The 144,179-nt window shown below is 44.1% G+C and overlaps 3 protein-coding genes across 3 annotated transcripts in view; 2 read left to right on the top strand and 1 right to left on the bottom strand.

Annotated features, from left to right (window-relative positions):
• Nucleotides 1–4,629: 4,629 nt before the first annotated feature.
• On the bottom strand, nucleotides 4,630–50,172 carry ccdc66 (coiled-coil domain containing 66). Its single transcript, XM_056301761.1, has 22 exons — nucleotides 50,117–50,172; nucleotides 47,937–47,995; nucleotides 44,615–44,634; nucleotides 42,751–43,002; nucleotides 39,780–40,083; nucleotides 35,534–35,621; nucleotides 33,842–33,951; nucleotides 32,730–32,779; nucleotides 32,088–32,180; nucleotides 31,409–31,543; nucleotides 29,893–30,170; nucleotides 28,567–28,651; nucleotides 20,391–20,549; nucleotides 19,570–19,720; nucleotides 17,157–17,219; nucleotides 15,940–15,996; nucleotides 12,001–12,202; nucleotides 11,606–11,852; nucleotides 11,337–11,374; nucleotides 9,779–9,930; nucleotides 6,709–6,854; nucleotides 4,630–4,731 (listed from the first exon to the last, which is right to left on the bottom strand). Exons 1-22 carry the CDS (start codon nucleotides 50,125–50,127, stop codon nucleotides 4,630–4,632), a joined length of 2,802 nt encoding a protein of 933 aa, XP_056157736.1. The 5' UTR covers nucleotides 50,128–50,172.
• Nucleotides 50,173–57,938: 7,766 nt separating this feature from the next.
• On the top strand, nucleotides 57,939–116,388 carry ip6k1 (inositol hexakisphosphate kinase 1). Its single transcript, XM_056274580.1, has 9 exons — nucleotides 57,939–58,131; nucleotides 98,279–98,514; nucleotides 102,093–102,238; nucleotides 105,772–105,898; nucleotides 107,606–107,846; nucleotides 108,696–108,874; nucleotides 112,246–112,421; nucleotides 115,122–115,355; nucleotides 115,842–116,388. Exons 3-9 carry the CDS (start codon nucleotides 102,122–102,124, stop codon nucleotides 116,064–116,066), a joined length of 1,299 nt encoding a protein of 432 aa, XP_056130555.1. The 5' UTR covers nucleotides 57,939–58,131; nucleotides 98,279–98,514; nucleotides 102,093–102,121; the 3' UTR covers nucleotides 116,067–116,388.
• Nucleotides 116,389–131,706: 15,318 nt separating this feature from the next.
• itga7 (integrin, alpha 7) overlaps nucleotides 131,707–144,179 on the top strand; it is an 83,677-nt gene continuing 71,204 nt past the window's right edge. Inside the window, exon 1 of the mRNA XM_056274027.1 lies at nucleotides 131,707–132,233. Coding sequence (XP_056130002.1) covers nucleotides 132,016–132,233 — 218 coding nt within the window. The 5' untranslated portion in view covers nucleotides 131,707–132,015. The remainder of the gene's footprint in view (nucleotides 132,234–144,179) is intronic.

Here is a 144,179-nt window from a genome sequence, read left to right on the forward strand (position 1 = left end):
ATCCACTTCACCCTCCTACCCTCTGGCAGGAGGTACCAGAGCATCCAAGCTGCCTCCACCAGACTATGCAATAGTTTCATTCCTCAGGCTGTGAGGTTCCTCAACAGCCTCAACACTTAGACCTTCCACAAAATGACTTTTTGACCAACTTTCTCACTGTCCATATCAGGTGTGCTTGTGGTGTTTAGGTCTGTGAAGTAATTTTTGCTTTTAATGCACTTTTTGTTTTTAATATTTATTGTGTATTTGTTTTTATGCGACATTTTTTCCTTATGAAAACATCATTCCCTTGTATGTATGAGACATGCATATGAGGCAATGACAATAAAAGTAGTCTAAGTCTAAGATGCAGCTGGTCAGGATGCTCTCTATGGTGCAGTGGTAGAAGTTGTTGAGAATTTTGGGGGATAGACAGGCGCTCCTCAATCTCCACAAGAAATGCAGGCATTGCTGGGCCTTTTTCACAAGGGCCTGGGTGTTTGATGTCCAGGAGAGGTCCTCGCTGAAGTGGAGTCCAAGGAATTTAAAGGCATTTGCACTTTGCCTGCTTGTTTGCTAGCCATGTTGCTAACGTTAGTTGGTGAGTGGCTTCGAAGTTGTTCGGCTTCTTCGTCATGTACTTCTGGTTGCTGTGTGGTTTTCTTGCTTTTTAGCCTGGTTTCTATTGCTTCCCCCCTTTTAATTCAGGTTTAGTTTGATAGAAAATTTGCACTTTGGGGGGGAGGGGTCTAAAATAAACTAGTCGGGAATGGTCGGCAGAGCTTTCTTTATGCTGCCATCTTGGCCGTGTTCCACCTGGAATTCTGTCAAACATTTATCTGAGGGGACGAGGAGCTGGTGTTCAGGTCTCTTCCTGATGGGAAGTAATGGTGACAGTAAAGACGTCTGGGAACCTGGGAACTTGGAACAGGTGGTTGAATTAAAGTTCAGTGGGAATTTTCAAGGCTTCTGCCAGCCTCGCTGTGGATAAGAGCATCAACCAAACGTTTAAATGTGAACGTAAGAGCTGGATAACAGCACTGTCCTCTCCCTTTTCATCATCCTAGCTCAGAAGTCAGAATTGTCCCAGTTGACAGTCGTCTTAACAGCAATGTCTTTCCCCACACTTGAAGAAGTTTAGAGTTCTAATTTAAAATTGTTTGAAGGGGTTCTTCCGATGTTCTGTTAAGCATTCATCCAGTGTGGCCATTAGGAACCTTTGGCATCATTGTTTAGGTGAGCAACTGTGAAGGGGGCCTATCAACTTACTTTGGCTCTTGGAGAAAGAATCCTGTTTGAAGCCCTGTGGTGTCTTCAACATGTCAAGGATCTAAGAAAAACATCCTACCTTAAATTTTATAACAGACACTCCTGACATCTGCGTCCTGTAAGATTTCTCTGTTTTTCTAGAGACTGATTTTCTTTGTTGTCATTTTTGTTGGTTTTAAATTCCTTTAAAATCCGTCATTTATTTATTTATTTATTTATTTACAGCTCTGACAGTGTGTTTGTATCTGTGAGTTTGAGAAGCATGTAAAACATGCTTCTCAAAATTAACCTCGTCTCCTGTCTGTTTAGATTTTCATCCCCGGGTTCACACCACCGTTGCCCTGCGCTGAACATTGGCAAAGAGTCAAATTGTTATGAAAATACTTTTATTCCACATTCACACAAACAACATTCGAGGAAAATCAAGTCAACAGTTGAAACTTGGTCACTAGGACCTTAAAATAAAGCAAGGTTAAAGGTCACCAGGATCTCAGAAAAACTTTTTACTGTGTACTCCTCTAGTCTGTCTGAACAGACTGAACTGGTTTAGACAAGTGATTCATGTTTAACTCATTGAGCTTCATTGATGGAAGTGGTTGGTGCCCTTTTCCTCTCATTTATTTAAAACATTTGAAATTATACCTGATTCAAAGCTATGGCTGTAGCATTTCAGCTAAAATATTGAATATAGATTACTGGACTAGACAATCTGAACAGTTACTAGTTGTGATGAATTTGGGACCAATATTAATTCAGTAAATCTTATATTTAACTTTTAAGTAGAAAATATTTCAACAGTCTTCCAATATTTATCATCTGGGAATAAAAAAAGGTTTGTAGTTTAACCCGATAAAGTGCACTGACCTGGATGCTGACTAAATAGATAATCAGTGTATTTTATTCCTCTTAAGATATATAGTATACTTAAGTTTCATAACAGTGACTAGACAAAAAAATTAAAAACTATAGAGAAGTGATGGGGGAACAAACCCAATGTTATCACATGGCTGAAGCGCCATAACCTGAGCAGCAAAAGTAAGACTTTTCAGGACAATATTCAAGTGTACATCATAGTTCAGTTTCTAAGTTGACTTGAAATCTAAACCCTTCTCCACTTTTAGATGCAGTATGTGTTTGAGGAGAAGAGCGGTCTGGAGGATAAATGCTTATCGAAACCACTTAAAAAACTTCAAATGAACCTGAGCTCCATTAGGAGAAAACATCCATCTGCTCTGTAACCATCTTTGGTCCAGAACCGAACCTCTCCTGGCTGCTTAGATGGATTCAGACCAAAGAGAACAGCAGCCTGTTCAGCAGAACGTATCCTCTACTGTAAATGTTGGTGTAAAGTCCAAACTAACGGCTACGTTAAACTACTTAGTTTGACACTAAAGCTGTATCTTTGTATCGTTGCACCACGGAGACTTAAGTTACATCTTAACTAGTAGACCGTAAAGGGGCAACCGATCAAAACATTGTCGCAGATAGTGATGTCATCGCCTGGCATAGCAAAGCCAAGTTAACGGTTTCTATAGTAACATCAGCATAGCTCCAAAAATAGATTACGTGACATATCGTAAACGTCAAGCATAGAGGTATGTTATAGGCACAAACATGAGGGGGTGAGCACATGTAGCCTTATAAGCACTCGTTTTTAGCTTACCAGAGTTAATATGGACCTAAGCAACGGATTATTAAGCGGTTATTTTCAACAATTCTCTTTCATTATCAGGTGGAAAATGTTATCATACTTGTCCTACTGATAGCTAAAGAGAATTTGGGATTTTTTTAATTCATTATTAGTCTGTTCCAACTGCAAAGTCTATGGTTCCCTTTGTCACTTTGCGGCAGAGCAGCCATGTGGTTAGTACTGTCACCTCACAGCAAGAACATCCTTGGTTCAAACCCTGGGGTTGTCCAACCTTGGGGGTCATCCCAGGTCATTCTCTGTGTGGAGTCTGCATGTTCTCCCCATGTTTGCGGTGGGTTTTCTCCGGGTGCTCCGGTTTCCCCCACCATCAAAAAGACATGCATGTTAGGGTTAATACTCCTGTCTGTGCCCTTGACCGAGGCACGGCAAGAAGAAATGAAGTTGGTCCCCGGGTGCTGCACGTGCGGCTGCCCACTGCTGCTAGCTACACAGCTAGGATGGGTTACGTGCAGAGCACAATTTCACTATGGGGATCTATAAAGTATCTCAAAATCAAAAATCAAAAAAACTATCCAGAATCCTGACGTGGACAATCTCTGCTTAGCAAGTTGCATCGCTGCACATGACTGTGGTGCTTAAAAGAGTCAACCCTGTGTAATTGCACACAGAAATTATGATAATAATAATAAACCCCACTATTGGGTAGAATTTCTGTCACACTTTGTTTTGTTGTTCCAGCTGCAATGGAAATCCCACAATCATCCAGGCACTGACACAATGCCAAGGCCACCGATCTTACAGTCCTGCTAACTGGATTTGTACTTAACCCCCCCCCCCCCCCAAAAAACTTTGAAATGCCCCTGTGGCAAAGTATCTCCGTGCAACACAAACTTGAAATGATGAACTAAGAGCCCCATTCTTATCAATTTCATGTTGTAAATCAACGGTCAGTAATTCAGTTCTCTCCTGCATCTCTGCTCGGTGAAAGCAGAATCGAGAGTGCGCGTCAAAGTCATCAAACACATCCAAGGGATGCAGTCTGTCAAAGGAGAATGTGCAGCCGGGATAAACTAGGGAAAAAAGTGTTTCTCTGGAAAAAATAGTCTCTGTAGCTGTTCCGCCATGTTAACGGTTGATTTAGGATAGGTGTAAATTTAAAGTTATATCTTAGCTCTACATTGGAACTAACATATACGGTGCCACCAGTTTAAATAAAGTTACAGTGTAAATCCACCCTTTACATTCAAACTTACGCATAGCTGGTGCAACAGGCTGCTGATCTCTGAAAGATTGACATTAAAATCACATACTGGTCATCATATCACTGTGTGTGAGTGTGTGTGTGTGTGTGTGTGTGTGTGTGTGTGTGTGTGTGTTTGTCATTAGAGTTCATCATATTCAGCAGAGGTGTGTGTGTGTGTGTGTGTGTGTGTGTGTGTGTTTGTCTTTATATGTCAATACAGTTCATCAAAAGCCGAGGTAAAGTGCTGACATCTCTGTTTTTAAAATACTTCAAACTGATTTCACAGCAGATGAGGAAAGGAAAAAGCAGTGTGACGGTTTGACTTCCTGTAGAAGCAGCAGTCATTGAACACAATCATCCAGATACCATGGAAAACTCCAGTGTCTCTTCTGGGAACTCTGCTACCGATAACAGACTCTGGACTGGTATCAGCCCTGCGTGTATGGGTTTTTCATTGTAAAGTGCCATCCTGATTAAGGGTGAAAGGTCACATTTTTTGCGTTGCTGCGGCCGACTGCAGGCCATCAATATGGAGCTTCAGCAGAGGGTTCATACCAGTCTCCAACTCTCTCCGTTTCTGCAGCAAACCCTGAGGACACACACATAAACATACAAACACCGCTGTTTAGCAGCCTTTGCTTTAGAGAGCATTGTGAGGCTGCTGTGTTTAACAGAACTACCAAAGGCCTCCACAAACTGTGTGATTCAGGACTGTCTTGTGCATTTATTGCCTGTCATGTGATGGAGAAAAAAGTAAAATGTGGCTTATCCATCTACTCAGACTGCGATTTGAAGTGAGGCTATTGTCACATTGTGTTTGGTTGAACGAGGTGGCCTATATCGACCGCCTGAATCCTATGATGCTGAAAAAACACAGAAATGGTCTCATGGGAAAAATATGCGGTTGGATGGTTATTTTTTTACCTTAAGAAACTCAAAAAAAGAAAAGGAGGATTTGGACCTGTTCAACGTGTTCACATTCTGTCTAACCCTAAAATGGTGCAGTGTTGGGGACTTTTCTGAAAGTATTTAAGTGTCTCCTTTGTAATATTTCTGCTTTCCTGAAGCATTGTACGACAGCTGAGTGGTATTGACTGAAACACAGACTCAAAAACAAACCCTTTTACATGTTTCAGATAAGTCATGTTTGAGGTCACGGCATGTCAGGCGACTCTTTGCCTGCAGAGTTTGCACATCACCTTCTTGGGTTCATCCTTCACCCTCTCAAAATGATTCCACACTTTGGATTTTCTGCCTGGCATAGTCTAATAACTGCAAGGACCAGCCGTGTATGCCTGAATGTCTGTCCTTGACTGACTCGCCACTTCATGTGTCCGTCATTTCAAATCGAAAGCCCTCATACGTTCCATACACGGGCTTTTTTTTCTGCAACTAACCGACCAATGAAAACATACCTGTGGAGTCAAGGAAGTGTTTAGGAGAGATGGCAGTGGAGGTTTAACTAGCTTTTTTAACACAATCTTGGAAAGTAAGAGGATGCCTGAGGAGTTGAGAAGAAGTATACTGGTACCAATTTTCAAGAATAAGGGCGATGTGCAGAACTGTAGCAACTACAGAGGTATAAAGTTGATCAGCCACAGCATGAAGATATGGGAAAGAGTAGTGGAAGCTAGGTTAAGAGGAGAGGTGATGATTAGCGAGCAGCGGTATGGGTTCATGCCAGGAAAGAGCACTACAGATGCGATGTTTGCTTTGAGAATGTTGATGGAGAAGTATAAAGAAGGTCAGAAAGAGTTACACTATGTCTTTGTGGATTTAGAGAAAGCATATGACAGGGTGCCGAGAGAAGAGGTGTGGTATTGTATGTGGAAGTCGGGAGTGGTAGAGAATTATGATGGAGTGGTGCAGGATATGTATGAGGGAAGTGTGACAGTGGTGTGGTGTGTGGTTGGAATGACAGATGGGTTCAAGGAGGAGGTGGGATTACATCAAGGATCAGTTCTGAGCCATTTCTTGTTTACGAATGATGGAGACCACTGTGCTCTTCGGGACCTTCAAAGCTGTAGACATTTTTTGTACCCTTCCCCAGATCTGTGCCTCGATACAATCCTGTCTCAGAGGTCCACAGACAATTCCTTTGACTTCATGGCTTGGTTTCTGCTCTGACATGCACTGTGTGCCTTTCCAAATCATGTCCAATCCATTGAATTTACTACAGGTGGACTCCAATCAAGATGTAGAAACATCTCAAGGATGATCAGTGGAAACAGGATGAACCTGAACTCAATTTTGAGTGTCATAGCAAAGGGTGTGAATACTTATGTACATGCAATATTTCAGTTTTTTATTTTTAATAAATTTGCAAGAATTTCGACAAAACCTTTTTCGCTTTGTCATTATGGGGTATTGTGTGTAGATTGATGAGGAAAAAAAGGAATTTAATCCATTGTGGAATAAGGCTGTAACATAACAAAATGTGGGGAAAGTGAAGGGGTGTGAATACTTTCCAGATGCACTGTAATCAATGAGGGTCCTCACAACAATAGAAGTATAAGAATGTATGTGTGTGTGCGTGTGTGTGCGTGTCCGTGTGTGTGCGTTATACCTGGCGGAGTTGGGCCAGTTCTCTCAAGATCTCTTGTTGTCTGTGTGTGTGTGTGTTGCCGAGCAGCTCTGGTTGAAGGGAGGGGTCTTTTTCCCGCTGGGAGGGTGGAGGTGAGGAGGAAGAGGAGGGACTCCTCTGGCGTGTGTCTGGAGAGAGCAGAGCAACACATTACACACACACACACACACACACACACACACACACAAGATTTTTAGAGGTACTGCTTACGTTAGATCATATTGTTTCCAAATTTGGTTCCAGACCGATAATGCGGTTCCCTGACCCACACCCCTTCAACTGCCAGTGTCTTAGTAGAGCAATGAAGCACACGAAGTCAAACACATTTTCGGTGGGTGTCAAACTTCGCCAAGCTTGTCCCTTGTCTCCAATTCTGTTTGTGATATTCATGGACAGGATCTCAAGGCGCAGCCAAGGTGACAAGCGTGTCTGTTTTGGGAATCTCAGAATTGCCTCTCTGCTGTTTGCAGATGGTGTGGTTTTGTTGGCTTCATCAGAATGCGACCTTGAGCACACACAGGGGCGGTTTGCAGCTGAGTGAAATGGCCGAGATTAGAGTCAGCACCTCCAAGTCTGAGGCCATGGTTCTCTACTGGAAAATGGTGGATTGCTCTCTCTGGATTGGGGGTGAATTGTTGCCTCAAGTGAAGGATTTCAAGTATCTCGGGGTCTTGTTCACGAGTGAGGGTAGGATGGAGCGGGAGATTGACAGGCGGATTGGGGCAGCATCAGCAGTAATGCGGACGTTGTACTGGACCGTTGTGGTGAAGAGGGAGCTGAGCCAGAAGGCAAAGCTCTCAATTTACCAGTCAATCTTCGTTCCAACCCTCACCGATGGTCATGAGCTTTGGGTATTGACCAAATGGGTGAGATTGCGGATATAAGCAGCTGAAATGAGTTTCCTCCGTAGGGTGTCTGGGCTCAGCCTTAGAGATAGGGTGAGGAGCTTGGACATCTGGCGGGAGCTCGGAGTAGAGCCGCTGCTCCTTCGCATCGAAAGGAGCCAGTTGAGGTGGTTTAGGCATCTGGTTAGGATGCCTCCTGGGCGCCTTCCTCTGGAGGTTTGCCGGGCATGACCAACTGGGAGGAGACCCCGGGGTAGACCCAGAACTCGCTGGATAGACTACATGTCCAATCTAGCCTGGGAATGCCTTGGGATCCCCCAGGAGGAACTAGAGGGCATTGCTGGGGAGAGGGACGTCTGGAGTGCCCTACTTAGCTTGCTACCACCTGACCCTGGCGAAGCGGCTGAAGATGAATGAATAAATGAATCTACATGCTATATATATATATATATATATATATATATATATATATATATATATATATATATATACATACACACTCACCGGCCACTTTATTAGGCACACCTGTCCAACTGCTCGTTAACGCAAATTTCTAATCAGCCAATCACATGGCAGCAACTATGCATGTAGGCATGTAGACATGGTCAAGACGATCTGCTGCAGTTCAAACTGAGCATCAGAATGGGGAAGAAAGGTGATTTAAGTGACTTTGAACGTGGCATGGTTGTTGGTGCCAGGCGGGCTGGTCTGAGTATTTCAGAAACTGCTGATCTACTGGGATTTTCACGCACAACCATCTCTAGGGTTTACAGAGAATGGTCCGAAAAAGAGAAAATATCCAGTGAGCGGCAGTTCTGTGGGCGAAAATGCCTTGTTGATGCCAGAGGTCAGAGGAGAATGGCCGGACTGGTTCGAGCTGATAGAAAGGCAACAGTAAGTCAAATAACCACTCATTACAACCGAGGTATGCAGAAGAGCATCTCTGAACGCACAACACGTCGAACCTTGAGGCAGATAGGCTACAGCAGCAGAAGACCACACCGGGTGCCACTCCTGTCAGCTAAGAACAGGAAACTGAGGCTACAATTTGCACAGGCTCACCAAAATTGGACAATAGAAGATTGGAAAAACGTTGCCTGGTCTGATGAGTCTCGATTTCTGCTGCGACATTCGGATGGTAGGGTCAGAATTTGGCGTCAACAACATGAAAGCATGGATCCATCCTGCCTTGTATCAACAGATCAGGCTGGTGGTGGTGGTGTAATGGTGTGGGGGATATTTTCTTGGCACACTTCGGGCCCCTTAGTACCAATTGAGCATCGTGTCAACGCCACAGCCTACCTGAGTATTGTTGCTGACCATGTCCATCCCTTTATGACCACAGTGTTCCCATCTTCTGATGGCTACTTCCAGCAGGATAACGCGCCATGTCATAAAGCTCGAATCATCTCAGACTGGTTTCTTGAACATGACAATGAGTTCACTGTACTCAAATGGCCTCCACAGTCACCAGATCTCAATCCAATAGAGCACCTTTGGGATGTGGTGGACCGGGAGATTCGCATCATGGATGTGCAGCCGACAAATCTGCAGCAACTGCGTGATGCTATCATGTCAATATGGACCAAACTCTCTGAGGAATGTTTCCAGTACCTTGTTGAAGCTATGCCACGAAGGATTAAGGCAGTTCTGAAGGCAAAAGGGGGTCCAACCCGGTACTAGCAAGGTGTACCTAATAAGGTGGCCAGTGAGTGTATATATATATAAAATCCTCCTTGTGTGCAATTTTGCACACAAGGAGGATTCCGCTCCTCATTAGTCGAGCACTCAACACCATTGACAGTTTCGGAAAAAAACGCTATATATATATATATATATATATATATATATATATATATATACATATATACATATATATATATATGTGTGTGTGTGTGTGTGTGTGTGTGTGTGTGTGTGTGTATATGTATATATAGGGTCTTTCATAGTCTTCTCAATTTCATAGTGCTCCACTGGTTTTCACATCAAAATTGCACACAAGGAGAAGGAGCGCACACACACACACACACGCGCGCGCGCAGTAACAATAAAACTCTGTTTCTGGAACATTTTTCACTTATGTTTCTAAATATCTGTGTGGTCCTAAATCTTTTCATTTAGGACCACTTGTACTCCTTGGGAAAAAGTTAGCGTAGAGCCTGGTTGTGTGCGTGTGTGTGTGTGTGCGCGCGCGTGTGTGTTTTAACCTGTGTGTGTGGAGATGGGGTCCAGGTACATTTCATTGGTCCTGACGTAGGGGACAAACTCCAGTTGGGGGGGAAGGGGGGCAGCGGAGGAGGCGGGGTGTTGCTGGCTCTTCAGTCTGTGTCTGACAGCAGCTACAGGAGGAGCGCAACCCCTGGAGGACACAACGTGACAGACGGTGCATCGATCAACACTCCAAATCCCACAATGCTTCAGCCACTCTGTATGTACTACCGGCCAACTGGACCAGTCACCTTAACTGCCTGCTTTAGCGACGGGTTAAACAAATTAATACTCCCGCCGCAAGTGTGTGCTGGTAGCAGGATGTGGTTAAGCTGTGCTCATGGCTGCAAATTGGAAATTGGTGATAACTAAACAAAGGATGAATTCCCAAAGATACTAAAATAAGATTCATCAGTCTAGCTTGCACTTCAATCCGTTTATACATCTGAAACATTTGATTTTGATATACTTTATTAATTGTATTAATCCCCGTGGGGAAATCCATGCACTGCATTTAACCCATCCTAGCTGTGTAGCGAGGAGCAGTGGGCAGCCGCCGTGTAGCGCCCGGGGGACCAACTCCAGTTCATCTTGCCATGCCTCGGTCAGGGGCACAGACAGGAGTATTAACCTTAACATACATGTCTTTTTTTTTAGGGGGGGGGGGGTTGTTCCCCCTTTTTCTCCCCAATTGTACTTGGCCGTCCCAGTCGCTGTTCCACCCCCTCTGCCGATCCGGGGAGGGCTGCAGACTACCACATGTCTCCGCCGATACATGTGGAGTCGCTAACAGCTTCTTTCCACCTGACAGTGAAGAGTTTCACCAGAGGGACATAGCAGGGGGGGAGATCATGCTATTCCCCCCAGTCCCTCCCCCCGAACAGGCACCCCGACCAACCAGAGGAGACGCTAGCGCAGCGACCAGGACAGATACTACTCGCATCTGGCTTCCCACCCACAGACACGGCCAATTGTTTCTGTAGGGACACCTGATCAAGCCGGAGGTTAACACGGGGATTCGAACCGGCGATCCCCGTATTGGTAGGCAACGGAATAGACCGCTACACTACCCGAACAAACATGAATGTCTTTTTGATGGTGGGGGAAACTGGAACACCCGGAGAAAACCAGCCACAGGCACAGAGAGAACATGCATACTCCACACAGAAGATGACCAGGAAGGACCCCAAAGGTTGGACCACCCCGGGGTTCGAACCCAGGACCTTCTTGCTTTGAGGTGACAGCACTAACCACTGGGCCACCATGGTTAGCGCTGTCAAGTGTCATTCTAAAACACATAATATATTGCCTTCTCGGTTAACAAATATTTCTAGGGCCTAACATGGTCATAGTTTGAGAGTAAAGAGCTTCTAAATGACTGAACATCTTAGCAAAATTCAACTTTGTTTTCATTTCACCTATCGTTTTTTTCTTTTCTTTTTTTCCATTTTTCCATCATTTGGGATTTAAGTTAGAGTAAAAATCTTCCTCCTGTGTCTTTGTGAATGCCTGTTAAAGGGTTGGGAGGTGTGTCAGATAAATGTCTGCACTGCTCACCTCTCGCCGCAGACAGTCGGTTGGTTTCCATTCTCCACCTAAAACACAACCAAGCAGTCAGCCAGTAAGATGGTCAACCAAACTGTAAAACAGCCATCAAATCAATAGACAAGCAAGGTGTCATTGAGACGGTGAGTAAAGCAAACACAGGAGGCAAGTCTTCACGTTGTTCATTGGAACGGTGGTCCCAAGGAATTCAGTATGTACTGTGGTACCATGTTAGAAAGGTGGTACTCTATGGAACTATCTGTTAGTATGTTAGGCCCTACCTTCCTAGACGGCATGGCCCTGGTGCAGTTGTGGGCTAAGTCCAGGTCAGGTATGCGTTTTGTGGCATGGTGTGATTCCTGTAGGCATCCAGGGGGAGCGGGGGGAGGTGCAGGGTCACTCCTGGACGAACAGTTTCTCTCCTGCAGGGAGAGGAGCTCCGCTTGCCTCCTCTGCCGGCTCTCCTGTCGGCTTCTCTGGAGACCCAATGGGTAACGTTGTGATGCCGGGATGAACTGACGACTCGGCCTGGAGAGGAGGAGTGGTGGGTTAAGGAGAGTAGAAAGCTGGTGAAGCATGTTTCAGCTTTTCGCAAAGCAGAGATAATTGTAGAGGATGAGGAATATAAAAATGAATGAGTGTGTGTGTGTGTGTGTGTGTGTGTGTGTGTGTGTACCTCTTTGTGTTCCACCCTGGTCTCCTTGTCTCTCTCCTCTCCGTCAGAGTGAATGGTTTGTAGGGATCTCCTCTCTCTCCTCCGGGCTCAGTCAGACAGGCGTTCTCCTTCTCTGTCCTCATGGTGAGGTAGGCAGCCTCAGGCTCAGGCTCAGCATCCACAAGAGGAGGAGGAGAGAGTAGAGGAGGTGTTGGCTGGTAATCTGCTGAGACATCAGGAGTCGCGCGCACACACACACACACACACACACACACACACACACACACACACACACACACACACACACACACACACACACAGAGTTATGCTTGCTGTTGCAGCATTAGCAGTGATAGCAGTTGTGTATTAGTTTAGAGGTAGTTGTGATAGAAAGTAGTGAGAAACAATGGCAGCATTAGTTGTGATGGATGCATTATTGACAGTAGTGGTACTATTATTAGTATTATCACTAAGGGTGGTAGTGTGGCTGTAGTTTCTTTTGGTAGTAATGGTTGTAGTGGTATATTACTAAGGCTGGACCCGAATATCCAAGTATTCAGATATTCATTAATTGGGTTAGGTATTCAGTTTCAATTTGGGATTAGGGTATTCAGTTTTTGTTTTTTTTTTGCTAAATATAGGCTATCAATAAAGGTGAACTGCAAAATACATTTATCAGCCTATTGTTGTACTATATTTGTACTTTTTAATAGCACAGTTAAAATGTGCAAATATACACTGTCTCAGCTGTGGCGCCTGACACCCCTCTCACGCTCAACAGTGACGTCACGCTTCAGTTCACCTTGACTGTTAAAGGGAAGACAAAATGCCGAAGACCTCAGCTGTGTGGCGACACTTTAAATTGAGCGATGAGGAGGCAGTGTGCCAAATATGCCATTTGAAACTGGCCTACCACGGTGGCACAACAAGCATGATAAAGCACCTGAATGCTGTAAGTAGTAGGCTATGTTTATACGGTGTAAAAAACCGAGACTATGCCAGCTAGCAAACTTAGCTCAGCTTGTCTGTTTTACAGTCGCCATTTTCAAGCTGCTTTTATTCGCCGTTTATAACGTTACACATGATAAAAACATGCACTTTGCTTGGAAAATACTTGCAACTGATCCGAATAGTTAAAATAAAACAAAAGGCGTAATGTGGGAACATCTGGGGCTAAGGCAATTATTGGCATAAAATAGCCTAACAGACTGTCCGTTGGGCGGCACGGTGGTGCAGTGGTTAGCGCGGTCGCCTCACAGCAGGAAGATCCGGGTTCAAACCCTGGGGTTGTTCAAACTTGGGCATCATCCCAGGTCGTCCTCTGTGTGGAGTTTGCCTGTTCTCCCCGTGTCTGTGTGGGTTTCCTCCAGGTCCTCCGGTTTCCTCCCACAGTCCAAAAACATGTAGGTCAGGTGAATCGGCCATACTAAATTGCCCCTAGGTGTGACTGTGTCAACCTGTGATGGCCTGGCGGCCTGTCCAGGGTGTCTCCCTGTCTGCCACCCAATGACTGCTGGGATAGGCTCCAGCATCCCATGACCCCAATTGGGATAAGCGGCTTGGATAATGGAATAGAACGGAACTTCTCTGTAGTACATCCCCAGGCATTGCTGCCATCAACATCCTCAACCACACCCCAAACTACACAGCAGATGCTACTGTTCCAAAACGGAGAATAACGGAGAAAATAACGCGAGAAAATAATGAAGAAAAGAAGGAGAGACACAACAGATGCCATAGTAGAGTTCATCACTATGGATATGAGACCCATTAATGTAGTCGAAGGCAAAGGCTTCAGAAAATTAATGAAAAAAATGGAGCCCGACTACACTACTCAAACGCTCCAGTATTTCACACATCCTGTCTCTGAAGTACAGCAATGTGTCAGAATCAGAATCATGTTTACTGGCCATGTAGGTCTACACAAACATGGAATTTTACTCTGATTTCGTGGCTCTCTCAGTGTACTTAACATAGAATAACAACACTACAACACAACAATCTTCAGCTATATACACAAGGATTGGCTTATACAGGCGAATTAAGAGATGATAAGGTGCAATGGTGGAGAGACTATATCAGAGATAATGAAATAGATGTTAGGTTACTTACATACATGCAACACCAAATTTTAACTCTCATTGAAAACTCAACTGCCTTAAGTTTCACAACGGACATGTGGACCTCGGTGAGTATGGAGGTGTACATGGCTGTCACCTGTCACTTTATAACTCAGGAGTGGGAATTCTGTGCCTTCGTATTGGAAACCAAAGTAATAGAGGTGAGCCATACGGGAGTCAACATTGCACAACAGCTTGGAGAAGCGGCGGATGCCTTCGCCATTCTAAACGACAAGCGAGTAGCTTTTTAATTTATCTATTTTATTTGAATGTTTGGAAAGAAATTGTTTATTAAAATGTGTGCTGTGCTGCTGTTATTATAACTGCGCTAATTGCACTACCTACCTTGTTCTATTCATTACAGTTCAATTTATTCTACATAAGGCCATTCATTTATTTTCATTTCATTTACCTCTGACCAAGTCGGAGGTAACACAGAGATTCAAACCGGAGATCCCTGTGTTGGTAGGCAACAGAATAGACCACTATGCTACCCAGACGCCTGTAAATACATATTTAAGAAGAAAGCCACTTTATTTTCTCATTGTACAGTTGTTTGGTTACAGTGAAATTTGTTTTCTGCATTTAACCCATCCTATTGCATAGGCGCAATGGGCACCTGTGGTGCAGTGCCCGGGGACTAACTTCATTTCTTTTTCCTATTGCCTTGGTCAGGGGCACAGGCAGGAGTATTAACCCTAAAAAGAAGAGGGAGGAACACGGGGTGATGTATAAGAGTGGAGGAAGGTGCACATAGGTGGAATATCTTGTGCAGGAGGTGTGATCTGAAAAAGATTGGAGACTGCAAGGTGGTGACTGGACAATGTAGCTAGGCAGCATCCGATGGTGGTCTGTAGGATGACTTTGGACATCAAGAAGAAGAAGAGAGTGAAGGCAGAGCCAAGGATCAAATGGTGGTATAAGAAGAAAGACTGTTGTGTGGCGTTCAGGGAAGAGCTAAGACAGGCACTGGGTGGGAGTGAAGAGTTGCCGGATGGCTGGGCAACCACTGCAGAAATAATGAGAGAAGGGGCATCATGGGTAGTGTAGCAGTCTATTCCGTTGCCTACCAACACGGGGAACGCCGGTTCGAATCCCCGTGTTACCTCCGGCTTGGTCGGCATCCCTACAGACACAATTGGCCATGTCTGTGGGTGGGAAGCCGGATGTTGGTATGTGTCCTGGTTGCTGCACTAGCGCCTCCTAAGTGGTACTTGAAAAGTACTTGGTGTCATTTGGACAGAGGAAGGAAGACAAGGAGACTTGGTGGTGGAAAGAGGAAGTACAGCAAAGTATACAGAGGAAAAGGTTGGCAAAGAAGAAGGGGGATAGTCAGAGATTAAGAAAATAGACAGGAGTATGGAGATACAGTGTAAAGTGAAGAGAGAGTTGGCGAAGGCAAAGGAAAAGGCATATGGTGAGTTGTACTGAGAGGTTGGACACTCAAGAGTGAGAAAAGGAGTTCTACCAACTGACTCTACCAATTGACTAGACAGGGGGACCGAGCTGGAAAGGATGTGCAGCAGGTTAGGGCAATCAGGATAAAGGTGGAAATGTGCTGACAAGCGAGGAGAGTGTGCTGAGAACCTGAAAGGAGTACTTTGAGGGGCTGACGAATGAAGAAAATCAGACAGAGAGAAGGTTGGATTATGTGTGGATAGTGGTTTTGGAAGTGCGGTGGATTAGCAAGGAGGAAACATGCTGTGAACAAGGCAGCCTTTGTACATGGCTTTCATAAACCTGACAAAGGCCTTTGATTCAGTAGACCACCAGGCTCTGTGGCGCATACTATCATGATATGGCTACCCTGATAAATACATCAGAATATTGAGGCTTTTACATGACAGCATGTCAGTCACATTGCTCAGCAACAGCAGCTCTGAGTCAGAGCCCTTCACTATGGAAAACAGGGATCAAACAGGGATGCACCATCACACCCACCCTGTTTGCCATCTTTATTGCTGCCATACTCCACCTCATTGGCGAAGAGCTGCCACAGGGGATCCCAATCCTATACAGAACTGATGGCAGACTCTTCAACCTTAATAGGTTCAAGGCCAAGGGCAAGGTCTGCAACACCACCCTCATGGAGCTTCAGTATGCAGATGACAATGCCGTCACAGCAAACAGTATAATGTACTTAGATCGGAAAACCTCATCAAATGCAAAAATGTCTGCCTAGTTTATAAGATCATGCATGGTTTACCTCCTCCTCATCTTTCCAGCTTCATCAACTTCACATCTACCACAAACAGAGCTACTAGAGGTGCAGCTAGAGGGGACTGCACAATCCCACTCAGAAGAACTGCATTTAGTCAGACCGTCTTCTCCTTTAGAGCGTCACATCAATGGAACTCAGTACCACATCAACTAGAGTCCCCATCCTATTACTCATTTAAGTGTAATGTCAAGAAATGGCTTATGAAGAACCAACAATGTCAACATTAACGCTATACGCACACACCTTTAACATGTTGTTTAACTGTATCTTACATTAGCTGTTTTGTATGTCTGCTTTTTTAGATATTATTTTCTATATTATCTTTATCATCTTTTTCTACATTATGTGTATATTCTGTATATATTTTCTTGTTTGTTTGCTCTTGTTGTTCTTGTATATTAACTATGTTGTATTTTTTTTTCTTTTGGTACTATTTTATTATACTAGGATGCCTAACAACATCATGCAAAGGGACTGCCAATGGAAACTAGCCTATTAGCTAACTCGGGTACATTTACATTTGTTTTGAATGTTGCTTAATGTACATTGTCCCTTCCCAAATAAACGTTTTAAAAAAAACAGATACAGTTACAGATAATTGTGTTCTTGCTCATCAGTGTAGTAGTATTTGAGTTGTGGTATAGTAGTGTTAGTGTAGTAGTATTATTTGTGTAGTGGTGTTAGAGTAGTGGTGTAGTAGTATTATTGTAGGAATGTAATGGTATAATATTAGTGTAGTAGTGTAGTGGTATAGTATTAGTGTAGCAGTGTAGTGGTGTAGTAGTTTAAGAGAAGTGGTGTAGCATTATTAGTGTAGTAGCATGGTGTTTTGTTACCTGTCTGCACAGCTGTGTCTTTACGAGGGGAACCAACACTCTTTGCCTCTTCCATAAACTGACCTACAACCACACACACACACACACACACACACACACACACACACACACACACACACACACGGGCAGGCAGGCAGACAGAAGTGCAGCCAGTGAATATGTCAACATTCTGGACATGACAGTATGATCAATTATAATTTCAGGTTTTAAAGTTTGTCCATCAAGCAAAGATTTACTGAGCACCATCCACCTCATCAGCCTCACCCTACTTAACAGTCATACGACTAAACACCATCCCAGTATAGCCAGTCTTCTATCTTCTATGTCAGCCAGCGAGAGCTGCCCAGTATAAGTACAGTCTGAGCAGATGGGAGTGGAAGATATGGCAGATTATTCATCTGGTTCCCTTTCAATTTTCCAAATTTTCCTCTACACCTCTGGTCCCGCTGCAAAGTGTCTGCACCCACGCTCATGTTACGTGAAGCTCTTCAGCAGACGTCAGATGGCATGTGACTTAACATCACGTGATGCTGGGCAATGTTTCATATGCCGTCATGTGAGAACATTAACAAATGAATTTTATTGCTACAGATCCTTTCAAGATATCAAGAACACTTTACACATTAACAGTCAAACAGGTAATCGGTTACATCACAAGTTTAAAAAAAAAACAAAAACAAATGACGGAACAGCAGGATTAAGAGAGGCTAAAATGGTAAAATGTGCTTTATTTGTTTATTTGTTTATTTATCTATTATGGTTTATTATTTTTTAAACCATGTGTTAAGCGCTCCTCAGAGGGCCGCTGGTATTTGGGTGGAGAGAATAGGATCAGACTCAGAGGAACTGAGAGAGCGGATAGGGGGTGTACACATGTACAAGATCAGCTGTGTAACATGGAGCCCTGAAGGTCAAACTGAGGATCTGGGGATGAACACCGATCAGCCAAAACATTAAAACCACTGACAGGTAGGCGTCCAGGTAGCGTAGCGGTCTATTCCATTGCCTATCAACACAGGGATCGCCGGATTGAATCCCCGTTACCTCCGGCTTGGTTGGGCGTCTCTACAGACACAATTGCCGTGTCTGCAGGGGGAAAGCCGTATGTAGGTGTCTCATGATCGCTGTACTAGCGCCTCTTCTGGTTGGTCGGAACACCTGTTTGGGGGGGAGGGGGAAATGGGGGAATAGCATGCTCCTCCCACATGTTACGTCCCCCTGGTGAAACTCTTCACTGTCAGGTGAAAAGAAGCGGCTGGCGACTCCACATGTATCGGAGGAGACGTGGTAGTCTGCAGCCCTCCCCAGATCAGCAGAGGGGGTGCAGCAGCGATCGGGACAGCTCAGAAGAATAGGGTAATTGGCTGGATACAATTGAGGGGGGGAAAGGGGGGGACATTCTCCAAAATTAAAAAAAAAAAAAAAAACGCTGACAGGCAAGTGAATAACACTGATTATCTCATTACAATGGCACCTGTCAGGTAGGATATATTAAGCGACAAGTGAACAGTCAGTTCTTGAAGCTGATGTGTTGGAAACGGGAAAAATGGGCAAGCGTAAGGATCTGAGCGATTTTGACAAGGGCCAAATTATGATGGCTAGATGAGGGGGTCACTGCATCTCCAAAACGACGGGTCTTGTGGGGTGTTCCCAGTATGCAGTGGTCAGTACCTACCAAAAGTGGTCAAATGAAGGACAACCTGTGAACCGGCAACAGGGTCATGGGCACCTAAAGCTCATTGATGCACATGGGGTGCAGAGGCTAGCCCATCTGGTCCAATCCCACAGAAGAGCTACTGTAGCTCAAACTGCTGAAAAAGTCAATGCTGACTATGACAGACAGGTGTCAGAACACAGAGTGCATCGCAGGTTGCTGTGCATGGGGTTGCGTAGCCGCAGACTGGTCAGAGTGCCCATGATGACCCCTGTCCACTGCCGAAAGTGCCTACAGTGGGCACGTGAGCATCAGAACTGGACCATGGAGCAATGGAAGAAGGTGGCCTGGTCTGATGAATCACATTTTCTTTTACATCATGTGGACGGCCGGGTGCCGTCGTTTACCTGGGGAAGTGATGGCACAAGGGTGCTCTATGGGGAAATGGCAAGCCGGCGGTGGCATATGATTCTCTGGGCAAGGTTCGTTCTGCTGGGAAACCTTGGGTCCTCGCATTCAGGTGGATGCTACATTGACACGCACCTCCTACCTAAACATTGTTCCAGACCAAGTACAGCCCTTCATGGCAACAGTATTCCTTGATGGTAGTGGCCGCAAGTGGTTTTAACGTTTTGGCTGATGGGTGTATTGTAGACTGGATGAGACCCAGCAGAGCATGTTTAAGAGTTAGAGAGACGCACGCATGCGTGTGTGTGTGTATCAGGATATGTTTATGTGATGTGGTGTCATGTGACTTACTGCCACCCTCCATTGTGTGCAGTAATTTGGTGACATCATGGCCCTTCCTAAGCAGCTCCTTGATTCGCTGCTGCTGTTTACTCCTCAGCGCCTCCTGCTGGGCTCTCTGTACACTGCGGAACACCTCCTCTGTCCGCCGACTCAACTGATCCTAATAACGTAACACACACACACACACACACACACACACACACACACACACACACACACACACAGAATACGCCAACACAAAGAGGCATGATACTTTTTTTTGGTTTTTTGTTTTTGTTTTTTGTTTTTTATGTTTCTCCCTTTTTCTCCCCAAGTGTAATTACCTCACTCACTCTTCCAAGCCATCCCGGTCGCTGCTCCACCCCCTCTGCAGATCCTGGGAGGAGCACAGACTACCACATGTCTCCTCCGATACATGTGGAGTCACCAGCTGCTTCTTTTCACCTGACAGTGAGGAGTTTCGCCAGGGGGACATAGCACGTTGGAGGATCACACTATTCGCTCCAGTTCCCCCTCTCCCCTGAACAGGCGCTCCAGCCAACCCGAGGAGGCGCTAATGCAGCGACCAGGACACATACCCACATCCAGCTTCCCACCCTCAGACATGGCCAATTGTGTCTGTAGGGACGCCCGACCAAGCTGGAGGTAACACAGGGATTCGAACCGGCGACCCCCGTGTTGGTAGGCAACGGAAAAGCAGCATGGTTTTTAGTATAAATGTATATATCTGTAATTGCGTGTGTGCATGTGAGTGTAAGGGAGGAGGTATCGGTGTGTGTATACATCTGTGTGTGTGTGTGTGTGTGTGTGTGTGGGTTACGCTTGCTGACCCTCTCTTTCTCCCTGTGAGTCTCGAGCTGGTGTTGTCTCTGTATGGCCTCCCTCTCCATTGCCACCCTCCTCTGCTCCTGCTGCTCCTCCTCTCTCCTGTGCTCCTCCTCCCGCTCCCTCTGCACACGCCGCTCTTCCACCTGGGCCTCGATTGCTCGCTGGGTGACAGTGGGAGAGAGGAAAGTAGCCTGAGGGTACGTTTACAAGTAGACCAGTGATCCCACCATAATCCATTAAAGAGACAATCATGTAAAAGTCATGTTGTCAGGTTTTCTCTCTGCTTTTTAAAACTGTGTATATGAAAGATGTCCAGTCTCAGTGATGTGAATTTTGATTGTATAACAGAAATACAAAGAATAACTCTCGGACAGGACAGCAAACAGGAATGCTCATAATACGGTTGTTCTGCAATGACACTTGAAGAATAAAAAAAACAAGGAAACGTGGAGAAAATGATCTGACATGTTTTCTTCAGGACTGTCACTGCCACCATTAGGCAGAGACAACAGGAAGCAGAGGTGAAACTACCATATAAATGCAGGTAATGCAGCTGTATTGGGGCCCGCAACAGTTTAAGGCCCAATCACATGGACCCCTGTTTTTCTCGCCACTATCATGTGAAAAATCTCAAGCACTGAAAAATAAATACATGGTTTTTGACTAAAAAATGTCGAAGGCAGCAGTGTTTTATCATATTGTTATATCTTAGTAATAATTGCTGTGGGATACATATTGGTATCATTCCAATAATGTAATTTATCTGTGGAACTGTGACCATCTTCATTATGTTCACTCTCCCCCACAACATCAAGCGTAGCTTGCTCCAGTTATCCAGATTAATTTCACTTTTATTTAATGTTTCCAAATTATTAATAATAATTTCTCCTACATCTGGATTCAATTCTATCCCCAAATATTTCAAACCTTTTGGCAAGTTATGGGAACATGTTTGAGAGACCAGCATAACTTATGATTTGTGCCAATTAATTTTGTAATCAGATATTTTGGAATATTCTTCCATCACTTCTAACAGCACTGATATAGAGTTGGCTGGGTCTTGACTCAGTACGAAGATGTCATCTGCGTAGAGAAATAATTTGTGTTCCCTGCCACCTCCAATAACTCCTTTAATTCTCGACTCCTCTCTTATCAATGCGGCTAGTGGTTCGAGGAAAATTGTGAAAAGGAGTGGGCTGAGACTGCAACCCTGGTGAGTGGATCTGGATTTCTTAAAGAATGGAGATATTATCCTATTAGTGAAAACTGCGGCCCTAGGATTTGAACATAGAACTTTTATCCATTTACAAAAAATATCACCAAACCCAAATTTTGACAGTGCAGAAAATAAGAAAGCCCATTCTACCCTATCAAATGCTTTTTGGGAATCAAGTGATATGGCTGATAGGGCATATTATCGATCAGTTGAGGACCTGTTTTTTATAAACCCCACCTGATCTCTGTGAATAATTTGTGGTAAAACCTTATCTAGCCTCAGTGCTAATATTTTAGTTTGTTCTTGAGACTGACCATCGTGCATTGCAGTAGATCCACAATATGAAAGACACTAATGCTAGAATTACCAGATGGTATTTGTCTCTCCAGCTCTATCGTTTTCAGTTTCGGTACAGACCGGGACACAAGAATGTCATTGCTGACTTCCTGTGCTGTGACTCTGAGGAGTAACAAGTCTTAAGGGGGGGTGACAAAGTCAAGTCAATTTTATTTGTATAGCCCAAACTGGGTGAGAACACAGCCATTTGTCCCATCATCATAACACATTTTATTTTATTTGTGGGCGCCTTTCAGAGCACTCAAGGACACCTTACAGAACACAGTTAAACAAAAAAACAAGAAGCACTGTATCAGACAGCATAAAGTCAAAACAAACTAGGGTAGACAATAAAAAGTTAATACAACAGATAAGTATAAAATCATCCTCTGCACAAATCTCAATGAAGCGTGGATCAGACTGAATATGCCAGTTTGAAAAGGTGTATTTTGAGATGGGATTTGAAGGTTGAAAGAGGGTCAATATTGTGAATATCTTGTAGAGAGTTCCATAGGCGGGGACAGAGTGACCGAAGGCTCTAGACCCCATGATAGTCAAGTGGGCCGATGGTGTAGTGAGTTGGAGAGCAGAAGAGGGTCTGAGAGTGCAGGGGGGTGTGTGGATATGAAGGAGTTCGGAAAGACACGAAGGAGCTAGGTTATTAAGGGCCTTAAAGGTGAGAAGTAGGATCTTGAAGTCAATACAGTATTTAACAGGGAGCCACCAATGAAGTTGCTGAAGAACAGGAGTGATTATAATCTCTGGAAGGAGTTCTGGCAATGATACGGGCAGCTGAATTCTAGACCACTTGAAGTATATGAAGACACTTGAGGGGAAGACCAAAGAGGATTGAATTGTCAATACAGGGTAACCAGGGTGTGAATGAGTATGGCGGGGCTGTTAGGTGTAAGTGACGGGCGAGGATGATTAATATTGCGTAGGTGGAAGTATACAGACCGAGTAACATTGTTGACGTCAGCTTCAAAAGATAATGTGCTGTCCAAGATGACACACAGACTCTTAACTTGAGGCGATGGAGGAACTATAGAATTGTCAATAGTTAGATCACGTTTAGCCAAAGTAGATTTAGTACCAACTAGGAGGACCTCGGTGTTATCACTATTAAGTTTGAGGAAATGGTATGAAAACCAGGATTTAATTTCTAATAAGCAGTCACAAAGGGAAGTGGGCGGAAAAGTGGAGGTAGGCTTGGTGGATAGATAAAGCAGAGTGTCATCCCTGTAGCAGTGAAACTGAATGCCAAATTTCCTGAAAATGTGGCCAAGGGGTAATAGGTAAATAATAAATCGGAGGGGTCCCAATACAAAGCCCTGGAGAACACCGTTGGTAACAGGAAAGGATTGTGATTTCAATTTTTTTTTTTAGTTGGACAAACTGAGTGTGGCTAGAGAGATATGATCTACCAGTCAAGGGGGGGGGGGTTGCCAGTTATTCAAATGGAAGACAGTCTCTCTAGGAGGATGTTACTATGTGAGATGTATCAAAAGCTGCACTCAAATCGAGAAGGACAAGTATGGTTAGGAGCCCAGAGTCAGCTGCCATCAACAGATCATTAACGATTTTCACCAAGGCTGTCTCCATACTGTGCATGGAGTGACAACCAGGCTGGAATTGTTCAAACAGATTGTTGTGAGTCAAGTGAGTGTGTACCTGAGATGCGACTGTTCTTTCAAGTGTTTTAGAAAGAAATGGTAAATTTGAGATTGGGTGAAAATTATTCAAATTGTTGGGGTCTGCGCCAGGTTTCTTGAGTATTGGAGTTATTGCAGCTGTTTTGAGAAAGAACAAGACCAGAGGTAAGGGAGGAATGTATGATATCAGTTATTAAGGGGATAGAGAAGGTAGACAGGGTTTTACTAAATGAGTAGGAAGAGGGTCTAACTGACAGGTAGATGATTTGGATTTGTGAATAAGACCAGATATTTCAGCAACAGTTGGGAGTTTAAAACTAGATAGTGAAGAAGAGAGGGGAACATATAAGGGTGAATAAGATGAACTGTATGCAGTATTGTTTGATGAGGTCAATTGCTGATGAATATTTTCAATTTTGGCATTAAAAAAGGTCATGAAGGTGTTACATTGAGCAACTGAATACAGATGACATGCAAGAGTGTTCGGTGGACGTAAAATATTGTTTACCATGGAAAACAGTGCTCTAGTGTTCCCTGATCTAATTAAATTTGCATAATAAGACGATTTAGCTGTGGACAGAGCCTCCTTACAATGAAGTATGTGGTCGTCATACATGTTTTTATGAACAACAAGGCCAGTTTTTGTGTAAAGGTGTTCCAGGTGACGGCCTTTAGCTTTAAATTGACGCAGTGCCAGTGTAAATCATCTCAATTGTTACCAGGTCAAGTCAATTTTATTTGTACAGCCCAATATCATACATTACAAATTTTCCTAGAGAGGCTTTACAGCAACACAGCACCAGGTGTTGGCGTTTCTTGCCACAGTGGTACAGCCTAAAACTCAAGTGCTGCTGACTGACCCCAGCTTTGGAGTTGTTAGAGGGTAGGACGTCGCGGTGTCGATAATGTGCATGTGCTGTTAATTTACGTTCTATTATTGTGAGTTGAGTTTTGTTCAGTTAAGTCGAGTTAACTGTTCATTTGTTTCATTTTCGTTGTATTTTTTTTTTGTTTCACATATAGCTACACCCTGTAAATAAATCACACTGGTTAAATGGAAACAGTTCTGAGTCTGCCTCCTGCATTTTAGCCACTCAGGCCAGGCTTCCCCACATTCCTCTTTGTTTGGGGCATGCACTTATGACCTCTGATGACTAGTAGTTCTCCTGATTTCCTACATTAAATGCACTTATTGTAAGTCACTTTGGATAAAAGCGTCGGCGAAATGACTGTAATGTAATGTAAATAATAAATATTACAAAGTACAACTTTGACTACATTAATAAGTGCCTTTACATATACGTCCATTATCCTCTTTAAATTGTTGTACCAGTACAAAAGTTGGTTTCTTATTAACAAGAATAACTCCACAGCTCTTACTAGATATTGAATTATGAATCACATTCCCAACCCAGTCACATTTCAACTTTAAAGCTCCCTCTTCATCTCTAAAGTGTGTTTCTTGTATAAATAATAATAATAAATTAAACTTATAGCACTTTTCTAATACTCAAAGTCGCTTTACAATAAACAGGGTGAAACAAGACAACAGATAAATATAACACAGACATACAGGGGTGGATGGGAAGGGGGGCTACGAGAGGGAGAAGCGGCAGCCACACACGACGCCAGCAGTACTCTCCCACTTGGACAGATACAAAAGGGAAAGAAAAACAAACATCATAAATCACATGAATCACAGATAAAGTCTGAAGAGGTGAGTCCTGATTAATAACTTGAATGTGGGCAGATCGCAGCAGTGTCTGATGTGCTTGGGGAGGGAGCAGGTCTTAAATCTAGATCTAGATCTAAATCTAGATCTGTGTTTTTAGATCTTAAATTTAAAAACACAGATGTTGCATAAATTCAACATCTGTGTTTTTAGATTTAAGATGAGTGGGGATTTTTTTTCTATTTGACTAGTGTGTTACAGCCATTTATGTTCCATGACACTGTTAATATATCCATTTCTTGTGTCTGACATTCTTGTGTAAGAAGTGGGGTTGTTGTGAAGCGTCTAGTGTGTTGCTGTAGTGTTCTGTCCTTGTCACGTCTCACTCTCAACCTTCACCGCTGGCTAGCAGAGATGCGAACAGGAGAGCCGAGCACGTAAGTCTCTCCCTGCCAGTACATAGCCTCTCCAACAGCAAGCCCTATGTAGCGCCTCCTCGTGGCGACACACGGTAACTGGGTACACCTTGGACCCTGGCTGGACTACAAGGGACTCGGAGGAGGTCTGGCCCCTAGATGTGCCATACGCAGGCCCACCGGTGTGCGGATATTCCCTGATGCCCACAAACAGCCCCCAGCTATGGGTTAAATAGTGCCATGCCTAGTGGATACCTCGGGAGAAGACCAGGCTACGGGAGTAAACCCCTACAGAAAATCAACGTCTACAGTGCTGTTGTTTTTTGTTTTTCTTGTCCTTTTGTGTGTGTTTAAGTGGGAGAGTACTGCTGGCGTCGTGTGTGGTTGCCGCTTCTCCCTCTCGTCACCCCCCCTTCCCATCCACCCCTGTATGTCTGTGTCATGTTTATCTGTTGACTTGTTTCACTGCCGTTTGTATTGTAAAGCAACCTTGAGTGTTAGAAAAGCGCTATATAAGATTGATTTATTATTATTATTATTATTATTTCCCATTGTTGTAGAATGTACACTTACACATCTTTGGTTTTGTTATTGTAGCGTTACCATTCCCTAATACAGTCAATGTCCATTCCCTGCCGTTATGAAAATAAGAACAATTATACCTGGACCTCTGAATAAACAAAAACTCAAAAAAATAAAAACTCAAAAAACACTGCTTTAAAACGAACAGGGCAGTGTAGTACGCCTCTCTGGCTCGAGTTTATGGATTCTGGTCCGTGTGAATCCTTTGACCAGCTACCTCCGTTCACTCCAACAGCCGCCTGGTTCGGCAGCTCTCCAAAACACCCCCCCCCCCCCGTACTTTTCAAAGTAAAATCTCCACTCTCCTCAAAATTCACATCAGTCGATTAATTCTCCACTGTTCAAATGTTCTTCTGAACAAACTCTTCAGCCTCCTTCGGGTCCGTAAAGCTCCATCTCTCCCCCTTCCAAGTAAACCTTAGGTTGGCTGGATGTGCCTGTTTCAGTGTGTGTTTCACTTGGTGCTCCCACAGTGTTTTCACTATTGGCGAGAACCTTCTCCTCCCGTCTGAACGCTCCTTTGGTCATGTCCTCGTAGACAGAGTGCAGTCCTCTCATTTTATTCCCCTCTTTTTCTTTGCAGCTGCCATAACTTTCTGTCTGGCTGTATAACATAGAAATTGCACCAGTATCATATGTGGTGGCTGGTTGTCATCTGGATGCAGTCTGAGACTTCTATGGCTCGTTGCAATCTCATACTCCTCACCCATTAGCCCAAGACCATGGGGCAGTATTTTCTTGATGTAGTCATTCATTGCATTCCCTGCTTCCTTTCCTTCTTTTAGTCCAATCAGCCTGATGTTTTTCCCTCTGTTTTGATTTTCCTGGTCTTCAACTCTGTTCCCGCCATATCAGCGGTGCTGTCCTCCACGTTAGCAATGCGGCTCTCTGCCTCTTCGATTTGTGTTTGTAATGCACTCACTGTGTTCTTCAGCTTCGCGGTGTCTGACTTAATTATTGACACATCTTTCGCCACTCCGTTCAAAGTTGAGCCCACCTTAGTCATTTCTGCACAGAGGTCCTCAATATTAATCTTCTGGCTTTCTTCTGGGCTAGAACAGGTTGGGCTAGCAGGGTTAGCAGTTTCCATAATGGCGGCGGTGGTTTGCAAGCAAGTCTGCACAAGTCGTCTCATCTGGTTCTTTGTCGAGCTTGAACCCTGATTATTTTGCATGACTTTTGACTGTATACAAGCACCAATTACTTATGTCACCCAGTGACCCTTTATGGAGAGTTATTATATCGGAATTGTAGTAATTATGTCGGTGGGGATCTGGAGCCCATTTAGAGCGCTGCCATTCCCAGGTCTTCCCCACGTGACTCCGCACAGTAGAGTTTTAACTGGTATTTGTGGATGTAACTATGTATTGTCGTGCTTGAGATAGGTTTGGCACTGAGTCCATTTGGTTATATTGCTTATAGAGGAATGGCGGTTCTTGAGACAGTGCCGTCTGAGGGATCGGAGAGCAGTTATTCAGGTTAGGCTTGTGCCCCTGCCCTTTACACACTTAAATTCCTCCAGATTCCTTGAATATTCTAATTATGTTATGCACTGTAGACAGTGAAATATCTAAATCCCCTCCTATCTTTCTTTGAGGAACATTGTTTTTAAACATTTCAATAATTTTCCCATGCATTTGTTGACAAACTGGCAATCTTCAGCCCATCTTTGCTCCAAAAGGAGTAGGCCTTTCTTGGATGATGCTTTTGCACCAAATCATGAGAGCAATCACCTGTTGACATCACCTCTTTCAAATCACATCATTATTTAAATATTTTACCTCATTACTAGCCCTAAATTGCCCCCGTCCCAAATTTTTTTGGAATGTGTTGCAGGCCTGAATGGCAGGATTGGATGTGTATTTAGAAATCACTGCTTTCTTTCTTTTAATTAACAATTTTCATACGATCCCAACTTTTTCTGAGTTGGGTTTGTATTCTGTAAATTGTGTTCTATTCTGTACACACAACGTCCACTGCACGTCTGTCCATCTTGAGAGAGGGATTCCTTCTCTGTTGCTCTCCCTGAGGTTTCGTCCTATTTTTTCTCCGTTAAAGGTTTTTTTTAGGGAACCGTTCCTTATCCGATGCGAGGGTCTAAGGACAGGATGATGTATTGTTGTAAAATCCCCTGAGGGAGACAAATTTGTAATTTTTGATATTGGGCTACACAAATTAAACTGACTTGACTTGTCCTTCTTTGATGCTTTGACAGTATTGTTGATGAACCATATATGCCAACAATTCGTTTTTGAATTCAAATGAATTGGTGTTTTAAGGAACAGATACCCCTGGTCCTCCCACCTGCTGCTCCAGCTGCTTGGCTCTCCTCCTTTCTCTCTCCTCCAGCTGAGCCGGGTCCAGCAGGGCCGTCATGCTCCGCAGGTAGCTGGCAAAATAAATAAAATATAATTCTCTATGTTCGATAAAATAAGTATAATATATAAAATATATAATATAATATATCCAAAAAACAGATCCAAATAAATATATCCAAGCTACAGTTTTAAGGTGGATGTCATTAGGACTCATCTATGTTTCACCTCACCGACCTGAACGCTGTTTCGATTTTGTGTCTTAACCGCATCCTACTACGGTACTGTTTTAATGGACCGTTCCTATTTATGTTTTACTATCCATCTTCACCTGCTTTGTGATTTTTTTTTATTTCTATTTTTTTTTGTTCTCCATTAAAAAGTGAGACTTTGTCCTACTGAACCCTGGTTACATAAAGGCTCAATAAAAAAGAACGGGCTCTTTATGCTGGGACTGTCATTAAGAGTCCCACAACGCTGGGATTAAACCAGTTAAAAATGCTAACTGGCAGCAGAATAGCCTGTCAGAAACACATAAAGAGCTCTGATTGGTGCTGACCAAATCTCGTGGGACACATCCTGCTCCTTCTTCTATGAGCCCAGTGTGTTACAGATTTCATCGTCCCCCTTGAAACACTAAAACATTTCAACACAGATAACTACAAAAAAAAAAAAACAAACAAAAAAACAATTGCGCTCTCTTTAAGGTATGTTTGACTCATTCTGTCAGCAATATCAAATATTTGCAAAGAACATGTATCAAAAACTTGGTTTCAAAACATGATGTCCTTCCCTCTTTGCCAACTGGGCACGGTAAAAGCTTGGTTTTTCAGATATGGCCCCACATCTGTAGGGAGTTAGCTCAGCGACTGTTGCATCACTAGCTCTAATAGGCCCAGTCAGTTCTTCTAAATCTACAGCATATTGTTGTTTTTATGATACCACTGAATAAATTGTGCTTGTTTCGCTTATCGTTATAATTAAAACCACAAAGTCGACAAACATTGCCTTTTTGATGGAGTTTTGTCGGTAGACTTCTCCATTGCTTAGTTACCTGACTCACAAACATGTAACTTAAAAATTCAATATAAAGAATTTGTGACTAGATGCCCTTTTGGAGGAGCACTCTCAGCTGAGGTCCTTCCTACCAGAATAGTGACTGGCTTCTTAAAAATGGAAAAATCTGCCTTTTCTCTCATTATCTGACATTGCTAATGGGTCCGCCAATATTTACTCCTTTAAACAGGATCTGACTAGCAGTATATATACTGCTGTACAAACACAGCTACCTCCTCCCTCCATCAGTCCATCCCACCTGGCTCTGGTGCTCTGCCTAGTGCTGGTATCCACACTGACTCTGTCCACGCTCTCTCCACAGCTGCTCAGAGTGTCCCAGAACAGAGAAAGGCTGCTGGACGGGAGCCTCCTTTGGCTCAGGGAGCTGCCAGCCTCCCACTCCCCATTGTCTCGGCCCCCGGACATGGCTGGCCCCACTGCTGGAGGAGGAGGGAGGCTGAAGGAGGTTTCAGCCTGGACAGGAAGCCTCCTCTGTAGGGAGTCAAAGTGCATGGCCCAGCGGTCATGGTCTTCTATCTGCAGAGACATTACTTTGTCACATAGACCTGCTGTGGTAAGACTGAAAGGACTGGTACTCAGTCCTAACACCACCACAGGAGGGGATTAGAGGTAGGAACTGAGAACTGACACTTTAAAAAAAAGTACCAGTACCAAAGTGGGAGGTAATGACCAGACTGATAAAGTTCGTACTAACAGTGCTTTTTATCGGTCCACCAGTTGCACAAACATACATAAGTAATTTTCTATAGCAGGCGATAAAATCAGCTAAGAGAGGCCACACATTCTACGAGAAAGGGCTGATATGCTGACTTATGGACAGGACATTTGTTAAAAATCTGTGTCAACTAATAAATAACTGTGATGCTTCCAAACTGATTTTGCTGTACATGTTCCAGTATGTGTGTGTGTGTGTGTGTGTGTGTGTGTGTGTGTGTGTGTGTGTGTGTGTGTGTGTATATGGCGTCCCCCCCCCCAGAAACGGTCAATGGTGTTGATAAAAGTGCTCAACAAATGAGGAGCGGAATATTAAGATAGATGTAGGAAAAAAAACTTTAATTCATGCCATAGGCAATCATCAGCTGTCAAGATTGACAGCTGATGATTGCTTATGGCATGAAACAGGTTTGTACCGTCTCATAAAGAATTTACTTGACTCACTGGATTATTTTGCTCCTATTTGTTGAGCACTTTCCCTACCGTTGAGTGTTCAAAGTTATATATATTGAGACTGAAGAGGTCACTTAGATGAGTGATGAAACTTTTCTCCCAATAAACATTGTATCCAGATGAACTGATTCAACTTTCTGTGATTGTTACAACAATAAATACAAACAATACAGACAAACAAACACAACTGTCACACACTACAAATGAATGAACATATTAATGTTCAGTATGCTGCTGTAGTGCATATTCTGATATGTGATTGTTACAAACAATAAAATCATTCTATTTGTCAAATATGATGGAGCTGTATATTTGGCAGTTAACAGCAAAAATAGAGATCTCTTTTACACTGACAAAAAAGGTACCATTAAGTGGTATTGTGACGTACTAGTATTGATAAGAGATGCCAATACCATTACCAATATCAATAAATCCTTAACAAAACCCTACCCTATAGAGATTTCTGTATCTACAGATAGATACAGTAAAAGACAACAGACGACACCCTCTGTTCTTATGCTGTCGGGTGTCAGCTACACATGACACCAGCAGGATTTGAACTCACGTCTCGGTGATTTTCAGTGTACCTGTTGATGGAGCTTTTTCTCCTGCCTGCGGCGTTGAATCCCCTCGTCCCTCTGTCTGTCCAGCTCCCCCAGCCAGTGTTTCCTCTGCTCCTCTTTCCTCTCAGCATCCCACGCCTCCTCCGCAGGGGTCTCCTCCTGATCACAACACACACCACACTTTACAACCGATGCACGGTCGCTGCAATATTTTTTTTTTGATATACTATATTAATCCCCGTGGGGAAATTCTGCAATCACACACACACACAACCACCGCCAGAGACTGGTGAGTGGTGAGATTGGTCAGTGTTGCTGGTGTGAGGTCATTTTCCATTGTGGACGTGGATTGTGTCGTGCCAGACTGGCTGGGTCGTGGTACGTTTCTGCATCACGATTTGGTTTGGTACAGAGGGAAAGTTGATGTGAATCAGACACACGCTGCAACATGTTCACCCTACTGACACACGTCAGAGGTTACCTCTATGCTCATGTGTCTGACTCTGTAAACATGTGGGCGTGTGATTGTGTGTTTTCATGTGCACGTATGTGTTCTTTTTGTGTGTGTATTCGTGTACATCTGTGTGAGTGTGAGAGAGCGAGAGAGAGAGAGAGAGAGAGAGAGAGAGAGAGAGAGAGAGAGAGAGAGAGAGAGAGAGAGAAAGAGAGAAAGAGAGAGAGAGGGAGAAAGAGAGAGCCTTACTCCCAGTTTGAAGTTGGATCTCATGGCAGCAGGCTGCTGTCTGTGACTGATGGAGCCCTGACCTGACGGAGCACTGTGTGTACTCTCTACAGTCTGGAAAACACACACACACACACACACACACACTAGGGATGAGGGGGGGGGGGAATTGATACAGCATAGCATCACAATATTTTGCGTGGCAATATTGTATCAATACATGGACCCCAAGTGTTGATCTTTTATTATATAAAGTGGAAATACGAATTAAACCTTTGATACTAGACTAATAAAATCAATTGCTTTTTCAGTCCACTAGATGGTGGTGCTGAGTTTGTTTTTGTTTTTTGGGGGGGGGGTTTCTGGTGTGGTCATATATATATATATAAAACATGTTGACAAATTTTTCCTTTGGGGACATAATTCGCAGTTCAAAAAAAGATTATAAATCGCAATATATGTTTCCCAATACTCAGAATATCTTAAAATGTTTAATATCGCAACACTAGAGTATCATGACATAAGCGTTGTGATAATATCATATTGTGGGGCCTCTTCCCACACCCAACACACACACACTGAATGAAGTGAAATTGTGTGGTTGATGGTGTTACGCGTAGCAATGGTAACACAGACCTTGTGAAGGTCAAGGGTCAAACATACCTGGAGCCTGGCAGAAGCTGAACTCTGCTGCTTCATGGATATCTGATCATCTACCGCACATACAGACACACACACAGTTAGTTACATGACTGCAAACAAAAAGAACAATCCCTTATAATTTAGACTGCATGTGTGACTTGTGTGTGTTAGTGTACATGTATACATACAGTGGCTTCAGAAAGAATTCACCCACCACTGATTATTTGTCATTTTGCTGTATTGCAAAGTCATACTAGAGGAGTGGGCTCAGTAGAGTGCATATCTCCACCAGGCATACATATCTCCACACACACATACACACACACACACGGGCAGAAAAACCAGTGTTTTTCCTGCCATTATAAGGCTTTTGCACAGTGTCCAAGTCGATTGAATGGGAAATATGGGGGGGGGGGAGATTTGTTAATATGCAAAAAAAAATCTACCAAATAAAACATTTTGCCTGTCAGTCTGTGGATGCACAGCCTCCTGGGTGGACCCTAGCGTGAAAACGACCAAGTCTGACATGAAATGACAGAGATAAGGCTATCATAATTTCAAAGCCCTTATTAAAAGACGTGAAATATATGATATAAAATGACTGAAGGTGAATGGCTGCCCTGCTGATTGACTTTCATTCATAAAACAACGGTAAGAAAACATAGCTCAGCCACGCATGAGAAGTGTTTTATTGTAGCTACTGAGATGATTTCCAGCTGACTGTTCAGGGGAGGAGGGGACTGGGGGGAATAGCGTGATCCTCCCACGCACTACGTCCCCCTGGCGAAACTCCTCACTGTCAGGTGAAAAGAAGCGGCTGGCGACTCCTCATGTATGGGAGGAGACATGTGGTTGTCTGCAGCCCTCCCCAAATCAGCAGAGGGGTTGGCGCAGCAACCGGGACAGCTCGAAAGAGTGGGGTAATTGGCCGAATGCAATGGGGTACAAAAGGGGGGGGTTTAAAAAAGACAGTTTGTGAAGGGAGAAACGATTTGGAAGTGTTGGAATTTGGAAGTGTAACAAGAACAAACTAGAAAAAGTTAAAGGGAGGTTAATACCTTCTGAAGGCACCATATGTGCACATTGGGTGTGTGTGTGTGTGTATGTGTGTGTGTGTGCGTGCATGTATAAACCTAGCTCTTTCCTCCACTGAGCCTTCTTGGTGTCCATGGCAGTCTTGGTGTCGGCGTGTCTGTCTGTCAGCCAGCTGAACAGACCTGCTGTGTCCACACCGTCAGAAGTCCTGAACACAGAAGACAACGCGCTATACCACCACGCCGTTCACTGAAACGCCCCCGCCCCAATGAATGATGGGACCGGCTCCACTCACTGATGTACCCTCAATCCTTAATCACTACAAAGGAGGTGTCCATTCACATCCTTTCAAGTACTTCTCTTGCACACGTCTTCCATCTACCTCATCCAGCAAGGCTACATTGCAGAACTTAACTTGATAGTGAATGTTTTTTATTGTAAAGTTTATTTCTATAGCCCAAAATTTCAGCTGATCCCATTAGGGGTTGCCACAGTGGACCATCCGTTTCCATCTCTTCCTGTCCTCTACATCTTCCTCTGTCACACCAGCCACCTGCATGTCCCCCCTCACCACATCCATAAACCTCCTCTTTGGTCTTCCTCTTTTCCTCTTCCCTGGCAGCTCCATATTCAGCATCCTTCTCCCAATATACCCAGCATCTCTCCTCCACACATGTCCAAGCCATCTCAGGCTTACCTCTCTTGCTTTGTCTCCAAACCGTCCAACCTGAGCTGTCCCTCTAATATACTCGTTCCTAAGTCTGTCCTTCTTTGTCACTACCAATGAAAATCTTAGCATCTTCAACTCTGCCACCTCCAGCTCTGCCTCCTGTCTTTTCATCAGTGTCATCGTCTCACAACCATCTTGTAAACCTTCCCTTTAACTCTTGCTGGTACCTTTCTGTCACAGATCACTCCTGACACTCTTCTCCACCCACTCCACCCTGCCTTCACTCTCTTCTTCACCTCTCCACTGCACTCCCCGTTACTTTGGACAGTTGACCTCTTTATACTTTTTTATTTGATTCAATTTAATCCAAATAATTGCCTGACTCCTCCTCAGTCTATTCTCTCTCATCAGGATGCTGTGGCTCTAACCTTTGAACTCCTTCCTATTGATTGCTTGTAATATTGATCATGTTGGAAGTTGAGGCTTATTCTTTGGATGCAGTTCATGTAAATACATCCAACCAGGAAATCAAGTAAGTCCACAATGAGTCAGTTTGCTGGTTACTGTAATATCATCCATTGCATTCTATCCATTATCCAAACCGCTTATCCTGCTCTCGGGGTCGCGGGATGCTGAAGCCTATCCCAGCAGTCATTTGGCAGCAGGCGGGGGGACACCCTGGACAGGCCGCCAGGCCATCACACAGGGCCCACACACACACACACACACACACACACACACACACACACACACACACACACACACACACACACACACCTAGGGACTATTTAGTACGGCCAATTCACCTGACCTACATGTCTTTGGACTGTGGGAGGAAACCAGAGCACACGGAGGAAACCCATGCAGACACGGGGAGAACATGCAAACTCCACACAGAGGATGACCCGGGACGACCCCCAAGGTTGGACTACCCCAGGGCTCAAACCCAGAACCTTCTTGCTGCGAGGCGACTGCACTAACCGCTGCACCACCGTGCCACTTTACTGTTGTATTTATATTTATAAATATGTTATATTTACTGTAATATTAATAGAAGCAATATAAATTCTAGGCTTACAGAGATAGCTCCTTTTAGAAATATATATTCCAGTCAACTCACTTTTCTTTATCCTGTAAGATACCAGTTGCACCAGTCTCTCTCCCCTTCTTGACCACAGAGGAGTCCAGTTCACTAAGTGGAGGTTTTCCTAACAGACAGACAGACAAACGGCCAGTTACAGAAACACCTTTCTGTACAGTTATAACTACATTTACTTTAGATTAACAGGCCTTAACCAACCAATACTGGCCATCAACACTGTTGGTCAGTTCTCTGGCAGACACCTTAAAGCAGGGGTGCCCACAATTTTTTGACTCGTGAGCTACTTTTAAAATGACCAGGTCAAAATGATCTACTCATATTAAAAATAATAATAAAAATACTCAATACATGTTTTACATATAGTATATGAACATTTATATTCAGTGTGTGTATTTATATACATGTTGTGTTACATATACAGTATTGCAATGGATTTGCAATTATATTGAACCTTACACAGGCAATAATCATACCAAGCATTTGCTACTACACTATTTTGAAATTGCATCACTGCATGAACCTTTACAGCTGTGGTAAATAGATTTGTGATCTCTACCTCTCTACTCTGAGGATGACCTGCACTGGAGGGGGTCAGACAGGGTTGCATAGTTCGGACAGTAGCTGTTGGTAGCCAGCCTCAAGCAGGCCTCCAAATGATCATCTGTCATGGTGGAACGGTATTTGGACTTGATAATCTTCATGTGAGAAAAGGCTGACTCACACAAATAAGTAGAGCCGAATAATGCCGTCAAGGAGGTTGCACATTTCCTCATGTTTGGGTACTTGTCCTCTGTGAGTAAGTTCCAAAACTCTCCATGCGCCCTGGACTTAAGCCGAATGTCAGCCTGTACTGTCAGCATCTCATCCTCCACTGCAGATGAGTTCAGGTGAAACAGTGATGCCATTTTTGAGGCGAGGGAATCCACCTCTGTATCTTCCCCAAATGGGTAGCACATAAATGTAGCGATTGGCTCAAGCAAAGCAAAGTCTTGAAACCGTTTGTCAAAGTCTGACCGGACATTTTCAATCTGCTCTGTGTAGCGTGCACTGTCAAGTTGCGCACACGCCCTCCCTTGCTTCTCCAGCTCTGCTGCGAGGTTTCGAAGTTTCCCAAATCACGGCGCTGCAACTTTGAGGACAGAAGTTGCATTTTCCGTTTGAAAGCGTTAACTGAGCTGATCATGTTTACCACGCTTTTGTCTTTTCCTTGCAGCTCTAAGTTAAGCTCGTTCAACATGTTGGTTAAATCAGTTAAAAACGCCAAGTCTAGCAGCCACTGATTGTCATTAAGTTGTTTGTGTTCCGCATGTTTAGTGATAAGGAGAAACTCCTTAATCTCCGGACAGAGCTCTCGAAATCTCTGCAAGAATCTCCCTTTACTAAGCCTTCTCACGTCAGTGTGTAGCAAGAGGTCAGAGTAGTTACAGTCGGCCTCTTCCAAATGTGTACCAAACAACCGTCTTTGAAGAGACCTCGCTCGAAGAGAACAGGCGGGTTTGGTTGCCACATCCATGATCTCTTTCATGTTTAGCATGTTTGCGCATAATGCTTGTTGGTGTATTATGCAATGGTAATTAAGGAAGTCCGGGAAAGCATCGTCCTCCCTGCACTTGGCAATAAATCCATTGGAGCGGCCCACCATAGCAGGTGCACCGTCCGTGGTGATTGACACCAGTTTACACACTGGGAGCTGGATTTTATCCACAAAGTTTTTGAAGATCTGAAAAATGTCCTCTCCCCGCATGTGTTCCTTCATGGGTAGTATTGTTAACAGCTCCTCTTTTGCGGTCATATCTTGAAACACCATGCGAATGAAAATGCACAATTGGGCCGTATCACTTATGTCCGTAGACTCGTCCAATTGTAGCGAGAAACACTCGCAGTCCACGATGTCCCTCCAAAGCTGCTGTGTCAAATCATCGCCCATCACTTCACAGCGCCTTGTGACGGAATCTCTTGATAACTGGAGAGCTTTGATTGAAGATATTATTTCTGATTTGTTTTTAAAGTCCCGAAACAACGAATCTGCTGCCTCAAGGAAGGCCTCTTTCATCATCTCTCCATCTTGGAAGGCTTTCTTATGCTTAATGATGGAGTGACTCACCCGCAAAGATGCTTCGGTGGCTGCCTTTGCCTTTGAATGCGGCTGCGTGAAAAGTGACTGCTGGGCGATTAACTGCGATTTTAGTTCCCTCACCTTTCTCTTTCTCAGCTCGCTTTTTGGAGGGAAGTCATTGTCATAGTTTTTATGAACAGTTTGAAAGTGCCTCTCCACATTTCCTTTCTTTGGGATAGCAATGCTAGACTGACGGATGAGACAAACGCATTTGGAATAAGACATGGTGAAAAAAAGTCCTCCTCCCATTCCACATGGACATGGTACGTTTTTTGTTTCTTGCTAGGTCCGGCTCCCCCACTCATTTTTGTTTTGTTTCACTTTTTAGTAGAATTTTTTTTAGAGAGTTGAACTAGCTAGCTCGATGCAGTTCTGCGTTAGCTCACGTTGTGGGCATGTGAACTTCAAGGTACATTTGAGAAGGGCTCTGGTTGTTATGGTAACCTAATGTAACAAAGTTTTAGGTTCCGCTCTAGAATCTTTGGTTTTAGGCAACAGCAGACTGGCCGTCCTTTACGTCAATCAAAAGACAAATGCCAAATGGAGGACAGATGATAGGCTAATGTCTTGGGAAAAAAAAGTTTTTTTGGAATGTCATGGAGATCTACCAGCACTGCCTTCGCGATCTACTGGTTGATCGCGATCGATGTAGTGGGCACCCCTGCCTTAAAGGGATTCCTCTGTTTCTGGGGTGTTTTACTCCGTGTCCTACTTATGTTGAGTCAGACAAACTCGTAGATCCCTTTTTTGTGTCTGTGTGTGTCATTTTAAGCTGCCTTAAACACTGCACTTACCCGGATTACTGAATGTCTACTGGGACTGTTGGCAGCTCCTCTTAAAAAAAGGGAAGTACACCTTCACACTAGCAGATTGTTCATCATTTTTACACGTTGGCCTAGAGTTAACAATTCTCTCTTCTTCTTTTTTTTTCCTCCCTTTTTCTCCCCAGTTGTATCCGGCCCATTAACCCACTCTCCTGAGCCACCCCGGTCGCTGCTCCACCCCCTCTGCTGATCCAGGAAGGGCTCCAGACTACCACATCTCCGATATACATGTGGAGTCGCCAGCCACTTCTTTTCACCTGACAGTGAGGAGTTTCGCCAGGGGGACGTAGCACGTGGAAGGGTCACGCTATTCCCCCCAGTTCCCCCTCCCCCACGAACAGGCGCCCCGACTTACCAGAGGAGGTGCTAGTGCAGCGACCAGGACACATACCCACATTCGGCTTCCCACCCGCAGACACGGCCAATTGTGTCTGTAGGGATGCCTGACCAAGCCGGAGGCAATGCAGGGATTTGAACCAGCAATCCCCGTGTTGGTAGTCAACAGAATAGACTGCTACGCTACCCAGACGCCCGAGTTAACAATTCTTCTTAACCAACATTTTCTCAAGTACATAAAAGTATAAAAATGTTAGTTACGGAAACACAGTTAAAACTATACTCTAATCTGGGCCGTTCGGGTAGTGTGGTGGTTTATTCCATCGCCTACCAACACGGGGATCGGCGGTTCCACATGTATCGGAGGAGACATGTGGTAGTCTGCAGCCCTTCCCGAATCAGCAGAGAGGGTGGAGCAGCGACTGGGACGGCTCAGAAGAGTGGGGTGATTGGCCAAGTACAATTAGGGAGAAAAAGAGAGGGGGGGGAAAAATCCAAAAAAACAAACTATAATTTTTAGGATTCTCCCTAATATGTTATTTCACTCCCCCCAACTCCCAGGGCTCTGATAGTATTTTTTTTTAAATAATTGTACCTGCTTCAATAAATATTTAAAAACAGCGGTTGTTTTAAGTATGTTATGACTAAAACATTAATGGCGCCGGTGCTAGATCTCCAGAGCCCTCTTACTAACTGTAGCAGACCAGCAGTCTGAAGGGATCTGGATACATGTCAAGCATTTTCTTCATTAATACTCGTGTATCAAAAGAAAACTCTTAACTTTGATGAGCTGCTCAAGTTTAGTATTTGCTGAGTTGGAATACAGTGATGGCGTCTCACCAACAGACAGTGATGTGTAAGTCTAGAAGTCTACACAGAACCACAACATCTAGTCTAGCATTCTGACGTGAATACTTGGGGGTTGAGTAAAGGAGATTATTTGAATAATTCAGTTGCTCTGCGGTGTGCGCTCAGGCCTGGCACTGACCCCGGGTCTGCTGGTGGTCTGGAGGACGCTGGTGACTCTCTGAGGTCTGAATGGTGTTGAGAATCTGCTGCAGCTTCTCATTGGTTAGACACACCGCGCTATCCTTCAACTCTGCCTCCTCATTGGTTGGGTCATCCTTTACTCCCGCCCTATCTCCGGCTGAAATCACTGTGTCATCCTTCAGTCCCGGCTTGCCATTTGTTAGAATCTCCGCGTTTGGAAGTGGTCCCACTTTGCCATTGGTCAATGAAGACAGGACGGTAGGGCTGTGTTTGAGTCTGTCTGGGTCTTTGGCTGACCTTACCTACACCACACACACACACACACACACACACACACACACACACATACACACACACAGAGGTAGAGAAATTAACAAGTATACAGTACATACTGATACATAGACAACTGCACCTCTGACAGACTACTACTACTACTACTACTACTAGTCTCGGGTGCTCCCGTTAGGGGTCGCCACAGCGGATCATCCGTTTCCATCTCTTCCTGTCTTCTGCATCTTCCTCCATCACACCAGCCACCTGCATGTCCTCCCTCACCACATCCATAAACCTCCTCTTTGGCCTTCCTCTTTTCCTCTTCCCTGGCACCTCCATATTCAGCATCCTTCTCCCAATATACTCGGCATCTCTCCTCCACACATGTGTAAGCCATCTCAATCTTGCCTCTCTTGCTTTGTCTCCAAACCATCCAACCTGAGCTGTCCCTCTAATATACTCGTTCCTAATCCTGTCCTTCTTCGTCACTCCCACTGAAAATCTTAGCATCTTCAGCTCTGCCACCGTCAGCTCCGCCTCCCGTCTTTTCATCAGTGCCACTGTCTCCAAACCACATAACATAGCTGGTCTCACAACCATCTTGTAAACCTTCCCTTTAACTCTTGCTGGTACCCTTCTGTCGCAAATCACTCCTGACACTCTTCTCCACCCACTCCACCCTTCCTGCACTCTCTTTTTCACCTCTCTTCTGCACTCCCTGTTACTTTGGACAGTTGACCCCAAGTATTTTTTTTTTAATTTATTTCTGATTTTTCCTTTTTTCTACCAATTTAGTGGCCAATCGATCCCCATTCTAGTTCAAACACCCACCCTCGTACTGCATGCGTTTGCCAACTCAGGCCAGCAGTCTCGAAGGAGACGCCTCGCCACTTCCATAGCAAGGCGAATCCAGGCCGAACCACTGCTTTTTCTGACACACACAGAGACGCATTCATGTGACGAACACACGCCGACTCCACCCCCTCCCGAAGACAGCGTTGCTAATTATTGCTGCTTCATCGAATCTGGCCATAGTCAGATCTGACGAGACCGAGGCATGAACCCCGGTCCCCAGTGGGCAATTGCATCGACACAAAGCTGATGCTTAGACCACTAAACCTCCGCGGATCCTGACCCCAAGTATTTAAACTCATACACCTCCGTCACCGCTACTCCTTGAATCCTCACCATTCCGCTGCCCTCCCTCTCATTCACGCATAGGTATTCCATCTTGCTCCTACTGACTTTCATTCCTCTTCTCTCCAGTGCAAACCTCCACCTCTCCAGGCTCTCCTCAACCTGCACCCTACTCTCGCTACAGATCACAATGTCATCTGCAAACATGATAGTCAACGGAGACTCCTGCCTGATCTCGTCCGTCAACCTGTCCATCACCATTGCAAACACGAAAGGGCTCAGAGCCGATCCTTGATGTAATCCCACCTCCACCTTGAACCCATCTGTCATTCCAACTGCACACCTCACCATTGTCACACTTCCCTCATACGTATCCTGCACCACTCCTACATACTTCTCTGCAACTCCCGACTTCCTCATACAATACCACACCTCCTCTCTCTATGCTTTCTCTTAAACCACAAAGACACAATGTAACTCCTTCTGGCCTTCTCTATACCTCTCAATCAACATTCTCAAAGCGAACATCGCATCTGTAATGCTCTTTTGTGGCACGAAACCATACTGCTGCTCGCTAATCGTCACCTCACCTCTAACACCTCTAACAGACTAACATAGTCTTATGTCATTGGTCATAGCTGTTAAGGAGGATAAAGTGTTGTATTAAAGCAGGATTGTGTAAACTGTCCCAGTAAAGTGAACACAGTGGTGTGTGTTCCTGTGCAGTACTCTATATGGCCCAATCCTCACACACCCTCACATTCACTCATTTTCTGTATCTGCTTATTTCCCATGAGGCCCTGGGTATTTGGGTTGTGAAACTGCTTCTGATGGGAAGTCTTTGTTCACTATTGTGTGTCCAAGTTTCTGTCTATTTTGTTCTTTTACATGCACTGGCTGTGGAAAAAGAATATCCCCTCTAAAGACAATCAAGTGTCAGTCTGTCTAATTTGTTAATTTGGACAGTTAAGAGGCACATTTAGGGTGGCCACCGACAAGGAATAGCTCTAAAGCTGCGTTTCCACCCAAACTACCTTGAACTTTTAGTCCCAGGAACTACTTTTTAAGGGACCTAAAAGGTTTCTTCAGCCCATTGTTGTCTGCGCTTCCACTGCGATTACTCAACCAATCAGAAATGTTCAGCGCTGCAAGCCTCCAGCCCTGAAATTCCTGTACTTTTGGAAAGTACTACCCCATCCCCAGCAGGGACTTTTTAGAAGTTCAAATTATGTCCTCGGAACTTAATTTATACCCTGCTCCTTGCAGTGGAAATGCACCGAGTTCCTCAAAAGGTTCCTAGTTCCTGGGGAAATGTCCTGCAGTGGATACGTGGCTTCATTTGTACTTGCCTTTTCCTAACAGAGGAGGTACTATCGGGTGAAGTCCACAGCACCAAGAGCTTTTAAAGCTACAGGCCACAAAATAGTTTAGCTTTTAGCCAAAGCAAACCACACAACAAGTTACAGCTACCTCCTGGCAACAGTAGATACAACACCCAGCGTTTCCCAGAAGCCTATGTTATCTGAAAGAGAGGACCCTGGTGCAGACAGCAGCCTTACCTTGGCTGTTCTCTCTGTGGTGGAATTGGTTCTTATCTTTGAAGGGTTTCCTGATGTCAGACTGTTGCTCCTCCCGTCAGAGCTGTTGAAGGTAGAGGAGGAGACTGGTGCACCTCCCGTCTTCCTCCTGATCTCCCTGCGTGTCCCCACAGGGGGCCCAACTGGCTGCTCCTCACTCAGTTTCTGGTCCACAAGGAGAGAGGAGGGTTGTCTGGAGCTCAGGATGGGAGCAGCTCTGGGCCTGGAGGAGATCTGACATAGACAACACACAGAGTTGCTAACACAGACACAGTCTGGTTGATGGACTCTCCACCAGCAGCCATGTTGACTCTGCAGTCCTGCTCCATGGCTGTAGCTAATGCTACATTTTATTCTACTCAGGAAGTTGGTATTTTGTAACCTGAAACTCTAAACTCTGGAATTTGAAATATCAACCAAGCTGTATTTTTTATAGCACTTTTCAAGCTGAAATATATAATTTGTGCTTTTTTTAAATCTTCCACTCATTCAGTTCACTTCTGTACAAGTAATGTAAGTCTATGTACATTCTTGATTTTCCTAAATAAAAAATAATTACAAAAAAACATGTTCTATAAACATATGAATCTGTCAATAATTATTATTTTAATGGCTTAGCATTGTATACACCATTACAAAGTACTTTTATACATGCCACTGCACGTTATTGTTGAGACTGTTTAATAAGCAACACAATTTTAAACGATATGTAATGGGGGGGGGGGGTCCCTCCAACTTGTCTCTATCAGCCAAGGGGTCCTTGTCCTGAAAATTTTGTTGGGTGTAATTTCATCACCAATTGCCAAAATTATGATAATCAAAAAATAAGCAACTAATTAATTAATTACTTAATTGGACTTTACAATTTGATTGATTTGATATAACTTAATATGTGTGTGTGTGTGTGTGTGTGTGTGTGTGTGTGTGTGTGTGTGTGTGTGTGTGTGTTTGTGAGCCCTGTGATAGCCTGGCGGCCTGTCTGGGTTGTCTCCCTGCCTACCGCCCAATGACTGCTGGGATAGGCTCCAGCATCCCCACGACCCTGACAGCAGGATAAGCGACTTGGATAACGAATGGATGGATGGACCTCTGACTTATATTTAGTTAGTGGAAATTTCAGTTTAAATCCGGTAGATGGCAGGAATGCAACATTTCGGATGCCAACCGCCACTAAAAACCAATAATAATAAAAAAAAAAACTATCCCCAGTAGTGGAAATGGCAGATGGTGGAGGAAACAAAGTGACAGTGGAAACTACCCAGCAAGAGAAACAGTACCACGTTGACAAAGGAGGTGAAGAGGGAGAGTGTTAAAAACAGAGGTGAAACAAGAGTGCACCTCAGACAGGCATTCACCCGATGGGACCTGCTTCCCGCTAGCCAGAGGAAATTGTTCGCATGGAACAGGTTAGCTATCGGTTAGGGTTAGGTTAAGGTAAGCATCAGGATAAGCTTAGGGTTAGGTCTGGTCAGGTGAAAAGAAGCGGCTGACGACTCCACATGTATCAGAGGAGGCATGTGGTAGTCTGCAGACCTCCCCAGATCGGCAGAGGGAGTGGAGCAGGCTTGGAAGCGTGGGGTAATTGACCAGGTACAATTGGGGAGATCCCCCCCCCCAAAAAAAAAAGTGTATACGCAGCGTATTTAAATATACTGGTTATGTTTAGGGCATTCTAGAATGGTCTCTTTGTATACCTGAGGACATCTAAATTGGTTTAACTTTTCAAGAACTCTTTGAGAACTTATCATTTCAGCTTTGATTTGAAATATATATCCATGGCATTCGTAAATATTGTATATTACAAGAGAAAAGATGAGAATAGGTGAATAACAGATAGATGACATACCTTAGCTGGATTCTCAGTGCCTGAAGTGAGAGACATATTACAGTTAGTAGTGATTCTCCAGTTCCTCATATCCCCTCCCGTCACACACACACACACATACACACACACACACACACACATTAACAGACTCGTATTTACTCATAATTTTCTACCAAATGTTTACATTTTCTCATTTAGGGGCCACTTTAGTCCACTGAGAAAGAGTCATCAGTTAGTTGTTATATTTGTCTCAACCTACAGACATTTTGGAGGACTAAACAGTATTGTAGCAAATAGTGTACAAAGAGATACTGAAATATTCTGAGAAACATTATTACGTATGAAACCTGCACTCCAAATACTTGCAGAAATTTGAGCTATATATTCATTTTGTAAGAAAGAAGGAACGCCACTTTGTCGTACCTTACGACATTACATTACATTACAGTCATTTAGCTGACGCTTTTATCCAAAACAACTTACAATAAGTACATTTAACGTAGGAAATCTGGAGAACTACTAGTCATCAGAGGTCATAAGTGCATCTAAACAACGAATTGTATTCTTACAACAACTGTGTTCTCTGCATTTAACCCATCCTATTGTATAGCAGCAGTGGGCAGCTGCAGCACCCGGGGACCAACTCCAGTTCTTCTTTCCATTGCCTTGCTCAGGGGCACAGACAGGAGTATTAAACCTAACATGCATGTCTTTTTGATGGTGGGAGGAAACCAGAGAACCCAGAGGAAACCCACACAAGGCTCATTCTTTTGATCACCATCCTTTTCTGCATGTGTGTGAAAAGGAACAATAGTAGAACCGAAGTAGAAGATGCATCACATGCTTCTGCATGCATTGCTGTCCACTTTTCTTTTTTGCATAATTTCATTATCACTAAGTATAGTCAGCAATATTTTTTTTTTAATTTTCCCCCCAATTGTACTTGGCCAATTACCACATTCTTTCGAGCCACCCCGGTCGCTGCTCCACCCCCTCTGCCGATCCTGGGAGGGCTGCAGACTACCACATGCCTCCTCCGATACATGTGGAGTCACCAGCCGCTTCTTTTCCCCTGACAGTGAGGAGTTTCACCAGGGGAACATAGCACGTGGGTGGATCACGCTATGCCCCCCAGTTCCCCCTCCCCCCTGAACAGGCGCCCCGACTGACCAGAGGAGGCGCTAGTGCAGTGACCAGGACACATACCCATATCCAGCTTCCCACCTGCAGACACGGCTAATTGTGTCTGTAGGGACGCCCGACCAAGCCAGAGGTAACACGGGGATTCGAACTGGGATCCCTGTGTTGGCAGGCAACGGAATAGACCGCCACGCTACCTGAACGCCCTTCAACAATGTTTTATTTCTAATTCTGTTGCCACATTGTCTCCCTTTCCCACTCAGCACTTATTGCACAGCTATCCATCCTGGAAGAGGGATCCATTCTTTGATGCTCTTCCTGACATTTCCACCTTCGTTTTCATTAAAAGGTTTTTTATTTTTCCATTTTCTTCCTCACATGAATCGAGGGTCTAAGGTTAGATGGTTTTGTCAGTTGTCATTTAGTGTAGCTACAGTACTTTTTTTTACTGTGTGAATATAAAGCCCCCTCAGACAGTATGCTTGATTTGGGGCTATAAACTTGCCCATTAATGATAATAACTATAATAATACGTGTTATTTATAGAGCACTTTTCAGATTACTCAACGATGCTTTTCACAAGTTAAAATGAACATAAAAGCAACACACCAAAAACATAAAACACACAACATTAATCACACATTAAAAGCAATTCTGAAAAGGTGAGTTTTGATTCATGATTTGAATATGAACAGATAGGTACAGTCTCTGATGTGTTTGGGGAGGGAGGGGGCAGCTGTGGAGAAGGCTCTGTCGCTCCAGGTCCGGTGCTTGGTCCTGTGTGGTGGAGACAGGAGTTTGGCGTCGGAGGAGCGAAGGCTGCAGGAAGGAGTATGGTAGTGCAACAGGTCGGTGAAGTGGGGGGGGGGGCTGGTTATGGAGGGATTTGTGAGCGATGAGAAGGACTTTGAATGGTGGGATAGGGAGCCAGTGGAGGTTCTGGAGGACAGGGATGACGTGGTTACGGGAGCGGAGAGCTGGTGAGCAGGCGGGCAGCAGAGTTCTGGATGTACTGGAGTTTGTGTAGGACTTTGGATGATGAGCAGTAAAGAATGCTGCCGCAGTAGTAAATTCTGGATGTGATGAAGGCATGGATCAAAGTTTCGGCAGCGGAGAAGGAGAGTGATGGGGGGAGACAAGCTATGTTTTTTTTTAGGTGGGTAAAGGCAGCTCTGCTGATTTGATCGATGTGGCATTCAAAGGAAAGGTTGCTGTCGAAAATGATTGCAAGGTTGCGGAATCATTTCCTACTAGAATAGTAGAAGAGCACTAAGACAGGAGAACAGTGGTAGACTACACTGTAGTCTACCACTTTGAAAGAGGCTTGATATTTTGCTAGCTAGCAAGAAAAACAGCGCGCCAGTATGAGCTTGTGAGCGGAGTGACAACTGACAAAGTTCGTTGGGAAACCCGCGCATTACGAAAAAGTATAGCCTATAATAATATAGCCAGCAAGGGGACGAAGGGGTCTCAGTATCAGCAGAGATCCCACACATCCCAACCATGGACTGTTCTCCCCCCTGCGCTCTGGGAGGCGCTACAGGAGCCTCAGAGCCCGCACTACCAGGCTCAAAAACAGCTTCTTTCCCCAAGCTGTTGCCCACCTGAACCTGGCCACCCACTGAATGTCTGTGGATATTTTGAAATATTTTGTACTCCAGCTTTTTTTGAACTTATTTTTATCTTTTGGTCTTCATGTGTGTATATCTTATACCGTGTTTGCTGCATTTGTCTATGTCTGTCTTGCACTGTTTGGTGAAGCCACAGCCCTCATTTCATTTTTAACATGTGCCTGCACATTGTTTTTAATGACAATAAATTGAATTATTACTTAATTTTAATTGTCCCAATTTTGGTTACATTATTACAGATTATACATTATTTGGTTACAGTTTTCCCTGTACATTTAAAAAAACAAACAAACTCATTTTAAAAATCTTTTCACGTACCCCCTGGGGACCGCCCACGTACCACTAGGGGTACGCGTACCGCCGGTTGGGAAACACTGGACTACACATTAAAAGAAGCTCTTCAGTTACAGGTTAAGAAAGCTGGTGTCACATCAGCAAATCTCTAGTTCAGATTCAGGCTGCTCCAGCAGCTGCAGGTTAGGATGAGTGTACATGTGAAGCCTCAGTAAAAGGGCATTGTGTTCAGCAAACTCTCCCTAAAGAAATGTTGGTTAGATGAACATGTGTCTTACCAGGACGGAGTAAAATTAGCCTGGGTTTCCCATTTTCAAGTTCAAACACCAGGCCATCCCTGTTTGAAAAAGGGAGGAAATGTCAGACATGTCTTCTTTTTTCTTTTTTAGTGTTTCTTTTGTTAACTTTATGATAGATGAAACGTTCACTCTCAAGCTAATGAGGCGTGTAATGGCTGCCATTGTTCTCCGCTAGCTAACGTTTGGTTACATTTCTATATGAATAGGGCTGCAGTTGAGCTGACAATATACAACCTCAACAGCTATCTGTTCATTTTGATTTTGCCAGGTGTGTTGTTTTGCTGAATATATTTTTTTTCTATGATGCACATATAGTTATATTCATTTCATATTAATACAAAACGGGTTCAGGGAATGCTATTATGTAAAATGTCTATATTATCCATCCATCCATCCATCTATTATCCAAACTGCTTATCCTGCTCTCAGGGTTGCTAGAGCCTATCCCAGCAGTCATTGGGCGGCAGGCAGGGACACACCCTGTACAGGCTGCCAGGCCATCACAGGGCCCCCCAACCCCACACCACACCACACACACATTCACACCTAGGGACAATTTAGTATGGCCGATTCACCTGACCTACATGTCTTTGGAGTGGGAGGAAACCAGAGCACCTGGAGGAAACCCACGCAGACACAGGGAGAGAGAACATACAAACTCCACACAGAAGACGACCCGGGATGACCCCCAAGGTTGGACTACCCCGGGGCTCGAAACCCAGGACCTTTTTGCTCTGAGGCGACTGCGCTAACCACTGCGCCACCATGCTGCCATGTTAAGCAGTGGAAATTAATACTGTAAACTTATACAATCAAGTTGTATTTAGGTTGAGCCAATTGTTATTATTGTGTTTTGTTTTGTGTTTATTACGTTTTATGTTTATTATGTTGTATTTATACATCAGCAGTAGAAAAACAGCCCTTCTTCACACAATGGCCACAGGGTTGGGCTGGAGTTGAGCTGAACGCTATATGACCACAACATGCGTCTGTTCATTTTGATTTTGCCAGAGTTGAGTTGTGCCAGAAATAAACGGGTCTGCAGCAGCTACCCTGAATTCAGAAGACTGGTGTGGTTTCTCCAAAGCATAGCCAGAACAAGGGGGTTATAAGCCAGAACAAGGGGGTTATAAGCCAGAACAAGGGGGTTACAAGCCAGAACAAGGGGGTTACAAGTGCAATCCTCGTTTTTTTTTTAACCCAAACACAATATTTGACAGATTTCTATTTGTACTCTAAAAATGTGGAGCCTGCGGCTTGCTTAACGAGTAGAGAAAATAGCAATGTAATTTTAATGACAAAACAAAAATCACATTGTCGTCATAGTTTGTTGTCTTTTGGGTGCCAATGAACACCTTGGTAAAAATGCTTACAGAATCACTTGGGTCAACAATAGGCCGCAATCTACAATAAAACAAGACATAGTATCATTACAGTACATAATAGTACATGGTTCGGGTCAGGAGAACAAGACCCGATACTCAATGCAAGACCCTACAGACGGCAGGTAGCCCATCCATATCACTCTGCAGGGAGTGCCATCTTTTCACTGATGCCTATCGATAATCGTGGTACCTCACCACTAAGAGCCAGCAGCATCACCCGTTCATTTTAACTAACGTCACATTACTTCTGACCACCCCTAAAGGCTATAGGCTTCATCGAGATAATGGGAACCGTCTCGGGGGATGGATTAGTCCCGTTGCACATAAATAACACGTAATCCTGTACACCTTCCACAGTATACACAACACACAACACAGTATACGCTGAATCCCAATAGATACCCGGTAAATACTGTCTGCGCTACTTTTTTGTTCCTTTTCTCAAGCGTGGCATGTATGTTCCATGCACCTTGTGTGTCCTACCCGTCCTTAAGCCATTTGTGTGTCAATTGTGTTTGTGTGTGTGTAACTATACTGTGTACGCTGTGCCTTGTTACTTGTTGCACGGTATCACAGACACCATGGTGATATCCGTCAGTCTCATAGTCACACATATGAAAAGGTGACTAACGCGCTTCTGTAGCGGACTACGTCGCTGGAGGATTCCTCGCTATCAGCGGCTCCCCTCATTGTCTCGTCCCTTCCCATTAAATCCCGTCTACCTCGGCCTACGTCATCGGCTTCCTGGGTCACCGTGCGATCAGACAGACTCACCCGAGATTCATGATTGTGGGAAATGCTCATCAATGCGGCAGCAGGGACGTTTCCACGCAGACTTCGAGGAGGAACGGAACGAAACGTCACCCAAGGAAAACGTTTGTATCAATCTTCTTCTCTCCGGAAGACTAGGCACGGTCTGGCGCATTCCTGCCTCACGCTGGCGGAGTAACGTCATTGCTACGTTTGCCCCATGAGACCTGTATTTTTCGATGGCTCTGCAATAAATGTTAACAAAATATTTCTCAATGAAAAGAAACAATCGGCTCAGTGCATAACTAGTCCACTGGCTTCCGGTTTCTACTGTAGCGGTCATACCAGTTTCCTGTCTGTTGGCGTGTGCCATTGACAATGGCATATTTTCCACGATGCCTGCAAGATTTACCATGGATAAATGTCAACGACATGCAAAGAGTTGTCGACAAACTTTCACCTGCACCTACCCAGCAAACAGGTGAAAAGTTTCAAGTTGTACATCTCAAGTTACGTCCACAATTATGAGGATAGGCGGACGGACGGAATTGTGGACGTAACTTGATGTGCACAACTTGAAACTTTTCACCCGTTTGCTGGTGCAGAAAATATGGCCCTGTGACGGCCTGGTGACCTATCCAGGCTGTCTCCCCGCCTGCCGCCAAGTGACTGCCGGGATAGGCTCCGGCATCCCCGCGGCCCTGAGAGCAGGATAAGCGGTTTGGATAATGGATGGATAGTTCTAAGTACTCAGGGTTTTTTTTTAATCTTTTGCCTGTAAAGCACTTTGAAGACCTCTGCGATGATAAGATGCTATAAACTTGCCTTTACCTTAAGATTAGTTGTGAGGCCAGTTGCAGATGACGTAGCCTAATGTCAGTTTTGCAGCACTCTCTCTCTCGCTCTCTCTTTCTTTCTTTCACACACACACACACACACACACACACACACACACACACACACACACACACACACACACACACACACACACACACACACACACACACACACACACACACACACTGTAGCCACTGGCAACACGAGTACATAAACCCAGTAGACTAGCCCACTGTGAGATATCTCATGTGAGCTTGCTAATGTAAATTGTTGTGACTGCTTGCAGAGCCATCCATCCATCCATCCATCCATCCATCCATTGTCTTAACCGCTTATCCTGCTCTCAGGGTCACAGGGATGCTGGAGTCTATCCCGGCAGTCACTGGACGGCAGGCGGGGAGACTCCCTGTACAGGCCGCCATGCCATCACACTCACACACACACTGTAGCCACTTGCAACACGAGTACATATTCACAGTAGACTAGCCCACTACGAGATAACTCACGTGAGCTTGCTAACATAAATTGTTGTCACTGCTTGCAGATGGGCGGCATGGTGGCACAGTGGTTAGCGTGGTTGCCTCACAGCAAGAAGGTCCTGGGTTCGAGCGCCGGGGTAGTCCAACCTTGGGGGTCATCGTGGGTCATCCTCTGTGTGGAGTTTGCATGTTCTCCCTGCGTCTGTGTGGGTTTCGTCCGGGGGCCCCGGTTTTCTCCCACAGTCCAAAGACATGTAGGTCAGGTGAATTGACCATACTAAATTGTCCCTAGGTATGAATGTGTGTGTGTGTGTGTGTGTGTGTGTGTGTGTGTGTGTGTGTGTGTGTGTGTGTGTGTGTGTGTGTGTGTGTGTGTGTGTGTATGAATGTGTGTGTGTGTCAGCCCTGTGATGGCCTGGCAGCCTGTCCAGGGTGTCTCCCTGCCTGCTGCCCAACGACTGCTGGGATAGGCTCCAGCATCCCCGTGACCCTGAGAGCAGGATAAGCGGTTCGGATAATGGATGGATGGATGCTTGCAGATGTTTTGTAAAAATGTAACTTTCAAAAGCCAAAAGAAAAGGTGACCAGGAGCACCGACACTTCCAAGAGAAATGGACATGCAACTACTTCGTCACTGAATCTAATGCGTCCGCAATCTGTCTAATTTGCAAGGAAAAATTTGCCGTCCTCAAGGATTTCTATCCGAAGTGACATTACACTGCTAAACATGCAGAGGAGTATGACCGGTTCAAAGGCGAGGAGAGGGAGGGAAAGGCAGCAGGAGCCAAGCTCTGGACAGCATAGCTCTCGGAGTCATTGGTACATGCAAGCTTCTCCACCACGGCAGGGTGGCGATCCAGGAGAAGTGACCACTCATCGTTGAAAGCGTGCGTCTTCAAAATTATCAACTAATAACACAAGGTGTCTAATTCCGATTAATATTTCAGCTATTGGTAGCTCTAAAGTTCTGCCTACTACTGCTCACTTCCGCGAGACACTTAAATTTGGTTTAATAAATATTGAATCACTGTGTACAAAGCCTTTCTGATAAATAATCTGATTCTTGAACATAGTTGTGATATGACTGGGTTATGTGAAACATGGCTGAAACCAAATGTTTTCCTTCCCTTAGATGAAGCTTCCCCACCCGACTATACGTATGCCCATGTAGCGCGGGCAAATAAACAAGGTGGGGGAGAGGCCTTAATATTTAAGTCTATTTTCAATTTAGCTTCTAAAAGTGAAACTAAATTCAAATCTTTTGAGGTTCTTATTCCAAGTCCATCTCTCTCAGCCACGAATACGCTCTGCCCAGTCTGCATTGTGATACTCTATATACCTCCTGGCCCTTACTGCTTCTTGAAGAATTTGGAGAATTTTTATCTCCAGTATAACATCCATCCATCCATTACCTGAAGCGCTTATCCTGCAGTCATTGGGCAGCAGGTGGGGAGACACCCTGGGAAGGCCGCAAGGCCTTCACAGGGCCCACACACACCTAGGGACAATTTAGTACGGCCAATTCACCTGACTTACATGTCTTTAGACTATGGGAGGAAACCGGAGCCCCCGGGGGAACCCCACGCAGACATGAGGAGAACATGCAAACTCCACACAGAGAACGACCCGGGATGACCCACCAAGGCAGGACTATCCCGGGGCTCGAATCCAGGACTTTCTTACTGTGAGGCGACCGCGCTAACCACTGTGCCACCGCGCCGCCCAGTATCTATCCATCTATCGATCGATCGATCGATCCATCCATCCATCCATCCATTATCCAAGCCGCTTATGGATGCTGGAGCCTGAATTATATTGAATGAACTACTGGCATTTACATCAGGCATGGACACTTAATTGTCTGTAGCGCCCAGAGGTCCTTGCTGGGAGTTGTCGCTTGCGTTGCATGAGGTTAATGAAGTCGCATCAGTTTCTCTCCGGCAGTCCTGGTGTTTTTATTATTTCACACAAGCGTGTAAACAAGACATGGTGTCAGAATAGACGACAGGGGCGGATGTCGCTGGAGCGAAAATCGATTGGGATTCCCCTCATTTATCCGGAGAATGGAAAAAGTTCAGGCAGCACGTGGAGCCGATGTTCTCTGGCCCGCTGACAAGCAAACGGGAAGACGAGCAATGCAGTTAGTCACCTGCCCCTGTGGACTGGCGAGAAAGGCAGAGACGTCTTCAACACACCTCGGATGAGGCAAAGGTATGACAAAGTTAGTACGATCGTTTCGAAACGTACGTCACGCCAAAGAAAAATACGATGTTTGCTAGATACAAGGTCCACGAAAAAAGGGCGAGGGACTAGCGAGACACTGGAACAATTTGTAACTGGGTTAAAGCTGCTTGTAAAGGACGGTGCTTATGCAGACGAGGAGGAGATGGTCAGGGACCGCATTGTGTTTGGAATACATTCGGTCAAAGTGAGAGAAAAACAAGGCTGGATCGGAGCCGACATTAGACCAAGCTATAGACATAGCCCGATCGCACGAGCTGGCCCAAGCACAGACAGGAACCAGTAATGGCGGTGCCACGCATGGGTCATGTGAACAAGCCGTGCATGCGGTGCACAGGTACACGTCAAAGAACGCCGTACCGAGAGGCGTTTTAGACAAGACAGGGCAGAGAGAGAGTTCAAAACGAGCGACACTGGCAGAAAACATTAAAATCGGTGGCTACAGCAAAAATTAAGCACATGGGGGAAAAGGACGCGTTCACGTGGATGGTGATGTAACCGGATTTTTCTTGCCCGGTGCGGGATTCGATATGGGGTGTACTACCCCACAAGGCGACATCACTAACCGCTCGACTAAAGGGTCAGACCCGTTAGCTAGGGACTAACGTGTCATATTAGTAGTTTACAGTCGTCACCCTCCCCGGAAGTGCGCCCTCGCGTTTTGTTATTCCCACGCTCCGAAGAGACTTCTGAGGATTTGCACACTTCCGGATCCCACCGCTGCCACCAATGTAACCGGTTGTTTTCTTGCCCGGTGCGGGATTCGATACGGGGTGTACTGCCCCACAAGGCGACATCACTAACCGCTCGGCTAAAGGGTCAGACCTGTTAGCTAGGGGCTAACGTGTCTTATTAGCAGTTTACAGTGAGAACTGCCTTGTAACTGCCGATTATTACAGCAGGTTCTTCGAATTGGACAAACTCCACAGCGCCACATAATTCGTTACACTGGTGTCAGAAGTGGGACGGTGAAGGACCGTGAGGCCATCGGAAGCGTCTCCCGAAGGAGGTACGAATAAGTAGACATGTTAGCCCTTGGCTTAGGGGTCGGACCCTTTAGTCGACTGGTTAACGTTGTCGCCCCCGGTGTGGGAGATCCGAGTTCGCGTCCCGGCTGTGAAAATAAACAAGGCGGAGATGTGGCCTTAATATACTGACATGGTGCAGTGGTTAGCGTGGTCGCCTCACAGCAAGAAGGTCCTGGGTTCGAGCCCCACGGTAGTCCAACCTTGGTGGGTCATCCCGGGTCATCTTCTGTGTGGAGTTTGCATGTTCTCCCCGTGTCTGTGTGGGTTTCCTCCGGGGGCTCCGGTTTCCTCCCACAGTCCAAAGACATGCAGATCAGGTGAATTGGCCGTACCAAACTGTCCCTACTTATGAATGGGCGTGTGTGTGTGTGTGTGTGTGTGTGTGTGTGTGTGTGTGTGTGTGTGTGTGTGTGTGTGTGTGTGTGTGTGTGTGTGTGTGGGGTGGGGGCGCCTTGTGATGGATGGCCTTGCGGCCTGTCAAGGGTGTCTCCCCACCTGCCGCCCTATGACTGCTTGAATAGGCTCCAGCATCCCCACGACCCTGAGAGCAGGATAAGCAGTTAAGCTAATGGATGGATGGATGGATGAATATAATGTACTGGAGGCCATGCCCAACGTGGCCATTTGACTGCGCCCACCAACTTCCCTGTCCCAAATTCACCCATTCTCATCTGGTCACCCTAACTGGTTCATACCCAGCAATGGCGCATATCATCCCTAGGACATTTAGTCATTCCGACCTAAACTGCCCAGTGCAACCACTAGAACAGATCCAGGTAGGATTGAAAATAAATGTTAATCTTGGCTGATAAAGAGGGAAAAAAGAAGAAAAAACCTAATGGGATGTTTTGAGCGCTCTCTGAATATTGGCTAGTTCAACTAACCTACAGTTGCAATCAAAATTATTCAGCCCCCACTGCAATTTAGGTTTATTGGCAAAATTTACTGTCAGCTATTTGCAATAAACAAATCAAACAAGAACCATTTAAATAGCTCAACACAACTAATATTACAAGTGGTTACTCCAAATTCAACACAAAATACCACTTTTAATGACTACTGCAGTCTCAAAATTATTCAACCCCTTCATGACAAGCCTCTTTAGTACTTAGTAGAGCACCCTTTTGCTGTTATGACCTGCTGCAAACGTGATGCATAGCCAGACACCAGCTTCTGGCAGCGTTCCTAATGAATCTCAGCCCATTCCTCATGGGCAACAGAATCCAGTTCACTAATTTTCTTGGGTTTGCGTGCTGCAACCGCCTTTTTCAAATACCACCACAGATTTTCTATGGGGTTCAAGTCAGGCGACCGTGGCGGCCACTCTAGAATCTTCCAGGACTTCTTCTGAAAACAAGTCTAGGTGGACTTTGAGGTATGTTTGGAATCATTGTACTGTTGGAAGGTCCAATGACGCCCAAGCTTCAGTTTCCTCACAGACGGCATGATGTTTTCTCCTAGGATTTCCTGATACTTGATTGAATCCATCTTGCCCTCCACACGCTGCAGGTTTCCAGTGCCAGAGGAAGCAAAGCAGCCCCAGAGCATCACCAAGCCGCCGCCATGCTTCACTGTAGGCAGGGTGTTCTTTTCAGCGTATGCTCCATTCTTCTTTCTCCAGACATACCGCTGATCCATAGGCCCCAAAAGTTCCAATTTTGTTTCATCGCGCCACAGAACAGAATCCCAAAACCTCTTTGGCTTATTTATATGGTTTTGAGCATATTGGAGCCGACTTTTCTTGTGCTTTTGGGTCAGTAGTGGTGTATGTCTTGGAGTTCAGGCATGGAGCCCTTCAGCATTGAGTATGCGCCTCACTGTGCAAACTGCAACCTCAGTGCCTGCCGCCACCAAGTCTTGCTGCGGGTCTTTTGTAGTCACTCAAGCGTTTTTGACCACCTGCCTCCTCAAGAATCTGGTGGCAGCCGTTGAGAGCTTCCTCTTTCTGCCACGTCCAGGTGGTGTAGCCACTCTTTCTTTAATTTTGAACTTGCAAACTATGCTTCCAACTGTATCTTTAGGAACAGTCAGTGCCTTTGCTATCTTTTTGTATCCTTTTCCTTGTTTGTGCAAGGCAATGATCTCCTCTCTTAACTTTTTGGACAATTCTCTTGACTTAGCCATATTTCTAACATGCAGTCAAACGTCACCGTCAACAACCCCCTAGCCAGTCCAGGTATTTGATGTGTTCTATCTTGAGACCACACCTGATTTGCAAATGTGTGCTCTTATGAGGGATTCTATTCAGGGGTCGAATAATTTTGAGGCCGCAGTAGTCATTAAAAGTAACATTTTGTGTTGAATTTGGATAAAACCCTTGTAATATTAGTTTTATTGAACTATTTAAACTGTTATTGTGTAATTTGCTTATTGCAAACAGCTGAAAAATTGTACGCTTTGCCAGTAAACCTAATATGCATTGGGGGTTGAATAATTTTGATTGCAACTGTAGCTCAGGCAGACGCTCCGTCTTGTCTCCTCAGTTTTAACCGAATACACTTTAACCCTAACCCATACCCCAAACCTACACTTACCCACACTTACACCTAAATCTAAATCTTGTACAGCTTTTAATCGCCTTCTTTGTATTTTGCGAATTTCATTTTCACTGGTTAAAATATCAACTTTCGATATCGAAAATCGAAATCAAATTGAACTACGACTTGTTATAATTCAATTTTAACTTGTTAAAATGCAAAATGACATCAGTTAAAGAGAATTACAACTTTTCTACTTTGTAAAGATATGCAGGAGATTTCATTGGTAAGGAGGGGGAAGGAGGCGGAGCTTCTTTCCTGTCAAATACATAACATAGATAGATAAATACATAATACATATATAATACTAATAATATCTATCTATATATATCTATCTATATAATACATATGACCTCTTGTCTGTTTTAATGTTTTGTTTAGCTTTCATTTGTATGCATCTGGTTCTATTGTTCTAATATGAAAATGTTATTGCCATGGCGTTTGTACATTGGAAATTGTTCAATACATTTATTTTTTTTGGCAGGTCGGTTTGCGAAAACGTTCATGGTCACAGGGCGAGCATTCTGATTGGTTGAAAGCGCAGGGACCTGCGCAATACAGTGTCGTCCAAGTATGGGTGAAAGCATAAGGCGAGCCGGCGACAACGACCCGGCGGAGCAGTAACACATTCCTCCGGTAGGCGGCGACAAGAGCCCCGGGAACGTGTCAATCAACTGTAAAAGCTAAGTAGGCAACGATAGCGCTGATAGTCCCCACTGTACACTGGACCAAGCAGCAGCCCTGTTGGATGTGTTTTATTTTTATTTTTTTTCCTTCTTCATCCAGTCGTCTGTGACCGAGGCTGAGCCAGGGTCGGACGTCAACGGTGACCAGACGTCCCGTTCACCGATACACAACGCCACACCGACCGCCCCACAGTCATCCGGTTGCCCGCCTGGCGCTGAAGGGAACCTGGGGTAAGCTGTGCTCCTGACAGCCTGCGACCTCCGGCGTTAGCAGACCCGCGAAACGTCAGATGCTAACTCAAACATAGCAAGACGGCTAACATCAGCTAGCTTTCCTGTCGACGGATTAGCGTCAGCAGGCTAACATCGGGCTATCGTTCTCAACCAAACAAATTTGAAGAGAAATGGAGGTTCTTTGAGAACGGCTGATGTAAAAAAATACTTAAAGAGAAGCTTGGTGATAAAATAGTGGACTTGCTCTCAGTGCTGAGTTTGGTACCAGCAGCAAGCTGTTATGCTAATCATGCTAAGGTCAAGATGCTAGCGAGTTAGACGACTAGCTAACGTGGTGAATGAGGTCTCAGAGATGGACTGAGGTCGTGTTTTGTGGTTAAGTAACCCAACCGCGATACCGCCAGTCAAATACAACACATGTTTACTCTGTATGGGGAAGGGGGAGGGAATTGGTTAAGTTTAGGTAGACTGGTAATGGGGTACAATTAGGGAGATATAGAAGGGGATACAGTTAAGTTTAGAGAAGGAGTGGGGTTGAGTTCTGTACAGTACGGAAGAGTAGGTTAGTTTTAGGGACGGGGAAAAGATGAAGTTCAGGGGGTTATCATAAAGGAGGTTGGAGCGGGTGTAATGGACGAGATTAGGGAGCAGCAAAGGTTTACTATAACCATCATGCGCCGTACATGTCAGGTTATCACGAAGCTTGTTATCGAGCATGTTCGTGCTGTTTTGACAGTTCTCAAAAGTTTACAAGAAGTTGTTTAAAGCTTAATTAGCTCGCAGCCAAGATAAGTGTGGGTACGTTTTTTTTTTAATTGTCATTGGCTGTTTTTGATTTGCCATCAGATGGAATGTCTTAATTTATTTTAGTAAAGCCTAGTGACTTGTGAGATAATTTCAAATGTATACCCTACTCAGTAGTGGCTGTGGTGGGTTTTATTGCTCGTAGATGTGGGATTAGTTTGAGAGGAATAGCGAAGGACAATGAATAATTTGGCTGATGTGGCCATACCGGTTGTCAGCTCACTGTTTATTTATGCCATCCTCCGATGTGGGGCCGGTTTATCAGACTACTGAGTGATGGCTAACCTTGGTTGTGCTTCCGTGTTAAATGCTCTATGTGACAGTGTGCTAGTGGCTAACTTTTCAGATTGATACTTGTTAACACATTATGGTCATTGGGGGACTGACTCAGATTCTTTGTAGCAGATAGATACTGTTGTACCCAAGGAAAGTTAAAATTATATGGTAATATTAAAAATCCTCAGGGTAAACGGAAATCTGTCATCAGCACCAGTCATCTGGGTTTACCTATAGTGATTGTATAACAGCAGATTGATATAGGGTGGAAAAATGTCGCTTCCTGTCTGTCACTTGGGCTGAAGCATAACGATAGATAGTATTGGAGTATTTTGTTTGTGTTGTTAAAGCATCATGTATGAGGTTGTGTGCATGTTATTGTTGTAGTAATAGAATTAGTGGTGGGGTGGTCCGCATCAGTGTTTGAATTTGGGCTGCACGCCACACCACTGGCTCCTGGGCTTTTGTTCCGTCTCATATTTAAAACATTCTTGTCATCAGGATAGGAAGCAACCACCAGCCATTGGCCAACTGCAGGTCCATTTGCACTATGTCTGGTAAACTAGTCTTTTCCACTTGCCATGGATCATTTCTGAAAGTTTTTGCCATGGTTAAAGTGAAGTTGAGGTTTAGAAACCACTTGTGAATGTATGTTAAATTTGGTGCTTAATCCATCTTTCAATCTGTGTTTCCACTGCAGAGCGAGGTAGGGCTTACCAGTGTTACAGGGGGTTCTGTATCTGAGCAAAGGATGGGAAGCACTGTGTCCATATCCTCCCACAGTCCAACAGGGCCTAGTGGGGCTCTCTGTGGGCCTGGGCCATTGGTAACTGCTAAAGACTCAGAATGAGAAGTGTTTGAATAGCTGTTAGAGATGTGTGGTTTGGTGGGAAATGAGCTGAGAAATAATGACTGGCTTATCTTGGGCTGACTTTTTCTTTAAAATGAAACAAGGCTACTAATATGGGTTGGCTGGTCCTGCCTTGCCTCCAAGTTGAAACGAGACTAGCCCTGTTGGGGCTTGTAGTGTAAACCAGACTAGCCCAGTTGGGTCTTGTAGTATAAACCAGACTAGCCCTTTTTAGCTGTGCCGTGGAAATCAGCTTAGTGTTGTTTATGTCTGGTTTGTCTCTGCGATGCTGGCTGTCAGATCAGTGTAGCTGCTGCTCCTCTCTGTGAATGTCAGAATGATACTAAACACATGGCAATTTCTGTCACTGCACCTCCACCAGACCAGAAAGATCATGTCTCCGTTTAAAAGCCACTGAATTCCATGTCTACTTTTGCTGTGCAACCAGGCAATCGATTTACATAATAGAACAAGAACCCCACGTTCCATATCCATGTCCATTACCTGGTAAATTGGCTGCGAGAGTAAACTAAAGCTAGGTTCACACCAAGCAACTTTCCCAAAAATTTCTAGTCCAAGGTTTCATGTGCATAATCCTAATCCAACTCTAAAGACAAAATCAAACCGGTTTGATTTTCTCAGCAGTCTTGGGAGGGCTCTCATGTCCCTGACAGTGAACAGCCAATCAGCTCTTCATCGGGAGTGAAGTGCCAGTTAAAGTCAGAAGTCTTTTTCTCTCATGAAAACATTGCACAGCAAAAAAAGAAAAAGTGAAAAAAACGTGTTCAATGGTAGTTTAAAAAAATGTCTTTAAATGAGTATAAACGGCTCTATTTTGGTCGACACAAACAACACAAACTGCAGCAACAAGTACTTGCTTGTTTTTTTTTTTAATCTGCTTTTTTAAATTTATTTCTAGTTTTCCTCCTTATCCCACCCGATTAATCCAATGGCATATGGCCGGAACTCTTGTCGAATAACTCCCCTGGCTCACGTTTCCACAGGAAGGAGATAGTCGTAACACCAGTTTCCTTCAAACTCGTGTCGGCTGCTCTCGCGATTTTACACGCTGTAGCCTCGCATGGATTGCATTACCTTCAGGCCGCCAAGGAGACGTAGGGAGAATGCTTTCGGTTGCTTGGCTGCAGGTGCCCGGATGGGCCAGAGGGGTCGCTGGAGAACGACGAGTCCCCGAACACTACACCGATCTACACCCACTATCCCTTGGGTAAGGGTGGCCTGATGAATGCCTTACCCCGTGGACGTTCTGGCCATGATCGGTTACGCCGAGTCTGGGACACAAACCTCCCAGCTACATGATGAGCGGCTTGCAAGAATGGCGGTTTATTCCGCTCTGCCGTCAGAGCGGCCTTGCTTGTTCTTGATTGTTGTTTTGTTTTGCACTTTCATGCGGTGTCTCTTTCTTATTCTGATGTGCTGCATGGTGATTGGCTACCTGAAATAGGTGACCTCATTCTATGTTTCACGACACATTATGAGGCTTGAATTCATTGTGAAGTGTCTCAGAAAATCTTGTCATATTTTACCGCCGGCGAGTTCCAACTGTAAACGTGATGCCCTGTTGTACAGAAAGACCAGTGAGTTGCAGTCCTAAGTGTGACATGTTCTCCGACTAGAAATCTTAACAAGTCATGTAGTGTGCACCAGGTTTAACTAACAAAATAGTCAGATGGGTCCCAGCGTCTAGCTAGCTATTCACTCCCAGCCCACTAGAACATTTATTGGCGATTCTAGAAAATTCCAAAATTATGGGAAACGGACAGTCCTATAGATTTTACTCGGTACGCTGAAGACAATATTTTGGAGGCTCAGCACCTCTCATTGCCTACCATCCGATCTACTTTCTGATGTACCCTCTCTGACAAGAGCAACACAATAGAACAAGCAGTACACCCATACACAGCAACAAAGGCAGACAGACAAACAGCGGAACAGTCTGGCAAGTAAACAAGCAGACAGAAAGGCATATACAGATGGATGTTAAGACAGACACATATATAGAGAAGTAGAACAGAGAAAAAGGCAGACAGACATTATTAATCTGGCTAACTGTTGTTATGAATCTGCTGTTTGGGTTAGTATTGGAGGTTTACCTATACCTATGGCTATGATATCATTGCTATTTAGCGTTCTAAGATGCCTGTAGGTTGAAACATAATGTATCTGCTAATTGCTGACTCTCGTTAGTCACTTTGGATGAAATCATCTGGTAAATGTCAAATGTAGATACATGCTGACAGACGGACAAACATATAATAATAATAGTAATTAATAATGGATTACATTTATATAGCGCTTTATCTAGACTCCCAAAGTGCTTCACATTGAAGGGGAGAAACTCACCTCAACCACCACCAATGTGTAGCACCCACCTAGGGGATGCACAGCAGCCATTTTGCACCAGAACACTCACCACATCAGCTTGAGGTGGAGAGGGAGGAACCATTGAGCCAATTACACATGGGGATGATTAGGTGGCCAGACGAAGAGAGCCAAGTTGAGAATTTTGCCAGGAAACCAGGGGACCCCCTACTCTTTGCGATAAGTGCCATGGGATCTTAAATGACCACAGTGAGTCAGGACCTCCGTTTAGCATCTCATCGGTAGGATGAACGCGTGTGGAAGGGGCAGTGGGGTGGCTAGTGTCCCAATGCGGAAGTTCCTGGTTTGAGCCACAGTGTTTCCTCCGACTCGACCAGGTGTTGCAGGCGCACTGGCAATGTTGGGGGGTGGAGAACAGGTAGGGGCAAAAAATTGGACAAAAGTGACTGCTAAATGTGAAAATGTAAGTGTAACTTACATGCAACAGACCAGCTTAAGGTTAGTTTGCCCAGAGTTTCTAGACTTGGCCTGAGCCTTGACTTGAGTCTGTGTACCAGAGCAGCAGAGATGGTCACTGACTGACATGTTTTCAGATTTGGTTGCCATGGGGACGCTGACTGCAGCTGTAGAACCCAGATGGCAGATATCAGGGGTTGGTAGTTCGATGTTTTAATTGACTTCAGCTGTTGGTTCACTTGTTGATGGGCTGTTGATGGAACAGATTGTTCTAGCGCGCTGCTGTGTGTGTGTGTGTGTGTGTGTGTGTTTATGCTTAACGTAACCGCACAGCTGTTGAGTTATGTCCGGGACATGGGCAGCAGCTGTGTGTGAGTGTTTGTGTGTGCACGCGCGTGTGTGGGGTGAGTGGCTGTTCTCCTGTAGACAGGCTGTATTCATGATTGTTTTCTTGATACTGGGATATGAACTTTGACTTTTCTCTATGAAAACTGAAAACTGTAAACCTTGATGAAAATAAAAGCAGCTTGGGCTTAGCATTGTTTCGCTTTGACTACAGTGACAGAGTCCACATAGAAGTGGCTTAAGTCACCATGTTTCTCTCTGAGGAAAAAGGAGGATCAGCTGCAGTTCAGGTTTGGATGAATTTGTGAGCAATTATACAACTCCCATGTTGTTTCCTAAAGTCATCAGGGCATCTAGATACCCCCCCCCACACACACACACATACAAAAACTCACTCACACACACACACACACACACACACACACACACACACACACACACACAAACACCCATGTGTTTCAGTGTGACTCTTATGCGAAGGCCTTGCTGTAGCGTTGGCGGTAAACTAGCTGCATAGCTTATTTAGCCCTTATTTAAACTAGTTATGCTGCACTTAACCCTAATACCAACTCAGCAGTTGGACATACACACATGCTGCTGAGCAAGCCAGTCAGACAGTAGGTCTTGATAACCTTGAAGATGATGACGACTTGATGACTTGACATGTCCTCTTAGTTGTATGTTGCATTGTAAGATAGTCCTGAGACCCACGGCTTTGACCAGAGGTGGAAAAATCCGGTCCAGAAAGTAAAAACCCTAACCATGTCTTTACTCCATCCATGTATTAAACCAGCTAATTTGGGAAACTAGTCAGTGCAATCTGATGGTTTAGTACATGGGTGGAGTAAAGACACAGTTAGGGTTTTTACTTTCTGGACCGGGTTTTTCCACCTCTGGTTTTGACATTACAGTGATAAGTTCTGACCAGTCTAGGTATCATTGCTTGATTTTTAAAATGGAAAAAAAAATCAAATGTCAAATGATAAATTTGACATTAAGTAGTGTAAACTAGCACAGAGTTGTTGAAAGTGCAATAATTGGTGAGAAAGTTATCCGCACACTTGTTTAGAGCACCCATTTTTTTTATTCAGCCATGTTTCGACCAGTATGATGTTCATCGGGCAAAAGATGTTCGTGCCTGACTAGTTAATACCAGTTTTAATTCCGGATAACTTTCTCACCTGCCATACATTAATTTATCCAGCACATGCCCTGCTAAAGTTTGGGTGTGTACCTGGCTATTTTTGTATAATGAATTGCCATATTTTTCATTAATTGAATGTTGTTTTATTTTTCCATATAAATATAATGTAATATAAATATTACTGGGCCCCCTCCCAGAGCCAGACCTAGGGAGGAAACTCGCTGGTGAGCGTCTGGTGGCCCATGGGGCCCGGTTGTGCCCAGCCTGAAAAAACATGTAATCAACACCCCGTGGACCTACCACCTGCGGGGATGAGCATTGGGGTAGGGTGCAATGCAGGCCAGGCGGCAGGCAAAGGCGGGGATCGAGGCGTGCCGACCTCTGGCATCACAGACTGGTCCAGGAGGACAACTGGGAGGAGACCCCAGGGTAGACCCAGAACTTGCAGGAGGGACTACATGTCCATTCTGGCCTGGGAATGCCTTGGGATCCCCCAGGAGGAGCTGGAGGGTGTTGCTGGGGAGAGGGATGTCTGGAGTGCCCTACTTAGCTTGCTGCCACCGCGACCCGATCCCGGAGAAGCGGCTGATGATGAGAGTAAATATTAAAATTTGTTTCTACAAGGCAGTATAGAAACTACACAGTATTATAGGCTTGGACATGTTTGCTGCCTGTTCAAGCTAGCCAGCCAATAAAGAGGGTGTGAGTAGTAGCAACAAGTTGTGAAGTTTTGCCCTTTTCGACTCCAAAATGTAACCTGTTATTTTCCACATATTAAACTTTTCCGAACCCTTGTAAATGCCGAGATTAGTTTTTGTTTCTATTTCCATTGTACTTTGTGAACTACAAAGGTTCACATGAAATGTTTTATGTGAACCTTTGAAGTTTTGCTTTGTAAACAGCAGCAGCAGACAATAGAAATGTGGTGATAGTCTTGTTCTTCATTATGTTTTACTCTTATGTGAACATGAGATATGAATTAATATGCTGCCAGGGATGGGAAGAATTCAAAAATATGATGAAAAACTTCGAGGAGTGTTGGACTGGGGAAAAAGACAATTAAAGAGGCAATTCAGAGTAACTCTGCCTATGAGAGACTTGAATCGGGACTGACAGCTCTGCTAGCTCTGCCAGAATGTTCCTCGAACGCAGATTTAGTATCACCTCCTTACCGAGGCCAAAATTAGGTTCAGAGAACTCTACCCAGAATCATCTTGTGCCCAGGGAACTTTCAAGAACCTGAACTCAGTGTGACATTGTGTCATGCCTTGGTAAGTCCTGATAACGGACAAATGCCAGTTGTAAACTGAATGCTGGAGCTTTCTTCAGCCAAGGCTCCTGTAGAGTCAGCTGCATTGAAACACATCTCGCACCTGATGTGTGTGTGTGTGTGTGTGTGTGTGTGTTTTGTGTTTGATGGTGTGTTCATTTATTCATTTGAGTCTGACTTGTGTGCCCGGTGACCCTGATCTGGATTAAACGGGTGTAGATATTAATGAATGGTAGGGGTGGGAATCACCAGAGGCCCCACATGACGGTATTATCACGATGCTTAAGTCATAATATGATAGTAGTTGGGATTTTAAATATTTTGCGATATTCTGAGTATTGCGATACATATATTGCTATTTATTACCTTTTTTCAACCGCAAATTATGACCCCCGAAGAAAAGCGTGGTCAACGTCTGTTTTATATATGACCACATCAGAAAAACACTCAGTACCATCATCTAGGGAACTGAAAAAACAATTTATTTTATTATTCTAGTCTTCTTCTTCTTCTTCTTCTTTTGGGTTGTTCCCTTTTTCTCAGGGGTCGCCACAGCGGATCTTAACATTTTCCATCGGTACCCAGTGAGAGGGCACAGCATCGATGGCGGCCATTGTTAACCCGGGCCTCAGCCAATCTCATATAGAGCCTTGACCGATCTGGTATGGTCTTGTCAATCCTCATACTGATTTGGCAAAGTTTTACATTGGATGCCCTTCCTGACACAACCCCTAACCCTATAGATGGGGGCACATTATTCTGTTATTATTTATTATTTATTTGATTTTATTATTCTAGTACTGTACCAAAAAGGGGTGGCACAGTGGATAGTGCGGTCACCTCACAGCAATAAGGTCCCAGGTTTGAGCCCCGGAGTAGTCCAACCTTGGTGGGTCATCCCAGGTCGTCCTCTGTGTGGAGTTTGCATGTTCTCCCCGTGTCTGTGTGGGTTTCCTCCGGGGGTTCCAGTTTCCTCCCATAGTCCAAAGACATGTAGGTCAGGTGAATCGGCCGTATTAAATTGTCTGTAGGTATGAATGGGTGTGTGTGTGTGTGTGTGTGTGTGTGTGTGTGTGTGTGTGTGTGTGTGTGTGTGCATGCGTGCGTGTGCGTGCGTGTATGCCCTGTGATGGCCTGGCGGCCTGTCCAGGGTGTTTCCTCACCTGCCGCCAAATGACTGCCGGGATAGGCTCCGGCATCCCTGAGAGCAGGATAAGCGGTTTAGATAATGGATAGAGGTACCAAAAAGTTTAATTCATTCTTGCAGTTTATCTGGTAAAAGATCAATATTTGGTGTCCCATGTATCGATACAATATTGCCATGCAAAATACTGCAAAACTATGCTGTATCGATTTTTTTTTTTGCCCCACCCCTAATGGATGGATGGATAGACTGAAGAATTTATTTGTGTGAGAGAGCGAAAGAGAGCAGTGTGTACTAAACTACCGTCCCTGTGTTTTTGTGTCATTCCTAAGAATAATATTAAATAAAGTTTGTTTACAATGGAAGTGCTCATGACCGTACTATAGCAGTTTATGTGGATATTATTCTCCCCTCACAATCTCCGTTGTGTTGGGTACATGTGCTAGAAGAAGTCAGGCTGATGTGTCTTTTAATGAGCTATTCCTATCACTCTGAAGCCTGCTTAGGGCAGCGGTTAGCAGAGGGTGTCTGTTTGTGTGTGTGTGTGTGTGTGTTTGTGGGCTGTGTGGGCTTCACAGATCCAGTCTTAATCACCCCGATCAGCTTGTCAACTGAAATGGGCCAAGGGGATATTATCAAGACGTGTGTGATATTTAGGATGCATTGTCAGGTTGGGTCCTGTAGTGTGAGGATTGTTAACTCGTTCCCAGAGCAGAGACTACCAGCAGCCAATCAGCCTGCTTTATATACTAGTAGTGTTGTTTTGATACCAAAAGTCTGACTCTGGGATACTGACACCGGTTTTGGTTCCTCAATATCGACACCACAGTAAGTCACTGATTATCAAGAATTTCTCTTAAAATGAGACTTAATCCTAAATTTGTTTTAGAAAATATTCATAAACAATATGAGACACAAAATTTAAAAAAAAAGTTACTGAAGACCTGGGTAGACTATCTTAACATCAATTTATACCTTTATAAATTTGTTAGTCTTTTTTTTTTAAGATTTTGAATATTTATTCCCAACTTCTCACTCAAGTATGTATGTATGTATGTATGTATGTATGTATGTATGTATGTATGTATGTATGTATGGTGTGGTCTCAGGAACACGTTCAACATTTAATGATTTTACAATTAAGTGTGTATTGTATAGTTTTGCAACTATATTTATAATTATACTTATATTTATATATATAAACTATTTGTATAGTTTAGGAATGAGTACATTAGAGGGACAGCTCAGGTTGGACGGTTTGGAGACAAAACAAGAGAGGCAAGATTGAGATGGCTTGGACATGTGTGGAGGAGAGATGCTGGGTATCTTGGGAGAAGGATACTGAATATGGCGCTGTCAGGGAAGAGGAAAAGAGGAAGGCCAAAGAGGAGATTTATGGACGTGGTGAGGGAGGACATGGAGGTGGCTGGTGTGACAGGAGAAGATGCAGAGGACAGGAAGAGATGGAAACGGATGATCCGCTGTGGTGGCCCGTAACAGGCACAGCAGAAAGTAGTACTAGTAGTAGTATAGTTCTGGAACTGGTAAAAGGAAAGGCCCATTTGTATCAGATGGAGAGTGGAACATTTCAAATCTTTATAGACTTAATGGTGAAGTGATTTTGTAAACACCGTAGAATTTTTGATTTGGTTGAACATTTGATGCTTCGTTTAAATATATTTTTTTAGATTACGGTTTGTCTTCACAGGGGGGTTAAAGAACAATTAATCCCCTTTGTGAATTTGAGTAGTTCCCGTCAAAAGGTGTAAAGCCATCTATGAAAGTGCTGGGCTGATCTTGGGATCAGGTGACGTAAGCGTCGCAGGATAAGTACAGCTGCAGCTAATAAAATTGATGATGGGTCCATTTGATTTAGATGTGGCAGTGAATAAGTGATGACAAAAGTATAGTTTTTAGCCCTTGTATAGCTCTAATATCACGGGGTTTAGTCTGGCCTCCTTTTGAATTCAGCCTGGAAGCTGGTTCTTCTTCCCTGTACCATATTTAAGATTTTTTTTTAATCCCCCCCCCCCCCACCAAATAGTATTCGGCCAATTACCTCACTCTTCCGAGCAGTCCCAGTCACTGCTCCACCCCCTCTGCCAATCCGGGTAAGGCTGCAGACTACCACGTCTCCTCCGATACATGTGGAGTCGCCAGCCGCTTCTTTTCACCGGACAGTGAGGAGTTTCGCCAGGGGGCACATAGTGTGTGGGAGGATCACGCTATTCTCCCCAGTTCCCCCTCCCCCCTCAGCAGGCATCCTGACCGATCAGAGGCAGCGCTAGTGCAGTGACCAGGACACATACCCACAGCGGCTTCCCTCCCTCAGATATACAGTGCATCCGAAAGTATTCACACCCCTTCACTTTCCCCACATTTTGTTATATTACAGCCTAATTCCAAAATGGATTAAATTCCTTTTCTTTCTCATCAATCTACATACAATACCCCATAATGACAAAGTGAAAAAGGTTTTGTAGAAATTTTTGCAAATTTATTAAAAATAAAAAACTGAAATATTGCATGTACATAAGTATTCACACCCTTTACTCAGTACTTGGTTGAGGCACCCTTGGCAGCGATTACAGCCTCAAGTCTTCTTGGGTATGAAGCTACAAGCTTGGCACACCTATATTTGGGGTATTTCTCCCATTCTTCTCTGCAGATCCTCTCGAGCTCTGTAAGGTTAGATGGGGAGTGTCGCTGCACAGCTATTTTCAGGCCTTTCCAGAGATGTTCAATGGGGTTCAAGTCTGAGCTCTGGCTGGGCCACTCAAGGACATTCACAGACTTGTCCTGAAGTCACTCCTTTGTTGTCTTGGCTGTGTGCTTAGGGTTGTTGTCGTGTTGAAAGGTAAACCTTTGCCCCAGTCTGAGGTCCTGAGCGCTCTGGAGCAGGTTTTCATCAGGGATCTCTCTACTTTGCTCCATTCATCTTTCCCTCGATCCTGACTAGTCTCCCAGTTCCTGCCGCTGAAAAACATCCCCACAGCATGATGCTGCCACTACCATGCTTCACTGTAGGGATGGTATTAGCAAGGTGATGAGAGGTGCCTGGTTTCCTCCAGACGTGACGTTTGGCATTCAGGCCAAAGAGTTCAATCTCTTGGTTTCATCAGACCAGAGAGTCTTGTTTCTCATGGTCTGAGAGTCCTTTAGGTGCTTTCTGGCAAACTCCAAGCGGGCTGTCATGTGCCTTTTACTGAGCAGAGGCTTCTGTATGGCCACTCTACCATAAAGGCCTGATTGGTGGAGTGCTGCAGAGATGGTTGTCCTTCTGGAAGGTTCTCCCATCTCCACAGAGGAACGCTGGAGCTCTGTCAGAGTGACTATCGGGTTCTTGGTCACCTCCCTGACCAAGGCCCTTCTCCCCCGATTGCTCAGTTTGGCTGGGCGGCCAGCTCTAGGAAGAGTCCTGGTGGATCCAAACTTCTTCCATTTACGAATGATGGAGACCACTGTGCTCTTCGGGACCTTCAAAGCTGTAGAAATTTTTTTGTACCTTTCCCCAGATCTGTACCTCGATACAATCCTGTCTCGGAGGTCCACAGACAGTTCCTTTGACTTCATGGCTTGGTTTCTGCTCTGACATGCACTTTCAACAGTGGGACCATATATAGACAGGTGTGTGCCTTTCCAAATCATGTCCAATCAATTGAATTTACTACAGATGGACTCCAATCAAGATGTAGAAACATCTCAAGGATGATCAGTGGAAACAGGATGAACCTGAGCTCAATTTTGAGTGTCATAGTAAAGGGTGTGAGTACTTATGTACATGCAGTATTTCAGTTTTTTATTTTTAATAAATTTGCAATAATTTCTACAAAACCTTTTTCACATTGTCATTATGGGGTATTATGTGTAGATTGACGAGAAAAAAAGGAATTTAATCCATTTTGGAATAAGGCTGTAACATAACAAAATGTGGGGAAAGTGAAGGGGTGTGAATACTTTCCGGATGCACTGTATATAGTCAATTATGTCTGTAGGGACGCCTGACCAAGCTGGAGGTAACACGGGGGTTTGATCCGGTGACCTCTGTGTTGGTAGGCAACGGAATAGACCACTATGCTACCTGGACACCCCATATTTAAGATTTAAACAAATGCATTTCATAAATATGTGTACTAGTCATAATCTAACATTGAGAGCCATCTATGCTGTGAAAAGAGCAGGGCTTCTCAAAGTCTGGACCTCAGTCCGCACCCGGACCGAACGGCAAGTCAATCCGGACCCCCATACCTCATGTTATGAATACAATACATTATGAAATGTAACATTTCATATTTTGTGTGTTGTTGCTGCCGAGTTCACGCATTAATGTTACATAAGAATTTGCTTTGGGGGACGGCACGAAGCTTTTATTGCACTTACAGTAACGTAACGAGTGTAGTTGTCAGTTTGAGTAACACTAGCTTCACTTCATCTGGTTCACTTTCTCTTCTGCTCCGTGTGTGTGTGTGTGTGTGTGTGTGTGTGTGTGTGTGTGTGTGTGCGTGTGCTCGTGTGTGTGTGTGTGAGGGCTCAACTCTCGTTGAACACAGAGAGCAGAGGAGAGAAACTAGCATGACGATAAATGACGGTAACGAGTAGCCTACCGGTACACAAGTTTTTGTTAGAGCCAATCAGAGGCAGAGTAGGGCAGGTTTTCGCAGAACATTATCACAGTAATAACGTATAACAAAACTTATAAGTGAGTTGGTTAAATGTTGCCCTGTGATGGCCTGGCAGCCTGTCCAGCGTGTCTCCCTGCCTGCCGCCCAATGACTGCTGGGATAGGCTCCAGCATCCCCATGACCCTGAGAGCAGGATAAGCGGTTTGAATAATGGCTGGATGATTAAATGTTGTTTTGTTATCGCCAGTCGTTCCAGACCTCTGATCTTGAATAGATATCAGATGCGGACACCTTTGAGTAATAACTTTGAGAACGCCTGCACTAGAGAGTTTGTTGCCATAGGCATCAAGCAAACTTTCACTTTTCACTCGCATAGTGCTTGTTTTGGCCGAGATGACTGGTAATTGGCCCAGATACTGTGCACTGGCCTGTTTGACTTCACTTTAGAGCAAGCTAGGTTCTGTTGAGTAAATAAGAGTGAGGTTTGAATTAACTTGAATGTGAGCACTTTGTGAATGGACGCTCTTCACTTCTTAACTCATCAAAATACCTTAATCTATACTTGTATCTGAGATCAGAGTGGTAGTCAGAGAGACCCTTTGCGAGATCCCAACTGTTGCCTCCCTTGGCGAGACAAACCCTGAAACACTGCAAACTGGTGCCATGATACTGTAAGGTTTGCCTTCATCCTTGGCTTTGTAGGCAAAGTGCTGGCTCATTTCACTTAGACCATAGTAGTTTAGTAGCACTATACCATGTGACCCTAGTTTAAAGTGAGATTCTGCAGAAGTAAAGTGACAATGACACTGAGACAATGTATACAGAGAACAAGAATTGACTCATAATTGATAGATTGTTACACAGTGTGAATAGATCAGAATCAGAAACACTTTATTTTTTGTTTCAGCCAGCCCGCAGCCGTGCAACACAAAGACAAAAACACATATCCAAGAACTACAATAACACATACGTATATCCAAACTAACGCATATATCTAAGCTAAATAAACTGCCCAGGAAAACAAACGCCAACCATGATGACTGTCAGAACTACTGGTCTGCATGGACTAGCAGTTAACTTAGCCTGCCCCGCTTCTGTGTCCTGTCAGACTGCCCGCGGTGTTTCCTCTTCGGGCGCAACTCTGGTCAGGGCCATGGTCCTTGGGGCCCATAGGATGCAGCAGACCAAGCTCCGTTAGCCGATCTAACACCAGCTCTCCCAGCCAGACACCTTCGATACAACTCCCCACACTCCACACGACGACACTAAAAACACAGTCAAGGCTAGGCGAGGCCACCGCCAGACCGCCCTCGGTGTTATCAGAACTGCTGGTCTGCATGGGCTTGCAGTTAGCTTAGCCTGGCCCGCTTCTGCGTTCTGTCAGACCACCCTTGGTGTTACCTCTTTGGGCACAGAACCACTGTGCCCGAACAGTGATGAATGGGATGGAGCAAACACTATTCTATTTCACCCCATGTAGTCACACTTATAAACAATAGACATTTTCTAACTATCTGTTTGATAATCTGTCATCCTGCTAATCCAGCCGTGATCCCACCAACACTACGGTCCTCAAAGCATCTAGTGTCTGTCTGACAGCTCATAGAAACACAGGGTGCATGTTAAGTGCATGTTTTGAATAGTGTTTGTACCGAGTGAAGCCTGTTGGCTTTGAAACTGGCTCAGCCTGTTCTGTGCCCTCTGTCATGTTGCTAAGCTCTGTTCTCCCGATGACGTCCTCACCTTCCAGTCTCCTGTGTTCCCTGTCAGTCGCTGAGCTGGTTTATCTCCAAGGTAACTGGCCGGCTGCTGACAGAACCGTGAACCTGGGCTGAAGGCCTTTCTGGGGTACTGTTACCATGGAGGTGTCAGATCACAATACACACCTGCTAGGAACCATGTTCTCCACCAAGTAGACTCATTTACCAGACACTCAGTATTTTACCAGCCAGCCGCATGTTAAAAGAACAGGCCCTCCAAATGATACCTGCTACAGTAGATCAAAGCTGTGTGTGAAAACAGGTACCAACTGCTGAGACGTTACAATTCACTACAGAAGAAATATTCCTCAATGCTGCTTTATCTTTATTCATATCATGGTTATGTTGGCTCAGTGGGTTTCCCAGTATTAACAGTATTGGTTTGTTTTCATTTGCTTGTTGATGTTTCTCATCTCTGCTAAGGCAAAGTTAACGTAGCTTTATTTCCTCTGTTGTCCCATCGCTCTTTTATCCTTAGTGGTAAGTGAAACTAAAAGTGACATTGAATATATTCAAATGGAAACTGATAATCTGCTTAATGATTATAATAATAATAATAATTATTATTATTATTACTGGGAGTGATCAGTTAAAGGCAAATGAAGATAGGCACAAAAAAGCAGAGGCACATTAATCTTATGCCACTGTTTACATGAGGACAGATTTTTTTGCACAGTTTATAGGTTAAAGGGAGTCTCATGAAGTTGTCTTTATCATATTAAGATCACCAGCCATCATCACTATTACCAGCCAACTAGTTTTGGGATAGAATAGGACCCCCTTAATGATTTTTACCTCTGTGGCTGGCAGGGTCGGTAGACTAGAAAAGCACTATATAAAATGCAGTCCATTTACCATTTACTAGTCCAACAGGAGAGGGGCTAAAACAGAAAAACCCACTTTGTGCAAATCGATTCCCTTCACATTTAAACAGCAGCAACTAGATGTCATTACTGTTTAGCCCAGGGGAGGATAGCACAGACACACCATGAAATAATTTAACAGGCTAGACATTCCTGGAACTCCCTAGTCCTTTCTGACTAACTGAAGGACGGACACACACACACACAGTGAAAGCAACTAGTGTCTAGAAATAGTTGCTTAATCTGTACTCCAGTGTCAGTGATCAAGCAAACCAGCGTCAACTGATCAGCTCTTCTCACACTGAAGCCATAAGCTGATTGGTCAGAAGCTCAGCTCAGTGTCATTGAGCTCACCTGCAGGACAGGGTTGAGGTGGCTGCTTTGTGATGTTTTTTTAGTTTGTGAATATCATTCCTTGAAACTGTTCCCCAAACTGTCTACTTGCTTCACTGTCTGCATGTCTGTCTGCCTTTCTTGTCGGGCTGCCAGCTTCTCTGTGTATGTCTGTAGGCCGTGGTCTTTCTGCATGCATGTTAAACAATGTCAGGTTGCCAGGTTGGCATGTAGTCTTTCACTCTCTCTCTGTCTGCTTTTGGCTTTGAACAGGTGAGAGTAGGGGAGAAAACGGGCTCTCTGACCTTGACTATGCACTTGACCAAAATATTCCTGGACCTCTCAGATCAGGCGGGCCAAGGCTCTGCCTCACTTGTATGGTAGACTGGTATGCATTGTGCTGCCTTTGGTTAAACACACCTGTTGTTTTCCTACCAAGATATGTGTTCAGTGACCGCCAGGCCACCAAATATAGTTTCAGTGGTGTAAGACCCAATTTGGTACCCCCCCCCCCCACACACACACACACACTCACTCACTATCTCTTCATCTCACTCCAACACACTTAAACACTATAACAGTATGTCCCAGTGTGACACAGTGTCCTGCTGTTTCTGTGTGTTTGTCTTTCTGTGTGTGTGCGTGCGATCAAGAGAACAGCTAAACAGATGTGGCCTAATGTTTTTCTCAGCTGCTTTCTACAGATCGTGTGTGTGTCCGTGTGTGTGTGTGTGTGTGTGTGTGTGTGTGTGTGTGTGTGTGTGTGTGTGTGTGTGTGTGTGGCTGTTTACAACTGGCATTAACACAAGTCTTGGGTGATGCGATCACAAGTGGACAGCTCTAAGTACAGGTGTGAATGCACCCAGTGCGTCCTCAGCGCATCTTGACATCCGATCACTCGGGCCACATTCGGAGGTGGCCTGGGACGCACTTGTCCACATCCCATTTGAAATGGAAACACACATATGTCCCAGGTCACATTGAAGGACCGGCTAGTCAACTGACGTCCTCTGCGTAGGCGGAAATACGGACTCATTCACGTGCCACCTGCCTCATAAAAGTGCGAAACAACAAGGAGATGCTACAACTTCACAGAAGAAGAAGCTGCCAACCACAACAGGCAAAATGGATTGTCGTGGGTGGAGTACAAAAGAAACATGCCGCCTGATTTCCATTTGGGCCGAAGAATCAGTACAATGGAAACTGGATGATTCATATCGCAACCGGGCGATTTGTGAGAAGATTTCGAAGAAGGTGGCGGGGAATGGTTACAGTCGATCATGGCAGCAATGCCAACGAAAAATCAAACACCTCAAGAGTGTTTTCAGAAAAGCCAAAGACTCAAACAACAAGTCGAGTAGGGAAAGGATAAGCTGTCTCTTTTATGAGGAATTGTACAGGAGGAAGAGGAGACCGGAAACTGAACATCATTCTGTCCCGGTGAAGGGGATGTTTTGGACTCCGAGCTCAAAGAGTCTCATTTCAACTCAATGATGGACGCCATTGCAGATGCAGCAGTCACGTTGAACAACACTATGCCTGCTGAAATTTAGGGCTACGACGGCGATACTGACGGTATGTACCTAGTTTGAGAAACGAACTTACTAGTAGTAAGTAGTAGGTTGAGAAACTTAGCGCTGTGCTGCATTGTCTTTTTCCACCCAATTACAGCTGGATGTTATGTCTTATTTTTACTTGTGTGTGTGTGTTTTTGTTTTTGTAGATGCTACTGGAACAGATGCTGCTGCTTCATCATCATCAAAGTGACCATCTACTTCCAGCAATGGTCAAAACCAGACAGAAGTCTTAAGTTTGAAACAACCCTGGAGGCCTTCTCCAAACCCATGTGCAACAGCAAGGATTAAGAGGTGCTTCTGCAGATGTGATGAGCACAGGATCCCCATGAGGAGAAACTGTTTGGGATGATGACAGTCAAATGCATCTCTTGCCTCAACCATGGCTTCTGCCCAACGCCCTCCTAGGCACGTGTCTTCTTACCCCTGGTATTAACCAATGCCACCACCATCACCACTTTCACAGTCTGTCCCCCCAGTCCAACACCCTTACTGCAACACACAGTTTAACCCACCCCGGCAGACAAGCCACTAGGATTTGGATGAGAGCAACTCAACTGTTGTGCCAATTTAAAGTAGCACAAGAAGCTTGTTTTATTTTCTGAAAAACACGATTTTTCTATTTTTTATTGGGGTTTTTTTTGTAAAAGACAGTGTTTAAACATTTGTGTGCAGTACAGCATGTCCACACACCATTTTTTTTAAGGTGTTAATTTTTTTTTTTTTTTTTTGTAAGACATTTTTATTTTATTTTCTATGTATTTTTTTGTGTCTTTGAATGCACATTTCACCTTGATCCCACCATAGGGCAAAGACTCAAGAGTTGGTCCAACAAAGAGTGTTGTCTTTTTAAAGGTAATTACTGCCCTAAAGAGGCCCATAAATATGGGGCTATGCTGCACTGTTACTGTTATTTGGCAGTTGTTGTTGTTTGTTTGTTTTGTTTTTTTTGTGAAAGACAATGTTTAGACATTTTTGTGCACTACCGTATTTAAATAAAAGACCTTAAAAACCTTTCTTTGAATGCGCATTTTTCTCTGGGCTTCCAACCGGAAAACTACAAAACTGAGCAAATGAGTGCTCATATTAACCGGGAAACACTCAAATGATGGCAAGGACACAAGAGGATCAAATCTGAGATCTGATTTTGTCACACTAAATCCTTACTGTAATATCACTAAACAAAACATACACAAGATGCATAGTTGTTGAAGGTGTTTTTTACACGAACAAAAATATTTCCACACTTGGACCAATGCCGTGTTTCGCTTTGTTTAGAGCGCTCATGAGGCACTGGAATGTCTGGTTCCCTAAATTCTGCTGGTTCTTCCACTTTCTCCGAAAATGCCAGCACTCGGCTCTCGGTGAAAAATGTAGCGAGTACCGTCTAACATTCTGTGGCTCGGCTGTTCTCTCGTGAGGCACTGGAATGTCTGGATCCCTCAGTTCAGCTGGCTCATCCACTTCCTCCCTCCCAGTCCTCCAAAAACCCAAACAGCGTAAGCTGACTTTGTCCATAGAAATGTATTAGGGTGTCAAACATCTTAGGCAATTTGATTGTGCCCGTGTGCCAAGGTCTTTGCAAAATTCTTTTTTTAATTTCGGGCAGACTAGGCATGGGCGATGCATTGCTGCCTCCCGCTGGTTAAAAACAACAACGATGTTGTCTGGGTAGCGTAATAGTCTATTCTGTTGCCTACCAACACAGGGATCCCGGTTCGAATCCCTGCCTTGCCTCCGGTTTGGTCAGGCATCCCTACACACACAATTGGCCGGTCTGCAGGTGGGAAGCCAGATGTGGGTATGTGTCCTGATAGCTACACTAGCACCTCCCTTGGTCAGTCGGGGCACCTGTTTGGGGGGGGATTGGGAGCTGGAGGGAATAGTGTGATCCTCCCACGTGCTATGTCCCCCTGAAACTCCTTACTGTCAGGTGAAAAGAAGCGGCTGGTGACCGCGCATGTATCGGAGGAGACGTGGTAGTCTGCAGCTCTCCCTAGATCGGCAGAGGGGGTGGAGCAGTGACCGGGACGACTCAGAAGAGTGGGGTAATTGGCTGAAGGGTGGGGGGGGGGGGCAACATCACATTTGGTCTTTGCAAACGTAAATGATGTACATGTTTTTTGCATATAGAATGGGAAAGTGAGATGGTCATTTGAGATTCATGTGGAGACGTAATGCCAGATGTGAACTGACGTACTTAGAGCTGTCCACTTGTGATTGGATCACCCAAGGAGCATGTTAATGCCGGGTGTAAACAGCCTGTGTGTGTGTGTACATGTGCTTGTCTGTGTACAAATCTGTGTGTGACAAGCCTCAGTTGAGATTGGACATCAGTGACTGTTGTACAGTGTCAAGCTGGCAGGCAGAAGACAGATGGGTTTGTCTCTTTGATGTGCTGCTAGTCTGGTTAGTGTGCTGTTAGCATAGTGAACATACTGTTGACTTTCTCCAGATGGCATACATGTAACGTGCTCTCTCTCTCTCTCTCTCTCTCTCTCTCTCTCTCTCTCTCTCTCTCTCTCTCTCTCTCTCTCTCTCTCTCTCGTTTTCTCACTCACTTCCTTTCTCCCGCGTCACCAATGCTTTTACAAAGTCACACTTAATCACCACTCATCTCAGTCTTCCCCTCCCATCTTGCTCCTCTCTCTCTGTCTGTGTTTTGTTGATGAGGTGGATTTAGGTCACTTCTTTGCCTTCTGCCAAACTGTCTTGTAGCAGTACTCCAAAATGAATCGGATACATCAAACCCACAGACTACTGGGATTTACTGTGTGTGTGTGTGTGTGTGTGTGTGTGCGTGTGTGCGTGTGTGCGTGTGTGCGTGTGTGCGTGTGTGCGTGTGTGCGCGTCTGATAAAGAGAGAATGTGTTACATTGTCTGCTCAGTTCCAAATTCCAAGGATGCAGTTGTTTTTCTCTGCCAGGGGGAGAAGTTTCAGACAGCCTCCTGAACAGGTTGCTCTGTCAGTTTGTAGAACTCTGGCAACTCCGCTTATGATACACATAAACATTGTGGTTCGTTCAGACCGAACAAAGCTGAAGTCATGATCTACCCTTCAAACAAATTCCTTTTCCCTGTAAGTTCAACTAGCCGATTTCAGGAATTACCACATCGTCAACCAGATGGGGTAGGACTAATAAGTGCTATCAGCTGGCAAATTGTTGGGTTGGAAAAAAACCCTGCACACACAGGGCCCTCCATTCCATATAATTATGGATGAGTAGTGGGGTCTTCGATGGTGTTTTAAGCCCCCAACGTACTCTTCCAGGCAGCACTGCATGGAAGGCACTCCCCGCCCCCAACAGTTTCATCCAATCACAGCACTGGTTAGAGTTAGGGTTAGCGCCAGTGCTGTGATTGGCTGAAACTGTGGGAGGCGGGGAGTGCCTTCCATGCAGCGCTGCCTTGAAGAGTATGTTGGGGGCTTAAAACACCATCGAGCTAGTGTGGTTTCAATCAAGCCAGTTTTGGTAAAATGTGAAGTTTCAATTGGAAAAGGCTAAATTCAAATTACAAATTAAAAAAAAAACAAAAACGGATGGTGTCCAGGTAGCGTGGCGGTCTATTCCGTTGCCTACCAACACGGGGATTGCCGGATTGAATCCCCGTGTTACCTGCGGCTTGGTCCGGCATCCCTACAGGCACAATTGGCCGTGTCTGCGGGTGGGAAGCTGGATTTGGGTATGTGTCCTGGTCGCTGCACTAGCGCCTTCTCTGGTCAGTCGGGGCGCCTGTTCGGGGGGGAGAGGGAACTGGGGAGAATAGTGTGATCCTCCCACGTGCTATGTCCCCCTGGTGAAACTCCTCAGTGTTAGGTGAAAAGAAGCAGCTGGTGACTCCACATGTACTGGAGGAGACATGTGGTAGTCTGCAGCCCTCCCCGGATCGGCAGAGGGGGTGGAGCAGAGACCAGGACAACTCTGGAAGAGTGAGGTAATTGGCCAGATACAATTTGGGAGAAAAAACGAGAGGGAGAAAAAAAGGATATCGCAAAAGAGTTTACTCACTTGAAGTGGTTTTGTCAAAAAAGAGTTAATGCACTAAATTGGTGATTGAAGTGTATTCGCCGAATCGGAAAATTAAATGGGAATAGAATTTCATCACACAATCATCTGTTCATCTTAACCGGTCCATCATGTCATGGGTGTTGAAGTATGGACATGTGACGTAACGTAAAATCCGTTCAGGGTTTACTAGCTTAAACAGATCTGGAGATTATCTGAATATTGTTGTGTCATTATTCTGTTAGTACACTGTGAGAGCCACGAAACCGGAGTCAAATTCCATGTGTGTGAAAACTTACATGGCCAATAAAATCTGATTCCGATTCTGAAACGGATCAAATGGAAGCAGAACTAATATGCATTTTATTTTTTGAAGTTCGCTCAAAATTCGCTTGACAAATGAATGGAAATGTGCTTGGTGATGTAGTAGACTGCTGACTGTTCACCTTGATCCACATTTGTTTTAGGGATGCATGATATTGAAATTTTTGCTGACATCTGATAGCAAATAATTTCCATAGTCATTCACTGGAGGAGATGAGCAAAATTTACTTCATCATGTACCATTTATTTTGGCTAAACATATTCAAACATCTTTCCTCTTGCATTACTACAACAGATTGCTTCTTAAAACTCCCTGTAAAATGGTGACTATCACACTGTCGCCTCAAGTGAAAACATTTTTTGTTAAAATCAAAAGAGCCTACATTTCTTTGTATGCTGTAGCACGACCTGTCTTTACATCAATGTGTGTCATTGCCGTCACCACATAATTAATGGTGTCATCATATCAATGCGACATTTTGCGCAAAATTTTGACATCTGTTCCAATACCAATAACTTAGATTTAAGCAATTATTGGCCGATAATGATAAGCTGAGCAATATACGTATCAGGAACCCCTAATTTGTTGGACTCTTTGCTAAAACCCCTCAGCACTCCTGGAGGGAGATGATGGAGGCTGTGAGGTGCAGCATTGGACATACAAGTGAGCTGTTCCCACTTTCTAGTGTAGTTAAAAATAATAATGATAATTATAATAACAGTTAATTATTTAATTAATAATTTAGCACCTTTCATACCTGAGATGCAGTTCAAAGTGCTTTACATTGGAAAGAAGCAAATAAAAATTACAAGCAGAAAAAATACAATTACAATCAAAGTCAAGTCAGTTTTATTTGTATAGCCCAATATCACAAATTACAAATTTGCTTCAGGGGGCTTTACAGCAATACAACATCCTGTCCTTAGACCTTCGCATCAGATAAGGAACAACTCCCTTAAAAAAAAAAAATTTAACAGGGAGAAAAAATGGGAAGAAACCTCAGGGAGAGCAACAGAGGAGGGATCTCTCTCCCAAGATGGATAACGTTCAATGGATGTTGTGTTTACACAATTTACACAATACAACATTGAAAGAGGATAACAGAACTATAATGGAATTATACAATATATGACAGATATGATGAGGAGGATGCCAAGCATTGTCCAGACTCTACCGGAACAGTCCAGGACCCGAGCCATGCGACCACCATCACCATGGGGACAAAAAAAGAACAAACACTAGTCACACGTCTGAGTGAGAGAAGGATATAACATTGAAACAGGATAACAAATTTAAATGGATTTATAAGATAAATAAAAGGAAAATGTGATGAGGAGGGTGTGAAGCAGTGTCCGGGTAGTGACCACCGTCACCATGGAGACCTGGGAGGAGGACAGACTACATTTGCACACAGGGGAGACTCGCATCACGCCATTTACACACACACAAAAAGAGAAAGGAGAAGACATTCAGAGAAAGAGAAAAGACGTGAGAGAAAAGAACAGGTTGCAGTAGTCAATAATCTATACTCTATAATCTTGTCGGCAGAACAGTGCTTGGTAAATTCATTGAGACAGAAACCAACCTGCCATGCAGTACAGGTCGTGAAGCTCTCAGCTTAAAGGCAACTAATTGTAGGCTAAGGCAAAAAGATGAGTTTTAAGTTTGGATTTAAAGAACTCAGCAGACTCTGATTGTCTGACGGCAGCAGGCAGGTTATTCCACAAGAATGGGGCCCAGTAAGAAAAGACCCTGCCACCAGCTGACTTCTTTTTACTTTGGGTACACACAGGAGCCCTGTATTTTGAGAGTGAAGAGCTCGAGATGGAATCTACGGTTCAAGGAGATCAGACAGGTAAGATGGGGCAAGCCCATTTAGGATTTTATAAGTCAGCAGAAGAACCATGAAGTCTGATCTGACATGGATAGGAAGCCAATGAAGGGAGGCAAGAACTGGTGTAATATGATCAAATTTCCTAGATTTAGAATTCTAGCAGCAGCATTCTGAACCATCTGAAGACTTTTGGTACTAGCATGTGGCAGACCTGACAACAGAACATTACAGTAATCAAGTCTGGATGAAACAAATGCATGTAAGAGTCTCTGTGTCAGCCATGGACAGAAAAGACCAAATTTTAGCTATGTTACGTAAGTGAAGAAAGGCAGTCTTGGTGATTTTTTTAATGTGTTTATCAAAGGAAAGGCTTGGAAAAGAAAACGAATGAAAATTAACAGCAATTCAAAAGCAGGTGAAATGATGAAAATGAAATATTGCGACTACTTAGGATGAGAATAGAATAAAAAAAGATCAAAACATAGGAACTAGTTCGCTCAGCAGAGTGCAGATCTCTGCCAGGTGTATCTCCTCTTCTCCAGCGCTTGGACTCAGGTGAAAAACCAGTTGAGGATTTAGCATGCATTTGTGGTTTAAAACCGTTTTTTTAAAAGGTTTTGAATCACTGTAACCACGAGAGCTTTTTAATCATACAGTCATAACTGCACAAAGATTATTAGGCTGACAGGCCCAGTAGTATGCAAGATTAGCAGTGGACAGATACACAAACACACACACACTGACAGAAAAACCAGTGTTTTTCCTGCCATTATAAGACTTTTGCACAGCGCCCAAGTTGATTGAACGGGAAATATGGAAAAATAAAAGTTTTTAATATGTAGCGCTCAAGCTAAAAGAGAAAAAAAATCTACCCAATAAAAACATTTTGGCTGTAAGTCTGTGGATGTGCAGCTTCCTAGGCGGACCCTCGCACGATTGCGACCAGGTCTAATATGAACTTGCACTTTCCAAAAAGAAAAGATTTGGTGTGCAACCATTTTAGTCTAACCGTAACCCTGTCTTTATTTCCATAATATAATAAAGGTGGGTAAACCGTTTACGTTTGCGCATGCGCGACTCACATCTATGTTTGACTCAGATCGGACAGTGACAAGAAGATGTAACGCTTCCTGTTTTGACGGCAACCTGGAAGTTGTTTCCTTAAAACTTTCCTTTCTTTTTTTTTGGATTATCAAAACTCCTAATAACTTTTTATCATGTCGCTGCCTGATCCGAGTCAACCATAAAGGTGAGTCGCGCACGCATGTGTTGGTTGGCTTAGATCGGGCAGTGACAGAGAGCAGCATTGGTCGAGCGAGCTAGAGAGTGACTGACAAGAGGGAGTGGCGGTAGTGAGAACAAATGTTTTTCGAAGGTTTTGAATCACCGCAACCATGAGAGGTTCTTCATCATACAGTCATGACTGAACAAAAACATTTTAGGCTCATAGGTCCAGTAGCTTGGGAGATTACCTGTGGACACACACACCCACACACACGGCAGGATAATAAAACAACTAGAACTGGTTAAACAAAGTAAAATGCTAATCAGATGCAGGCAGAACTTCCTAACAAAACCCACTGAAACTCAGCAATTGTAAAAAAAAATTAACTGGGTAAAATTAAGTACACCTAGATTTATTGCAGATTGTGGGTCTGTGTATCAAAAGGTTAGCTACTCAAACAATGAAACAAATGGTGCCATATGAGATAAGCCTTTTAAAACAGAAGTGAGCCACATAAAAGTGGAGTACCACTGGTGAATATTAAAAATAATATTGTAAAGTAATGATCAAGCAAACGGTAATAAAAATTAGGAGATAACGTGCAGTTTTAATTAAAAGCTAAATTAAAAAGACTTTTTTTTAAGCCTATGTTTGGAGATGCCCACTGAACTGGCCTCTCAGATATCCATAGGCAGCATATTCCAGAGTTTAGTGGCGTAGTTAAATGAGGTTTCTTTTGAATGTGTTCTTAGAGGCTAACAAACCAGCATCATGGGACTTGAGAGCTTGTACAGGAACATAAGGCACCAGAGGATCTACAGTATAGACTGGACCTAAGCCATTAAGAGCTTTATATACATATACAAGGACTTTCAAGTCAATTCTGAAAGATACAAGGAGCCAGTGCAGTATTGCTAAAACTGGAACGATATGCTTCGTTTTTTTTTATTTAGCTATTTAATTCAGAAAAGGCATGAAGTGACTTGATCTCTGACATGTTCCCAGACATCATATAAACCACTTCCTCTGAAGCATCTCCTGGGGCTTTGACCAGCACTCAGAAACGGCAATGTTGGACCAGAATAAATAACGCTTTAAAGAAAGGTATACAAACAAATTAAACAGGAATAATTCTGTAAAAAAAAAATTTGGGGAGCCCGTCTGTGTTCCAAAAAGTGATGTCAACGATTACCGGTCAGTCTACATGTCTAATGAGAAAAATTCCATGCAACATGCGGGTGTTTGAAAATATCTTGGTGTGTGGCTTAACTGTGTCATATAGGAGCTATGTTTAGACTTACTCTGTTACATTATAGGAGCTATTTTAGCCTTAAGTGAGAGAGAGAGAGATCAGAAGGAGGAGCAAAAGAGTGTGAAGAGTGGGGGTTGATGTTTGTGGGCCAAAGACGTCAGCATTCTGCCTAACTGCAGACATGATGCTCTACAGAAGATGCTTTAGAGAATCACACAAACACACAGCCATAAGCTGTGGAACATCACAGCCACCTTATTGTTCCTCCACTGTCATTTCTCTCCTCTGCTGTTCTCGTTTTCCTTTCATACTGTATATCACATTGTCATTTTCTCCCCCTCCCTTTATCTCGTCCTCTCCTCCTTTCTCCTCCTCCTGCTCCCCCCCCCCCTCACCTCAGGCGGGGAATGAGTCATGGTAGTCCTTTGTCTAAGGGCATGATGGGAGAGGAAATGGAGGGGTGGGGAAACAAGCTTATTTTAAGGCTGTATACCATCTAGTTGTTGTAGCAGCAGCGGTAGTTGCAGTTACAGATGTTGCAGTGGTAGTAGCTGGTTGGTTGGCTAGTTGTGTTGATTAACTGAAACTTCAGTTGATTTTTTTAGCATTTGAAAAAATAATCAAGAGCCATTCACTGAATAGAAACATTGAAACCTGGTTAACATTCTTTTTTTAATTTCCAAATTTGAACCTACTACTACTACTTTTGGCTGCTCCCGTTAGGGGTCACCACAGCGGATCACCCGTTTCCATCTCTTCTTGTCCTCTGCATCTTCCTCTCTCACACCAGCCACCTGCATGGCCTCCCTCACCACATCCATAAATCTCCTCTTTGGCCTTCCTCTTTTCCTCTTCCCTGGCAGCTCCATATTCAGCATCCTTCTCCCAATATACCCAGCATCTCTCCTCCACACATGTCCAAGCCATCTCAATCTTGCCTCTCTTGCTTTGTCTCCAAACCGTCCAACCTGAGCTGTCCCTCTAATATAATCATTCCTAATCCTGTCCTTCTTCGTCAGTCCCAATGAAAATCTTAGCATCTTCAACTCTTCCAGCTCCGCCCCCTGCCTTTTCGTTGGTGCCACTTTCTCCAAACCATATAACATAGCTGGTCTCACAACCATCTTGTAAACCTTCCCTTTAACTCTTGCTGGTACCCTTCTGTCGCAAATCACTCCTGACACTCTTCTCCACCCACTCCACCCTGCCTGCACTCTGTTCTTCACCTCTTTTCTGCACTCCCTGTTACATTGGACAGTTGACCCCCTTCGTCACCGCCACTGCTTGCATCCTCACTATTCCACTGTCCTCCCTCTTATTCACACATATGTATTCCTTCTTGCTCCTACTGACTTTCATTCCTCTTCTCTCCAATGCATACTTCCACCTCTCCAGGCTCTCCTCAACCTACACTCTACTCTCACTACAGATCACAATGTCATTCGCAGACATCATAGTCCACGGAGACTCCTGCCTGATCTTCTCTGTCATCACAAACTGATCTCGTCTGTCCATCACAAACAAGAAAGGGCTGAGAGCCGATCCTTGATGTAATCCCATCTCCACCTTGAACCCATCTGTCATTCCATCCGCATACCTCACCACTGTCACACTTCCCTCATACATATCCTGCACCACTCCTACATACTTCTCTGCAACTCCAAACTTCCTCATAAAATAAATATCCAAAAATTTAGGCAACGGAATAGACCACTATGCTACCCAGACAAAAAAAAAAGCCTATTGTTTTAAAATATCGAGTTACACACAATGGTTCATACTAACGAATGGACAGACTACTTTGCGCGATGCTCAAAACACTGCACATTTTAGGCGGTTCGTCGGCCCGTGGGAGAACACCATGCCGTCGTCACCATTTTAAGTTAGATCACGTAAACATTGTTGTGTGCGTTGTGTTTTGACTTAAATTTTTCGTCTGTAACCATGGCTTCAAATCGTAAATCTGATGCAAGTGATGGTTATGCACTGAAGAAAAGGAAACAATCATGATTGAAGCAAAAGTGGAAATAATAAAGGGTTCATAGAGAGGTGAAACGCCAACAAACATTGGAAAAGCATTAGGCTACAGTCGATCAACGATCAGGACAATTATGAAGGACAAGGGAAGAGTTCTTTTCTATCTAAACAGTTTAAGAAATGTTTCTTTAGTGTTTTTATGCCTATTCACACATTGTCTCTCTCAATTATAAATACTGTACTGTAGTTACATTTATTATTACTGCATTATTATATCCAAAGGAGTTGAATCAAGTGCAACTGGACTCTGGTATACAGTGGTGTGAAAAAGTGTTTGCCCACTTCCTGATTTCTTATTTTTTTGCATGTTTGTCACACTTAAATGTTTCAGATCATCAAACAAATTTAAATATTAGACAAAGATAACACAAGTAAACACAAAATGCAGTTTTTAAATGAAGGTTTTTATTATTAAGGGAAAAGAAAAATCCAAACCTACATGGCCCTGTGTGAAAAAGTGATTGCCCCCTAAACCTAATAACTGGTTGGGCCACCCTTAGCAGCAACAACTGCAACAAGCATTTGCGATAACTGGCAATGAGTCTTTTGCAGCGCTGTGGAGGAATTTTGGCCCACTCATCTTTGCAGAATTGTTGTAATTCAGCCACATTGGAGGTTTTTCGAGCATGAACCGCCTTTTTAAGGTCATGCCACAGCATCTCAATCGGATTCAGGTCAGGACTTTGACTAGGCCACTCCAGAGTCTTTATTTTGGTTTTCTTAAGCCATTCAGAGGTGGACTTGCTGGTGTGTTTTGGATCATTGTCCTGCTGCAGAACCCAAGTGCGCTTCAGCTTGAGGTCACGAACAGATGGCCGGGCCTTCTCCTTCAGGATTTTTTGGTAGACAGCAGAATTCATGGTTCCATTTACCACAGCAAGTCTTCCAGGTCCTGAAGCAGCAAAACAGCCCCAGACCATCACACTACCAGCACCATATTTTACTGTTGGTATGATGTTCCTTTTCTGAAATGCTGTGTTATTTTTACGCCAGATGTAATGGGACACACACCTTCCAAAAAGTTCAACTTTTGTCTCGTCAGTCCACAGAGTATTTTCCCAAAAGTCTTGGGGATCATCAAGATTTTCTCTGGTAAAACTGAGACGAGCCTTTATGTTCTTTTTGCTCAGCAGTGGTTTTCGTCTTGGAACTCTGCCATGCAGGCCATTGTTGCCCAGTCTCTTTCTTATGGTGGATTCATGAACACTGACCTTAACTTAGGCAAGTGAGGCCTGCAGTTCTTTGGATGTTGTTGTGGGGTCTTTTTTGGCCTCTTGGTTGAGTCATCGCTGCGCTCTTGGGGTAATTTTGGTCGGCTGGCCACTCCTGGGAAGGTTCACCACTGTTCCATGTTTTCGCCATTTGTGGATAATGGCTCTCACTGTGGTTCGCTGGAGTCCCAAAGCTTTAGAAATGGCTTTATAACCTTTTCCAGACTGATAGATTTCAATTACTTTGTTTCTCATTTGTTCCTGAATTTCTTTGGATCGCAGCATGGTATCTAGCTTTTGAGGATCTTTTGGTCTACTTCACTTTGTCAGGCAGGTCCTATTTAAGTGATTTCTTGATTGAGAAGAGGTGTGGCAGTAATCAGGCCTGGGTATGGCTAGAGAAATTGAACTCAGCTTTCCAAAGATGTGATAAACCACACTTAATTTATGTTTTAACAGGGGGGGGAGGGCAATCACTTTTTCACACAGGGCCATGTAGGTTTGGATTTTTCTTTTCCCTTAATAATAAAAACCTTCATTTAAAAACTGCATTTTGTGTTTACTTGTGTTATCTTTGTCTAATATTTAAATTTGTTTGATGATCTGAAACATTTAAGTGTGACAAACAAGCAAAAAAATAAGAAATCAGGAAGGGGGCAAACACTTTTCACACCACTGTATATCCGTGAAGACGTTTCGCCTCTCATTCAAGAGGCTTCCTCAGTTCGTGTCTTTCTCACTAGACCAAGCTAGTCATTTTTTTTCTTTTTTCTTTTTTTCTAGCTTGGTCTAGTCAGAAAGGCACAAACTAAGGAAGCCTCTTGGATGAGAGGCAAAACGTCTTCACGAATATATACCAAGTCCAGTTGCACTTGATTCAACTCCTTTGGATAACCATGACCTGGATGAATGAGAACATTCACAGACATGCATTATTATATTTATGATGTTTTAGGTAAAATATATACTATATAATAAGACAAACATTTGATTAATTGACGCTAGATGTGAACTGTACGTAACTGTTCCGACTTGCATACAAATTCGGCTTATGAACAGACTCAAAAACGGAACTCGTTCATAATCCTGGCCACACAGATGCGCGCGCGCACGCACACACACACACACACACAAACGCATACTGTAAAGCCGCTTGAGGCAAATTTGTAATTTGTGATGTTGGACTATACAAATAAAATTGACTTGACGTGACTCTCTAGCTCCTTTTATCGAACTCCCTATCGCTAGATCTGCTTTTCCTCTGGCCCCTCTCTCTTCATGTCTCTCTCTCCTCTTCATGTCTCTCTCTCCTCTTCATGTCACTCCTCTCTGTTTCTTGCACCCCTACAATATGACTGCTGCATTATTTACAGGCTAGATGATGCCTTCGGTTGTCTTACTGTCACAACAGCTAACGGCTAACGGTATCATGGACGGCTGCAGGAGAGGTGCGGAGCTTCCCAGAGTGTGAATTTGTGTGTTGGCTCTCCCTCAGTTGTGGTCCATAACACACAATTCCATTTAGTGTAACAGACCATCAGAGTACCTTCCAGGGGCTGGTTACATAAGTGATGCCTAAGCCCTTTATTAAGTCTGGTTATCATGTAAGTGTTAATTAATCCAGAATGTACATCACACAAAATCAAAAACGGGTTACTCCTGCCATTTATTTCTAAGAACTTAGTTGTTACTAAATTCTTACCCATACCAACTAGGAGGAGTACTTATAGTTAGCTAGCAGAGAATTGTCAGGTTATATCAAAACAACAGTAATAACACAATTAGACCTAACTTGAACAACAATAAACCTAACCATGGCCGGCTGAGATCAGTATTTAAAAAATTGGGAAAATATTTGTCATCGGTGCATTTTACATGATAGACTGCATCCCCTTGATTTATATGATGACATAGATGTCTTTGTCCAACATCGTCTTGTTCCATATTTACATGTGTAAATGGATTTTGATTGGCTGCTGTGATGTTTGCTTCATAACAGGTTCACATATTACTAAGGCTTTACTAGCTGGGACATTACTTGAGATTGAATGACACAACTCTAATTAGTAAATCTCTAGTTAACAACTTACTAGTTAATATTAAGAACTTTGAATGTCTTTTCCGACAAACTTCGTAGCGAATTTATGATTGACAGGTGCAACCCTACCCTGGTCATACATCTTCACACTCTTCTGTCTCTTTCTCTGTTTCTCCTTCAGCTTTCACTCTCTCTCTCTCTCTCTCTCTCTCTCTCTCTCTCTCTCTGTCTCTGTCAGGATTGTAACTTTAAAGGTTTCTAAGAAGAACATCCACCCTCAGGGTTTATTAACATTTTATTAAGAACATAGGATGGTTTGCCAGAACTTCCTTGAGGCCAACCGAAAGTCCTCCATAGCCTCGCCAGACTCCTCCCACACCTGAGTTTTTGCTTCCATGACCGCCGAAGCCGCAGCCCTTCTGACCCCCCGGTACCTGTCTGCTGCTTCAGGAGACCCCTGGGCAAACCGAGCCAGAAAGGCCTCCTTCTTCAACCAGACGGCTTCCGTCACGGGTTCTTAGGTTGCCATCTCGACAGGCACCAATGAACTTATGAACATGGCCCACTCAGACTCCATGTCCCCCACCTCACTTGGGATACATGAGAGCTTCTTCTAGAGGTGGGAGTTGAAGACCTCACGGACAGGCCTCCGCCAGACGTTCACAGTTCATCCTCACTACACGTTTGGGTTTGCCAGGTCTTTCTGGCAGCCTTCCGCGCCATCTGATCCAACTCACCGCCAGGTGGTGATCAGTTGACAACTCTGCTTCTCTCTTCACCCGAGTGTCCAAAACATGGCCCGCAGAGCTGATGATACGACCACAGAGTCAATCATCAATCTTTGGCCTAAGGTGTTCTGGTACCAAGTACACTTATGAACCACATTATGTTCGAACATGGTGTTTGTTATGGCCAATCTATGACTCACACAGAAGTCCAATAACAAGGTAACGCTCGGGTTCAGATCGGGGAGGCCGTTCATCCCAATCACACCCCTCCAGGTTTCTCCGTCATTGCCTAAATGAGCATTGAAGTTCCCCAGCAGAACTATAGAGTCCTTAGGCGGAGCCCTATCCAGGACACCGACTCAGGAAGGTGAAGCAGGACTAGACTCGGGCTGTGTTCAGCCAGGGAGGGGAAATGTTGACCCGGATTAGGGATGTTGTCCAGCAGTGGAAAGAACACTTTGAAGAGCTCCTGAACCTGGCTAACACATCCTCAGTGGAGGAGGTAAAGCCTGAAGACTCAGGGGAAGCCCCACCCATATCCCTGACAGAGGTCTCTGAGGTAGTTAAGAAGCTTCTCAATAGCAAGGCGCCAGATATGGATGAGATTCGCCCTGAGATGCTGAAGGCTCTGGACATTATTGGGCTGTCTTGGCTGACACATCTCTTCAGTGTCGTGTGGAGGTCGGGGACAGTACCTGGCAGACTGGGGTGGTGGTTCCCATATTTAAAAAGGGGGACTGGAGGGTGTGCTCTATCAGAGCATGACATTGCTCAGCCTCCCTGGGAAAGTCTACTCTAGGGTGCTGGAAAGGAGGCTCTGACCGATTGTTGAACCTCTGATCCAGGAGGAACAGTGCGGATTCCATCCTGGCCATGGAACAACGGACCAACTCTTTACCCTTGCGGAAGTGCTTAGGGGGGACATGGGAGTTTGACCAGCCAGTCTACATCTGTTTTGTGGACTTGGAGAAGGCTTACGACCGTGTACCGCGGGGCACTCTATGGGGGGTACTGCGGGAGTATGGGGTACCGGGGCAGTTGCTACAAGCCATCTGTCCTTGTTTAACCACAGTGAGAGCTGGGTCCAAATTCTCGGCACAAAGTCAAACACGTTTTCGGTGGGTATCGGACTCCAGTCCCTTGTCTCCGATTCTGTTTGTGATATTCATGGATAGGACCTCAAGGCGCAGACAAGGTGATGAGTGTGTCCGTTTTGGGAACCTCAGAATTGCGTCTGTGCTTTTTGCAGAAGATGTGTTTTTGTTGGCTTCATCAGAACACAACCTCCAGCATGCACTGGGGCGGTTTGCAATGAATGGCCGGGTTGAACGTCAGCACCTCCAAGTCTGAGGCCATGGTTCCGTACTGGAAAATGGTGGATTGCTCCCTCTGGGTTGGATGAGTTGTTGCCTCAAGTGGAGGAGTTCAAGTATCTAGGGGTCTTGTTCACGAGTGAGGTTAGGATGGAGCAGGAGATTGTGAGGCGGATTGGTGCAGCATCAGCAGTAATGCTGCCGTTGTACCGGACCGTTTTGGTTAAGAGGGAGCTGAGCCGGAAAGCAAAACTCTCAATTTACCAGTCAATCTTTGTTCCAACCCTCCTCACATTTGGTCATGAGCTTAAGGTAGTGACCAAAAGGGTGAGATCGTGGATACAAGCGGCTGAAATAAGTTTCCTCCGTAGGGTGTCTGGGCTCAGCCTTAGAAATAGGATGAGGGGCTCGGACATCCAGAGGGAGCTCAGAGTAGAGCCGCTGCTCTTTCGCGTCGAAAGGAGCCAGTTGAGGTGGTTCGGGCATCGGATTAGAATGCCTCCTGGGCACCTTCCTTTGGAGGTTTTCTGGGCATGGCCAACTGGGGGGAGACCCCGGGGTAGACCCAGAACTCATTGGAGGGACTACATGGCCAATCTGGCCTGGGAACACCTTGGGATCCCCCAGGAGTAGCTGGAGGGCGTTGATGGGGAGAGGGACATCTGGAGTGCCCTACGTAGCTTGCTGCCACCACGACCTGACCCTGGAGAAGCGGCTGAAGATGAATGAATGAGTGAATGTAGGGGGTCTGCCTGTAGATGGCGTTACTGAGTGACAGTGATAGGTGGAGTATTTAAACTCTGTAAAGACTGACAACGCAAAACTGAAACCAAATGAGCTTACCGTTTTACAAACTGGTATTATAGATTCTAGAATATTTGAAAGAGAAACCTATCAAAATCTTTTTTAAATTTGTTAATGACCTTAAATGTATAAAACCAACTTGTATTTTGGAAAATCTCTACAATTGAGTTGTCTTGGTTTCTCTTGTTGTGTGCTGTTGTCTCTGTCCCAGCATGGGTGGGCTAATGGATATTTATATGGCATATGGTTGGTTCAGATGCTAATTACTTATAATTGTGTTTCTTGTTTTAATTTTAATTAGTGCTAAATAGGCTTTCATTTCATTCTATGGTCTTTCAATCAGCATAACGTCTGTTTTGTGGTGTTTTTCCATGTCAATAGAAATGAATCCTTCCCAGCGGTAAAATGCGGCAAGTAGGACATAACATATTCCAGTTTGTATTCTCCACTGTTTTAATATACAGTTTTGATGAACCTTCAAACAGACCGTTAAAGTTAAATGATTTAGTTCCTTTAATAACTGATACCAAAGATAATTTTTAAACACTGTAATCTTAGTCTGGAGCAGAGCCATCATTTGAACCGTAACTCTGTGTGAGATCTTGCAGAGCCTGTAGAAAGTACACAGTGGACAGCATGTTGGCCCAATGGTTAGCACTGTTGCCTCACAGCAAGAAGGTCCTGGGTTTGAATCCCGGGCCGTCCCAGGTCGTTTCTGTGTGGAGTTTGCATGTTCTCCCTGTGTCTGCGTGGGTTTTCTGCGGGTGCTCCAGTTTCCTCCAACCATCAAAAAGACATGCATGTTATAGTTAATACTCCTGTCTGTGCCCATGAGCAAGGCAATGGAAAAAAGAACTGGAGTTGGTCCCCGTGTGCTGCAGCTGCCCACTGCGCCTATACAGTAGAATGGGTTAAATGCAGAGAACAAATTCATTGTAACCTACAATGACAAAATAAAGGGGCTTTCTTTCTTTCGTTCTTATCCTAGCTGTTCCGAAATAAAGCAATAGAAAAATGTAGAGTTCCCTACTGGAAGGAAACTTGGCCTTCTGAAAACAAAATCTGTTGCTTTTTCAGGTGATTGTAGGCCCTTTCTTGATTGGAAGATATCCACAAAGTAAATCCTGCAAATTTTTAACAGAAAATATTTTTCACTGAAATATATAAGTAGCACTTAAGAACGGAAGGCAAATGAAACCTGCTTGATGCACCGCATTCTCGCAGAGCACTGTTCTTTTCTCGGGTCGACGCTCCTACAAACTTGCATTTTCCCACTGTAGAGCAGTGCTAAAAATAGCACTTGCCATATTTGATGCACATTGACTTGCACTTCCTGTTTGCTACAGATGGCATGTGACACAGCTTGTTTGCTTTACTTTTGCTGCCATGTGTATGTTGGGTTTTACTTCCAAAGAAACAAGGCACCAGTCTCACCTCAGCGCTGAGAGATTAGCATATCATTAGCACTACAAGCAAGAAATCTTCCAAGTAGAAAGTAGTTTTCAACTGTGTTCTAGCAACAGAGGGAGCCATACCCACCTCTTCCAACAAGCACCTGTTCAATTTTGCTAAACGGGAGGAGTCTGGAGATGGTAGAGAGGGAGATGGGAGAAGCTACCGTCTATTGAGACTCATACCCAATCACTGCGGGCTACTGTTCTTTCACCTGATTGGCTAGCAGAGTTTTGATCAGAAACTGAGTTAACAGTGAAGGTCTGGTAAGCAGAATATCAGTTTGGGTGGAGAAATGTTACCCCCTGCTATAAAAATCATGATATATGGCACAGAGACAGACACTATACTGATTGCTAGCATAGAGTGCATATGCCTAGAGAGGGGTGTGTGTGTATGTGTATGTGTGCGCATGTGCATGCGCGCATATGTGTGTTGTCAAAAAAGTGATGATTTAACTTGAAACTATAGAGCTTCTGCTTCACATGAATTTGTTTAAAAAGACAGACATCACCTCACAAACAGTGTCCACAGAAAGTACCGCCTTTCACCGCCTTCAGCTTTTTCACATTCAAGTTTGTGTTTTATGTTTGTGTGTGTGTGTCTGTGTGTATGTGAGCAGGTGTATATGTATGCATGTGTGCTTTTGGGCTTGACAATATGTATGTCTGACTTTAGGCTGCCAAAGCAGATCCTGTGCAGCTAGCTGGCATCAGCCAAGCGAACACAAGGGGGTCGGAAAAACAAATGCTTCAAACATATTTTGAAGGCCAGACTGAAGCAATGCACTGTGGACCCACAGATGCCGGATGACAGCTGATGCTTGAGGCTATGCTGCAGCAGCTCAGAGCCCATAGTACCTCTGTCCTCAGACTAGTGCTGTGAAACCTGTGGCCAGGTCTGCCTTCTCAGATCAGCCTGCATCATAACCACAGGATACTCAGACAACCACCATGTTCTAACAGTCTGGGGAAGGAGATCCTCCTTGTTTCTGAGGGGTTGTCAGACAGAATATGTGTGTATGTTAATGTGTATACTTGATATGTGTCCAACCCTAGGGGTCATTCCAGGTCGTCCTCTGTGTGGAGTTTGCATGTTCTCCCCGTGTCTGCGGTTGGTTTTCTCCGGGTGTTCTGGTTTCTCCCACAATCAGAAAGACATGCATGTTAGGGTTCATACTCCTGTCTGTGCCCTTGACCGAGGCATGGCAAAATGAACTGGAGTTGGTCCCCGGGTGCTGCATGGCGGCTGCCCACTGCTCCTAGCTACACAGCTAGGATGGCTTAAATACAGAGAAGAATTTCCCTTCGGGGATCAATGGAGTATATAAAAAAAACTTGTGTATGCTGCTATGCATGTGTGTATTTAAACAGTGCCATGAAATAGTAGTGTCTGAAAAACTCTATATAAATGTAATGTTTTACATTTACAGATGAAAGTGAGGTGGTTCGGGGAAAAGAGAATATGTTAAAGACCACAGATGACTTGCTTTCAGCTGATCAGCTTTTAGCAGGACTGTCTAAATTCTGTTTAATTAAAAGTTGGAGATGGATAGGACCTGAATGATCTTATACCTTAAACATTTTTTGCAGTCATTTTGACCCAGACTATTTAAACTACAGTAGACCCAGCTCTGTGGAGTCAAGAGAACAGCACAGGCAAAATATTAAAATAGAATTGAAATTAATTCAATAAGTAATCAATGATTCTGCATCTTTTTTTCATCCAATAAAAAATTTCCTCTGTCTGCATATTTGATTTATCATCAAAATATTCATGAGAATACTCAATTATCAAAGTAATCAATTGTTGCAGCCCTCGTTAACTCACCGTTTAAGCTACTATGAGAGAATGAATGACTGCATTTCTATATTAATTTTCTAGTTCTTAGACACAAAGCACTATAATAAATAACAATAACAACAACAATAATTAATAACACATCAGACTTATAGCTATTTTCTAAATGCTCAAAGACACTTTACATCAGTGAAAAATAGACAAGCAAAACAAACTGTTCAAGACAAGAAATGGTAATATGATAGGCAATAAAATGTAGGGATAAACGACTACATCATTGAAATGACTGCATCACACATCACACTATGGTACTGTGGGTGCTACTACTATGTGTCAGACAGAACTGAAGTACTATTGTGGTGGTTATTCTGTATGTCTGTATAAATGTTTTGATGTTTGTATAGTCTCACATTCTTACATGGTAGCTGCAATAGATGCCAGTACGTCTCTGTACCGATGCAATTAAAACCAACTCAGGATAATTTCATGCAGAGAATCAGAATGCCTTTAATCAGCTCTTAATTCTGAAAGTGATTTGGGCACCAAGTCAGATGTTTCGTTACCAGGTCAAAACGGGATCTGAGAAAGTAAACAAGACTATTGGAAAGATTCTTGAGAAAGGTTGTTTACAATTTACAATTTCATTTAGCAGACACTTTTATCCAAAGCGATGTACATCTGAGAGATGATACAACACAAGCAAAGATCTTGGCAAGAGAGAACAACATAAGTGCCATAAAGCCAAGTTCCAGTCTGATAGGATGTAGGTGCCAACAGGCAGTGCACAGAGGCAATGCATAGACTGCATAGAAGCAGATATTCTTTTCTTCAGTCCATCAAGTGCAGAGTTGTTCATGAAAGAACTGGGACTTTAGTCTTTTCTTAAAGATTAAGAGGGACTCTGCCAATTGAATTGCATTTGATAACTTGTTCCACCACTGCAGAATTACAGAAGAGAAGAGTGTAGCTAGCGACTTAAGGCCCTGTTGTGGCGGTAGTACCAGGCGCCTTTCATTGGCAGAGCATAGGGAGCAGGAAGAAGCCTAGACGTGAATGAGGGAGTTCAGGTAGGCAAGAGCTGTATTAGTTGCTGTTTTGTAAGTGAGTGTCAGGGTTTTGAATTTGATGCGGGCAGTGATTGCGAGCCAGTGGAGGGATATGAACAGTGGGGTGACGTGCTGTTTTGGACTAGTTGAAGACCAGACGTACCGCTGCATTCTGGATCATCTGCACAGGTTTGAATGTACATGTGGTGAGGCCTGCCAGGGGTTGCAGAAGTCAATGCATGATATTACGAGAGCCTGTACCAGGAGTTGTGCTGCGTGTTCAGAGAGGTAGGGTCTGATCTTCCTGATGTTGTATAGTGCAGTTCAACACGAGCGAGCAATTAAGACCACATAAACCTTAAAAGGTTAGTTGGTCATCAATCATGACACCCAAGTTTCGGGCAGACTTTGTGGGCATGAGTTGGGTTGATTCGAACAGGGTACTGATCTCTTGTTGTAAAGAGGCACTGGCTGGGATAACAAAGAGCTCACTCTTAGAGAGGTTAAGCTGAAGGTGGTATTCTTTTATTCATGCCAATATATCAGCAAGGCATGACGAGATCCTAGCTGAGACTGTGTGGTCTTCCGGTGGGAATGACAGGAATAGCTGGGTGTCATCAGCATATCAATCGTATGAGAATCCGTGGGAGCGGATGATTGCACCAAGTGAGGTGGTGTATATTGAGAAGAGCAGGGGACCGAGTACTGACCCTTGAGGAACCCCTGTGACTAAGCCGTCCGGTTTGGACTCTTCTCCCCTCCAAGATATACTCTAAAATATCTCCCTGTGAGGTAGGACATGAACAAACAGAGGGCATTTCCTGAGATACCAAGCTTAGTGTGTGTAGAGAGGAGGATTTAGTGGTTAACTGCGTCAAAGGCAGCTGACAGATCTGGCTGCAATAGAGCTTAGGACTGACCAGCAGCTCTAGCTGAACAAAGTGACAGGAGTGCGGTCTCGGTAGAGTGCCCCCACTCAAAGCCAGACTTGATGCGGATCGTACAGATTATTCTCAAAAAGGAATTCAGAGACTTGGTTAAAGATTGTGCTCAAGTATTTTTGATAGGAAGGGCAGGAGTGAAACCAGTCTGTAGTTTTCAACCTGGGCTGGGTTGAGTGTAGTCAAACAGGCAGATAACCCCCAAAGTGACTGGTGAAGCTTCTTAGTTGCTATTGCTGTAACTCTAATCTCTTACTATAAATCTGATTCTTTGTGTGTTGGATTGGTGGGATAAAGGATTGAAGATAAATTCATAAACTAACATTTAATCTCTCTCATCTCTCCAGGAAGCTGTAACCCTGACTAACTGAAGCTCCTCCCCCTACCTCCCCTGTCCTTTTCCCTGGTTTGGATTGGGTCCCTGTGCTGTCGTGCAGTGGATTGGAGCGCTCTGATTGGTGGCTGGGTGAGGTGGCCGTCGGGCTGGCGCCGCCTCCCCCCGGGGCCAGCGTGCGCTCCCAGCAGCCTGTGGTGCCCTGCGCCCCTCCTTCCCCCTCACTACGTGCCCGAGCCCATGCCCAAGGTAGGAACAGCATGGCAACAGATAAAGCCCAGCTAGCCAAGACCTTGTCATGTTGCTGTGTTGTTGTTGTTTTTTTCCCCTGGGACAACATTATTAATGTCAGTACAGCATTTTCATTTATGTTAACCAATCAGATCAGATTGTTTATCATTAGGCCTTGTCTCAAAATTCCTCTTCTAAAGGTGTGGAGATTTCTAAAAAGACACATTTTCTTTTTTCTTTTTTAAGCTTTTGCAACAAGAGAAAAGAAGAGAAAGAAAGAAAGCCACTTTATTTTGTCATTGTATTCTTACAATGAATTTGTTCTCTGCATTTAACACATCCTATTGTGTAGGAGCAGTGGGCAGCTGCAGCGCCTGGGGACCATCTCCAGTTTTTTTTCCATTGCCTTGGTCAGGGGCGCAGACAGGAGTATTAAACCTAACATGCATGTCTTTTTTAATGTAGGGCCTGTTTGTTAATTTAAGTTTCTGTCAAATTGTATTTTATTTCATTAGTATATTTTCATTTGGATCAGTAACACATTAATATGGACCCAGTTTGAAACACTTAAGTTGATCTTGAACTGATATATTTACCACTTATTCACTTTTTTCCAAGCTGGTTTTCAATCTTTATTTCTCCAACTAAAGATAAACATATTTGGGATGAAAATACAGACTAATTTGTCAGCCATTATTAACAAGGTTATAAAGCCAATGTACAAACCCCAATTCCAATGAAGTTGGGACGTTGTGTAAAATGTGAATAAAAACAGAATACAACGATTTGCAAATCCTTTTCGACCTATATTCAATTGAATACTCTACAAAGACAAGATATTTAATGTTCAAACTGATAAACTTTATTGTTTTTTGCAAATATTCCCTCATTTTGAATTTGAGGCCTGCAACATGTTCCAAAGAAGCTGGGACAGGGGCAACAAAAGACTGGGAAAGTTGAGGAATGCTCAAAAAACACCTGTTTGGAACATTCCACAGGTGAACAGGTTAATTGGAAACAGTTGAGTGTCATGATTGGGTATAAAAAGAGCATCCCCGAAAGGCTCAGTTGTTCACAAGCAAAGATGGGGCGAGGTTCACCACTTTGTGTACAACTGCATGAGCAAATAGTCCAACAGTTTAAGAACAACGTTTCTCAACGTACAGTTGCAAAGAATTTAGGGATTTCATCATCTACAGTCCATAATGTCATCAAAAGATTCAGAGAATCTGGAGAAATGGCTGCACGTAAGCGGCAAGGCCGAAAACCAACATTGAATGCCCGTGACATTCGACCCCTCAGGCGGCACTGCATTAAAAACTGACATCATTCCGTAAAGGATATTACCACGTGGGCTCAGGGACACTTCAGAAAACCATTGTCAGTTAACACAGTTCATCGCTACATCTACAAGTGTAAGTTAAAACTCTACCATGCAAAGCGAAAGCCATATATCAACAGCACCCAGAAACGCTGCGGGCTTCTCTGGGCCTGAGCTCATCAGAGATGGACTGACACAAAGTGGAAAAGTGTGCTGTGGTCTGACGAGTCCACATTTCAAATTGTTTTTGGAAATCATGGACGTCGTGTCCTCCGGGCTAAAGAGGAAAAGGACCATCCAGCTTGTTATCAGTGCAATGTTCAAAAGCCAGCATCTGTGATGGTATGGGGGTGTGTTAGTGTCCATGGCTTGGGTAGCTTGCACATCTGTGAAGGCACCATTAAAGCTGAAAGGTACATACAGGTTTTGGAGCAACATATGCTGCCATCCAAGCGACATCTTTTTCAGGGACGTCTCTGCTTATTTCAGCAAGACAATGCCAAGCCACATTCTGCACGTGTTCCAACAGCATGGCTTCGTGGTAAAGTAGTGCGGGTACTAGACTGGCCTGCCTGCAGTCCAGACCTGTCTCCCATTGAAAATGTGTGGCGCATTATGAAGCGCAAAATACGACAATGGTGACCCCCGACTGTTGAGCAACTGAAGTCGCACATCAAGCAGGAAAGAATTCCACCTACAAAGCTTCAACAATTAATGTCCTCAGTTCCCAAAGCTTATTGAGTGTTGTTAAAAGGAAAGGTGATGTAACACAGTGGTGAACATGCCCCTGTCCCAGCTTTTTTGGAGCGTGTTGCAGGCATCAAATTCAAAATGAGTGAATATTTGCAAAAACACAATAAAGTTTATCAGTTTGAACATTACATATCTTGTCTTTGTAGTGTATTCGATTGAATATAGGTCGAAAGGAATTTGCAAATCATTGTATTCTGTTTTTATTTACGTTTTACACAACGTCCCAACTTCATTGGAATTGGGGTTTGTAGCACATTCAGCAACCTGTCTTAATTAGGTGAATGTGATGTAATCAATAATCCAGTGATTGTGCATTATTGACAAAACATGTAGGACAGTTCACAGTAACAACAGAAGTAATCTCTAGAGGAACAGCAACATGGCACTGCTGTTTAAGAAATGGCAGATTTGTGACATCACAGTCGTCATAACAAATTATATTGAACCTATTAGTTTTATTTCAACAGTAATCTTGGAAAGAGCATTTAAGTTGGTCCAGGTTCAATCCAAATACAACGTCATATTGTGTAACTATCCATATGTGGATTATCAACTTCTTTTTTAGTAAAGGGACTGCATTTTATGTAGTGTTTTTTCCAAAGCACTTTACAATTAATACCTCACATTCACCCAAGCACACACACACACACTCACTCATACACCGATGGTGGCGTCAGCCATGCACGGTAACAACCAGCTCATAGGGAGCAGTTAGGGAGTTAGGTGTCTTGCTCAAGGACACCTCAATATTTTTGCCAGGAGGAGCCAAGGATTGAACTGGCAACCCTTCAGTTATCAGATGATCTGCTCTACCTCTGAGCTATTGCCGCCCAAATTTGATTTTGACCAGTCTCATTGTTTGGTTGAATATAGGTGTAGATTTAAAAACAAGGACCAGTTCTCTACTGCTGTTGGGCCTTAAATGTTTCTTGAATCAGCCGAAAAATATGTTAAAAATCAATGCTTCATCAAGCCAGCAGGTCAGACAGCTGGGCTTGTTGCCTTCAGCAGTTTTCCCACTAGTGCACCAGTAAAGAGCCTCAGACTACTTTACTGGATGACATCCGTTTCTGGTATTTTGTCGTTACAGAATGAGAGTACATATTAGTGCTATGGTGCAGACATTTGGAGGCTAATTGAAATGAATAAATTTTGGCCAAAACATGCCGAGCATTCTGATCACTAATCAATGATGGTGCATCTTAAGAGTATCGACGTGTATCGAAACCTCGGGTCAGTTATAACTCACACCAGCAGGGGTGTTTCCAAACTTTTACAGTTATGATGATGGAAGAGTTGCAATTCTCAGTGAGGAATGGTGACAACCCCCTGTAGTGGCGAGTTGATACCAGTTATCAACATGAGATGTCTACTGCTATGTGATTGGATGGGCCGTTGTCCAGTGGGTTTGGAGCTGTCAGGTCTCACAGAAGAATGTAATTAAAATCCGTTTAGGAAAGGCTGGCTTGTGCAGAATGTTGTGACTTTGTGGTGACCTGCTGTGTCTGTCTCCCCCTTTCAGCAGGTGGCACCGTGCGTCCACCAGGAGCCATGTGCCTCCCTCACTCCATCAACATGGAGAGCAAGCTGCAGGGGGCGGGACAGGGGGGAGGGGCTTCGCTGGGACCACGCGGGGGAGGTGTGCCCCTGGAGCCCTTTGTACACCAGGTGAGAAGAAAGACAGACCTGCTAACGCTTTGTTTGCTATGATCTTTTTTGGTATTTTAATGTTTTATCACTATATTTGTAATAAAAAGTGTTTCTATTATTTTGATCTACTTTGGCAGTATACGTGTTTTGGACCGTCGTATTCAAATGTAATGCAAGTACAAAAGTTCTAGCAAAATTTTGTGCCATCATTTCTTGTTGCGTAACACAACTGCTTTACTTTAAAACTTTAAAAACTACTAGAACGACCAAGGCGGTCATTTTGACCATTTTGAATTTTCAAAGTTTAATAACTTTGTGGCGGGGGAAAAAAAAATACAGACCTGCCGCTCTCTGAATGCTCCTAAAATTACGTATATTTGCATTGAAATGAGTTTTAGATCAATTGCACAAAAAAGTTGTAAGATCTACCTAAAACTACCATGAGTGGTCAAAATGACCACTTGTAATTGGGCGTCATCGTGCGCGTCATGTCACTATTTATGATGTTGGTGTTCACGTCATTTCCTTCGCAACGTTCACTTCTTTTTTTACATTTCACGATTCATAGGCCTTGTTACATTTGTTAGATTAGCAATATGTGTTTTCATTCGGCCGTGTTAATGTGCAAAGCCTGTGTGCTATTCAGAGGCTCTGATTCATTCCCACGTGGTAATAATGGAAATGGCAATGTTAGGTGCAGGAAAATAACTTTGTAGGTTCTGGTGACCATTCCACTGCTGTCGACAATCCATTATCTGCATACCGACTAAGGTCTGTCACTGATCTGCTTAATGTCAGTAGTCTCAAACAGCCCATGTCAAATCTTTTTGTAATACCGTGTGAATAATTTAATCCTTGTAAATCATATTTCAGTGACCTTACGCATGCGAAATAGGTAGCGGTTGTACAGAAAACGGCTTGTGTTGTGTTATAACAGGTGTCTGAAATTCAGATTTGACAAGAAATGTAGAGCGCTTTGAGTGGCTGTTGCAGCTAGAAAAGCGCTGTATAAAATGCAACTTGATTGACTGATTAATTGACAGTCAAAGCATCTCAAATGAATTGGATCAAGAGAAAGAAAGAGGAAGAAAAATAGAGAGAAACATTACAAACATCAAGTTTGAGAGCGGGAACTTGTGTGATTGAAGAAGAGGTTGAATGTTTTGGACAAGGTGGATTTTATTTTCACTCAAGTTTCAAGATTCTTTATTGTTACATCCATTATTCAAGTATAAGAGAGTAAAATTCTTATGTTTCGTCTCATCAACATGTATGTAAGGTGCTGTGTGTGTATAGGCCCTGCCTTAATAAATGTGTATATATTTGTAGTTGTATGCGTATTTGTATGTGTTTGTGTATGCCAACCTACGTGTGTGTGTGTGTGTGTGTGTGTGTGTGTGTGTGTGTGTGTGTGTGTGTGTGTGTGTGTGTGTAAACTAATGAAAACTGATGATCCACTGAAGACCATAGGTCAGTACCAGTCAGTCCGGCAACAGGCTTAGTGTCTTTAATGTTCTTTGTTCAGAAGCCTGGTTGCTTGGTGGAAAAAGCTGTTCCAGAGCCTACTGGTCCAGGCTTTGAGGCTGCAGTACCACTTACCTGATGGCAGCTGGAACAGTCCATAGTTGGGGTGGCTGGGGTCTTTGATAATCCTAAGGGCTTTTGTGACACAACATCTGTTATATGTATATGTACTGGATGGAGGGACACTCACATCCACTGATGTCCTGGGCCGTCCACACAACCCTCTGCAGCATTTTGCGGTTGTGGGCAGTACAGTTCTCATGCCAGGCAGTGATGCATCCAGCCAGGATGCTCTCGGTTGTGCCTCTGTAGAAGGCCCATAGAATCTTGGGCCCCATGCCAAACTTCTTCAGTCGCTTGAGGCGAAAGAGGCGTTGCTGTGCCTTTTTCACCACATGGCTGGTGTGTTCATCCCACGTGAGGTCATCGGTAATATGGACACCAAGGAACTTGAAGCTTTTGACTCTCTTCACAGCAGTCTCGTTGATGGTGACGGGGTCCAGCCTCCCCCCTTTCTTCCTGTAGTCCACAGTCGGCTGCTTGGTTTTGTTGATGTTGAGAGAGAGGTTATTCTCCTGGCACCACTTTCGTTAGGTTGTTGACCTCTCCCCTGTATGTCGTCTTGTCATCGTCAGTGATCAAGCCCATCACTGCCGTGTTGTTGGCAAACTTTATCACCAAGTTGGAGCTGTGTGGCCACGCAGTCATGGGTGTACATGGAGTCGAGGAGGGGACTTAGCATGCAGCCCTGGGGGGCTCCTGTGTTGAGGGGCAGAGGTGTTGGAGCCCATCCTCACCGCCTAGCGTCGGCTCGACAGGAAGTTCAGGATCCAGCTGCACAGGCTGGGGTTGAGTCCTAAGTCCCTGAGCTTGGTTTGGAGTCTGTAGGGGGGGACTATGGTGTTGAATGCCGAGCTGTAGTCTACAAACAGCATTCTCACATAGAAGTTCCTTTTCTCCAGGTGGGTGAGGGTGGTGTGGAGTGTAGTGGCTATTGTGTCATCAGTGGATCTATTTTGTTGGTAGGCAAATTGGTGGGGGTCCAGGGTGGGCGGTAACATGCTACAGATTAGCGCCTTAACTAGCTTCTCAAAGCATTTACTCACTATGGGAGTGAGAGCAACAGGACACCAATTATTCAAGCATGTTACCTTGGTCTTCTTCGGAACCAGCACAATGACTAATGATTTAAAGCAGGAGGGGGCTACGCACAGTGAAAGGGAGAGGTTGAAAATATCCATGAAGACACCAGCCAGCTGCACTCCACACGCTTTATTCACTCGGCCTGGAAGGCCTCCAGGGCGGCCACTTTGCGGGTCTTCACGCGCATGAATGACCTGCACACATCGGACTCTATTCTCTCTCGTTGCTACCACCCAAACTTCACTATTCATTGTCACTGATTTACCAGCTAACTAGACTTTAAATGATGGCTGGTTACCAGCCACAGTACTAAACTAGATTACAGGTACAGGTTAGTCTTACTCAAAGCACATCCTTTTCAGCTTTGCCTTTATAGGGACAGTAAACTATTTTTACACATTCATTTATTTAGCCTGAGGTCTTTTAGTTTTCTATTTTGTTTAGATTTCAATCTTTTTTTTCATCTTGTCTCTTTTTGTGTCATTGTTTTTATCACTTTTATTCTTCTTTATCTAGTTTTCATCCACGCACTTTTACTTGGGGTGAAGCACACTGCTTTGCATTGTAATGGAGAAAATGTGTCCCATATAAATGAAGTCTGATTGGTTGATTGAACACCCAACCCTTGTACCTTTTGGATACGTGGCTTGCAACCTTGACATCTCCCATAGGTCACTCGCCCCTCACTCTGTGCTGGTTGGTTACTGTGGGGTCATGTCTCTGCATGTTGGGCATTTTCTATGTGATAGTAATAATAATCTGTTCAAATGTAAAAAAGATGTTCAGCACCAGTTTTGGATGCAGGTTATGAAATCTTTTGTAGTATTTATTAAAACCTTTATGTGTGTGTGTGTGTGTGTGTGTGTGTGTGTGTGTGTATTTAGGTTGGCGGTCACACCAGTATGATGCGTTATGATGACCACACGGTGTGTAAGCCTCTGATCAGCAGGGAGCAGCGCTTCTATGAGTCCCTCCCCCCGGAGATGAAAGAGTTCACACCTGAGTACAAAGGTAGGTCATCAGCAGGTGAAGTTATCACTGTCTATCTGTCTGTACATCTGTCTGTCAACTGATTGTCTGTCTTTGTGTGTCTCTCTGTACGTAATTCCCAAAGGTGTTGGATGGGATTGAGTTCAGGGCTCCGGGAAGGCCAGTCCAGTTCTTCCACATCAGACTCAGCAAACTATGTCTTTATGGACCTCACTTTGTGCACGGGGGCATTGCCATGCTGACACAGGAAAGGGCCTTCCCCAACCTACTGCCACAAAGTTCGAAGCACACAGTTCTCTAGAATGTCATGTGTGCTGTAAGCATTAAGATTGCCCCTCACTGGAACTAAGGGGTTAAGCCAAACTATGAAAAACAGTTCCAGGCCATTATTCCTCCTCCACCAAATGTCACAGTTGGTGCTATGCATTCAGGGAAGTCGCATTCTCCTGGCATCCGTCAAACCCAGATTTGTCCATCAGACTGCCACTCCAGAGAACACGTTTCCACTGCTCCAGAGTCCAATGGCGGTATGCTTTACACCACTCCAGCCGATGCTTGGCATTGCGCCTGCTGATCTTAGGCATGTTTGTGGCTGCTTAACCATGGAAACCCATTTCATGAAACTCCCGATGAACAGGTTTTGTGATGACGTTGCTTCCAGAGACAGTTTGGAACTTGGTAGTGAGTGTTGCAACCAAGGACAGACAATTTTTATGCAGTATGCACTTCAGTACTCAGCGGTCCCGTTCTGTGGTGTTGTGTGGCCTACTGCTTCATGGCTGAGCTGTTGTCGCACTTCACAATAACAGACTTACAGTTGACTGGGGAAGCTCTAGCAGGGCAGAAATTTGACCAACTGACTTGTTGGAAAGGTGGCATTCTATAACAGAGCCATGTTGAAAGTCACTAAGCTCGTCAGTATGACCCATTCTACTGCCAGTGTTTGTCTATGGAGATTGCCCAGCTGCATGCTTGATTTTATGCGCATGTTAGAATGGGTGTGGCTGAAATAGCTAAACCCACTAATTAGAACGGGGTGTCCACATACTTTTTTGCCATGTAGTATTGTGCAAGCACATCTGCTGATGCTTCTGGACACATCTTCAGTGATGTTCCTGGAATTCGTTGGATGTTTTGGGTCTTTCAACGTCATACACCCTCATCCAGGCGACCCAGTTGAGGCTGATCAGACCCAGCTTGTGTCCAGATGGCTAACTAGCTACTTTGGCCCCCATGACTCTTCTCCCCTGAGCCAAAGCCATCTTGAGGCTCTCTCTGCCGCTTCAGTGGTTTTGCGGATGGCTCACCCTCAGTGCCCAAAATATTGAAGGCTGTGGACATGCATCAGACGGCAAAGCCCCAGCATCTGACCTCTATCGGGAAACACCTTGTTCTCCATCTGGGTTGCTGAGCTCACATTCACTGATCAGTCCCTCGTACTTGCCAAGCTTCCTTCCCAAGGGTTTGTGAGCTCCAGCAGGACTGTCTGTTTGCCATGTCATGTAAATAATGTTATGATATTTGGCTCAGCTTATTGTCCACTGTTTGTTTGTTTATTTATCTTGTCTTTCATTTCTCTTCTGTCTGTATGTGATTGTGATGTTTAATTACATCACATACTTCCCTAAGATCTCTGTCCTTCTGGATGGCCGGGGTCTTTCAGATCAAGCCTTCCAGTATGAATGTGGAGTCGGAACAGTGTTTTCATGACGCTCTCTGTCCCTTCAGGCGTAGTGTTGGTGTGTTTTGAAGATGACTCTGATGGCTACATCAACCTGGTGGCCTACCCATACGTGGAGAGCAGCATGGAGGGAGCAGGAGGGGAGCATGAGGAGAGAGACACCCCCGAGAGGGACCAGCCTAGGAGGAAGCACTCCCGCCGGAGCCTCCAGCGCTCCTCTTCCTCCTCTGACCACAAAGAGGAGCGGGTGGAGAGGAGGGAGCCGCACGAGAGTGACTCAACGGAGAGGTGGGTGCATTGTGAAAATTGGTCGTCAGCTTCAAGAGGTTATCGTGGCCAAATATATATGATATAAATAAATTAATTTTAATGCAGACTTTGTCCCACTAATGGTAACCCTATTTGCTGCCAAACTTTAATGCAACAAAATGTCCTTCCACAGTCACAATGGGGAAAAAAACTAGCACTTCAAGACCCAGTTTACAATGAGAAAAATATAAAAATATAGATAATGGTAATAATAACAATGGATTACATGTATGTAGCACTTTATCTAGACACCCAAAGTGCTTTACATTGAAGGGGGGAAACTCACCTCAACCACCAACGATATGTAGCACCCACCTGGATGATGATGTTTTAAAACTTGTTCATAATCAGAGAAAGAGCAGAGTCTGTGGGGTATAACATGTTAAGGGTGTGATTTCTGTAATTCTTTGCCTGAAAACTTGAATCAAATATTTTTATTTATGACCACTAACTTATCACTATCAATTTTTTTATGATGATCTGTTTTACTTATTATTATTTCATGAACTGATTTTTAAATGCAACAATGTCAGTTTTAAAATGAAAAAGAGAAATGAAAATATTGCCCTATTAACCCACAGTGCATTGCATACCCATCAGCATTTTCTTATTTCAGTTCAAACTTTACATCAGAAATGGTCCACCTCATAGGTTGGAAGTTGATCAAGATTTTTTTTTTATTACCTATATGAATTCATTTCGAGTCCACAAAGTGTTCATTCATATTAACACCTGTCAAAATCATCTAAACCTGGAAAGTTTATAACATCTGGTACAAATGTGTGTATGAAAGCTCCCATAAACACCTCTCCTCTCCTCTCCCTCCAGCCTGGCAGAGCTGAAGAGTCCCAGGCTGGATCTGCAGATTCACTCAGAGATTCCGTTCCAGATGTTGGATGGGAACAGTGGTCTGAGCTCAGAGAAGATTAGTCACAACCCCTGGAGTCTACGCTGCCATAAGCAACAGCTCAGCCGCATGAGGTCCGAGTCCAAGCGCAAACTCTACAGTATCCTCTCTCGGGCAGTCAAGCCCTGCTATCTAGTCCACTGGGAGGTCAAAGGTCACAGTTTGCAACAGAATAGTGCCCCCTAGATAGGCAGATGTCTCTCTGACCCAGGAAACTGAAGCTTAGCTCTGTGATTCATCGCATCAGATTATTTTCTCCACTGCATGGTTACAGTACTCTGAAGAACAGGGTTCATCATGGGTCCCTCTGAATTCCAAAGGAAACCAATGACCCCATGTTGGCTGAGCTTGAGTCAGATGAGTTTGAAGAGTTCAGTGAGCAATCTTCACATGTAAGAGGCTCAGATGATCTCAGGGTTTATGAGCAAGTCATGCAAGTGTCCTCAGCGAATCATCTGGGCCCCTATGTGGCTTCTTAAGACCCTCCTTTTTTCCCTTAAGACCGTGTAATGGTTCCTAGAAAAAACATTTTTCAGAGTGGGAGTGTTGGATGATGTATCTTGTTAAGAGTGTGAATCCTCTGCACCAGAGCAGAATTAAACTGAGGCTAATGGCTGCTGTTAATGTTAAAGATATTGCCTCATTACCACAGAGTATCAGCAAAGAAAGCTCTGATCTGGTTCCCCATTCTCAAATCGTTCTGGATTAAAGTTTCAGAGTATAGTCTCGTGCAGGGGTCTCAAACTACCAGCCCATGGACCACATCCATTCCTGCAAGGGAGTATTGTGCAGCCTGTGCTATGTTTTAGATTTATTAAGAGATCTGGACCTCATATCCATTTTGCATACTACGTTGTTGTTTTTTTTTTTGTTTTTTTTTTGTTTTGTTTTGTTTTTTTTGTTTTTTGTTTTTTTTTTTGTTAAATATTTCTCTTTCTAGTAATAAGTACTCAGTTAAAATTAGTTGTGAGGCCAGTTGCAGATGTTGTATCCTAATGACAGTTTTGCAGCACTCTCTCTCTCTCTCTCTCTTACTCTCTCAGTCATTCACACATACCACACACACACTAACACTGTAGCCACTGGCAACATGAGTACATAAACCCGGTAGACTAGCCCACTGTGAAATATCTCACGTGAGCTTGCTAACGTAAATTGTTGTCACTGCTTGCAGATGTTTTGTAAAAATGTCACTTTCAAACGCCAAAAGAAAAGTTGACCAGGAGCACCGACACTTCCAAGAGAAGTGGACAAGTGACTACTCCCTCACTGAATTTAATGCGCTTGCGATCTATGTAATTTGCAAGGAAAAAGTTGCCATCCTGAAGGATTTCAAGCTGAAGCGACATTACACTGCTAAACATGCAGGGAAGTATGACTGATTCAAAGGCGAGGAGAGGGAGAGAAAGGCAGCACACCTTCAAAAAGTCTTGCTTGGCTTTGTGAAAAAAGATCTGCTGACAGAACTTTTTTCACAAAGCCAAGCAAGACTGTGATGCAGCTGTCGAAGCTAGCTATGTGGTAAGCGAGGCAATAGCGAAGGCTGGCAAGCCATTTATGGAGGGACAGTTTCTGAGAGACTGCATACTGCAAGTAGCAAATATTGTTTGCCTGGAGAAGGCCACTTTATTCAGAAACATCAGTCTCAGCCCAAATATGATGGCAGAATGGATCAGCGAGTTGTCAGGCGACATTTACGGACAGTTGTGCACTAAAGCCAAAGATTTCACGCACTATTCTTTGGCACTTGATGAAAGCACAGCTGTAAATTACAATGCTGAGCTCGCTATATTTGTAAGGGGTATCAATGACCGTTTTGCATTAACAGAAGAACTGCTAACTTTATATCCAATGCAGGGAAAGACTACAGCCAAAGATATATTTCAGGTGCTGTGCAGTGCAGTTGAAGGTGCTGGTCTACCCTGGAATAAATTGACTGGAATCACCACTGGTGGTGCCCTGTCAATGACGGGAAGAAAAAAATGAGCTTTTAGCACTGATTCAAAGATGGAGGAAGAGAATGTAGATCCCGCAATTGCATTGCACTGCATCATTCACCAGCAGGCGCACTGCAGCAAATGCTTGAAATTTGACAGTGTTATGGCTGTTGTGGTGAAATGCATTAATTACATCAGATCAAGAGGTTTACAACACCATCAGTTCTGTGCGTTTCTGGAGGAAATAGATGCAACATATGGAGATGTGTTGTGCTTCACAGAAGTGCGCTGGTTGAGCAGGGGCAGTGTCCTGAAAAAGTTTTTTGAATTAAGGAGGCGATTAGAGAATTCATGAAAGAAGGCAGGCTACATGTTTCTGAGCTTGATGATCCCAAATGGCTCATGGGTTTAGCTTTCTTAGTTGATATCACACAAGCACTTAACACTCTTAATTTAAAACTGCAGGGGCCAGACCGACTTGTCACTGTAGCATTTGATAGTGTGAGAGCCTTGTCTGTGAAACTCAGATTATGGAAAACACAGCTCACAGAGAAAAGATTTGTCTACTTCCCAACATGCCAGTCAAGTATTGATGATGGTGCCAGAGTCAATACTGATGAGTATGTGACTGCCATTGACGATCTGCAGCAGGAGTTTGAGCATTACTTAAGACACAGCACCACTTTCCAATTATTTCAAGATCCGTTCTCCTCTGATGTGGACCGTGTTCCAAGCACATTTCAAATGGCGCTCACAGACATGCAGTGGAATACTGAGCTCAAGGCAAAGTTCAGAGAGCCACAAGGAAAGCAAGAGATGCTTTGACAGTTTCTCAGAGAGCTTCCCAAAACATTCCCACAGTTGTCCGAACTGTTCAGCCAGGTCTTGTGTCTTTTCGGCACCACTTATCTGTGTGAAAAACTGTTCTCAACTATGAACTTTAATAAATCAAAGCATAGGTCCACATTGACCAACGAACATCTCCAGGATGTCCTCAGGGTGTCCACTGCCCTGTCCCTGAAAGCAAATTTGCCTCATCTGTGTCAGCAGAAGTGCCAGGTTTCTGGTGAGAAGTAGGCTAAATATGTAGGCCTAGGCCAGGCTACACTATGCACATATTTACCTATTCATATGAAAACTGACAAAATGTGAAATAATAATAAAAAACGACGTGAAGGTTATATAGTCATGTGCCATGTGCCTGTTCATGTCTCCGCTGCCTTGTGTGTTTATATGTTCAGTGCGAATTTGTGTGTGCGCGTCTCGCCATTGAAGTCAAAGCTACTTAAAGTTTTGATTTTCTACTTGAGAAGCAGAGAGAGAAAGAGAGAGACCCAGTTGTTTGACGTCATATTAAAGGTCATGTTGTGATCTGTTGCTTCAAAGAGGCCAGTATAGGACAGTGCCTGTACTGGGCAATTCCCAGTGGCCAGCATTAGAAAACTGTGGTTGTACTGGGCAGCTCCCAGCAGGACAGTATACATGTGAATCAGTGTGGCATATTGTTACTCCTTAGCAACTGCTGTTTTCCCAGAATTCCTCTTGCTGGAGAACGTGGTCCACCACTTCTCCTACCCCTGCATCCTGGACCTGAAGATGGGGACCAGGCAGCATGGTGATGATGCCTCAGCGGAGAAGGCAGCCAGACAAATGAAGAAATGTGAGCAGAGCACATCTGCCACACTGGGAGTCAGGGTCTGTGGCATGCAGGTAATAATACTACCTCTACTGTAGTACTACTACTAGTAATATTACTACTTTTTTTTACCACCACTGCTACTACCAGTACTCCTGATACACACACACACACACACCGTCTGTCTTTCTATCTCTCTATCTGCCCTACCTGTCCCTCTCAAGATTTGTCTGTCTGTGGTTCCATTCATCCATCCGTCCTTCACCTGTCTGCCTACCAATTATCTGTCTTCCACCCACCTGTGTATTATGACTCCAGCTCTCTGTAGCTCTATCTGTTGTCTGTGTGAGTGGACAACACCATTCACAACACCATTCATTCTCATAAGGCAGGATTCATGCCAGAATATCGGCATCTTGCTTGCAGTTGCACAGTAGATGAATATTTGAACCAGGGTCTGCATAGAGGAGATGGGAGGTGGAGTAGTCTGTCCCATGTGTCCACCCCACACCCCACCCATCCTTTGCTAGTCCCTTCGTGTTACTCCTGTGCTCCTCTTTGTTGCAAAATCCCCTACCATACCCTTTTGAATACAATCATGTAATTTCTTTAAAATACAATTACCCAAAAGATGATTATTTAGAGATGTTACTGTGAAAGGAAATAACTGAATGACAGAATACACTTGAGGGATTTTTTTTTTTTTAATCTTGCATGTATTTTTATTTTTCCATGGGTGTGGGTGGAGTTGAGTCATTAGAGAGCACTAGAGACATTTTGACTTCACTTTTCAAAACCACCCATGTCGCCAACTTCTTGTACAGTCTATGGTTCGGACAGATATTGACGTTGTCTCTCTGAGCTGCATGCTGTGTAAGTCTGCCTTGTTTCTCTACTTGGTTGAGGAATAGTTAATTTTGAATGTTACTTTAAAAATCTGACCATTATAGGTGGGCATTGCCTGTACCAATTTTCGTTTGTCAACAGGTGATTTGTGTGCTCTCTCCAGTTGAACAGAGATCTCCCAGTAGTTGCAGTGAGGTTCATCAAGCGTGTCACGATTTTGATTCTAATCAAAAGTCGATTGAAATTAGCTTTCGATTTCGACATTTGAACTCAAAAGCAGAGGCGGCGATTCTCTCAGTATTTTTTTTTCTCTCCACCCCCAACTACTTGCATGCATCGGGGGGGTACTTCAAAGATGAAACAGCGTAGCGTACTGGTATCCTGTATCTGCTCTTTTCGAGACACCATGGCCACTGCTGGAGTCAGAGATGGAGAAACAACAGAGCTGGAAAATCCTCCTGCTTCCCTGAAGTCACCGGTGTTGCAGTTTGCCTTTTGCTTGAGTAATGTCAACAATGAACAAGTCGTTGACATAAGCCATCTAGTCACTCTTCTTTTTGTTTTTGTGTTTTACAGTTTGTTCCCAATTGACTGGTGAAATAAGTTAATTTTATTACATTTTGAATAAATTATTTAAATTTGTCCAACCTTGGGGGTCATCCTAGGTAGTCCTCTGTGTGGAGTTTGCATGTTCTCTCCGTGTCTGTGTGGGTTTCCTCCGGGGGCTCCGGTTTCCTCCCGCAGTCCAAAGACATGTAGGTCAGGTGAATTGGCTATACTAAATTGTCACTTGTGTGTGTGTGTGTGCGTGCGTGCGTGCGTGCCCTGTGGTGCACTAGCGGCCTGTCCAGGGTGATTCCTCACCTGCCGCCCAATGACTGCTGGGGTAGGCTCCAGCATCCCTGCAACTCTAATTACGATAAGTGGCTTGAATAATGGATGGTTGGATGGATATTCAAATTTGACCATATGGCCTTAGTGTGGGATATTCTGAAAAAAGTATGGCAGTTATATCACCTATCTTTTTAAAGAAGAATTTGAAAATAAATGAAAGGTTAGGGCATAAAACCAATGATCTGTTGATCTTTACAAATCAAGACTCGATTGTCTAATGGCGTAACCATCAGTGCCACAGAAATGTTTAAATCAAGTTGAATTGTGACCTTAAAAATCAAAACTTAAATCGAATTGTGAGTTTGGAGAATTCTGACACCCCTAGCATTCATAGCCAAGCACATTCTTTTTTCCTTTCCCTTCAGTCACTCCCCAGATCTCCAGATTTCCTTTTGTCCTGTTTTTCAATTTGGAGCATTTTGCTGCTAATTTCACCTCCTAATGGAGCAAGAAACTGATTGCTCTCTCGAGGCAAACGCCCTCGTCCTCTTTTGAACATATCCTGTCCTCCTTTGAACATATCCTGTCCTCCATTCTTTAAGTTATCTTTCAGACTTCTCAGTTTTAGTCATAATGTCCTGGACTTTCTTCTCTTCCCAAAAGCCTCTATTTCATGTTGTCAGATGCCTCTCTGTGCTACCTCTTTTATTTACAAATCTCTGAGAGAACTATATTGGATGGTCTCCATCTGACTTGATGCTAGTGCGGATTTACCAGAGAATTTCCCCCTTTGCTTTTGTTTTGTTTTGATGACCTTCCATTCCATCTATTGTTATCATTATTGTAACATTTGCTGCTTCTGCAAGGACTCATTCTGAAGAATGTCAGTGAATTAACTAATGGTGAAACCTGCCTGTATGTTTCAAAAATCGGCTATTCGAATTAGAGGTTTTGTAAGAGAAAACTTGTTAAACTGTGGTTGCACCAGTGTTGAGTTTAAACCCACCAGCATTGTTTTAATCCCATATGTCCCAGGGAAAATTTCCAACCATGACAAACCTGCTCCAATCTGACCCCCACCCTTGTCTGTCCAGGTCTACCAAATGGACACTGGCCACTACCTCTGTAGGAACAAGTACTATGGCCGCGGCCTGTCAATCGAAGGCTTTCGCGATGCCCTCTACCAGTACATGCACAATGGACAGGGCCTGAGGCGGGACCTCTTTGAGCCAGTCCTGAGTCAGCTTCAGAGCCTGAAGGCGGTGCTGGAGAGGCAGGCGTCCTATCGCTTCTACTCTTCGTCACTCCTCATCATCTATGAGGGAAAGGTGAGCCTTAACCCTGTTAGCTAATGTTTGTTCAGCTGCCAAACTTTTGAGCCTGCATGACACTACCACAGCCAGAGTTGGCCCCTGTAAACTGGTGAGTACAACCTGTCTTCCAGTGTAGGAGCTCTACATAAAATGTTCATTCATTTTTGTCTCTGAGATACTTACATCAGGTCCAGGACACAACAGCAGCAGACTGATTCCTACAGTCATACTGCTTTAAAAAAAGCATCCTGATGAATGTTTTGTTTATGCCTTATTGATTTGAAGGAACCTGAGGGCCCAACAGTCCCTAACACAGAGCAGCATCACCGCCCAGCTCCTAAAGAACCACACAGTGGACCCCGCTCCAGAGCACCACAGGCCCCAGAGGGAACGCAACCGCTGGTTCCCAACAAAAAGGACATCAGCACCAACACAGAGCTTGGGATGGGCCATGGACTGGGGGCAGGGTTGGGGACTGGGTTGGGTTTAGGGTCAGGGGAGTTGCCTGAGCGAGGACCCGGACAGACAACATCCCCCTCCCCCTCCCCTCCCCCTTCCCCTCTGCAGCCCACTTTAGTGGATGTACGCATGATTGACTTTGCCCACTCTACCTTTAAGGGTTTCCGTGGCGACACAGCAGTGCATGATGGGCCGGACCAGGGTTACGTGTTCGGACTGGAGAGTCTGGTCCGAATCCTGGAGGACCTGAGGGATAATAACCTGTAACAATTACACACAAACATACAAAGACACACACAGCAACACACAACTCACATACACACACACACACACACACACACACACACACACAAACACAGAGTTGTAAAAGGATCTGGTTGTTTTAGAAATGGAATGGACACCCAGAGCTGTACATAGTCCATGTTGGACCAGAGCCATATATAGACAGAGTTGGTCCAGGTTGTGTTGTGGTCTAATGAGGTGTTGGATGTAAATATAGAATAATACCTGCCACGATGTCACCATGGTAAGAGACAACATTCAAAAGACCAGCTGGCAGAGAATCCTGATACCTAGCAACCACCTTGCAGGACTGTGGGGCCAACATGTCCGACAGCGGGCCCCTTTAACTTCTAACTAAACCCTGTTTATCTGTGGCTCCACTCACTTCCTCACACACACGTACTCCCTCTCGCACAGACACACACACACACACACACACACACACACACACGCGTGCGGGCTGTAGAGCCTGTGAAGAGGACAGGGGGACCAAGCAGAACAGGAAATCAAAACAATACCACACCATCTTCTCTTCTCTCCCCTCATCCTACTCCTTCTCTCGCCACTCCTCCTCTCCTCTCCTTGTGATCCATTTGGACTCAGCAGTCCTTAAGAGACAGACGACAGAGAGGAGGAAGTGGGGAGGACCTGGGCAGAAAAGAGGGACATCTCTCTCTGCATTGCCACAGAAACACTCAGTAACATGTCCCATCACGGGGCAACAGCAGCAGCACGGAACTGTATGGAGCGAAGAAAGATCATTATATATTTCTACAATCTACAGGATCCCGTCTGTAAACATGCTCTCATTTCCTCACCAAAGGACTTGTCAAGCATCACGCTATTCTTTCTTTTATGTATTATTGTAGATTTGCAGCTGTAACTAAAATATGCCATGATGAAAATACCATCGGTTGACAAATTACCCACAGTGCATTGCTGTAACTTGGTACCCATGTATCTTACGTGATTGGCTTAAGTGGCTCTGCTGCTTGCCGATTGGCCCTGGCTGCTCTCAGGCAGAGGCTTTTTATTTATTCTGACCAGTTAGGCTTCCCAGCGGATTCTTGACAAACTGCTGAGCCCTGGTGGACAGAAAGAGGAATGACGCCCACCTTCCATAGCCCTGCTTTAATATAAGCTTGTCGGTTTTCCCACCCAATTGCTTTTTTTTTATTTTAAAGAGGAATATTTTACTTTATTAATGCGATAATTTATTTGAAGTGTACCTTTATTCGAACAAGGCGTGTTTACTAAAACCAAACATGTACAAGGTGTAAAATAGATCATAGCAGAGCTAAACTACTTAAGAGACCGGTATTTTTATCACGTCAGTTGGGAGGGTGTTGGCATTTGCGCAAACATTTTTCCTATTGAGTGTTGTCACCCGTCTAATATCCATTCAACATCAACAGGCAGAGAAACGCATTGGAAGCTTTGCATTGTGGGTCTCCATTTCAAACCAGGCTAAAACAACGGTGACAGCGGAAAAAATGACCAGTTAGCTCAGTGTCTGAACCCTCATACTGCTGACTGTTGTGTTGTTGTAGCCCCAAAGGGAAGCCTTTACAGACGACAAAGAGGTCATGGATTGCTCTCACGTTGTTTTCATTTAAAACCAGTGTATCTGTAGTCTGTCAGTTTAACCTATTTAAGATGAGTTGTGGGGATGAAGGGCAAGTATATTGTTAGCTCCTTTTGACTGCACTGCCACCCTGTGGCCCGGTGTACTTACTGTATGGAGAAGCTGTGGTTTCAGCCCCGTGTGTGTGTGTGTGTGTGTGTGTGTGTGTGTGTGTGTGTGTGTGTGTGTGTGTGTGTGTGTGTGTGTGTGTGTGTGTAAAGAGGCCAGTGGAGGTTCATTAGAGGTCTGTCTGGGTTCACAGTTGCTGTCCGCACATCAGAGGTTAAAACTGTAACCGCGCTAACGGTATTGTGAGCATCATTGTTTTTCATCGCAGTGAGTGAACCAAGTAAGGCAAAATGTTGGCCAATATGACACTCGGTTACTGTCAATTATGGAAGAAAGATGGCTAAACGGGATTTCTAGTAAACTCCTGCTGTCCGTCCATCCACCCAGAGTTTTTGGTGACAGATGCATCATAGCCGTGGTGGACTGTAATGACCAGTGATCCTGTGGTTCCTAGCAGGTAGAGTTAGCCCTGAATTAGAAACAGTCAACGTCCCACTTCTTCCAGAGCTTGTGTTCTCCGGTTAAAGGACAATCCATAGATAGTTTGCTGTTGATATCACTTTATAACAGCGACATCCTGCAGTTTACCTGGCCACCTCACAGAAAGAGGTCAATCCCCACAGTAGTTTATTAAACCAATAGAAAAAAATCTAGTAGAAAATTGAGGTTATCCCCCTGGTGAGCAGATCCGTGCTGTCAGTTGAAGTAAAACAACTGGATTTGAATCCAGGGATTTGTTTTCAGTGTCGTCTTGAAAAATTCCCATGTTTAGAAATTGGTAGAATTCGTCAAAAGCTCAATAATGTATCTTATACGTACACACACACACACACACAGAGTACCAGAATCTCTGGTCACGAGCACATTCACAAAGAACACAAGAGGAAATTTTATTTTTTATTCTTAGTTGAAGCGTTTGAAGCCGGTGTTTAGTTCTAGGTGATATTAGCTAACAGCCCAGTGTAGAGGTAGGCTGTAAAAATGATGAGCTTAACAAGTGTATTTACAATGTGTTCAGTTCTATCAAGCTATCTCTGAGATAATGTTAGCTGAGCCATACCGCTGTGCTCTGGTCGCCCCCCCCCCCCCCACACACACACACAAATGTCTCGAACCTTTGACAGCAACTTTAGAAACAACAGATTCACTTCATGGACAAATGTTCTCCTTTCAACAAAACGTCTTTTAACAAATTGGCCCCATAGCAGAAAATGAGGGAAAGCAGTGCAGCAAGTTTCTGGCTTCAAATAAGCCTGAGATGGGTTTCACATGTTGGTAAACGATGTTGGAAAAACACATGTACATGTCAGCGTCACGTGCTATAACCTCATTTACTTTAAATAAGTTTTTTTTTTATGGGCGTCCAGGTAGCGTAGCAGTCTATTCCGTTGCCTACCAACATGGGGGTCGCCGGTTCGAATCCCCCTGTTACCGCGACTTGGTCGGGCATCCCTACAGACACAATTGGCCTTGTTTGCGGGTGGGAAGCCGAATGTGGGTATGTGTCCTGGTCGCTGCACTAGCGCCTCCTCTGGTCGGTCGGGGTGCCTGTTCAGGGGGGAGGGGGAACTGGGGGGGGGGAATAGCGTGATCCTCCCACGTGCTACGTCCCCCTGGTGAAACTCCTAACTGTCAGGTGAAAAGAAGTGGCTGGTGACTCCACATGTATCAGAGGAGGCATGTGGTAGTCTGCAGCGCTCCCCGGATCAGCAGAGAGGGTGGAGCAGAGACCGGGACAGTGGGGTAATCGGCCAAGTAAAATTGGGGGTAAGAGAAAATGAAGTAGTGTCTTTAATGGTGAGATAATTCCACTGTTTCAATCCTAGTTTTACTTGTTTGAGTACCCTACATGTTGAAAACGATGCAGACCAGCTGCTTTTTCAAGACTCGGCTCTGTACCTGAGAGCTCTTCAGACAAAGTCAGACCGCGATGGAAACCAAAGGCTGAGATGATGACTGGACATGAGGGTTAGCAGTGTTAAACAAGGACATTTATTTTACAGTACAGCAAGTCTCCTCTGTGTGGAGTTTGCACGTTCTCCCCGTGTCTGTGTGGGTTTCCTCCAGGTGCTCCGGTTTCCTCCCACAGTCCAAAGACATGTAGGTCAGGTGAATCGGCCGTACTAAATTGACCCCAGGTGTGAATGTGTGTGATTGTGTCGACCCTGTGATGGACTGGCGGCCTGTCCAGGGTGTCTCCCTGCCTGCCGCCCAATGACTGCTGGGATAGGCTCCAGCAACCCTGAGAGCAGGATAAGCAGATAGGATAATGGATGGATGGATGGATGGAAGTCTCTTGGTGATCTCCTGGGGACCCCCTTGACCTGAATCAGGACCAAAAACTCAGGCGTATCTAAAGTTAAGCATCAGTCGGCCTGCAGATTGGCAGAGAGAAGGATGGAAATTCAAAACACCAAAAACCTCCACAACAAAAGTTACAGATGTGTTTTTTGTTTCTGAGTTCATGTCGTCTCAGGATAACTTCTGAAGCATCTTGGGGTTACGTTGGAATTATCTCACCTGATGGCAGGGGTTTCTTTTGCTCGGAGAAAAGCTCTTGGATGAGACTAAACACAACATGAGGAGATGGACGTTTTATTTTAGAGTTGGATTTGAGAGAGAGAGAGAGAAGTAAAACTTTTTCGCCAGCTCCTGGTTCCCGTGTGGCGTTTTAGAAATGCCCGCCATGCCACCAGGAAATAGACGGAGCCGCAACTGACGGGGTCAGCTGGGCACTATACAAGCTAACGTCTACAGGATTTATCTCTTATTTATTTAGACAACCGCCCTAATTTAAATTTATCGTTTACTAAAAATGGAGGACCCTGATTCTTTCTTTATTTTCCCTCAGTGGTGATGTAATCACATTTCCTGATGGCGACTAGTGCGTCAAGTCAACATGGACACAAAATGTTGGAGTGTCAGTTCGGGATTAAAACAGTTGATGAGCTTGTCATTTTTTGCAGCAGGAATGCGCGTGTCAATCAGAAGGGAGGAGGATCTCTGTGATTGGTTGTCTCTGTGACGTCATCTGTCTCGCCATGGATGTGACATGACTATATCTTGTAGAGACAAACAGAAGAAATATTATATAAGTCTATTTTATCACCCCCCCCCCAAAGAATTCTTTTAGCTGTTGTTTATTCTTTCTTGTTGTTGCATGGATGGATATTTTTTTAAGAATTATATTATTGACATCTTTATGACAACTTTGAATGTGAACTATAAAACATTTCTTTAAGGAAAAAAGCAAACTGTGTTTTTTTTCCCTTTGCTCTCCGTATTGTTTACTCTGTGTGTGTGTGTGTGTGTGTGTGTGTGTGTCTGTGTGTGTGTGTGTGTGTGTGTGTGTTTGCATTGTGGATGATGTGTGTATTTGGGTTGAAGTGTGTGTATCTGTGTTTGTATATGAGCGTATGTATAAGTGATGTGGTTTGTGTTGGTAGGTACTATATTAGTTGTGTCTATGTGTGCGTGTAGTGTGAGTTGTGCGTGTGTGTGTGTGTGTGTGTGTGTAAAACAGCGTGCAGAGAAGGGGCTAGTCACTCACAGCAGTTTTCTACCATCTTGAAAATGGACTCGAACAGAAGTTAATGACATTCGCCCATTGTTCCAGATATTCCTCCTCCTCCTCCTCCTACTACTACTACTACTACTTTTGGCGCCACAGTGGACCATCACTTTCCATCTCTTCCTGTCCTCTGCATCTTCCTCTGTCACACCAGCCACCTGCATGTGCTCCCTCATCACATCCATAAACCTTCACTTTGGCCTTTCTTTTTTCCTCTTCCCTGACAACTCCATATTCAGCATCCTTCTTCCAATATACCCAGCATGTCTCCTCCACACATGTCCAAGCCATCTCAATCTTGCCTCTCTTGCTTTGTCTCCAAACCGTCCAACCTGAGCTGTCCTTCTAATATACTCGTTCCTAATCCTGTCCTTCCTCGTCAATCCCGATGAAAATCTTAGCATCTTCAACTCTGCCACCTCCAGCTTCGCCTCCTGTCTTTTCATCAGTGCCACTGTCTCCAAACCATATAACATAGCTGGTCTCACAACCATCTTGTAAACTTTCCCTTTAACTCTTGCTGATACCCTTCTGTCACAAATCACTCCTGACACTCTTCTCCACCCACTCCACCCTGCCTGCACTCTCTTCTTCACCTCTCTTCTGCACTCCCCGTTACTTTGGACAGTTGACCCCAAGTATTTAAGCTCATACACCTTTGTCACCTCTACTGCTTGCATCCTCACCATTCCACTGTCCTCCCTCTCATTCAACCCTAGGTATTCCATCTTACTCCTACTGACTTTCATTCCTCTTCTCTCTAGTGCATACCTCCACCTCTCCAGGCTCTGCTTAACCTGCACCCTACTCTTGCTACAGATCACAATGTCATCCGCAAGCATCATAGTCCACGGAGACTCCTGCCTGATCTCGTCCATCAACCTGTCCATCACTACTGCAAACAAGAAAACTCCACTCTATTTGCGAAACGCACTGCCACTCAAAAAGTCGGAGCTATCGTCACTATATGGTCAACAAGAAGCAAGAAATGCTTTATCTTTATTGGTCGCATAGTCGGATAATTGAAACAGTATTCACTAACTGCTATTCACTGGATGATCCAGCAAAAAAAGGAAGCCTTGTGATTGGGTGGTCCTGAGTGCCAAGCTACGCAGCAGTCTCAACTGACTGCAGGTATCCCCACCCTTCTAAACAATGGCATAACGTCCAAAAACAACGATCAGTTTCATATACAAATTGCTGTGAGTGTTAACTAGAGGTACAATGGCCATGTGTACTTAACTAGAGTTACAATGGCCATGTGTACTTAACTAGAGTTACAATGGCCATGTGTACTGTTCACAGAGGATTGGGGAATAACTGCAATCACAGTATTGTAAGAAGCTGCAGTTGTCAGTTGAGACTGCAGACTAGACCAAGCTAGTCTGAAAGGCACGAACCAAGGAAGCTTCTTGGATGAGAGGCGAAACGTCTTCACGGATATATACCAGTCCAGTTGCACTTGATTCAATTCCTTTGGATACCCATGACCTGAATGAATGAGAACATTCACAGACTAGGTCAAATAAAGCACGCAGACATAAATCAGGAGGAATATTCACATTTTAATCCAATTAAAGGGTACATTGCAACACAAATTAAATGCCTTGTAGCCTACATAGCAATCAATAAAATGTGTGTTTGCGTTGTTTGAGCCGTTAACTTAGCTAACCTCAGCCCTGCTAGCTATCAATATGCATCTGCAAAAATGTCAGAAGAGCCAGTGAATAAGAAAGTAAAATACAGCCAAACAAAACTAAACTTTAACAGTAATGTTACACCCCCGCCGTCCACAATTGCATTGGAGCCTGGCCCCCCCAAATTGAGAACCAGCGCAGCCAGAACCCCCAAGCTCAACACAGAACGCTACATTGCTAACACTGATAACTGCAACAAAGCAAAAAGATGGGGCGGACACGTGTCTTCAATAACGTGCTTTATTGTATTAAAACCGCAAATACATGCATACGGAGCTGCCCTCCGGTGCGCTCTTATAGCACTATACAGTAGTACACCCCTGCACACGCATTGTTGCCCCCCCCCCCTTCTGAAATGATTCCGGCACGCCTGACCATCTGTTTAAGCAAGGCATGCCATGGCCATGCTGAAGAAAACAACAGAGTACAAGACATTTACAGCTCCGCTTGAGTTTACTGGAGGCCCAGCTCACTGTTTCCAGTCTGACAGCAGCACAGTTTAACTACAACTTTCATTGAAAGACTGCGGGTCGACGTACAGTTTTATAGAGAAGCGTTTTGTCCTTCATCCTGGTGAACTACAGACTTCCTGAAGAACATGCAGCCAATAAGAGAGATAGAAACCAGTCTCGTTTTTAGATCCAGCTTTCAACCAAACTCCCGCTTTTGTACTAAAGACTAATTTTTCTTATTTTTACAGTAATTCCTCATTTTCAAATGCTGTAATTTGATAGATTTTCTTTACACTACCATTTATAACTTAATGTGAAGAAATAAACAAATTATTAACAAACTAAATAAATACCTAATAAAGAACAAATAATTAATAATTGACAGTGGTTGTTTCTTTACACTGGCTTCAGTGTTGACAACTCTTGCTGCAGTCTTAGAGTTCGGCTTTCATGAAGATTTAACATGGAAGCCATGTTTGTAATTGTAAAGTGAATACATTTCAAGGTGGACGTCATAAGTCACCGTCATAAGTCACCATCATCACCTCTTCGCTCTTCATCAGACACAGACGAACAGTATTTACGACAGTTTAAACAAAGAAAATTTGGATTATTACAAATTTCAAATTTCCTATGAGCTTCGAAGTTTCTTTTGAATGTTAAATATATATATACACACACACACACACGTATGTATCTATCTATCTACCTATCTATATATCTACAGATATATTAGTGGGCTGCTGTTCTAACCACCAGAGGGCGCCCTAAAACAATTCTAACCCTTAATTTCATAGCGGACATTTGGGATTAAATAAAATTTTATGTTGAAGTTTTATTGTCTTTCAACCACTTGAGTGTCACTACTGTCCCCGGGACAGAATGAGACAGCTGACAGATTGAATGAGAGAGTTTAGCTTTGCATATTCTCATCTGACAGATACTTTTAGCCACAGTGATTTACAAGAGTCAGAATTTAGATAAATTCAGGTGTTACCTCCTGGCATCATAGAGTGCTACAAAATAATCACATCACAGTAGTACTATATAGAGTAGCAGTACATATGCAACATGGTAATCATGTACTCATATTACAGTATCACTAAAGTTGTAGTAGTATTACATTTGTTACATGATTATCATAACATGGTAGTACTGTATGAAGTACTAGTAATACATTTGCTATATGGTAATCAATTCATCATTACATAGTACAATTACATAAAGCTGTAGTAGTGGTTTGCTACATAGTATCATCTCATAGTAACATTTGCTACATTGTAATCATAGTAGCGCTAAATGAATAAGGAATCAGGAATCAGGAACACTTTATTTGTCATTTGATTTCATGTACTTGTGTACATGAAATGAAACGAAATATAATTTACCCCACCCCACAGCAGTACAACACAAAGACAAAATCACATGTCCAAAAACTACAAGAACACATGTATCCAAACTAACACATATATCCAAACTAACACATATATCCAAACTAAAAAAAAAATCACTGTCCAGGAGAACGAACCCCACTTCCGCGTCCTGTCAGACCGCCCTCGGTGTCTCCTCTTCGTGCACAGCTCCAGGCAGGGCCATGATCCTTGGGCCCACCATATGCAGCAGAAGCTCCCTCAGCTGATCCACGCTAGCTCTTCCAGCCGGACACCTTCGACACACCTCCCCACACTCCACACAACAACACTAAAAACACAGTCGACACTAGGCGAGGCTGCCGCCAGACCGCCCTCGGTGTTATCAGAACTGCCGGTCTGCATGGGCTAGCAGTTAGCTTAGCCTGCCCCACTCCGCGTCCTGTCAGACCGCCCTCAGTGTTACCCCTTTGTGTGTAGCTCCGGGCAGGGCCGTGGTCCCTGGGCCCACAGGACACAGCCGACCAGGCTGTCCCAGCGATCAAGCACCAGTTCTCCCAGCCATCAAACGAAGACACAAACTTAGATGGAGACGTGGACAAAGACACTGCATGGACAGTACTGGATGAGACCGCCGCAAGTATAAATTTGCGCCGCCATCTTCCCACACCGGTACTGGGTGAGGCCGCTGCAAATGTGAATTCGCGCAGCCATCTTCCCACACCGGAAGCGGAATATGAAGTACTCATAACACATTTGCTACATAGTAATCTTATCATAGCAGTATTACATACTATAACGGAGTAGTAATAGTGGTACATTTGCCACATAATCATATTGCAGTAATATATTAAGTATATTAAGCAGTTTTATGCTGATGGGTGTACAGGCATATGGAGTCCATACATCTCAATGATGTTTCATGTCTGTTAAAAGCACAAGGTGCATCCATTCATTGCAACAGGATATTCATTTATGAATAATTTTCTTTTTCAAATGAAGGACAATGTTTAATGCCAGCAGGCCAACATTGTCCTGGGATTTATTCATAAACATGAGAATGAATCGAGTTAATAGAACTAACCAGTCAGAATCACCTGAAAAATCACTAACCTTTGACAAGACATCGCACAAAAGCACTTTCTTGCTCAGCATATTAACACTATAGTTGGCGGATGCATCTTGTTTTGTAATGGAGACAGATGAAAGAAGCCAATCTGAAACTTGATGAAACCTTATTGATGGCAGGACTTTTGAAACTTACTGCCACAAGAAGCACAACTACGTTTTAGCAGAGATTCCCATCCCTCAGCATGTATCATGTCATAAAGAAAATTAAGAAAACTGAACAAATGACCTACATAGTGCCTACCCTGTATCACTATAGACAGATTCCCATACAAGTCCAACATTGTGCACCATTGCAGCATTGGAGGACACACCAGCGTATGAACGTTCACAGTCTAACACTGTTGCATTTCCCTGCTTCGTTAAATCCCCTCAGATTGAATTTGGTGTTTGTGAGTAAAAAAAACCCTTATGAATAAATGATTGATATTGCCTACATCATGACAACATGAACGTGACCAGTTTAGCAACATCATTTTATGCACTCACATCAGCGGACTGAGAAGGCTCTTGTGTCAACCCATAATAAGCAATGCCGCCTCCTCTCATGGCGTCCACTCTCCATTAATCGATACAGTAATAGTGCTGACTTGCAGTTAGTGTGAGGATGAGACGGAGGAGGAAGAGGGGGTTGGGTGGGGGGCTTATAACCCAAGTACCGACGCCCGTCGTCTAAAATAAGCTCCGTCCTTGAGGAGGGACTCGGAATGCAAATGAGCTCTCATGTTGGGAGGCCGGTATCACAGACGATCTGGTAGACTGTCTTCACTGCCACCCACCGCTATTGTTCCCTTCCTTTCTTCCTCTCTCTCTCTCTCTCTCTCTGACTGGTTTTTTTGTTCTCTGTCCATGAGCATTCTTGTCTGGCCTTCTGCCCGAGCTGCCATTAAGATATTTTCAGTGTATTCTTCCAAGTCCCACGCCATTAACCTCTCGTCTTCCTTCTTCTCGACCATCTGTGGAAAGTCTGTCTGGTATTTATATATATCAGGATTCAGAGGTGTCCAATACCGAATGAACAAACAGACACACTGAAGATTTTATGGGATATCTTTAAAAGCAGATTTGTGACCCAGTTTGAGATAACACTGACAGACTCTATTGAGTTCTGTGTGGGAGAGAGAATTTAACATTGACCTTTTTTGCCCCGGCACTGAAAAAAAAACCCTAAAAAAATCCAATACAGACCTCATGGATAGATGAATTCTATCCAAGATATGAGCTATGTGACGTGGTATGGACTTTCCTGCCCACGTTTGACAGAAAAACAGATGGACATGAAGAAATATTTTATCATCAACATTTATTTTAATTTGCTCCATTCGTAAGGGCCAATGCCTGGCGCCGCTTTGAGATGAACCTCCTCACCTGTTTTGTGTTTATACAAAGCACCTCTTAGATATGAACTCATACTCTGACCACGGAGAACTAAAACTGATGAAGATGATGAAGATGAATTCTTTAGTGTTTGAAAATGTGTTGAAGATAGCACAAGATTCCCCAAACTCTGTTCCAAGGGTTAGTAGTTTGTAATATTGTGAGCTAGCAAGAATGCATCCACTCTCGTTCAATTTCTATGTTCAAAATCCTACAATACACACATAGTTGGGTTCAAGTTTAATCGCTGTTCTTAATTCATATGCTGTAACCATAGCAACACACTGTTCCATGTAACCATAGTAACACACTGTTCTATGGAATAACCGCAACAAACTTTTCTATGTGTCCGTAGCAACACACTGAATCAGTAGCAAGCCTGGTAAACATTCCAAGTTAGCTTAGCGGCTAATGTTTTCGTCATAACCTTTTGTTTTGAGTCCAAAATATTCAACGTAAAATAAGTGAATGTTTTTATTTCAGTTCTTTTGTTAAGGAACCATGGATTAAGCAGGATGATCCACTCCGAGGCTTGGCCAAAGGATTTTAGCAAACTGCGGATACAACTACCCTCCGCCTGGCGTTGGTTGGTTCTTTATCTCTGCATGGCATGTCAAAATCCTTTGGCGCACACCTTGTCGTGGATTGTCCCTTAGGGCGATTTCTCCCCAAACTTGGTAAACACATTAGAAAACGTGTAAAGCATTGCTGTGAGATGTACATTAACACCTCACAACCACGACGGGTGAGTTTTCAGGCCAATATGTGCGGCGTGCCTTCACAGACGGTGGAGTGACTGGTAAAACCAGGTGAGTTGGACCCCCCGAGAAGTCCACCTGTCATGTGAGAGGTTTATTATGGGAGCAGTGGAGCTGAAGAGAGCGTCAGACAGCTGAGTCACCCGCCGACTCCACTGAGCTGGTTGGGAACGAGGCCGGGGTGGACGTACCAGCACGATGACAACAGGGAGAGGTCACAGAGGTCAATGCTGGCAAAACAACACCAGCTACAGGACACAATGACCTGTTTGTTTCATTTCATTAGTTTTATGAAAATATGAACCATATCAGAATACATAAAAATAACCTCTCAAACTATCCTCTTGTGGTCTTCAGTCATGACAAATTATCATATCATACTCTCTCTCTCTCATTGGGAGTGTACTGGGAGGATTTAGATTCTGTGAATCTGATGTTACTGACCATGCTGGTTTTTATCCTGCTTATTGTTGTAATTTTGTTGTAATTTTGATCAAAGTATTGTTGAAAGTCTCTCTCTCTCTCTCTCTCTCTCTCTCTCTCTCTCTCTCTCTCTCTCTCTCTCTCTCTCTCTCTCTCTCTCTCTCTCTCTCTCTCTCTCTCTCTCTCTCTCTCTCTCTCTCTCTCTCTCTCTCTCTCTCTCGATTAAAGTGGCCCCAGTGGTCAAATGCCCGGTGGAGTGCTGCCTCGCGGTAGGCGAGCATGTGGGATATGGAAGCATACAGTCAGCATCCAGGATGAGCAGTGCTGTGGTGGTGTTTCTCGACAGTGATGATAAAGCCGAGCAGGTGGTGGACACGGTGTGGTGATTAAGGACACGTTGACTCCCGCTCAGCCGCTGGCTAATCCTGCCACGAGAGTCACCATTTCTAATGTCCCCCCGTTCATGAGTAATGCCGCTGTAGAGAAGGAGCTTGCAAGATACGGACAGCTAGTGTCCCCCGATAAAAATGGTCTCTTCGGGTTGCAAGTCTCCTCACTTGAGACACGTTGTGTCCCATCTGAGACAAGGCGTCGTGATTCTAAGAGATAATGCGGAGGATTTGGATCTGAAGCTGAAGTTCAGGATCGACGGTTTTGACTACATTATGTTTGTTACATCCGGCATGATGACATGTTTTGGCTGTGGGTCAGAGGGGCATTTAATAAGGTCTTGTCCCGACAGGAGTGAGGGTAGGTCTGATCCTCAAGGGCCGCCTTCGTCACCCGATGCCGCCATGAGCGGCGCATCTCCGGCTGAGGACGGCGCTGCCGAGTCGGCACAGGGCAGACAGGAGGCCGGGGAGCGAGGGGCAGGAGAAATGGACCAGGTGGTGCAACAGAAGGAGACCGAGGCTGGAGAACACAAGGAAAACGGACGGACTGAGCAGGCAGGAGAGGAAGGTGGGCAGGTCGAGCAGGTTAAGAAAGGTGATGGCGATGAGAAGGTGACAGAACTTGAACAGGTGGAAGCTGATGGAAACGAGAACAGGGAGAACGGGGCGTGTAGCAGATTGGCGGGGCGAGATATGAATTGTGGTTGGAAGAAGCAAACACAGCAGACTGCTGTTAGAGTGGCGGAGTCTGTACTTGAGGAAGAGGAAGAGATGCTGTCGGATGATGAAATAAAATTTAAAAAGTCTATTAAAAGGAAGCCCACAGAGGGTAGACCGGACAATTTTAAAGCAAAGAGGGTTTGAAAAGGTAAAAAGCCATCCTCTTCTTCACCTGAGGAGGACACAGGAGAAAGTGACTGTGAGTTAGTTTCCACTCTTCGTACACAGGTGGACGCTGAAGGGCGCTATGCTTTCCTGAAAATCAGCAAGTTTTCACAGGTCACCAAAGGGTTGAGGGCGGTCAAGGTGGAAAATTACTTTCCAGACTTGCAGCTTTTTGTTGACTCGGTCAAACGTTTCATGAAAAACACAGGAGAGTTGGAAGTAAACACTTTTACTGACCAGGAAATCTTCAGACTGAAGAAACTTGTATAGCAAGAGAAATTGCAACTCCTTGATGATGCTTAAGACGAATTTGGTCGACAAGTGTGTTGCACGGGGCGATCCTCCTCTTACTGCTGCTGGAGGAGCCACTGATTCATGGAGCCAGACTGGATGTCCACGCCTGGTGCTCTCCAAGACTGTCCCAGAAACTGGTTCCCACCACGAACATCAGAGCTTCTACACAGAAATGGCCTTTTTTTCCCAGAACTAGGGGTGGTGTTGTGAATAGTGGGAATTGATGAAGATCTTTTTCTTTTTTTAAAAATTTGTGTAATGAGGGAACGTCCCGGCTGTATTATTGGCTTTGTTTCATTTTATTTCCTTGGTGTGTAAATTGTGTAAACTCAACACCCATTGCACGCTGCCCGTCTTGGGAGAGAGAGAGAGAGATCCCTCCTCTGTTGCTCTCCCTGAGGTTTCTTCCTATTTTTTCTCCCTGTTAAATGTTTTTTTTTTTTAGGGAGTTGTTCCTCATCCGATGCGAGGGTCTAAGGACGGGATGTTGTGTTGCTGCAAACCCCCCTGAGGTGAATTTGTGCATGTTAGGCTATTTTATTTTGGATTTCCGTTTTTGCAAATACTTGTTTAGACCACTCAAGGGTCCGTTTTTCCTGACACTTTTGTATGAGCTGGATGATAAAGAGATGATTGTGTTTGAGTATCAGCTGTTGGACTGTAATGTATTCTGAATAAATGTACCCTTTTAAATTCTCTCTCTCTCTCTCTCTCTCTCTCTCTCTCTCTCTCTCTCTCTCTCTCTCTCTCTCTCTCTCTCTCTCTCTCTCTCTCTCTCTCTGTCTGTGTCTCTGCGCTGATGACCTATAGGCTTTTATTGGAGCCCGCCGGGTCTCTGCACATTTCAGCTTCTTCTGTCTGCCAGATTCTTTGCACGCCATCGACACTGCAGGTTGAACCAGAGCTTGGAGGTATTAAAGGTTTCAGATCCTCTAAAACGAATAAAAAAACAAAACACATCTGACCATCCATCGGTTTCATCCACATTAGAAACCTTTCTCTTTTCTTTTTTCCTTTGTCTTTCTCCATCACAACCTTCGATGCACCTGTAGCGGCGATTGTCCGGAGGAGGAGATGGTCGGACTCGGTGGGACCATGTGACCTGAAGTAAAAAAGAAAAGAAAAGAAAAAAAGAAAAAAGAGAAAGTCTGCTTGTCTTTTCAACCTTACTCTATTCAGCCGCGTCCAAGTATCTTGACAACCTCGCCTGGTATTTTGGCACCGGCAGCCCCCCCCCCCCCCGAGTGTTGATGTCAGCTGAGAGGAAGGGAGGAGGGGGGAGGGGCAGAGGATGTTCTGAGAGGGGGGCGGAGAGAAGAACAGAAAAGAGAGGAGGGGGTAACGGGGAGAGTGAGAGGGGGAGGAGGGAGCGCGCTATTCAAGGCACTTGTCTTCTGTCTCCCTCAGTCACACAGACCGAGGAGGGGGGTGGCGCGCACACACACACACACTCACACACTCACACACTCACACATACACACTAGCCAAACACGCGGTCACATTTTCTCAGACTGCTCTGCAGACTGACAGCACCAAACGGAGTTGTGAGCCAGAGAGAGAGAGAGAGAGAGAGAGAGAGAGAGAGAGAGAGAGAGAGAGAGAGAGAGAGAGAGAGAGAGAGAGAGAGAGAGAGAGAGAGAGAGAGAGAGAGAGGACTGGAAACCAGGGAGCTATCCACAGTGGCCGGAGCGGAAAGCAAAGGAAGAGCAGAATCACAACAGAAGTGGACTTATCCTTTTCCCTCTTTTAGCTCTCCATCAAAGCCCTCTGGTGGATGGGGAGGGGAGGGGGGCCCACAAAAAAAGGGAGAAAAAAAGAAGACGAAATTAAAGCCAGTTATCTCCTTTTCTGAAGCGTAACGCGCTCTGCCTGAGGACCTGCACCTTACTTCACTATGGCTGCCCCGGTTGGAGGTGGAGGAAACGCCGTCTCCCTCTCCGCTCACTGCCGCCGCCGCTGCGTCTGCCTCTGGCCTCTGCTGGCTCTCCTGAGCCCCGTGTGGGGCTTTAACCTGGATACCACACACACACTGCACAAGTTTGGAGACCAGGGCACCTTCTTTGGCTTCTCCCTCGCCCTTCACCAGCAGGTCACCCCCAAACCCCAGAGCTGGTGAGTGGAGATACGCTGTACCCCGTGTGTGTGTGTGTGTGTGTGTGTGTGTGTGTGTGTGTGTGTGTGTGTGTGTGTGTGTGTGTGTGTGTGTGTGTGCATAGTTGATTTGGTTTGAAGACGGCTAACTAAGCGATTGTGTGTTTTTTATATCTAGATGTTTAATGTGGTTTCATCCGGTTTAGTCTGTGACTTCTTATTCTGTACGCCATTCAGTGCTACATTTAGAAAATGACATTTGACACAGAAGCACAAAGCCCCACTGAATAATTTTGGTGTTATTATGTCAGTGGCTCTATGTGCATGCATGCATGTGTGTGTGTGTGTGTGTGTTCTTCTACTTCTATATTTGTGAGGACCAGTTTGAGTGATCAGTGTGGGGACATTTGTTGCAAAGTGGGGACATCTTTAAGGGCGTATTTTAGGGTTAGGATTTAGGTTTAGGGTTAAGATTAGTTTAGATTCTGGTTATGGTTCAGGTTATGGTTCAGGTTATGGTTCTGCACGTAGTTCTGATGGTCAAGATTAGGGTTAAGGACCAAGGAATGAATGTAGCCAATTAAGGGTCCTCACAAAGATAAAAGTGTGTGTGTGTGTGTGTGTGTCTCCTACATACTTATTTTATTGATTTCTGTGAGAGATACCGCCTCTCGATCTTGAATCAGTCCTTGAATTTGCTCCGTCACAGGCGCCATTAAAACCACTGTTAACTCCAGAGCCCTGCACTGGCCGCAGTGGTTTCATTACGGTGTATGTGATGTATGAGCAGGCCACTTAAACACATGCTGATTTAGAGCCGGCAGAGACACCGGGAGCTGAATCAGCAAGGAGAGCGTCAGAACGTCCTCGGCCAGGTTCTTATAAAACTGGCTTTAATGGAAGAGTTTAATTATCTCTACCAGGCGGCGTGTAGCCTGGAGGGGATTATGTGTGTGTGTGTGTCCGTAGCTATTCTCGCAAACTCATAGGCGGTTTTGGGGAGGGGCCAACAGGGGCCAATGCCCCTGTAACGCTGAGCTTGGATCCCCCCTCCCACGGCCCCCGCTTCCAAACGAAGAGTCTACAATAATAATAAAATTATCGATTTCTTGCGATGATAAGGCGCCGATGCGAAAGGCGGAACAAATGTGGCTCAACATTCTAGTCGGATCCCTTAGAGCGGTACACCGCCGCTGACTGGCAAGAGGCGTGATTAGGCTGCGCCGATCAGCTGTCAGCGCTGACCAGAAGCTAGAATCAAAGCTAAGCGTTGCGAGACTACCACGAAGAATTTAAGGTGAGCAGAACTATTTTATTTGTGCAGTTGTTACAAGACAAGGTAAGACGTCTGGTCAGGAAATGTTGTTGGCTAGCTAACTTAATAGCAGCTGGTCAGGAAATGTTGTTGGCTAGCTAACTTAATAGCAGCTGGTCAGGAAATGTTGTTGGCTAGCTAATTTAACAGCAGCCCGCGTAAACAGATGCAGCTAACAGTTTGCTAGCATTTAAGCCTTTCGCGTGTGCGGTCACACCGGCGTGATGTTTAGCGCGTATGCTTAAACAGGTGAGATTAGAAAACTAGGATTATAAAAATTCCAGCTAATTTTAGTTTTGAGGAAGCGGCGATTTAACATTAAAAATATATAGCAAATGCTAACTGAAAACTATGAGACGTTTAAGAACGCTAATGAAAACATAACCAACCATGTAATGTAACGCGCGTTACATGATACTTGCAAGCTTTGCGATAGTGTTTGGTAGAACATTTATCTCTTCATGAATGGTTGGCCTGAGTTGATGGCGTGCTATACATTCGTCTCTGTCGGTTTTGCTATGTAGCTGTGAAATGTAAGCGCAAAGGCTACCACAACGCAAATTAATTCAAGCAAACGAGCAACAGCATATTAATATTCTGGGTTGCTGAGGTGTTGTGCATTCCTCTCCATTGTTTTTGCTTTATAGTTATCATCAAAATGAAGAGAAAAAGGACATTGTGTCTTATTTCACTGCCCCAAAAAATGAAAACGACAATGATGAGGCAGACATTGAGACAGAGCCAGATGATCCAGGTGTTGAGAGAGCTGAAGAGAAACAGCAGGAAGTGGAGAGTGCCACCGAGAGAAAGCCAGAGAACTTGTTAGTTGGAGAGACTGGTTTTCAAAGTGAGGGCACAGAGCAGGAAGGAGAGACGGATGAAGATCCCGAGTGAGGCTGAGGGTGACATACAAGTAGAGTGTGAGGACATAGACAGAGGATACATGTGCATCCACAAGCACTGGGTCATCAGGTTTGTGATGTTGAAAAAAATATTTGCCAGCTTGTAAAGCAGTGTGTTGTGTAATTACAGTTCATATGGTGTGTCCATGTAGAAGTGTGTAGTCTTATGATGTTATGGTGTTTGATTGCTATAGTATATGTGCCTTATATATATATATATATATATATATATATATATATATATAGTTAAGTAAATTCTCAATGAGACAGTACAAGCCTGTTTCATGCTATAAGCAATCATCAGCTGTCAATGAAACTACTTGAGGAAGGACATACCGTCGACTACCTCGTCATGCACATCATGTGCACATTGTCCAATGGGGAAGGGAGATGTGCAATGTGCGTTTTGTACGTTGAACATCTATATATATATATCAGTGATTCAAGTAAATTCTTTATGAGACAGTGCAAGCCTGTTTGATGCCATAAACAATCATCAGCTGTCAATATTTATTTATTTTATTGACAGCTGATGATTGCTTATGGCACGATGCTTATGGCATGAAACAGGCTTGTAAAGAATTTACTTGAATAACTGTATTATTTTGCTCCTTATTTGTTGAGCACTTTTTCTACCATTGAGTGCAATACAGCCAGCTGCCAAACGACAAAAAAGGCTAAGCTCTAAACTTGGTGAACACTGTGTACTGACTACTGTTGGTCAGAGAGAGTCAGAACCAGAAAAAAGCTGGTTTTGTACCTCCCTTTTCTACCCCGTCATTGATCAGATGCACAATGAGTTTAACAGATGGTTTTCAAAGACAAACTGATATAATGAATAGCATCCAAGCTCTAAACCCCAAAAGTGATGCATTTCTGAAAGAGGTAGCTCTGTTTTCATTTGCTCGATTGTGTGATTCCAATATTGATGACTTGGGGCATGAACTACATTAGTTCAGCCAAATTTTAGAAGGGAAAATACAGACTTGGCTGCAGAGACCTTCTAGTACAGTAGAGCTGGTACTGTTCATTGAGCCATATAAAGAAGTGTTTTTGAGCTCTTCAGACTCTGCAAAATAGCAGTCACAATCCCAGTGAGTTCTGTTTCTTGTGAGCGGAGTTTTTTATGCTGAAGCTGGTGAAAACTTACCTCATAACCGATGAGAGATTGAGCAATCTCGGTGTACTAAGTATTGAGTCTAGGAGGGCAAAGGCTTTGAATCTTGGCTCATTTGTTGATCGGTTTGCCAAAAATCACAAAAACTGCAGAATACAGTTGCTGTAATGTAAAATTCTAGAAAGGAAAATACAGACTGGGATGCATAGACCCTCTAGTACAGTAGGGCTGGTACTGTTCATTGAGCCTTATAAAGAAGTGTTGCAGCAAAGAATGTGCTGTAACTTGAGCTGAAGCTAGCAGAAATGTGTTTTATTTTGTTTCCAATCTTGTAATTTAATAAAATTGTAATTGTAAGTTACTGAAACAAATGCTGTTACTGAAACAAACAATTAACTGTAAGTTACTGAAACAAATACCAATCATGGTATGTTATGTTGTTTTTTGGTGCGCTATTACTTTATATACGGAACTATAAAAATGTGAAAGCTTGAACACTCTCTTTATGTCCCAGGTCGAATGTGCCCCTCTGACAACAAAACTGGCCCCAGCCTGCCCCCCCCCCCCCCAGTGAAATAGGTCTAGAACCGCCACTGTGCAAACTACTGGACCTATCAGCCTAAAAAAATTTTGTGCAAAGTTGTGAGTGTATGATGAAGAACTCTCGTGGTTGTGGTGATTCAAAACCTTTCAAAAACATCTGTTCTCACTATCACTACTCACTCTCCTCATTCGCTGTCTAGCTAGCTCGACCAATGCTGCTCTCCGTCGCTGCCTGACCTACCATTGATCACACATGATCAATGGTAAAACCGCTCTGCGCTGGCTTGCCAATGTTTTCTTATGGAGAGTGTGGTGGTGCGCAACTAGGCACAAGCGCTACCCTTGGCGTGGCCCACCGCTCAAAATTGCCACCATGCGCTGTGCTCAAAGTTCAAATTATTTCAACTTTGACCTCGGTTACCGCTGACCTTTCAAAGCACAACCAGTGAGATAACAGCTGTATGTGACGTAGCCAGAAGTGACATATGCAAGCAGGGGCAGAGGAGCGTGATGTAAGAAAAAGTTCCCCCGGACTCAACATTAAAAATATAATGTGATCTTGGCAGGAAAAGTATTGCATGGCAAAATATCAGCACTCAGATGGGCTACCAGGTTTGTGAATAGGCATAGTTTATGAATTTAGCTAAATTCAATGCTGCACTTTGCCTCTGTACCAATTGTCTGCACTATGCTCTGCGCCCTACCTCACTGTGAGCAAAGAGAAAATGTATTTTCATCTGAAGGTGCTCAAAGTCAACCGTGTGCATTTGCGAATTGCATCTCCGGTTGAGTCAGATCGGGTAGCGACAGTGTCAAACCCAAAACATTATGTATTCAGGTTTGAGTCTTGAAAGTAAACAAGAAGTTGATCGTATTTTCAAAGCCAGCAAGTCATTCACTGCTGATCTCAGCACAGGAGAACTGGAGGAACCAAAAATAATTCGCCTTATTCACCTTGCCACCATGCGGGAGTGCCATAGTCTCCAATGTTAAAACTCTGCTACAAAAATAAGATTAGATTAATTACAGTCCCAACTGGAAATCATCTCGGTAAAACATTTCTCATGGCTGAGCTATGTTTTCTTACCATTGTTTTATGAATGAAAGTCAATCAGCAGAGCAGCCATTCGCCTTCATTCATTTTATATCATGAAAACCAAGATAGATGAACACATTTCAAGTCTTTTGATAAGGACTTTGAAATTATGATAGTCTGATCTCTGTCATTTCATGTCAGATCTAGTCGTTTTCATGTGAGGGTTCGTAATGTTTGTTTAATTAATTTTCCCATGTAAGGTTTTTTTTTTAATAACTTCTCCAAAAATGGTACTTTTCCTTTAATGCTGCCATATCCTGAGCAAATATGACAGTAGATGTTCATCTGCAAAGTTTCACTCTGACTCTACATACAGTGTTAGTTATCCTATTTCCCCTAAACAACATTAGTACTGCAGAATAACACAAATGTTCCCTCTGGGAGTGTGGCGACCACAGTGGGAATTGAATACAAGACACATAAATGCAATACATTATTCATACATACAGCGCTATATAAATGTAATCCATTATTATTGTTATTATTACATCAACATCGCTCAAATGTGATACGGCTGCGTGTCGTAAGACTGGAATAAGAAAAACGCTGCTTGCACAACATTTTATTTTTAATCGGGGTGTTTCTTCTGTGTGTTGATTTACTACGAGTCCCCGTTTAGCAGCTCCAAATTTAAACTGTTGCCTTCTGAGTTTAGCCTGGCTGGAGCCCTCCTGTCGCCTGGTGAGACCGGGAGAGTGACATCATCAACAGCCACACACAGTCAGTCAAATGAGCCGGCAGCCTGTCAATCATTTCATCATTCAGTCATTTACCACCATCCAAACACTTATTTCATCGACTGACTGAAACTTACTTCAATCTCCTAGAGGGTGTCATCTTACAGTAAAACCAAAGTTACACACACACACACCCACACACACACACACACACACAAAAGCAGACATGCACAGCAATAGATAGGTCGACAGAAAGATAGATCGATTAAGGGCAAAATGAAAAAATAAACATGCAACCACACCAGACAAAGAAACAAAAATAGGAAGACAGACAGTGATAAATAGACAGATGGATAGAAAGAAAAAGGGAGTGCTGCCTGGTAGAGGATGCAGTCACCATGTGCTGACAGAGAATCGGTGTAGATGCGTCAGTGGACTGTAGCAGGAGGCGGGGGATGAAACAGGACCGTTCTGACTGAGGAGAAAAGAATGACTAAAACTTTTTCCAGCACACTGTGACCTCACCTTAGTCCAAGGAACTGCCAAATGCCATCATGAGTAAAACCCCACTGTTTTGGGGGTCTGATTTCAAAGGAGCTCATGATGTCTTTATTAGCGAATGTCCACAAGTGATTTTTGTACCCAAACGTACTGTAATCAGATGCTGCCGACTCCTTCTGTCCTTGTCAGGATGAGGCTTGGGGGTCTGCAGCCCCTGACGATGTGGTGTTGGTGCTCATTGTCTCTCATGTTATCTTACTCACAGGGGAACTTGATATTGAGACTGTCTTGCTCTGTTTTGTGCTTACTCATAATGATATCACACAGTGTGCCAGCTGCTGTAATGGAGACCAGATTAGTCATAATCTGTTAGGAATTCATCCTTCACCTGTCTTCTACCTACCTGTCTATCTATAGAACTTTATTCCCTCTGTTCATTAAACTATATTGCATTGTGCTTTACATTACACTTTGCATTTGCCTCAAGCTTGTAGCTGTATGGAGGATAAGTATTTAATACAACGTGGACGCTTGTGAAGGTGTTTGACATATTTTGCCCATTTTCACTGTTTTGTGGCAGTATTAACATACTTAATACTTTGATGTTCATATTTTGCCCCTTCTGATGATCTAAGATGCACACTATATTAAATATACTCCACATGTACTGCTAGCCATCATATGATCACTATGTAGCACGCTGAGATGCCACTTTGTAATCGCTAATCGCATCTGCTCCTTTATGACTCTCTTGTATGTCTCTTTGGATTAAAGTATCCACTAAATGAGTAAGTGTTAATGTAAATATAAAGATTCATGTGTTCCTGAGCACTTTCTCTGTTTTTTTATATCATGCCTCCCACCTTAACAGGAAAGGGCAGTGCTTAAGTCTTTGCCCTTTAGCCTGGGCTCATATGACACCAGCAGGTCACACAGTGACTTACGGTTGGGGAGGAGGTCCTGGTCAGCGGAGGGATGGAGGAAGTCAAAGTATTTGACGTGTAAAGGGGATGAAAGAGTGCAGAGCTGGCATCCCAGATGTCTGAGAGCCAGATTCGTTGATTGTAGTTCTTCATGATTGTTACAAAGAAAAGGACCTCAAGAACCTAATAGATAATATAAGATGATGTAAGATAAGAGATAATGTAAGATAAGATGTAAGATAAGAGATGATGTAAGATATGAGATTACCCAAGAGATAATATAAGATAAGATAAGGTGATGTAAGATAAGATGAGATCATGTAAGATAAGGTGAGTTGAGATGGGATAAAATGAGTTGAGATACGATGAGTCTCATTATATCTGAGATGAGATAAGTTCAGATGAGATGAAATGACCTGCGATGAGTTAAGATAACATGATTTAAGATAAGTGGAATTAAGGTGGGGTGAAGTCTGATAAAATAAACCTCATTAGTTCCCCTGGATAAATTAAATACAAATTTAAATATTTTGCATACCACTGTAAAGATTTTGAGAGGATGAGATGAAGATATATCTGAGTCACTGTACTGGTGTTACTCATGCTTCTGCTATATATACTGGAATCAGATGCACTCCCATTAACACCTCCCAGTCTGGCCAGTGAAGGATGCGTCCTGGGCTTAACCCCTCGACTGTCAATCTGCCTGGTGACAGCTACTGTGAATTCTCACATCGGGTCAATGTTTGGTCACCGACTACCAGTCAGTAAATGAAACTAAAACCTAACTGAGTTTACCCCAGCACGCAGAAATGATCAAATCCTAGGCGATATGGGTTTTTTAAAAAAAAACAGGTTAAATTCAACAGGATGTGATGACCACTGCAGTGGTGGATGGACCACATGATGGGGAGTTTTACCAGAAACAGATCATCGTCATCATGTTCTTCATCACTCAGCAAAAGCCATTAACCCTCACAACTGAGTGGCCTCAAACACTTTGCTGCATTGCTAATTGCCTATAGTCCCCGTAAAGAGCTGGCTGCATACTTTCTGTTCATATCTCACATCCACGTACTAAAGTAGGAGTGTGACAGCATGAAATAGCATACGGCACTCAGTGGATAGAAATGTTTAGGTGTGTAACTCAAACTTGGGGCCCCGGCAATGCCCACATACACTGCAAAGCACCCAGCCTTTGGGTTGTATGTCCACCGGCATCTGGTTTGTGATTTGAAGCGTCAGTATGTTTGCTGCAGAAACACAATTTAACTGCTTCATGTCTACAAATCACCAAGCCAGCCCCTCAGAGTTATTGGTCAGTCCTTTCATATGACTGGATGCCTTGTCTCGTTGGAATTCTCATCTTTCTTTCCATTACTTACATCTCACAGTGAAAAAGCAAAACAGATACAGGTTCATGTGTGCTGTCGTTTTCGACTGAGGTCTGATTTTTGGATTATTCAATCTCAGAAGTAAATACACTGATTTATTTGATATATTCTTTTCTTTCTGAAGTGTGTCAGAGAGATATGATGGGGATGGGGGAGGTCAGCATTTTTATTTTTTTATTTTTTATGCTGGTTGCAATGGTTGGGAGCATTGAAGAAGGACAGGATTAGGAACGAGTATATTAGCAGGACAGCTCAGGTTGGATGGTTTGGAGATGAAGAGAGGCAAGATTGACATGGTTTGGACATGTGTGGAGGAGAGATGCTGGGTATATTGGGAGAAGGATGCTGAATATGGAGCTGCCAGGCAAGAGGAAAAGAGAAAGGCCAAAAGTAGCAGCCAAAAATAGAAGTAGGAGTAGTAGTAGAAGTAGTTGTGGTAGTGGTAGTAGTAGTAACAGTAGTGGTTGTAATGATAGTAGTGGTGGTAGTAGTGGTAGTAGTAGTAGTAGTGGTGGTGGTAGTAGTAGTGGTGGTAGTAGTAGTAGTGGTAATAATAAAGTGTGTGGGACACCATGTAGGTCCAAGTATAAGTGAGTTAAATCTATACGTCAAGTACATAAGAAGTAGTGAAGTTGGTTGTGAAAAGTGGTGGAGTCGAGCCAGTCAGTAGTGTTAAGAAAGTTGTGGATGTAAATACAGGGAGTATGGGATACAGGGAGTAAATGTGTCTTTTTTAGGTTTTCAGGTCTGTAACTCCCACCAGGTGGAAGGGGAGTAAGGCCAGGAGCATCGGAGGTGGTATCAAACTCTTCTACCATGGTGTGAATGGGAGGAGAAACGGGGCAGGGGTAATTCTGAAGGAAGAGTATGTCAAGAGTGTGCTGGAGGTGAAGAGAGTGTCAGACAGAGTGATGAGTATGAAGGTGGAAATCGAAGGTGTATTGATGAATGTTATCAGTGCATATGCCCCACAAGTTGGATGTGAGATGGAAGAGAAAGAAGAATTCTGGGGTGAGTTGGGTGAAGTGGTGGAGAGTGTACCAAAGGAGGAGAGTGGTGATTGGAGCGGACTTCAATGGACATGTTGGTGAAGGCAACAGAGGTGAAGAGGAGGTGATGGGTAGATATGGTGTCAAGGAGAGAAATGTGGAAGGACAGATGGTGGTGGATTTTGCGAAAAGGATGGAAATGGCTGTAGTGAATACATATTTCAAGAAGAGGGACGAACCCAGGGTGACGTGCAGAAGTGGAGGAAAGTGCACACCGGTGGACTATATCTTACGTAGAAGGCGCGATCTGAAAGGGATTGGAGACTGCAAGGTGGTGACAGGGGAGAACGTAGCTAGGCAGCATCAGCTGGTGGGCTGTAGGATGACTTTGGAGGCCAAGAAGAGGAAACGAGTGAAGGCAGAGCCGAAGATCAAATGGTGGAAGTTGAAGAAGGAAGACTGTTGTGTGGAGTTCAGGGAGGAGTCAAGACAGGCACTGGGTGGTAGTGAAGGGTTGCTGGATGGCTGGGCAAGCACTGCAGAAATAGTGAGGGAGACAGCTGGGAAGGTACTTGGTGTGTCATCACTACAGAGGAAGGAAGACGAGGAGACTTGGTGGTGGAATGAGGAAATACAGCAAAGTATACAAAGGAAGAGGTTGGCAAAGAAGAAGTGGGATAGTCAGAGAGATGAAGAAAGTAGACAGGAGTATAAGGAGATGCAGCGTAAAGCAAAGAGAGAGGTGGCAAAGGCAAAGGAAAAGGCTTATGGTGAGTTGTATGAGAGGTTAGACACTAAGGAAGGAGAAAAGGACTATACCAATTGGCTAGACAGAGGGACTGAGCTGGGAAGGATGTGCAGCAGGTAAGGGCGATCAAGGATAAAGATAGAAATGTGCTGACAAGCGAGGAGAGTGTGCTGAGAAGATGGAAGGAGTACTTTTAGGGACTGATGAGTGAAGAAAATGAGAGAGAGAGAAGGTTGGATGATGTGAGGAAAGTGAATCAGGAAGTGCGGTGGATTAGCAAGTAGGAAGTGAGGGCAGCTATGAAGAGTGGAAAGGCAGTTGGTCCTAATGACGTACCTGTGGCGGCATGGAGATGTTTAGGAGAGATGGCAGTGGAGTTTTAACTAGATTGTTTAACAGTCTTGGAAAGTGAGAGGATGCCTGAGGAGTGGAGAAGAAGCATACTGGTACCCATTTTCAAGAATAAGGGTGATGTGCAGAACTGCAGCAACTACAGAGGTATAAAGTTGATCAGCCACAGCACGAAGATATGAGAAATAGTTATAGAAGCTAGGTTAAAAGGAGAGGCTATGAAAGAGCACTACAGATGTGATATTTGCTTTGAGAATGTTGATTGAGAAGTATAGAGAAGGCCAGAAGGAGTTATGTTGTGTCTTTGTGGATTTAGATAAAGCATATGATAGGGTGCCGAGAGAGGAGATGTGGTATTGCATGAGGAAGTCGGGAGTTGCAGAGAAGTATGTAAGAGTGGTGTAGGATATGTATGAGGGAAGTGTGACAATGGGGAGGTGTGCGGTTGGAATGACAGAGGGGTTCAAAGTGGAGGTGGGATTACATCAAGGATCAGCTCTAGTTCTTTATTATCACTCCACCAAGTCTATGATATTTCTATTACCCTACACCTTTGCTTAAACTGTTGAAGGTACCCTTTGATTTTGGAGAAGTTACTATAGAGACTCCTGCTGTTGAAATGAATCACCGAAAACCCCTCCATTTCCACGTTGGAAGTGAACATGTTTTCAGAATAATATTCACAATTAATGTTAATTTTCTGGTAGAAGTGGGTCTTGGGATCAATGTCATATTCTAACTCGTAAAGTTTGTGATCACTTAAGTCAAAAGGCTTAAAATCTGTGTATTCACCCATTTTCTTATACCAGATTTGTCACTCACAAACAACATTGTCTTTTACAACACAACTAAAATAAATGTATATCTCCCCACTATTCCACATATCTACCTTAATATTCATCATTATTCAGCTATATTGCTCAATATCTTTTATGTCTCTGATGGCTATAACTTTGGCCTGTTCTGTGTCCCATTCAGTCTTATCATTACTTTGTAATTCCTTGTCCAAGTGTGCTGAATTCGTTTTTCCTTTCTCAGGATTCTAGCTTGTCTTGCAATTTCAGCATTTCTCTTTGTGAGATGCTCGTTTACATATACCCCTGTGCTCGTTAGTTTTTGTTTTGTTTTTTGCATGCTTTAGCATCTCAATTTTATGTTTTCTGCTCACAAATCTAATGATGATGTTTGGCCTGTTGGTTTTTTTTTTTGGGGTATGGTGTGACAAGCAGCTATACTGTTACTGCCCATAAGAATGTCTTTGCTATTGAAAACCTTAATGACTTGCTGCTCCATTGCGTACAATTCACCTCTTGGCGCATCCTCTCCCGGCTTGTCACCTGCTGTGATCTGTGCATATGTGCAGTGAGTTGTCTCAAGCCCAGATATCACGAGGTCATCCGTCCTTGTGTAC

The sequence above is a fragment of the Lampris incognitus genome, chromosome 2 (assembly GCF_029633865.1).
Source record: "Lampris incognitus isolate fLamInc1 chromosome 2, fLamInc1.hap2, whole genome shotgun sequence".
Lineage (NCBI taxonomy): Eukaryota > Metazoa > Chordata > Actinopteri > Lampriformes > Lampridae > Lampris > Lampris incognitus.

Excerpts from the sequence above, each read along its gene's own strand:
- ip6k1 (XM_056274580.1), top strand. The coding sequence starts at position 102,122 with ATGTGCCTCCCTCACTCCATCAACATGGAGAGCAAGCTGCAGGGGGCG. Across the intron at positions 102,239-105,771 it reads TGGAGCCCTTTGTACACCAG|GTTGGCGGTCACACCAGTAT; the intron begins GTGAGAAGAAAG and ends GTGTGTATTTAG. Across the intron at positions 115,356-115,841 it reads TCATCATCTATGAGGGAAAG|TTGCCTGAGCGAGGACCCGG; the intron begins GTGAGCCTTAAC and ends GGGTCAGGGGAG.
- ccdc66 (XM_056301761.1), bottom strand. Across the intron at positions 32,780-33,841 it reads TCAGTGGAGGAAAGAGCTAG|ATGATCAGATATCCATGAAG; the intron begins GTTTATACATGC and ends TATGTGCGGTAG. Across the intron at positions 20,550-28,566 it reads CCAAGCAGCTGGAGCAGCAG|CGAGCAATCGAGGCCCAGGT; the intron begins GTGGGAGGACCA and ends ACTGTCACCCAG.